Source organism: Meleagris gallopavo, chromosome 4 (assembly GCF_905368555.1).
Source record: "Meleagris gallopavo chromosome 4, MGAL_WU_HG_1.1, whole genome shotgun sequence".
NCBI classification, from domain to species: Eukaryota; Metazoa; Chordata; class Aves; order Galliformes; family Phasianidae; genus Meleagris; species Meleagris gallopavo.
The window spans coordinates 20,643,113-20,787,291 of record NC_139407.1 but is presented as its reverse complement, the minus strand read 5'-3'; the positions used below and the strand labels follow the sequence as shown (position 1 = coordinate 20,787,291).

General features: G+C 35.7%; 1 long non-coding RNA gene across 1 annotated transcript; it reads left to right on the top strand.

Annotated features, from left to right (window-relative positions):
* The first annotated feature begins 78,276 nt into the window (after positions 1-78,276).
* LOC146544437 (uncharacterized) lies at positions 78,277-143,261 on the top strand. Its single transcript, XR_014882858.1, has 3 exons — positions 78,277-78,324; positions 109,334-109,491; positions 143,204-143,261. It is a non-coding gene; the product is annotated as an uncharacterized LOC146544437 (long non-coding RNA).
* Positions 143,262-144,179: the final 918 nt, after the last annotated feature.

Below are 144,179 nucleotides of genomic sequence, written 5' to 3'. Positions count from 1 at the left end.
GCAACTCACGTATATATACTTTTAATCAGCATGCTGTAAAACAAGTTGTTAATTTATTATTATCCATTGTCTTTATGACAAACAGTCAAGCCATTCTTTAATTGTTTCTCAACTTTGAATCACTTGATTTGTGTTAAGTTATATGGATTAAACCCATAAAAAGAATGGCGGGTTATACTCAGTAATATGGAATGTTTTTATCTTAAAGTTTGCTTTAAGCTAAGAGTCAGAATATACACCTTCCCACCACTAATTCTCTGTTCAAGACTGTAATCCTCGTATTTGTAAATCATTTAAACCAGCGTGATATAATAGTTAAAAATGGCAGTATTTCTCCTGCTACTGTTATTAAGCAGGAAAAAAATATTATCCAACTATACTAATTTTAAAGATTTAATAATAAGTCTAACATGTCATAATGTGATCTTTTCTGAAAGTACTACTTTAATAAAGGGCCAAACATAACCACTTTTGCTGTTGAAAGGAACTGTATGGTGCAGAGCTGAGCGTTACAATTAGCAATTCTCTAAATTACAGAATATTTGCAAATCCTAAGGTTATCTGATATATATATATATATATATATATACTGCACATTCATTTCCATTAAAAAAAAAAAAAAAGCTACTGAGACTTTGAGGTCAGTTCCAGTCTGAAAACCAGCTTTTGTCATAGCCTCTGAGGACTGAGTAGATGCTTGCAACAGAGCACATGTGTAATTTGTCTGGTCAGCCAGGAAAGGTGTTCATGTGTGCTCGTTAAATGTGAAAGCACTCTAGCTAAGTAGTTTTCCCCTCTTTATGAACATAGTAGGACTACACCAGAGAAATGCATCTATTTTTTACTTACGTGTTGTGTTTGTCTGCTCTCCTGGTTTTGTGGGAAAACAACCCATGTGTCTTTTTCTTGTATTTGGTAGAGGGAATGCAGAGTACGCTAGGGTTTGTAGGGAGAAGGAAGGAGAAGGAGGGGGAGAAAATGCTGCTTGTAAGGATAGAGAATGCAAGAAAAAAGAGTAAGGCAATTGGGGCAGTAAGACTGCTGGATGACTCAGTATCGGTAACAGAAATCCTGTGTATAAACTTGCATCGCCCATTTTGTGAAAGTCGTCCCTTCTAACTGCATGGAGATTCTGTCTTCATGGAAATTCATTTCTGAAGAGGGAATATTTTCATCATTACTTTGGGAATGTTCCCTTTCCATTTGTGTTCTGAGTGTTTCTACTAGTTGTTTGTACTGCCAAGATACCACACTGTTCAAATCAACATGAATCTGCAAAGATCTGGAACTCTTCATTTGCTCTGCAGTGGAAAGAAAACTTGACAGCATTGTATGCTGTACTTAATTATAGAAAATCTGTGAGTTCCTTTTTACTATTTATACTGGTCTAAGATAGTTGAGACTGCCTTTGTTTGGGAACTTTTCAAAACTAAAGTATTTCAACAGACATACTGTGTAACTCCAAGCATTTAGCTTTTATCTCACAGTGCCTTGGTCTTTGATCTGTTTAATGGGGATATTTCCTCTTGCTTCCTCTTAGTTTTTGTCTTAGCTTTTTTTCTGTTTGGATTTTTAGTGCTTTGGTGTAGGAACATCAGCTACCTGCATAAAAGTACAATATGCATTAAGTACAGCACTCTGTACTGTTGATACAGTAGGGTGTTAACATAATGCTAACACCTAATAATTCTTAGGCACTTTGCAACTAAACGGGTAATCTTTCCATACTTCAATTTTTTTTTTTTCTAGATTTAATTAAGTACAGATGAGAGCCCAGCACTGGACCCCTAATGGTGAAAATAGTGCGTATTTTTAATGCATCTGATGATTTGAATCACTGCATGCTATGCTGCTTGCACACCTAAAATGGTTATTTTCTGGTTCAGGCTAAGGTGCAGCAAAAATTCATCAGCATAATCATACTTGAAAAACGTTGTCTATGCATAGCAGGATTCTACTAACAGCTGAGCCAGAAAGATTTCTGCCATTGGAGAAACCAATTTCTTCATCCACCTTTCTCCAGAGATATCAAAGCCAGTATCTTTTTCATGTAGAATACTTTGTGCAGTCCCAGAGGTATGCAGTTCTTAAAACCTCAGAGGTTTCTGATAAACATTCAGATAACAATAAGCTTGCTAAATTCATTTTATAATCTAATTAATCTGTGACCATCATTCCATTTCAGTTTGAAGAATGGCTGAGAGTATCATCATGCAGCATTGCTTAAATGTTATTGTTTTTTCTTCATTTATTGATGTGAATAACTGTCAGTGTCTGTGAAGTTTTATGTTTTGTACAGATTTCACATTTGGGTACATTCATATTTTGATCACTCAAGATTCAGAGAAGTCAGGACATCTTTTCTTGTATATTCTTTCAATTATTAACTAAGAAAGAATAGACAGTTTTGTAGAAACTCTTGCAGTAAGCACAGCTTATCTATTTTTTGCTAAAAATGAGTCACAAGTCCTGTAAATCACAAGTGTATTTATTGCACACCTTTTAGTCATTTTCAGAGTGCCTTAAATCCTGTGTGTTGAAGAGGTGCTTGTGTAGCACACCCTATGCCTGGAGCTGCTCCATTCCAAGCCCTTCTCACATCTTCATTCTAGATATATTGTTCTGCCTTTCAGGCAAGAACTTTAAGCAAACTTAATAGCACACCAAATTTATACTTGCACCAACGTTCATCATTTGTTTTCACTGTAGGAGTGAAATAGTCCAAGCTATCTGTACGCTATTAGAAGGATGTTCCATCTACCCTGGCAGTCTACACATATTTTATATTCTTACAATGTATAAGCTAGTCAAGAAGCAGTGTGAAGATACTGGCAAGATTAGGGATTTTGTTTTTTTTTTTATCCAGTCACTTGGGACAATGGAGTTTACCCAGAGATAAGTTCTTCTAATTCCTCCATATGGCAGACTGTTTCTTTAGCTTCTGCTTCCCCTCCTCCAAGAACCAAGGAGACAATTGTCTTTCATATCTGGTCTAAGAATAACCTTAACTAGTTAGAAAAACAGCCAGTGGTGCAGAAAGTACTGTCCTGCTTTTGTAGTATTGGACTAAAATAAGTTTTGTCTGTTGAGAGTCTTCAGGTAATTTAGCTGCTAAATTCTCTAGCCAGTTTTCAGTGCACATATGCAAATTGAAAGTCCCAGGGACTAGTAATGTGTCCAAATTTAGGTAGTTTTCAAAAAAGTCAGAGAAAAGCCCACTAGCATTTCCCTTTCAAATCTGAGTTGCCTACTCCAGAGAATAGAAGATTTCTGACAAGTTTAATTGTATGTATTGCTGCTTGATGGTGATGTGAAACAAGGCAGGCTATTTTTTGGGTTTAAGAGGGATCTTTAACAGTGGGCAAGTGCTAGTTCACTAAAGAATTAACATATTTCCACAGAAGCCATTGCTGAAATGATGATAATATTAGAAAGTTTTGAACTCGGAGGAGAACACAGTCATCATTCAAATAAGGCGATGCCAAGTAGAATAACATATAGCTGGGCCTCAAGACATGTTCTTTACCTCCTGGATATTAATGACAAGTGAGGATTCAGGAATCATGCATTTCCATTTACAGTATGTTCATCATTCTGAATGTGTTAAAGAAAGTGAAGGAAGGCAAATACTTATTAACTTTAATCGCTACTGCATGGCCAGACACTCTTGATTTGCGGTTCTGATTGATGTGTCTATCTCCATTCCTAAAATAGTTTTATTCATTGAGCCTTCCTTGGCAATCAAATCTCTGAAAAGTCTGGCATGTCAGCTGCAAGAGTCTAGTAGAGGCGATTTCTGCAAAGTAATTACAGGATGATTTTTTTTTTTTGGTAATATTCTGCATCCCTTGAGTTAGTCAGTACCACAGAAATATTTTTCATCTTATGTACTGTGCTGTGTGTGTTTAAGTAATGCTCTGTAGCTTTTACCCAAAATACAGAAGGGAAATTAGGAACTTATTATGAGAAATTTCATTTACAAGTGTGAGAAGACATTTTAAGTATGTTGACCAGCAGATAGTGGCATTGCTATGTGAACAACTCAGGCAGGGAGCCTGAAATGGCTTCTTAGATGTCAGTTCTCAAAACTAATATGAGGTACCTTTTCTTTTTTCTTAGGAGATTCTTGAGATATCTTTAAGTCTAAAATTCAAGAAAACATTGTTCTTATTTCTCTTGAAAATCAGTGCAAGCATGATAAGAAAATAAAAAATCAGTGGCACCAAAACATTTAAGGGATTTTGCAGTAAGTGAATACCTATTCTGTGTGCTTTGATATAATTTGCCTGTACTGTAACAAAGGATACTGTTTACATGATGCTGTCGATGTTACTTTTGTGAGTCGTTAGGCCTAGGGCATCCTAGATATGTATTCTATTTTCTGTGCTATTTTCAGAAAGGACTACCAAAATCTCCAGAAGTGTGCTATGAGACACTGTGATCCTATATTCCTCTAATCTAAAGCCCAGATGAGAAAGGTCCATTAACGTATTGTGCAGAGGTTATAATTTATATGAAGTTACAAAAGTGTTTGATCCAACTGGAATGAACTCCCTTAAGATAACAGTTGAAGATCATTACTAGATAGCTTAGGAAATAAGTCAGGAAGTTTATAAATTATAAAAATAATACTATTTTATTGGCACATGGGGTTTTCCAATTTAGTGTAGATTATCTAAGACAGGCTTTGGAGGTAAAACTGTTGTACCATTCATGTATTAAATATTTTCTTCACTACAAACAGATTCACTGCTGGCATTGTGACAGAAAGGGGAATTTTGCAGTACCTATTATTTCTTGGAAGAAATGTGTACATGTAAGTGAAGGAGAAAATTTCTATTTGCACAAATGCAGATACTTTCCATATACACAACTCTAATTACCATGTGCAAGAAGAGCGAGGACAGATGCAGACAATGTCTGCTATAAAACTGAGATGAGTGAAGTGGCAACCAATGGCTGCAGTCTTTTTTTTTATGTAAGCAAAAAATATTCACAGGCAGTTTGTGGAGAGCAGTAAACTGAAAATACTTCCTGGATATAAATATTCAATACTGACATTTTCCCTGTTATCTGGCAATGAGAGGCTACCATAGTTCTATGGTGTTCAGGGCTTATTGCTTTAGAAATAAGTTACTGCAGAGCTTTGGTAACCATATATCCCTAGGTCATTTTTGTACATTGTATTGATATCCATAGTAATAGTGGTTATTTATAAGAGCTTGTGCTTATAAATGTCATGTATCATCTGTTCTGGAGGAAGGAGCTTTAACAAAAAATGTGGTAGGCTAAAAAAAAGAGAAAATTTCAATTCAGGACATCAATTAACACTGATTTGCTCTGGAATGTGTTCGAAAGTACATGCAATATTCACATGCCAAATGAATTCATTAAAGACCAGTGTGATTACAGAGAATGTCAAATGAATTAATAACAATGGGACCTTTAAGTGTTACCATTAATTTCACAGTGTGTTGCTGTTTCATACTTATGGGCTCTGAAGCTAAATGACGCTCTGCAGTTGCCCTAGTAGATTAATTGTGCATTAATAATCTATGGGTGGGCTAACAATCTGGTGGGCACTTACATTTCATTGACACTTGGATACTAAAGATCATCTTCATTTCCAGTTTTCAGTCATTTTAGTTTAAAATAGGCTTGCAGTATTTCTTCTCTATTCAGTTAGAGTTCTTAAAGGTATGAAGTTTTTGTATTTTAGGTCCACATTCAAAGTTGAGCTTCATTAAAGAATTAAACCCATCTTTGATTTTTGTTTTTGTTTAGTTTTATTTTTTTTTCTGTGTTCTGAGGGGAGAAAGTCTAAAGTGAGGCAATCTAACCTCTGGTTATTTCTTAGATAGTTTTTTTGTTTGTTTGTTTAAGACAGTAGAATGTTGTTGATCTCATACATAGGGATCAGATTTGTGCAAAATCATACTACTGGGCATGAGAACTGTACAAATGTCTAAAAACTCTCATGGATACTCTTGTGCAAAGGCGTTTTAGTTTCAAAACTAGAATGGCATATTCCCACTTCAGGAAAAGCAAGATAGAAGAAAATCATTTCATGATACCTTGTTGATGAATTGTACACAAATCTTATTAATTAGTAATCCACCGCAAAGATTTTTTTTGCACATATGTCCCAAACCAGGTGCATGTTTTGTCTTCCAAATACCAAGATATTTTGGTGGATTTTTCAACTACCCATGTTATGTAAGGTCCAAATGAGAATAACAAACATCAATCCTGAGGGAGAACTTCTTTTCAGTGAGGGTGACAGAGCACTGGATCAGGATGCCCAGAATGGCTGTGGAGTCTCCTTCTCTGGAGATATTCAAGACCCGTTTGGATGCCTACCTGTGCAACCTATTGTGAGGTGCCTGTTTTAGCAGGGGTGGGCTGGACTTGATCTCCAGAGGTCCTTTCCATCCCCTATAATTCTGTGGCTCTGTGGCTCTTTTTAAGATGGCAGTTATTCTTGTTGACTTGTAAAAGCCAGTATGTGCTGGAAGCAGCGTCAGCCTGGCTGGCCACATCCCTGTGTAGCCAAGGGAAAAATACTGTTTTCTCCAGAAGTTGTATTTCCTGTTGCCTTGCCCAGTTCAAGGAGATGTGTACTCTCTATATCTTAGCAGCACTCCTTTACCTGTCTTGTTATGTAAAGAGCAATATCAGGCAAGTTTTTTCAGCTATGCTAAACTGACTGGTTTTATTAGATTCAGTAATAAAATAGTCAACACAGAGAATTTAAAAGTATTGTACTTAAACCATTTTTACTACAAATGCAATATTTATGAAGCATGAAACAGGCCAAAAAAACATTCCTCAAAAAAACTTCTAATCTTTGAGAGACGTAACAAAAAATACTGACGTTTTGACATTTTAAGCAATCTAGACATTCAAAATTGATACTGTAAGATTCAGGTGGTGCTTGTGTTTCTACAACGTACCATTTTAGAACTTCTTTGAAAACCCATTTTATTAACATCTCTGACCTTCCTCTGAAGCTATCCATTCATAAGATAGCTGAACATCAACAGTTCTCTCAGAAGTTGAGTGGAAGCAATAAAAGCTGTTATTAATCTTATTATTAAATATAGTATCTATTATGAGAGTTTCCTTGATGAATTTTGGCTCTATTCATAGTGCCTCCAGACTAATCCCATTGTGGCTAACAGATGAATTTCTCTTGGCTTGGAAAAGCTCCTGTCTTGGTAGAAGAATCTCAAAGTCTAGTCTTCAGTTAGTCTGTGTGGTATTTCTTGTGCTTGTTAAATAAAAATAGATTCACCCTTGCTACAGAGATGCAGGAAAATGTTTTGATGTTAAGGGGTAGAGGAATTGAGCTTTTCACCCATTCTATCATTTTATGCCAACTTCTTAACATGTGGATGCAATCCGCTTCCAGCCTCCTGGTTCATTAGCAGCAGCTGTGTGCCCACACAGTCCCTGCATCACTGACAGGGTGACAGGCTCTTTAAAACTAAATATTGGTCTATACTTAATGAGAATACTCTCATTTTCTGCAGAAAGTGGAGGAGTTCAGCCAACCCAAAGGTTTGCACTTAAAACTGAACACAGTCTTTTCTATGCCTTCTCTTACTCATCCTCCTGCATCTCAGCTACTTCAATCTCCCTGTCCTCTTTCACTAAATAGCAACCTTCCTAGTGAAATATCTGGTGTACAGGTAATGACTAAACCTACTTACTGGTTAGGTGGATTCTCCCTTGCTAATTGGTATTAGCAGTGGATAATTTAGATAATCATCTAAATAGTCAGGAAATCTCTGGATTCACCTGTTAAGGGTGGTTTGCTGTTTTTTCAGATTTAAAAGTTAACTATGTTCTCTAAGGTTTAAGCAATATATAGATATTTTATAATCTAACTTTCCCTTGTAGTTGAAACTCTTCTGGAATTTAAGAAAGTGCATCACAGTGTAAAAATCCACGATTTTCAATTTTGATATGAGTTTTCTTCAATGCAAGGCTTTCTAAGAAAAATCTTAACAAAGATAAATATGAGGAGTCCTACATGGTATTAGAAATGCCCTGCCTCGTCTGCATTCATGATAAATGCAAATGTAACCTTGTTGTCCAGAACCCACTAAACACATTTGTATAGTAGGTAGATCTCTTCTGCCATCAGTTTTCTTCTTTGGATGTTACCACAAGCAGCCACAAATCACAAGAACTGTTGAGACTGTACTTTTATCTCTGTTTCATTTATTGAGCTTGTTTACCCTTTACACCTACAAACTGATGTTCTTCCCACAATCTCAGATGACATGTTAGTATCCAGACTCTTCTCCAACCCAAATGTTGTGCCAGATTTATCTGCTTAAGTGACACAGTTGCTTGCTTCTTTAGGAAAACTAACGCTCTGTAAAAATATAAGATTACTGTCTAGAATTTTTTTTCACATTTCTTTATGGAGAAGTGAGTTTCAATTGTGGTTAGTCCTGTCTACTGCAGTAAAGACAGACTTCAATCCTGAGCTCTTATAGGTAGAATAGCTCCAACAAGTTGGTTTATACCAATTGAGATCTCATTCAGGAATTCTTTGCCTGTTAGAATAGATTTGAGGGACTGCTGAAACAGCAGAACTCTTTCATAAATCTGGACTCTGTAACAGACTTCATCTATTAGCTTGTTGTAGTAGCAAATGTAGCTTTTTCTCCTGCAATAAAGAGATGCTGGCAAAAAAGTTAGAATGGAGATAATAGACTATTCAAATTTTAGCTGTATTTTTTGCCATTGTACAGTTAGAGTCATATCTGCATTTCCATTACTTGTTCAGTCATAAAATAGAAGATGCTATATTATAAATTATAAAGTTTCTACTGAGGAAAATAGCAGTTTATCAGTTGATCGCCTATGTTGTATCTAAGGTGCCCCATACTACAACCTGAGGTCTTGGTGTTGGCACTGTCCAGACCCGGAGTATCTGACTCTTGTTTTCTGGGGTAGATTGGGGGAGGAGGGTACCAACAAAAACTGGTGGATCAGGATTGTGTGTGTTTTCTAATCAGAACGCAGCAGCACTATGAAAGTCTTCAATTGTAAGCAGTTGTATCTGTGAATGTCATTTGCCAGAAAGATGGCTACAATGCTATAGAGTCGGAGTTCTGGCCATGAGTCATTATTCTACTGCTTGTAATACATTCATTAAGTCAATGAAAGTAAAGAAGAAGAAAGAAAAAGAGAGAGGAAGAGAGAAAAGTAAAACAAAAGGAAGAAAATAAAAGGAAAAGGGAGTTTGGGAAAAAGAAAGGAAAAGGAAAAAGAAACTTCTGTTCCCTTGTAGCTAAGAACATCGTGCATCATGTAATTCTGTTATTAGTTAAATATATATATATATATATATATATATATATATATATATATATATATATATATATATATATATGTATGTATGTATGTATAAGTAGAATCAAGTCTGGGCTAAGGATATTATGAAATGGTGTAAAAATTACCTAAAGCATAAGAAAGTGCAAACATTTTTTCAGTAGGCTGAAGAAGTGGGCAAATTCTCTATTAAATCTTCTGGCATGAACTTCAGTAAACTTTTCCACAGATTAGACTACTAGATCCTAGCAGAGTGGATAAACTCAGTGCAATGTGCATGTAGTTTTGTCCTCACTTAAAATAAAAACAATACTCAGTTGCTGGGAAGAGAGAGCTGACTAGCATAAAATCTTCTGCTTGCAGAAGTAGGATATACAGAGCTTGAGTTTTCAATTTTAATTGAATTGGAGAAAGAGGAACCCAAGCAGGAAAAACTTCCATCTCTTAGTGTCACGAGAACAGATATATGCAGCTCTGTTAGAATCTGCATACTCATCAGGAATCTTACTAGCTCAATGCATCAAGATGAAATGTCTGTCAGACTCCTTCAAACCTTCCTTTCCCAAGCAACTGCCATATGCCACAACTAATAGCATAAAGACACCATGAGTCAAGCCCCGATGCTGGGAGATTTAAAAATGTTTGTAGATTTTTTTTTTAAGTTTTCCATTAAATCTTTCCGTTTCCTCAGTTTCCCAGGCAGGTCATAACAGTGGTAGAGTGCTCAGTAATGTGAGTTTAATTCTTCAGCCTTTTGGTTTGATGGTATTTTGTCATTAGGGGAAGTTCAGGTCAGATTTTGATGAATCACAGCACTTTACCCTGTCCAGGAAGGCATTAAGCAGACTGACACAGGGCTGCACACTGACAAGGCGCATCCTTGCTGCCAGTGTTGATTCCAGTATTAAAAACAGTTGCCTGCCTGCTGCAGAGCAAGTATCATCATTAAAAGGTACTTAACCAAGCTGCCTCCCTCTCTCTCTCTCCACTAAACATCCTAATGATATAAGGCTAACGGTTCTTCAGGATTGCTTCAAGCTGTGGGGTGGAAGAGTGCTTTATTCGCCTACTGCAATGCCAGACTTCAATTCCCACAGCCGTCAGCTATGGCCTGGTTGTGAGCCTGCGCACCAGCCAGCCCATACAGAAGCACTGTGTCAAATGGCGAAGTAAATAAATAATGTGCAGGGCCTGGAGCCAAAAATACTCTCCTCTTGCACCGGGGAGCAAGTCAGTAGGAGAAGGAGCCTGTGCTCTGTTGCTACTAATACTAATAAAGAAAAAGCAAAGGGAGTAAGCTCTGCATGTTTGTCATCTAATATTACATCACAGCAGCTCATGATGTGCTGTTAAATGTGTCTGAAATCTCCTTATTTTTCTGAGCCTGTTTACCAGCTCTTCCCAACACAGATGGAACCCTTTCTTCCTGCACATATTAATTCATTTGTTATTTATGCACTTCTGATCTTTCTGACATTTTGTCCTTTGGCCTGCTACCAAGTCATTTTTTATACATGTTCTGAGAAAAGGTGGCCCTTGCCCTGCAGTGAGCCTCACAAATCCCTGACACACACATATGCATTTTTTATTGTTCTCACATGTTGCTTAACAGTCTGCATGATTCCTGCTTTACAGCTCAGCAGATGGGTTCCTGCGTAGCGGTGAAGCAGATGAGATGTTCAAATCGATTGTTTTATCAACAATCAGTTGTAGATAAAAATCATTTTAATGAGAGAAATTAATGGTGTTTGCAAACATGATGTTAATTAAAGAACATAGCTTGGGCTTTTTTCCCTGCTTTTTCCCCCTGCACACAATTTTTGTTACCCATGACATCTTTCATTATTGACTCATGCCCCAAAGAAAAGGCGATTAAAATCTGCTTTTGTTTGATGTAGCTTTTATTGAAGAAAGAAATAGATCTTTCTGAAGCTTCCTGGTGAGATGAAAGTCTAATTATCTCCACAAATGAAAGGAAAAGCTTTAATTAGGCCTGTGCTGAATCTGTGCACTGTGAATTTGTGCATTGTGATGGATGGAGCCCACATCTCCTCAGTGACTGTAGCTGAAATAATGAAGAAGGAGAAGAGGTAACCTGCTCCCATGATTCAGCTGGCAGAGCAGACTTGGAGGTACACCTGTGTTGTGGGAGCGTGCCCAGAGCAGCTGCCACAGGCCATGTTTCTGTGCAGTGCATTCGGCTGTTTTACAGCCTCCTCCTGAGCTTTGATCTCTTTTCAGACAGCAGGGGTCCTAACAAATCAAGCTTTTCATGTTTCACTCAGTTTCACTCTTTTTTGCTTCACCATTCATACTCGAACTCCAAAGAGGACGGCTGAAATATTGTCTTTTTCTGAAGCAATTAATGATTAGCAGCAGACATGACTGAAGTGGGTATTATGCCTTTTGCAAGGTATTTTAAAGTTGTCTGTAAGGTAATGGCTGAGAAGGAATCTGAATTGGTGTTTATGTATTTTGCCATGTAATTAATTCACTATTTGCGCTTTTAACAACCATTGTGCATAAAACATAATTGACCGTGCACTTCTTTGCAATGCTATGATGTCTACACAGTTAGGAAAGGTGACATTCTAGGATAGTGTTCGGCTGCTAATGGCCCCCGGGGAGGAATCTGAATTATGACAAATAACGCACTATCCCAGATTTTATAACATCTCTCATCTATTTTGACCGTGTTGCATGCAGCTTACTCTATCTTCATGTAGTCCACCTGATATCAGGAAGGTCAAACCACTGCTTATTCACATCACTTGCAGCCAGCATATTCTTCTTTGTAAGTCATAAAGCACCTTTGACATCAAGGGCAGCCAAAGAGATTATCTCTCCACCTTTCTGGACACTCTAGCAGTACAAACAGGGGAGAAGTAATTGAAGACAAAGTTAAATCAGCATGAGCAATCTAATCTTTTATTCTTTCTGTCAGTATATTGTGTTGCTTAGAATGCATTGCTTTAATTGTATACCCTCGAATTGAGGAGCTTAGCAGCCAACTGGAAACATGCAGAAATAGAAGGATATGGGATAAACTGGAATGCATCCTCTTTAGATTTGTTTATTTAAGGAAAGAAGGCATCTGAAAGAAACAGCAATGCTGTCTTTGAAAGCAAGCATTCTGCAAAGTCTTTTGGTGGGTAGATATACGGCATCTGTAAAGCTCAAAATTGGTGAAAATGAATTACATTGATTCTGAGTAATTCGACAAAGTGATAATAAGGATTTTAATTCAGTCTGCATGGTACAAATCTCTGTATTAGAGTTCTCCTTGTAAATGAAGCTTTATCTTCTGCTATTGCAAAAATTCCATACGTTAACAAGTTACTTGCAACTTGAACTCTTACTATGTATATCTTGCCGTATGTTTCGAGACCTGGCACTTTCTTAGTCTAACATACCTAGATTTGTCCTTTCAGCTCCCTTCCTGCCCTCATGCATTTCACAGTTTCTTCGTGTAGGTTTATCTCCTTTGTTTATACTTTTGTGACTATCTCCCTGGTATTAGTATTGAGTTCATAGAGCTAACGTAAAAAACCTGCCTTATACAATATTCTAATCCTTAGGCCATCGGTGCTGACATCCACGTCTGGTGCCCTAGAATTACAGGGATGATGGTAAATATATGAAGGTCCCAGAGCACAATATAGGAGGAAAAAGCCGGGTGAAGTGCTCTAGCACTGGAGCACAGATCTGAGCTAGGGGGCACAGCCAGAGGGAAAATGAGGAGGCAGAAGAATTCTTGTTAGACTGCTGTGCAGAGACGAGAAGCACATAGTAAATTAGGAACAAGCACTGAGAGAACACATCTGAATCAGACCCTCCAATTAACTGTTCTTTTTCCTTCTTTCAAGTTTGATTTCCTTTTAACCTTTTATTTTATTCTTTTGATCTCAGCATCTTTTTCTTTTTGTTCAAGTGAAGAGCAGTGGGTGCAATAATTTTTGTTGAGGAGGTGCTTTCGTTGTCAGCTTCTCCTTCCAAACTTTGCAAAAGATGAGCAAAAACTGGAAATGTTTGTGTATGCCATCACTTAGGTACAAGCCTGACTAAAATTAACACGTAGGACAATGTATGTGAGCCTTGCCTGTGTCAATTGCTTATCTCCATCTACCGCTCCATTGTGAGAGGTACAAGTGATTTACAGACAGAAAACAAATCCCACAAGATCTTCCAAATATGAAAACAAATGCTGCTTTTGTTAATTTATATTTATTATTTTGAAAAATAAGGTTCTGAAATGACGGTTGATCTTTATTAAGATCATTACAGCAGATTTGTTCCATTCGAACAAAATACATTCACTACATTAAAAAACAACAAGAAGAAAAAAACAAGAAATTAAAAAAAGAGAAAAGAGAGAATTAATACACTTAACCCACTTAACCTGGATAGTCCATTCACAGTTCTGGAAGAAGGAACCGGTGCTTTGTTGGACCCATATGTAGATATCTACAGCAAAATAGAATTAATATAAAATACTACATTGCATTGTGTCATGTCTACAGACAGTGTCAGAAACAGCCCTGGTAAGAGCAGCACTTAGGACAGTCCTGCTCTCTTTGTATTGTCTGTGCGTGTACAAACATGTACAGAGCAATTGAAGTTTATGAAAATAAATTTAAAAAACAGGAGCAGTGGTATTTAGCTATTATGTATTGAAAAACAGGAAAACTGGCCGTTACTGTGTAAAGAATATATTATCCTTTTAACCTCCAGCAAACCTTTTTTGTGCTAAATTCAAATTACTATATGCCTCTAAAGAGAGCGTGGAAATGATCAGAAAAATCACCATGAAGGGCCACTGTGCAGACATGTGGATTCTTTAACGTGGTTCTGTATCAGTGATGTTAGTATATCACATTATCTGCATATCCAAAGGGAAATACGTGGCTGCTCAGTTTTTCCCTAAGGTAAGAGCCACCTCAGCCTTGTGAAGTAACTTGAGGAACTAGACCATCACCATCTTATTATTAGCATTATTATCATCCTTGTTGTAAGAGTCACCCCACTCAAAACCTTGAAAGGACAGTGGAAAGAAAAACACATTAAAAAGACATTCTTCTATTATGTGTCTTGTAAAGGCTTGAAGAGACATGAATTCCTATGATGAGACACCAAGAACATATGAGTTTGGGTGTTGTTTTGTTTGTTTGTTTGTTTGTTGTTTGTTTGTTTTTTTTCCCCCCGGGAGTTTTATTGGCTGGCTGGTGCAGACTAAGATGCACACATGGCAATTGGACATGATTCAACATTTATGATTTTCACATTTTCAGTGAGATAAAAACAGGCATACTCACTCTACTGTGAACACTTGCTAAGTTTTAGTTCTGCAGTATGTAAATGGGTGTTTGACTTTCCAACTGTATTTACAGAATGACAGAAATTGTTGAGATGGGAAGGGACCTCTGGTTCCAACTGGTCCAACCCCCTTACTAGTGCAGGAGCACCCAGAGCAGGCTGCCCAGGCCGATGATCAGGTCTCCAAGGGGGAGACTCCACAGCCTTTGATGGCATCATCTTCCAGCAAGGGCATGTCTTCCTTGCTTCAGATTTCCCCCGTGGTCTGTAGGGCGTGGGATTCCTAGTGGTCCTACTACTGAAGACAAAGGCAAAGTAGGAATTCAGTACTTCAGCATTTTCCATGTGCTGGATAACTGGGTCCCCGTTCTACTTCAGCAGAGGGCCCACATTTTTTCTAGTTTTTCTTCTGTCAGCGTTGTACTTACAGATGTCTCTCTTGTTGTCTTTGACATCCCTTGCCAAATTTAATTCCAGTTGAATTACCACATTCTTCTTAGATGATATGTACTAAGAAATCTTATGGTGTGACTTATGAGGAATAATCTTATTTACTATAATGAAGAGGAAATTTTGCTGGTGCTTTTAAAAGGGCAGGAGTATGGTGTGAGGGACTTCAAAAAAACAGAAGTATTTGTGATCGTCCAGACTCCCTTGAAAGCAAATGGGTTTTGTGAAAGTAGGAATTGTGGCATTTTGAAGTGTCCCTAGTCTGATAACTGTAAGACTAAAATACCAGTTTTCTGTTAGTTCTCCAGCACGCTGTTGATTTACTACTCTGAACATTGTATTACACACAAGTTAATATTATTCTGTAGTTTGTAAGTATATACTAATATATAAATATTTTAGGGCATACATATAAAATTTCTAGTACAAGATGGAATGCTATGAAGTTATTCCTTTCATACTTAAAGAAGTATTAAATTGAAATGGCAGAGAAATACAAAGAAAAAACATGTAAAAGCTGTGTATTTTTCTATGAAGTTTTTGTGTCCCATTTACTTTATGCTCTGGCATTTTCCAGATTGCAGCATAGATAGGTGCATAAAAATATGGCTCCAGAACTGTCGAAATTTAAGATTTAGTTAATCTAAATCTAAGCAGTGGGAAACACACCATATTGAAGTTTCCAGAATTTTTTTTCTTCTGATAGTTACATTTCAAAGCGTTCCCATTTAAGGATTTTCTAAAGAACCAGAAGGTACTCAATCTGGGTTAGAAATCATTTCTTACTGAATTTTAAATAAATGCTATAGACTTAAACCTCACGTTACCCTGTGATATTTTGATTCTATTGTCAAAACTCTACATTGCAAGGAACTAGGCAAACTATTTTTTTAATTCAAAACTGCCATTACTCAAGTAAGCCTGAGACAAATAAAAGAGAGATAACTCTTTATTATAGAGCTATAAAATACTGCTCTTTACAGAATGTATTATCTCTGCTAAGAAAACCAAGCAACAAGATCATTTCTTCATTATACCATTCATAGAGGAAAAGAAAACCTTTAGTAAGATGTTATTGTTTTCACAAAGCTAAGAGGTTTCATAGGACTCCAAATCTTGATATCGAGAAGTTCCCTGATGTTCATAAGGATTTCAAAACAAATTTTGAAGTTGGTCCCTGTAAATTTCTATCTCCTTGGAAGCAAACATTTTCTCTCATCTCCAAAAAACTGCCTCAGGATCTCACATTTGTTTTAAGTGTTTTACATAACTCCTTTTTCTTCAACTGCCTATTTTATCACAAATATCTATTTTATTGTAAAGAATACATAATGCACCTCTGTTCCACTGGTTTCAGCATTCTTTGGTCTGGACAGGTAGAACCCACATCACTCCTCATGGCACTGTGATATTATAGAGAACTGTTTTCTTTCTCACAACCACCAGCTGCTGCAAGAGAGCTGAAGGGCTTCTCAGAATTCCTTAACCTTATGTTTACTTATCTGCAGTTCATGCCTGATTTCCTAGAATTTGCTTAACATTTTCAGAAGGACGTCATTCACCCACTAGCTGGATTTGGATTCATAGCTCTTCTGAGGAGAGAAAGTGATACATTTCTCCATACACACCAACGCATGATATTGTCAGTAGATGAGTCTTCTCATCAAAATACGATGGTAGAACTGAGTCGTCCTATCCATCAAAAAGCTCTGAACAAATTAAGGATATTCTGGGTGCTCTTTCACAAAGATAGAAAATGAGACTAGCCATCTGGTACCTCTCGAGATTCTTTAAAGACAGGCTTTTTGCTGGAGAGAAAGTAGCTGTCTTCAGTAATCTCCAAAGAACTTGGGAGGGAGGGTGGTGGTGTTTGTTTGCTTTAGTTTGTTTTAACTTCCTACAGTGTGTCTCTGCATTTCATGCAGAATGAGTGACTGCATTCTGAATGCCAGCAGAAAGTTACTGGAGGTTTCTACTTACCAAATACTTGATGCTCTGTTAAGGAAGCTGCTCCTTATTGCAGGCAGGCATTCAGCAAAGACTCAGTTGTGGATATCACTGCCTTCCCAGTGGCAGCTGAACATTGTTATGCATTTTAGACTGGGCAAATATAAACACACAGTAACGAATGGTTTCTGCTTACATAGATCTGTTGAAGATCATATTTGAGATACTATACAAATTCCAAACTTAAAAATGGAGACTATGAAGTAATAATTAATTACATTTGCACTTTGATTGCAGATTAAATCTCAGTTAAAAACAAAACATAAAAAGCAAAACCACACTTATTTGTATTACCTGATATGATTAGGCATTCTAGCAAATAGCCAACCTTATAACTGCCTATTATGTCCTAGTAAACCTGTGGGAGAGCCTGACGTGTGTTTAGCAATCATGTTTTTGTGTTCATAAGAAAAAAGAAAAAGAAAAAAAAAATGAAACAATGTGGGAAGGGCAGTTCTTATCTGTAAGGCAACGGTTGGATAATTGACCTCCTTTGGCATTTAATTTCTCAAGCCTCTAGGAAGCTTAATTTTGAACATCAAAGAGGTACCTGTGGAAGAAACTGTTTCACACTGGTGAGTAAACAAATTAGAGTTAATAGGGTCATTAGCTTTTGTGGTAAAATTTCAAACTGGGTATTCCTCGCTAAGGAATGGAAATGTCAATGTTTTTAAGTCTTCTAAAATATAATTAGATATGGAACTTGAATACAAATGTTACATATCTTATTAACAAACATCATTTTTCATACTTTGGCCATTATTTCATTAATATTAGAAAATCACTTCTTTTTTTCTGGTCCTGTGTATTGCTTCCTGGACAATCGGAATATTACAAAAATATGATGCCACTGAGTCAATAAGACACTGTAAACATTAAGGCTGCCATATAATATAGAACATGCTAACTAATTTCCTTTAAAGTAACAGCTATAGCTCTGTTTAAACTCTGGATCCCTATGTAGCAGTATAAGAGGAAAAAACATTCCAGCAACTTACATTTCCTCATTTAGATGATGATGGATGATCTGCTCATCTCCACTTTCCTTCGGTTCTGTGGCTACATAAAAGGATAATTGCTGATTGAATTTGAAAAAGAGAATGCAGCAAATTCAATTCCTCCATCCTCTCATTTCACTTCTTGCACAATACTGAAGTCTTTTATTCAATTATCCTTGCGTGCAGTAATAGAAATACTGCTTCCAATCTTCTCCCAAACTTTAGTCGCTAGTCCTCCCACATTTCCACACCTTTTCCCACATCTGTACCTGCAGGCTATGCACTCTCTCTTATGTATTTCCCCTGAAATTCCTACTTCTAACCCTTTGCAGCAGTAGCAAGCTCCCAGAACTGAGGGTAGTCAGAGCAAACCTTCCTTTTCACTTTGTAACTCTGGAAAATTTTAAACTGTGGTTTATTATACTCATTACTCAGTGCTCACTCACTACTCAGCCTTAGCTCAGTACTCAGCAATGACTTCTTTTTAAAACATTAAATTGGTTGCTGCTATGTCATCATTTGAACAGGTAGGAAAAATTCTCCATCAAGAAGTGATAATATGAGGTCAGTGTGTTTGTATAATATAGACAGATGGGCATATAGGCTAACTGGAGAGATCACAAATGCGTTTAACATAGAAGGAAATAAAATATTTCCTAGATGTGCCAAAACAGAACTGCAGAAAGTATTTAGACTGGAAAACTGCAGATGGGCAAGCACAACCAGTGGTAAACCTCCTCCTCACTGTGAAAACTGATTTGTATCAGCAGGGTCTGAGGGAGAGCTACCGTGAATTCCACCAAAAATGGGAGGGTGGAGAAGAAGGGAAAGGCATTTTAAATAATTGATCATAGCTATATCTGTGGTTACAAGCACTGGATTTTTAAGTCATTAGTCTTTAGAAAATAATAACTATCTTCACTATATAAATTGTAATGAAGCTTTAATTTATTTTTTTTTCCCATTTCACTATCATAAATCATTTTGTTTTGATAATCTTGTGTAGTGGACTGTATTAATCTCCCATTCTCTCTCAATAGCAATGATTTCTTTTTGCTTAAGGAACAGCAAGAAAAAAAAAAAAACTTATGTTTTTATGTGGTCTGAATCAAGATTAAGTGGTGTTTTGAAAAAAATCCTTGTCCATTAGAAGAAAGCTTCTTGCACTAGCCAAGTTGTTATGAATGACTGAGGTTTTTGCAAAGTAGTTCTAGTTACCTTTTTATTAACGGTTTCTAACAGTAGCTTCAAATAGGAATCTTAAGTTTACTTCCTTAGTATCTGGTAGAGTTTAACAAGTGTTCATTTTCAAGTAATTGTTGGCTTTATTTCAACATCCTACAGTGTTTTTGGTGAAATGTTACTATTTTTTTCAGAATATTAATCTATTTCCTACTGTTATCCAAAGTATAGCTGTCTCCATTTTGAGAACTTAACTGATTTTACTCACAGAGATGCCACAATATCTAATCAAGATCACATAATAACTTGATGAAAAACATTGGAACATATTCAGATCTCCTGAAACCTGATTCTTCTATTGTATGTAAGGATAAGACTCGTTTAACCTAGCCCATACAAAAGATTGCCATCTATTCTTCCCCTTACAGTCAAGGCCGATTGGCGCATATCTCCAAAGGACAAGTTATCCTATCGCAAAACATCAATATTTAGAGAAAATTCGACAAGATAAATCATTGTAAAAGATTCTCTGACCTTACACTAGCCAGAGAAAGTATATGCTTCTTTACTGATCTATGAAAATGCTTTGTGATTCAATATGTCTTATCCACAAATGCAGCAAGGGAACAAAACTGTTTCTTTTGGTACTCTCATATATATGTTTTGATCGACATCTGGACTGGATAGTATTCTAAAGAAAGGCCTTCCATTCCTTTTTTTAGAGTTTTTGAAACAATACTATTCATTTGGACATAGTGGCATTACTACTTTTAAGACTTCCAGTAAAAGCAAATAGAAACAGAATAAACTGGGTGATCTGCATACATTTCTAAGATTCTTCTTAATTTTTATGTAACATATTTGTCTAAAGACCTTTGAAATCTTATTATTTGTTTAAGGAGTAAAAAGGTAGGAACAGGAAAATATTCATTTTTTCAAAACTGAGTGCAAAATAGAATTTCCAGTGTAATGCCTTTTAAATGGATTGGTATACTCACTACTTAATAGGTGTTGGGCTTCCCCAGCACAGGACGTTTTTCTGAAACTCTCAACAGATATTGAGGATATAAGACCAGATGGAATTTAATTCAAGAACTATTAAAATTTAATACCCAAAAGGACTTACTTGTTTTTCCATCTTGTTGCAAACTGAAGAATATTTTAATCACATACACAAGTCAAACAAAGTTACAAGGAATGCAACTTTTTATAGTTATTAACATATTCCTAAACATATTTCATGGCTTTTTCTTTCTACTCTGATGGAGATATCTTTTTAATATCCATCTATGGGATTGTGTCAGATCAGACTGGAAATTCTGTTCAGTGTGCAGAGAACATCACTAGCAGGATAGTCTGATGGATATAATCAAGAGAGGTGGTCTTTTCCACTCTTGGAGAATAAAATGATAACGAAACAACAAAAACACGTACTGAGACAGGGAAAGCACAATTCTTGTTATTAAAGCCATGACTTTGAGTAGCAAAGAAGGCTTATTTATTAGACTTGCAATAAAGCATGATTCTAGTAATAAATGAAATGAACAGACACACTAGCACCAACATTTACCCAAATTTCTCACCTAGAATAGGAGTCTGCTATTTGTTGTGTTTGTTCTTATGATAGGAAGACAAACAGCATGTCTGCAAAAGTATTATGAATGTCATCATTTGATGACTTAATTCAGCTGGCATCCTTTGGAAAATTCATTGAAGGAAGCAACTGAAACTCAAAAATTGAGCAGTTTTAAACAGCTGTGAGATTTGAAGTTTTGCTTAGTGCTGCCTCTGTTGAGGCATGACGTGCATAACAGCAACTTACAAAGCCTGATGTGCTGTGTTAGCAGAAAGGAAAAAAAAATGATTGTGCTCTTCCTTCTGTGGCTTTATAGTCTTATTTTTTGGCATGTTTCTACTAGTAAGAAACTGCAGTCATAAATTCTCTATTACAGCTCCTAGTAATAAGGCAAAATATGAAGTTCAACTGAATAGTAGAATGACAAAGCACATAGCTTAAAAGGCATGGATGAAAGAGCAGCCACAACTAAATTTGTACTCACTGAGTTAAAAGCAAATGTGAATATGGCTACAGTGGAATTTACTCCTTGGAAGTGATAGTAACAGCACAAAAAGTCAAATGTAAGAGTAAAGCACTATAGCACAGACAAAGGACTACTTCTGAAAAGCTGTGTGTTGTGAAAATGATGAAATGTTAATTGCTTTCCCTCACTTTGTTTTGTTGACAATCTGAGCACTCCAAAAATTGCATTTCAAATGAACTTATGTCAGTGCATTTTGATGCATTTTGAACATCAAACCTCTGGGCATCTTAGAAAATATAAAAGCTTTTTTTAAAAAATTTTTATTATTATTATTATTATTTTTAACCAGAATTAAAGTTGCAGTGTAAATTTGTATTTAAAAAATCTAGTCGTCATTAATTATCTGTTAAACCAATGTATGCACATTTTTATACTTCAATCTTCATTAACATGTAAGAAAGCAAATATGCCAGAGGATGTGCTGCATATGTTGTCATGTTTTACTCATGTCTCTCTGGAATTCTTAACAGCTCAAAAATAAGCTTCTTCAATGGGAAGCGTATGCACTGTATGCCACTTTATCTGAGGCCTTTTATCCCAGTACTTCAGATTCAATCAAAAAACACAGTCTGAGCAGCCATGGGCCAAAGCAAGATTCATCTATTTAAGTCTGACCCCACTGATGTAGTGTCCAGTAGGACTTACTGTGAATTATGTTCATGTATATGTGTTTTAATGCAACAGCTTTTCTTACAGCAGATGAGTTTTGTTTTTTGTTTTTTGTTTTTTTTTTCATTTTGTATGAAAATCGTAATGGCACATCGCTTACTAAATCAGCAACCATATCTCTTACCATAAGAGATCTCTCTTAGCCCATGTGAAAATGTAATAATGTGGTAGACATTTATCTAAGCCCTCTGTTTAGATTTCTTTGTGTAGCACCTCTGTTTGTGAATGTTCACTGGAGTTCTGCAGACTCTAGTCCTCAGTTTTGAGTTTTTGCTCTTGCACATTGAGTGCCGTATGTGTTACTTTTCTCTTGAGCTACCAAACTGTAAAAAGCTGTGGATTTTCTTCTGGCATCTGGGTGCAATGCAGTCTTCTCTAGCGCTTCCCGGATAATGTAAAAGAGACTTTCCAGAGCTAAGAGCTCTGATTCTCTAGCTTCTTCAGACATGTTCGCACAAAGAGGTAGACATATGAGCTTCAGATACATTCCAGAAGCCTTACTCTAAAATGCTTCTCTTTACATAACTACAAAACCATGTTGCAAAAATAATGAATAGCTAATAGTAAATACTTTCCTACTCAGAGGTTGTAGTGTTCATAAGAATTTTGCAATTAAACTCATATTCCAATAGGTATGTTTCTTTTCACTTGCTATCTCCAAACATAAGCACTATCCAAATGTATATTTTCCATTGTCTTTTCTCTAGTGAATCCCTAATCAGATTCATTAGATAGTCAAAGCCTTTGCTTATTCCACTTACATTTAAAATCCATTGACAGGTCAACCCAACAGAAGAAGTTTTAACTGTTTTGTCTATACTCTCCATGGACCTATTTTATTGATAGTACGGAAACACTGAAACAACATGACACTCTCTCACCAGACACTGCTAAAATTACCAGAGACATTTTTTTCCATTTTAAAAAATCTCTTGGGAAATAAGCTAACTCCATAGTTGACATGTTATACAAGATTAAGTAGTCAAATTGAGTCATTATTTTGCTTTATAAAGGTAAAAACAGAGTTCTCATTATCTGTGTAGCATAGCTTTGTGTTGGTTCTCTTCACTGCGACATACTGTTCACTCTGTAATGCAGCAAAGTAATAGGGGGGAAAGGATAACGGGGGCGATTGCTTTTTAACTTTAGCATTAAATGTGTCTTGTAAAATCTACAGTAGTAACAGTGAGTGTATTTGTAGCCTACAAACATAAACAAAATATGATACTGTACTCATTCAGAATCTTTTATTCAAATGTGCAATTCTAAACATCCTATAACAGATGAGACCTGTGGAATGATTGTATGTATGCCAAATTATTTCAAATGCTTCGTAGTGTTCTTCTGTATATGAGCATGAAATCACCTAATATATCTTGATTGATCTCAGCTCTTAGTTACTTTTAGCTTAAAAGTTCTGGCTATTTGACAACCAACTAAACTTATCTGGACGTGAGGTTTAAAACGCTGAATTCAATTAGAGTACTTCGAATATTCTGTGTTCTTTAATTTCAGAACAAATTATTGAACAGTTACCCCAGTGTTTTGTGTCATTATCAGAGCTTTAGAAGCATGACATTTATTCAGACTATCAGGCAATTGTAACAGAGCCATCAATAATTGGAAAAAAAAATAAAAATAAAACCAAGTCAAACTGTACAGTAAGTTCATCTTTATTAATATACTACTTTGATTTCAAGTTGTAAAGCTGCAGCTGTGGCTTTTTGGCCTTAGGTCTTCATGACAAGATTAAGACAAAAAATACAATTAAAGGGGTGGAGTGGAGAAAAGGAAGAAAAGGAAAAAATATAATTTGAACAATACAAATATTCAGAAGTGCACTCATTAAATAGAACTCAGTAAGTTGTCCTACTTACAGCAGTAGTAACTAAGTTACTCTATTCAAGTGTGATGCATCTCTGTAAATTTCTTTTGATGTTTTTTTTTTTCACACATAAACTGTTTTAAGGATGAATCAGCATTATGATTCACGCAATATGCTTCATCCAGTAAATCTACAACATATGCATTTTCTCAGCCTTCTATGAGTTTTAATATTAGCATTACAAATTCTTCATGTAAATACATTTTCTCTCAAACCCATACTATAATTTTCCAGTCATGTAGAGTAAAAAAAACTTCCTCACTATGCCTCTGAGACCTAAGATAGAAGTATTTTCACCTCTTGAGGACAGTAGGCCATGAACTTTAATCTCACCAGGTGACAAAGGTGTTGGTTTAAGTATATGAAATAAATGGGGATGTCTGTATTCCCAGAAGAACTGGTTTGCTGATGTCATTCAGTACTACAAAACCACTAGCAAAGTTGGTCCCATGCTGGAAATCAAAAAATATGTCAGGACCTTGGCTAACTGAGCTTCAGGGACAGACTTCTTCAGCTTATGAAAGCGGACTCTTCAGGGGTAGAGCACATTGTTTTGATACTGTATAATTTGCAGTATTCCTATTCATCTTGGAAAAGATTATTTCAATCTTTGAGCTGTCAATTTGGCATTTTTCATAAGAACAAAATCAGTTTTTAAAAAGTCAGGAAGTGGCTTTCTCTGTTTCTCTCATTTTGATTGATTATCTACGGTTCCATAGCACATTACATGATCACAGCAATGTTCTTTGGAGATATAATCATCAAAGAGTATTACTCAGCTGGGGAAGTACATGTGAGGGATATAAATAATGAAACAGAACAGGGGGCCATTAAATATATTTTTTTGTTGTTTTCTGTGCTTGGAGGCTTGTTTACAAGGCAGGGGGTATGCTGTTTAAAAAAAAAAAAAAAAAAGAAAGAAACAAAAAACCCAAGAATCTCAAAATGTACCAACCAGTCCATCTGTTCAGACTGGGAGCCCTGCAGACCTGGCAAACCTTAAAGGTTTATCAGTGTTCATTTGGTTCTCGGAGGTATGGGTATTCTCAGCTAGAAAGCTCTCGTTTATGCATTAGGAGACACACTCCCAAAACCAGATGTTTAATTTTTAAAATTATATGGTCCTTGTAATCGAAGTTGTTGAGTGCAGGATGCTTTATAAAGCCTGTTTCTGTGTAGCACATCAAATGCAAAAGGTTAGAACTGTTAATTAAAGGTTGGTTTAGAGGAGAGAGAGAGGAGAAAGCAAAGTGCTCAAACATTTATGTTCGTGACTTCTAACAGAGTTGAAAAGCAGCTGATTGTGTATGGATAATTGCCATGACTCAGTATGGCAGATCCCTATTGCTATCAAAGTTGCAAGGCTACTTCTTAAACTGTTCAAACATGGATCTCCAATGTTGATGTCAAGAAAGGCCAGCTGCTCTGTTAACGTTTGTTGGCTATTTGTTAAAAATGTATATCTTGTTTTCTGTCATTACTCTTGTGGGGTTGTTGAAGAAAAGTTAAATGATCTGAAGTACTTGAGTCAGCTCGTATGGACCTGAAATTACTTTTATTTCTGTATAAAATAAGCATCATTTGGAGTAATTCCAACAAAGGCATGCGAGTTTTTTTGCTCCATAGCTCTCTACCACTCTTTCCATGTAAAGGGATCAAATTGTGTACAAATATAATTAACTTAAGTGAAACAAGGAGATTTTAAGAGTCAAACTATAACCCATTAGAGTTAAGCATTAAAAAAAAAAAAAAAAAAACAGCTGAAATTGAGATAAAGGCTATTGTACAGACTACTGCTGTTAAAGTTCAGATAATTTAGAAAGTTGGAAAGGTGTGGTGCCCTTTAGGACATTTGATGGAAAAGTTTGTGGTATCTTGTACTAAAGACTTAAAAAACTATTGAGAGAGAAAAGTAGAATGCATATATCTGAATCTGGCTGTGTGGAAGTCTGGGGGGATTATTGCTATCATACTCTAAGCAAAACAGTCAAGTTGGACTGGATTTGCCATCTTTGTTGACTGAGGCAAAATCATAAAATATAAAAATACAAATATATAAATATATATATGTATAAAATATATAAAGAAATTTAATTGTGGATTTACAGACTCAACTATTGTATTTTTCTCAGCCAGCATTGTCAATTATATGTAGAATCTTTTCAGTTATTATTTATGTACTAAGTCTTTCATGCTTACATATGTGAAATTCGGAAGCATTTCACTTTATTTTTTATACTTGCCTACAGAAATGCAAATGGCTAAGTGCCAGGTTAATAATGACTCTGACTTGAATAAGGACCACATAGTATTTCTTTTGATTGTTAAGTCCAACAAACAAAACAAAAATACAACCTTGGTTCGCTCCAGTCATTAAAGTCTCTTCAGGCAGCACATCTCTCACTTTGGAGCAAGTGAGGTTTTTTTCTTTTCTTTTTTTTTTTTTTTTTACTTAACATATGAAGATTTTAGAACAAAAGACATGGCAACATTATGGGACTTTTTACTCTAAAGTTTTTAATCTCATTGCATATGAAAAATATATATATATATCAGTATCAATTGCTTCAAATCTTGAAGTCCAGAATAGCAATTGGCCCCTTAGAGGCATCGCTGTCAAGGTTATTGGTTTAGATCAAGAGCCTATTACAAGATGGGGTAGAGTCACAATCAAATTTCCTTGAAAATAGTATTTTGCCATTATTTCAATTTAGTGCAGTACTAGTTTAGTATGACAAAGATAAGAATGAGGTAAGTGGTTTTGGATAATAGTTATCTTCCTGGGTAGGCCAGTGGGAAAACATGACATTCCTCTTACCTTCATGTAAAAAGCAGCAAAATAACTAAATTTTGTTCACACAGTACTTCTGTATGGAAAACTTGACATTCCCCATTTCTTGATGGTAAGCACATACAGTGGAAGAGCCAACAGCTAAAATAATTTGTCAAACTGCAGAAGGGATTAAATAGCAGACTTTCAAGAGTTTACAATGTTGTAGCTGAAAGAACTGCGCTCATCTAGTCTTTCTAGTACATTAAGCATTGTTCTCCTTAGGAGTTCACTAACCTCAGAACGTTGCAAAAAAACATTGTTTGCAGTTGTTTCCTTAATTTGTCCAGTGGATAGGAAATAAATGATTACATTTTTTACTGCTGCATCCTAAGTATAAAACTAAAGTGCATTAAACTTATTTATTTCTGTACCCAGAGAAATACACTTCTTTAAAGAAGGGCAGCAAAATGACTAAATGGCCCTACACGTAGTAGGTAATAAATAAGATGAATGAATAATTGAAATCTTATAGTATATGGGCATCAATAGATTAATTTTTACTAAGAGACTTATTTGCAGTAATGATTTTGGGAAATAATCCCTCATCAGCAATCTGTCACAGTGAAGGAAAGGATTTTAGACTTTTGCTTGAAGTTGTACTAACTGTGCTGCGCTCTATCTTTCTATCTTTATTGTTTTCCTTCAACTATATTCGAAACCAAACAAGGCATACTTACAGGCGATTAAAAAAACCTTTATAAATCTTGCAGTTTGCTAATTCAAACACCAGTTAATCAATTTTGAGACAGCGCTGAACTTTTTAACTTCTTCATATGCTCTTTGAATGGAAAAAAAAAACCAAACAACAACATTTCAGCTTAAGCATAGCCTTTCATCAATTTCAGGGAAATTGATCTTCACTGTCTGTTGATGCAAACAAGAAAAGATTGTTTTGAAATTTAATATTCTTTAGAATTATTCAGTTTTGAGGTCTTCCTGGAGAGCTTGACCAGTAAAGGTCATTAAAGTCATTAAATCACTGGAAAATATTTTGCTCTTAAATATGACGCTAACTCATGATCTGTTAAGTTCCTAGGTCTTTAATCTGGATCCAGTATTTGAATGTTCCTACAACACTTATTTCTTTTGATGTATTTGCCTTTTCTGTTTTGAAAGCCACTGTCTCATCTAAGTGTGTAGATTTGTGTAGGCACAAGGATTTAGCCTACTCTAGTCAAGATTAATACCATTTTAGGCTCTGTTTTTTATGTACAGAACTAAAAATAAATAAGCACACATTAAATACTATGAAACTAAAACTGCAGCTGGATTCTTTGATGCTTCTCTTAATAAATATAAATAGAATATAAAGACTGTGGTTGCAAAGAATCAATGTTATGTCAAAATAATAGTAATAATAATAATAATTGTAATTACAGAATCACAAAACTATTTTTAAGAGAGCTGCAAGGATTTCTTTCATGTGAGGTTGTGCATTACAGTAATTTTGCCCTTGAAACCAGTCACAACCAAGTTCCAAGGTAGAAGCAGCTATACCTGTAGGACAGCAATAGTCAATGCTAATTAGAAGCATTGCTGGAACTTTAGTATAGAAATAGATAACCAGTGACTGTAGTATCCCCTCACTCTTGTACATAGTCCTTCTCTCATATAAGAAATAAAGTGTTTTATTGTAATCCGGTGTAAAGGACTCAAATGCACTTGTATCTGCCCGTTGTCTGTCTGATTATTTCTTTATTTTTGACTGAGACTTTATATCCTGTTTTGTGAAACCTTTTGAAGATATTTTGATCTTATTGTCCTAGACATTTCTGTAGAATTGCAGCTTTATAGTTCATTATTTTTATATTTTGTTGCAATTTAACAAAACTATTAGGATAGCTGAAATCTCCCCCTATGTTTTTTTTCCCCTCAACCTGTATTATTTTGCCCAAAACCAACACAATTCTGAGACCACTGTCTTAGACTTCTTCCTGCTAATTGCTGGGCTCTCCCGACTCAGTGTGGTGAAGGAAAAAATCATTTTGTACACTGTGTTTTACCAGTCTTAAACTTGTACTGTCCAGATTAGGGTGCTTTGAGTATAGAATCTAGTGATTTTTTTAATTCTGTTTCCTGACTCTCTATTTACCATCACCTCTTCCAGTTGCAAGATGAGTATCTCCACCCTCATGTGAAAGAGTTCATTTTTGTTCTATTCCGCTTGCACTATAAATTTACATGGATATTTCAGTAAGAAGGCTTAAGGAAGGATAAAAGGGCAGGCTTGTCTAGTGGAGCAACAGCAAAGGAAAAACAAGTAAAGATAGGGGGTTCGTTTGTACTGAAGCTATTCTGTGATTATATGAAAAGATTACGTTTCCAGAGAGAAAACTTGTGTACGTTTATATGCAGCAAAAGATAAGCTAGATCAACAGAGTTGGCCACACAAAATTTAAGAATGCCATATGTGCTATTGTATCAGAACATTTGTACACGTGGATTAATTATGCATTGAGTACTAAAAGGTAAAGATGAAAGCCTCTTCAAAAGAGAATGAGGAAATAAATGTCATTTATCTTTGGATTTATTAAGAAACTATGATGAATGCAGTATTTTTCACTGCAGGAGGAAAAAAATCAAGTAATTTATGGAAATCTCTACAATAATAAATGTACATATTCCAAATTAGTGTTCTTAACTACACGTAATTATTCTTTGTATAGTTATCATCAATACATGTAGAGTAAGGTTAATAGAAATTATCAAAAAGTGGCAGATAAGAGCTAAACACACTTTACTATTCCAGACATGATCTGAAATAGGTTTTGAAAGGAAAGATCTGAAATTATCAACAGCTACTAACAGAAACAAAAAAGGCAAACCTTATTACCACAATGTGTGGGTCCTTTTTTCAACCACCTAAGCTCACTTTAAATTATTCTTCCATTAACTCACTGTGCTGCCTACTTCTATCCCTTGCTGAGCAAACTTCAAGAGCTGTACCCAGCATGTGTCCTGTAGCTCAGCACAGGAAGCACTTGGGTACTCTGTATTCATGGGGAGAAATGGGAGGAGGGAGAAAAGCCATTGCACGGGGGAGGGAGAAAGAAAGAAAGAAATTGAATGCATTGAATGTTAGCTCTTCTGTATTAAACTGAACATGGAAATGAAGTATTTTTCTTTATTATTAGATAGGGTGGATCCATTTTCTTCTCATTTCGTTACTTATTTTTGTACTATTGACATTGTTCTCAATTCTTTAAATAATGGTAATGGTTAATGCAATGTCAAATTCCAAATTCAAGATAACTTTTTCTTTATATGCATTTGATAACACATGTAAAATTTAGAAAAAAACAGTTGTTCATTGGAACAGGGCAGAACCTTTCCTCTGAGCAGAGTAGCAGCTTTGTCTTGACCCAGTCACCTTTATTTCCACTATATGGCCAATTCTTTTTCAGTATTGAAACCAAATTTCCAGACTTCCTTGTACTCAGCTAAGTTTACCTGAGCAGTTCTGTGACTATCCTGTATTTCTTCGTGGACTTCGTAATTGATGTAACTTTTGTGATACACACTATCTCCTCACAACTCACATTCAAATGAAAATTTGAAATATTTATCTCTATGCACACTGTATTAATTTATAAGAAAATATAAGCTTTATGGCAAAAATACAGGCTGCGGTGGAGGGAAACAAAACTAAAACTATGTCAGTCTTTTTCCTTCCTCACTAAGAATATGAAGATTAAAACGTATGCAGCAGAAGCAGATGAAATTACATTCTATGACACTTTATAACTCTGAAGTAGATACGTGATTGATTGCAAGGTGGCATAGCTGCTGGCATTTTTTTGTCTACAGTTTCTTAGATGAACTTCAAGTACATCAGTGACACATACAATGTTTCAGACACTTTGAGTGATTTCAAAGGTAATAATTTATGAGAGCTTTTGGAGCCAGTTATTGGGTTTGTCTCAGGAGAGATTGATTTATTATTTTTTTAATCTTCAGTTCTTCGTTGTATGTTCTGTTTATCTCATCTTATTTTGGTAGAAAACAAATGCATAGAACTTTAATCAGAAGTGTCTGCTCTGACTGCATGTCATTATCTTGAAAATGTTGTTTGTATGTAATGATTGAACTTGCAATTGCCAGTGCAGCAGCTGAGTCTAGAAGAAAGTGAAGAATATCTGGATCAGAGTACCACAAATAAATCTGATTTTATAATAGTTAAAAACCTTAAAAACAAAACAAACAAACAAACAAAAAAAAAACAACAAGGCTAGTACTTTATTTGTGAGGCTGTAGTCTCATCATGCTAATACAGTCAAAAAAACCCTGAATCTTCTCATATCTGCATTGACGTAAATCAGAAAAAAATCTGCACTGAAATTGACCCCATTTATCTAGCATGTCCACAGTTATCTCAGGAGTTCAGTAGTTGAAATCAAATCAGATACAAATTAGATACAATTATTGAGATACTACCGTAAGGTAGTAGCTGATAGAAAGCTGGATGTTTTTATCCTCCAAAATCCTGTGTTTGTGGAATATTGACTGGAAAACTCTAAACAGAAATGGTGGTTCCATTGGAAGAAGGATGAAAGGAAAAAAAAGAAGAAAATTTATGTACTGTGGTTGTAAGTTGTGTCTAGATCACAATTAGGCCACTATGTAATGTATTAATTTCAAAGTAATTTAGAAATCAGGAATGCCCAACAACATCTAGTGATTTAATTATCTAATCAATAGATGAGAAAATATGACTTTAACCATTAACAAAGATTTCAGTTCAGGAACCGCTGAATGAAAACCACATAGTAACTTTTTACCATTAAAGACATAGGCAACTGCTGAAAATTACAGTGGGCCCCTTTTCAAATAAGACACACTGGATAAAGAATTGTATTTATGTGATTCATCAGCTTCCCTATATTTTTGACAGAGATTCTTTGATGTCCACGTACTACTTCTATGTACTCTGTGCGTGCAAATATTACCTTTCACCTGTATTGTCCTGTTCTGCAAGAGTGAACGTATTCTGGCTATCTCGAAATACCCCAGGCTAGTGTCATATAGCAGAAATAAAAGCTACCTCTGAGTAAGCCACTGTTAAAATTTGAGCTAATGCCTAGTAAGTTTATCATATCTGGTGCACTAGCACTTAGTATAGTAGCAGAATAGCTTCCTTCATTAGGCAGTGAAGACATGGTTGAGGCTGCAGTCTTTTGCTCAATAAAACTATAGTTTTAAAGCTTTTCCTGGATAGGAATTTCATACATATGCATATATTTCATGCATCTTTCAAATGTGCTATTTTAAGACAGTTTTCTGTATTTCTGGGTAATTCTAAATCATTATCATTATTTGAACTTTGAAGATCTGCTTACCTGTGTATAATGTCAAGCAATCTTAACTAATCAGAACAGTCACTGGCAACCTCTACTTTTCACATAAATGTTCTCTTTTTAAAAATACATTATTTACAGGAAAAAAAAAAAAAAAAAAAAAAAAAAAAACAACAGCAGTTGATATCTCTGGAATGCCCAGAAAAAAGGCCATTATCTCCACTGAATTTGTTTGCTATGTTTGCCACTAAAATTCTTCCAAAGGAATCGCATCTTAGGCCCTTATATTGTTTTGTTTTGTTTTTTAAGGAACTATTTTCACTGTCAAGAAATAACATTTGTTTACTCTGTTAGTAGTTCTGAAGTATACCTTTAAGATCTACTAAATCTAGCAGTCCTAGAAATCACAACAAGATCCTCCTCTAAGAGTTGTTCCACTGCTTGGGTTACAGAAGATCCCTCACCTTTTTACCTCAACATCTGTGAATTTATGTAGCTGGTTCTTTTAGTCCTCATGAAAAAGAGTTTCAAATGTAATATGTGAACCTTACACACTGTGATTGCAAATGTGTAGTTAAAAAAATGAAATCATCAACGAGTAAACACAAGGAAAGGTACTGAATAAAGTGCTATGAAAAGATTCTACTTCGAAATTTCTGAATTTCTAAAATATACGTGACAAATATACACACCATGCTTAACACTGGATAGTGCTCTGCTCTTCGTACTAACATTCTTTTTGATCATGCTAATAATACGCTATGAAGCATCACTCTGTTGGATGGAGTTAAAGCCTATTTAAGCCAAAGAAACAACTTGCACTCTCCCGGGGGAAAATATCAGAACGATTTTATTTTTACCTCAATCACTCCAGAAAATTTCACGAGGGGTGATCTTAGCCACTGTTGCAAAGAAATTGCTGCCACCAGTATGCCTGCAAAAATGGGAGAGAATGAATGAGTAAATATGTTGCTGAAATATACTGAATGATTCAGAATTAAATGCTTCAGGCTTACTTGAGCTTCAGTTGAAGAAGATTTATGCAAATCAGGCAGTTAACAGATATTTTTGTCGGTAATCTTTGTAGAAAATGCAGATAAAAAATTCCACTATACCTCGTCTCCCCATTCTGTTCTCCTATTCCCAAGAGTTCATTTTCTGCCACACAGGCCACAACTTTTAGGTCTCATTTTTTCAATATTTCTGTTCTCATAAAAAATTAATTTAATGGCACTTTGTGCCATTAAAGCATCTGACTGCTTTTCCTTTAGATTGTCTTTTTAAAGTTGTGACACTTAAATATCTCCTTTTTTTAATTTTTTTTCTCTTTTTTTTTTTTTTTTCCAAAAGAGAAACAATAATAGATATAGCCTACATATTCAGGGATAATAAATGTATTCATAAGAAATATGCTTAGAGCCTTTGGTGTTTTCCCATGCTAGATAAATAAGTCAGATTGAAAAATCTTCGTATTTGCAGCATCTTTGCATCTGAGCAAGAAATGATCTGGATCTAATACTGCTAGCAAACCACATCCTTCTTTAGGCACTAAGAGGCAAATCAAGAAAAGAACCAAAGCACTAAAATAATGAGCCTTGCTATACTTATCTTTTAGTCTTTAGCAGAACAATTAAATGGAACAGAAAAACAGGATAAAAAAATATATATAGATAGATTGCACTGAAAATAATGCCTCATATTTCTTTCCATGGAAACTACAGTGGAAACAAATAACACAGTAGCACTATACAATACAGCAAATTTTCAGCAACAAAACACTATTTTTTAGTGTAGTCACCACCATTAGCTGTGTATTTTTGACAGCAATGAACAAAAGCCTTCATGCCATACTTAGAAAAATATGTACTGACAGAGGTGACCCACTGTTTTACAACTGTTACAAAGACATCGTTGCTGAAATGCATCACCCACTGCCTAACTGTGCTCACACCCACTCTGTGGTCTCCGTAAATATTCAGCAAGAGTCAATAAATATCAATGGGTGCCATTTTTTTTTTTTCGCATAGAAGAATTCAGTGACACATCTTAGTTTCATACACACTCCAATGTCAGATGCTATTCTGTCAGACTGCTCCTCTGCTGCTGTCTGTCACACAGCAACAAACTGTGATGTAATATTGGTGGGAAGGTTGAGCCTCTACTGCCACCAGCCATCATCAGCCTCTGACACCATGGATGAACATAATAAAACAGGAGGCATTACTTTTGGAGCAGCCCTGGTATCTCTTTGTTTGCTGCAGACAATTTCTATTGCTGAATATAATTGTGTGATTTTTTCAAGTTGGGCACCATCTTAATGCCCACTGTTTTCTATTTTTCTTCACCCTACTATTGCTAGTGGAAGGCTGTTCCGGACCTGTACTGTTATGCTTTTAATCCCCAGCCTAATTTATTCATGGTCAATAACACTTTTCTTCTGCCAACTGTACTCTTTAGGTTAAGTGGTCCTTCTCCTTCCATGACATATAATTCTTTTCCAAACATCATTAGTTTTAGAAAGTGGTTATTTTTTCTTAACCACTATTCATCTTCATAACCATTATTTTGCTGACTTAGACAGGATGAGCACTTTGACTCTTATTTTTTATGAAATACAGTCTAGTATTCTAATTATTTTACATCGCCTGTTCAAGCTTGGTTTTCTCTCTGTTCTATGTGAATAGATTATGTTTTCCCTGCGCAGAGTGTTAAGTGTCTTCACACAGGTTTCACAAATATTGAATGGAGAGCCACCAGAAGTCATTATGCAAAATGGCAATTTATCTTTGGAAACCAAGGGACAATTTCTAATGTTTGTGGATCTTTGAAAGCATGTGGTATAATTCTAATTCTGCTAAATGTGGCATTGTATAGGATTCTAAAAATTCGGTTTGGAGATAGGAGACTCAATTCAGAATTCACAGCCTTTAAGTTTGTCTTTGAAAGTTAGTGCCTGTGACCATTCTTTCAAAAAATAAACCAACCCTAACTTATCTGAAAAATTGCTATTAGGCAGAGGATAGTTTTAAATCAGTTAAAAGACTGTGAATGTAGTATTTCTCATTAAACGATGTATGAAGTTTTATCATCAGCTTTAGAAAGCTGTAATAGGGGAAGGCAGCCTAAGGTGGGATAAATTAAACAGTTGAGTAGAAATGTTAATTAAGCAGCTTCAAGGAAGAAGAGAAGAATTATTTCTTAATCCTCCACAGTCACCTGTGATATTTCATTGCTCTAATGCAAGCAGTGAGCACAGAAGCAAAGTTTTGTGGAAAAGCAAGTAAACACGGTCATGTTGCTTACTGGATAAGAAAAAGTGGAGATGGGTCAGAGTGGCTATTTTGGTAGATCTCATTACCATCTTTAAAAACGAATGCAAAAACATTACTGTAGGAACACTTCAAGATTTATAGCTTTGGAGAAGTTTTCAGAGACTTATTACAGAGTCACAAGATCTAAAGTCCAGTGATGGTTATTGAACAACCAGATTCTGTCCTTAGACCTGAGGTTATTATTTATAATGCATGTTCTTAAAAGTCAATAGCTTTCTTCCCATTATTTGCAGGTAAGCATGAACTTAAATCTTTTATAGTGGTAAAACTGAATCTCAGTATTTCAAATCATGGTAGACATTCCATTCTTCTGGATCATCAGTTAAAGGTGAACTGGCAAATTTCCAAAGTTTCTGAATTATGATGGCCTAGTCATAGCATGGAAATGACCGTAACTGGAAATAATCATGTTTTAGATTTAATTTTCTGAACAATATTCTGACTTCCTAGAAAGTGAGAATAAAGGCAGAAATTAGGAATTTTTTCCTGAGCTAAACATCTGTGTGGAACCTCAATAATTAGAAAACTTCCTGAGGAGATGATAGGTATAGGACTGAGTATTCCACTCTTTGAACAATGTTGCTGTTGCTTTGCCTAAGATATTATATTTTGCATGAATAAATATTGACTCACGCAAAGAGATGTATGAGGTATAAAAATCTGTCCTGGTGGCTCAAGTTTCTGTAGAGTGAGAGAAGTCACTACTTTGCAAGTTTTGTGTCTTTTATGTCTTTTATCAACTGATGAGTAATTGTTTAATGACATTTTCTTAACCAGCCATCGTAGGGAAAAGGTCTTGAGTGGATGAGTCAGTAAGCTGGAAATGCATTCTTGTTTTAATTTTTCTCTGTCAACAGTCTTTGATTATCCTATATACATTGGAATTGTTACTGCAGGAAGGATGAAGAGTGCGTGGATAGAATAGGAGACTGATGATGATCTCAGCTTACACAATGTAGGCTTGATAACTCTTCGGCGAAAGAAATTATATGCATCCTCTTGCAACGTGAGCTATTGAATAAAAAACGTGAGGAGATCATCCATTTACACTGAGAAGTAAACTCAATATATACTCAATATATTGGTCAAGAACTTGATGCTGCAGACATAGTCAGGATGCATATTTAGCACTCTTTTTTCTTTAAGTATACTGAATGTTTGAGTACTGACTATATGAGACTGATGCCACTCTAGGACTACATGTTTTTATAAATGGAAAAAGTACATTGAGGTACCAAGGAACACCTCTGATACTGAAAAATGAGATTCCCAGATTGTATGTTTTGGTAACGGGCTTCTAAATTTGTGATTTTAGGGTCAGATCTTACCCATATCTGAATGGAAATCAGGTGTCAGTGATTCTTAACCAGCACCAAGAGCAGGGTTAAAACCTGATTATACATTTTGAATGATATTAATATGTTAATATTAAAATATTACTTTTTAATGTTACTTTTTGCTATTTGTATTGTTTTTTTTTTTAATATGCTAACAGGATTATACTAGCTAATGAAATTTTTAAACATAAATGATTTTTCAATCCTGAATATGGTTCCTAAGTCTTTTCCTAATATTTTAAGAAGACCAAATAAGAATATACGGTGCTAAACTTCCATAAGTTTTTCAGTTTGTAAGACTGAAAAAAATCTTTATATGGAGATCTCTCTTCCTCCTCCTGATTTTTTTCCACGAGGATTTTTCAAAAAACATTTATCTCAAAACATGAAATCTTCTTACTAGCGTTAAAAACATGATCTTTTTACCCAGTTCAGGTATCACTAGTAATGAGTAAGTATACAATCAGAAGAATAATATAAATAATATGAAGAAGTATTAAGGAATACATACAGAGAACGTGACATTAGAATTTGGAAGTGACAACTTGAAAAAATATTACAAGTCAAAAGCTGAGATGACTAGAAGGAAGAAACATAGGCAAAACGGCATCTGAAAAGAAACGAGAACAGAAATATAGTTTTGTTAAAGACCTGAAAATGGGAATTGTTAAACTTGTTCATGTGTTTTTTTAAAAGTCTACAAATAAAGGAAAATATGAGTGATAGACAAGATTAAGATCACTTCAAAAGCAGTGATTTAGATGAGTGAAAAGAGAAGTGATGATCCAAATGAAGAGTGAAAGAGAATAGAAGAGTAGGAAGGAGGAATAGGAAGAGCAAAAAATAGGAAGAGCAGAAGGCAGTACTGAGAATGGCAGTGAATATGTAAGCCTAACAGATCATTAGAATCAGAAAATGCCCATTTGTCAGACATGGACAAGGTAATGAGAAATGATTGGCTTTGTGGCATTTCCAGATCTGTACATTTTTACAAAATAGAAATGTGAAATTACTGTTTCTTTTTTTTTCTTTTTTTTTCTTTTTTTTTTTTTTTTTAATTTACAAATTGAAATAGTGCATGGTTTATAAATTCTAGTTTGTATTTACGAAATTAAACAATTCTGAATATTTTTATTGTCATGAAAAATAGAATGTGGAAGATTCTTACAGATTTCATCTTCTCGTTTTATTTAAGTATAAAATTTGCTTTATTATTCGTAAATTGTCTGGAATAAGGGAGCAAATCTAAAAGCTATTATTTGGTTTTAATTAGTCCCACAGAGGTTAACTTATCAATAAAATGGACTTTTTTTTGAAAATTAAGCAAGAGAACAATCTCAAACACTGCACTTCTCATTCATCATGCAGTTTTATTTTTAGTGTCTTTATTGTCACAACTGAGTTTGCAACCAATTAACACCATCTGGAACAGATCCTGTGCACAGCCCCACAGAAGTCAGGGATCAGGCCTAATGAGCAACAAGGACAAACTGCACCAGCATTGGCTCCCCCTATTGCTGTACATTCCTGCAGTATTACCCCACCTTGGCACCTTTGAACACTTCAGTGTGCAAACACATCCCCTCGGTTTCATAATAACAGAGCAGAAATGCAGCCTTCACGTGTGCTCTGAGCTGTAAGACTAAGCACTGTAATAGTTACGTTGTAGGCCCACATGAGCGTGGTGCAGGACTCCAGTATGGTCCAGAAACATAGGCACTTGAAATGCAGGTAGGTGATGTTAATGAGCCCAAGAGTGTTCACTAGCCCTCTTTACCTCTTTACCAATGCAAGACAGTGTTTTATGTTTCAAAGACTTGGTTAGGTAGAGCCTTATAACTTATTCCAAAGTGGCAGTAATTTCTGAAGATGTCTTGCTGTTTATATGTGTAAGTCTTCCATGACTTCCTTGAGTAAAATTGGAGTGAAATTGTACCACATCTGAGGTGATTCAGGATTTGAATTAACATCTGGGAAAAACGTGTATGAAAGATCAGTTTCATAAGTGCTTCTTAGAGGCAACAGACAAATATGAAAATCCTTCTCTTAACGCTGAATATGACTATGGAGCCAAAAATATGTCAAGATACTCTATCTTAAAAACAGAGCTAAAGTAGAATATAATTTGAACTTGTGAAGAACCAAATGAACAGATGTTCTGTCAACAAACTGATCACTGTGCAACAAAATTTATAACAAATGAAATCAATATGTTGATGACATTTTTACACAAATTAGTTTTTCTTTAAACTGTAGTTAGAGTCTGTTTTGTTCAATACAAAATTTATTAAAAAAAAAGTAAAAAAAACAGTTTGGGTGTAGTACTAAACTTTAAGATTTATTTGGAAGCAGCAAGGCTCTTTTCAGCAGTTGTATTGCCTTTTATTGCTTCTTAGGTTAATTAGTTATTTTTATACTTAGTAGATATGCCATTATTGAACAAAATAGTGATCCAAATTTCTCCAAGGTCTATAGGAGTTAAAAGTACTGCAGGCCAAGAATTGTTGTTTCATCCCTTTTTACTGAATTTTCAGAATGTCAGTTCTGTCATCCGTTAGTAAGTCTTTCACAACACTCTGCAGCTTGGAAGAACTCATTTTAATCTACCCCATAAATTCTGTATCTGCTACTTTTGATTATCAGTATGAATATGCAGAGGGCTAGCTGCAGAATTTTAAGGAGGGCCAGCATGGTTCCAGAAGGCTTTTTAACATGAATAGTTCTTGTTTTTTCTAAAAAAGGAAGCTCTTTAGATTCTCACAGATAACAGCTGCTTTAGAAGGAACATTTAGGGCTTATTTACCTGCACACAGAAGATTCACTTGGTATAACCCACATCTGATTGAACTCTGTGGGTTCAATCTACTGCCTTGTGTTGACATTTTTCATCATTTTAAATCACCGGGATCTTTTATTTAGTTATTATATTTGAATTTTAGAATAGACTGGCCCTTGCATACTATTTGCCAGTCTTCTTCATGGATGGATGCAGCAGATAGGTGTATCACCCAGTCTGTCTCTAAAATGAGACTTTGCTGATGCTTTTAATGCCAAGAACAATCAACTTAGGTGCCTAACTAAGACAATGCAACAATTAATAAACAAACCAAATTAGTTGTCTCAGCTATGTATACACTGAATGGAAAAAGTAGACCCTTACAGTTTGTAACAGCTTATATGCTGAGGAATATACATAGAACTATCAGATGGAAAACACACCATCATCCACAGTCTTCTTAGCCCATATTTTGGTGCACTGTTGAGAAATTTTACTGCTTCTTGAAGTTGCTTAACTCTTCAGCTAAAAATTAAAAATTTGTAGAATTACTTTATCACTGACAGGTGAAAGAAATCCATTCAGGTAGGAGTGGAGTAAAGTTTTAAATTTACACTGATGAAAAACATTAGAGATATTTATTGAAAAGATATGCTGCATACCCTGGTAAAGAAGCCAACCTTATTCCTAGGATTTTTACGTCTGTACAAGGTGGAAATTAAAAATCAGCTTTTTGAACTCAAAATAATGTAAAATGAACATCTATAAGCGTTCAGTAAACATTAACTTTTTGATGGTTATAGCTATGGTTGTTAAGTAGGGGTTTATTAGTGTGCAGATGTTCAGAGATCTCACAGTTAACTTCAAAGTTTTTAAGACCTATGTCTTTAATTTAGTTTGTTTTTATAAACTATTGTTTCAAATACTACTTATTTACAGAAGACGATGCATTTCACTGTTGAAGTATGTTTTGTAGTTTTGTATCTTGAACAGGATCTTTTTTAACTTTTGGGACATGATATTTTTAAACAATTCTCTAGAAATTTGGACAGTCAGAATTTATTATAATACTTAAAGAATAAGTAGCTTCATAATATTTTTACTATAGTATAACTTCTGTTTTTATGTTTTTTCTTTGTATTATTGTGGTTCTTATCTGCTCTTTGTAGAATCCTTGTGTGAACAGTGTGAACAATCAGTATGTTGACAGCCATAAAAGTTTATCAAAATGAACATCATTATAGAACAAAACCAAAAGCCTTGTAGAAAATATTCCCTTTGAAACAGTCAGTGATCCAGGCTTTTATAGAAAACTCCCAGTTCTGCAGAGAGTGCATAAAAGGTGGAGCACTGCCAGAGCTTTTGCTGTATTTTTGTTGAAATTAAGGGATTCTGGAAATGGAAAGGGAGTGCAAAGAAAAACTTACCCCAATGCACTGGCTGTATGAATATACTTTAAAATAATGTTTTTCTTGACATTTCTGTATCATTTTAACAGTCAGATTAGATGATGTTGCCAAGCGGGCTGTCCTTCGAGTTTGAGTTGTCGCATTTATTTATTTCTTTTTAAAGTAATTTGAAAAGTAAAAAAAGTTAAAGTAATTAACTCACCTGTCCCTATTATACAAAGTAACTGTGCCTTTTATAGTAGATCTAGACCCGAGTCTAGTTCAGTAGACAGAGTACAGCAACAAGAAGGATCAGCTGAAGATTGCTGATGCTGTAAGTGAAGCTTAAGAGATTTTCTAGCTCTGTAAGGCTGGAGGAAGTTTGGCTGCATGTTAATTTTGCACTTTGATGAATTGGTGCTGTAATGTTTTTATGTTGTTAAGCTCATACTTAATTCCCCATCACATGCTTGCCCCAGCAACATGAAGATAAAAAAAAAAAAAAAAAAAAAGCAGGAAGAAGGCTGCTAATGATTTTTACCTGTTGTTCATGATACAAATTTGTATGCCATGCTTTACTTGCTACTAAACTCAGAGCAGCAGTAAGACAATCAGTGATACTCTATCCTCTAGTAGATAAAGAAACATCAGTCGATCAGATGTTCATGAAGCTTCCATAAACTGGAGGTATCTATATAATAACAGCACTGCAAAGCATGCACATACTGGAATGAAACCTTGTCTCAGTAACAGCTCTTAAGCGGGAGCACCTCTCTGCCTCTGGTTTTTCTAACAGCATCTTAGCATAAAACTCTGCAGGTTGGCTCGTTTCCTCCCAGGCTGGCAGCACTCAGGGCTCCTGTTACCTCAGCCCTGGGGGAGCGAGCCTGAGGTCAGAGCCTGACCCACAGCACTGCCCCAGCCCAGCCTGCATTGCCCCCAACCCAGCTCTGCTGCGTCCCTCAGGGAGAGCTGCTTCTGGACTGTAGCTGTGGCAGAATTTCCAGGGCTGATATTTATACAACAAAATAGAGACAAAAATATTTTCTGTCAGAAGCAGCTGTGGGGTCCAGCAGCATGGCCCTTGCTTTGCTCTTCCAAGACTGGCAGCAAGGGCTGCAGGGCAGCTCTGGAGGAGCAGGCCGCGATTCCGATCTCACTCCTTGTGGAAAACCTCATGGAACCAGGAACAAGTGTGCAGAAATATCTTTTGAAGAAACTTTCTGGTGAGGAGAGAGAGGTAAAAATTTATCATCAGTGCATGCTGGGTGAGATCCTCACCCAGAGAAATGTAGATAGAGTTTTTCATAAGACTGGCTATAGGTCATTTTAGTATACTACATTTGAGCAATTCAGAAAAATTTACAGTGTGACTTTACATCTAGATTAGCTTTGGGTGACCAATTTCTCACTTACGAACACAATCCAAAAGTCAGCAGCTGTCATATTATTCAACAGGAAACTACAAGTAAATTGTGCCCATATTCCCGTTTCTTTTTTTTTTCCCCTTTTGGCAAGGAAAACTTAGAAAAGGGATGTGAACCAAAAGAGATCTGAAAGGGAGTGTGAGAATTCTAGTGATGATCCTCTCTATCATAATTCACAGCTAGGAACAGAGCAGGGAGGTGCATTGCTATGAGTCAAACCAAAAATCTCTGAATGCTGATGGTTTTGAAATGAAAACTTTTTTTGCTGTGGTATTTCACGGACTAATTTTTTTTTTTTTTTTCAAATATTTATTCAATAATTTGCATATTTACTGTTTGGCAGTTAGCATCTTACTTGGAAAAAAGCATCAAAGAGAACTCGACAAAAGGCAAACTACTAATTTGCAGTGGATCTTTCTCCCCCAGTGTTCTATTTGTGGCTCAAAACAATGATGTAGCAAAGAACTTATCTCATTTTTTACCCTTTACATCTTCCTCATCATTCATTTCACAAAACAAAACAGAACAAAAGAAGACAAATATCTGCAAGCATTAACACATGCAGCTTCTGAAAGGAGCTAGAAACATAGGTACCTAGGATTTATTTTTTCTGAAGCACACAATTTTGTTCTTGGATAATGTCTGTCTTTCGCCTCTGCATTCAAATGAGATGGTACTGCACAGTAGTTTAGGTGGCAACTCCCAAGTGAAGGTAACATGAACTACTGTATTACAAGTCCTATTTTAACCCATTTAAGCTTCCAAGGGCGAGGAAAAGTACAGTTAAGCTGTTATTTCTCATTATTAGTCTTAGATCAATGTTGGACTATTTTGGAAAGGTCAAAGAAAATAAGGGGAGTCATTTTTGAATGATGATATTATGAAAAATTTACATTTCAGTTTTATGAAAGTGTTGCGACCTTTTTTTGCTCTCCTGTTACTCGAAAAGAATTTGGTGTTAAAAGTTCAAGCTTGTCATGCAGTTAATCCTTGATGAGAACAAGTGCATGTGGCATGTCTGAACAGATCTGATTCAGAAACAAAAGTTACCTTAGATCTAGTTTGTTAACTGTTTCATCTTCAGCAATCCATCTGGAAGCAGCTCCAGATGATTGCATATGGCATCCATAGCAGGCATAAGCATTTTTCTTCATCAGTAATTCTGTTCTATCTTGTTCTGAGTTTAAAATGAGAAGGGAAAGGAAATAGTAATGTTGTGTTTCCTTTGTATACTGTCACATGCCAAATAATTTGGTCATATTTTACACATTTGATTTTCAAAGTATGTTCTAATTATAATATAGATTTACCAGAGTGCTTTTTGAGATATTTTCAAATAAGAACTAGGATTATACCAAATCAAAAGATTATTTTTTTCCTTCTTGTAGCGTACCTAAACCTATGACTTTCTTAAATCTGTGTCAACATAAGGATATATGAGAAAATATTGAACCTAGATTAGGGCTGTGGATCTACAGGAACCATATCAGTTAGGACAGTTCTTTAAAAAGTGGTATTTCCATTTTGCCAGGCAGGGGCAGAGCTGGCGTTTGTTCCTGTATGTGTTCTGGTCATTGCACCTTGGGATATTTGCTTACATACCATTCTAAAATCCCATCATGGCTGAATGTGAAGGGAGTTTCTTTTTTATCTGTTCAGACATTAAAGTGCAGAGACAGGGATGTTATATGGAATCTGTTAATGGATCCAAACAAGATTTTAATTTCTAAATTTAGAAAAAAATAATCTGACAGACTTTTAGTCAAAGAGAAAACCAACACATTTTTGTGTACACGTTTTTCTCTTGGATGGCGACTTGTTCTCTTGTTAGATTTCATTCATTTATCTCAAGACTTTGAGATGGTGTGTGCCTGTCCTCAACCTAATGGGTTCCCATAGAATCATGCTGGTGGGAGAGCAATTCTTTAGTCCACATTTGTTTCACATCCTTTCTTTCCAAACCCATTGTCCCCAGAATAGTGCTGTCTTTCCTCACTGACTTCCTTGGGAAAAAAAAAAGGGGCAGTTTCTGTGACTGAACTATGGCAATCTTCCGATGGATAGGAGAAAAAGGAATCCAAAGCATGAGGAAACCTTGGAGTGCTATTGCAAGTGTTTCCTATCTGTATTGTAATGAAGTCATCTGATATTATTCTTTACTGGCACAGTTATCCAAAATTTTACTTAGAGTGTATAGCAGAATAATGCCTTTAAATACATATTCCTAAAGTAAACCATGGCACAGATTTGTAACTTTCTTCAGGTTAAAAAAAAGACACCAAAGTGATGAAACATGCTGACCTAATTCATATCGTGGAACAGTTTGACATAATAATTTCTTCATCAGGACTTTAAGAATATAAGCTTACAATTAATATTGCGGAGTACACTAACTACAGTACACTGTTTATTTATAAACTATATTGAAATGTGTCAGCAAAGCAAAAAATGTCTGTTGTTTCTTCTGTTGGTCAGCACTGTTCCCATTTATTTGTATGGATTATTTTTATATGAATAAAAAATAAATAGTGCTGCAGTATCAATAGTTATTCCTAAATGCTCAAGTGTGCAATAAATGTAACCATTCCTTTTAAATTTAAATTAGTTATTTGATATAAATCAACAGAACTCAGTGGCAAAAGCTGACAACTCTGTGCATAATGCTGTAAAGGGAATGATTTCTGAAATATTTACTGCATCTATAATTTTTTTTACATGCTGGCAGAGAAAATACCAACTGAGTAGCCCATACATGTATATTTTGTCTATTTTAATTTGCAGTGTTTTAATCCTCAGAGCAGCTCACTTTTTCTTCCAGTAGACTAAATAAGAAATCTATGATTACTTACAGAGTCCTTAACAATGGGAGACTCTATTAAGCATGCAGAGAAAACAAATGCAGCCCATGAATTTAATTCTAGTTTTCATTATCTTTTATTTGTGTATCACACCCTAAAGCTGTCGATTGTATTCTCATATTCATCTTTTCAGCAGAGTGTTTGGAAGCAAAGGGGAATTCACCGAACAACTCAGTTGTTGCTTCATTTTATGTGAGAAGAAATCCCTATCATTTTAAAATGAGAATATCTTAGGTTACTAATATATTTTTAGAATATTTTTCACTCTGGGAAGGTTCTTGTTCCTGACCACCAATTAGTAGATTATTATTAAATACAGTAAATATTTTACACGTGGTAAAATACCATTAAACTGAGAAATCTCAGTAACAACTGAACCTACTTCAGTGTAATGTCTCAAATAGTGTTAGGAAACATTCCTTGTTAGTATGGTGGAATGTTTGGCCTCTGTTCAATCTCTTGCAAACCATTAAAGACTCTTTTTTCCCCCTCCTTTATATGGTCTCCTTCTTACATTATTTTTCCTCTCTTTGTTTACCAAGAGATAGGTTGGCATAGATGCAGCATCTGGCTTCTCTGAGGTCCTGGTTTTTGCTTTTTTTAAGCTGGATTGACTGAAGCAAAGGGAAGCTGAATGACTTGCCTGAGGTTGGCTCAGTGAGGATTAGAACCAAGAATCCTCTTGCCCACAGCTGTTTGCTCTGAACAATAAACCTTCCTGCTTTCATATTACCTCAGCAAACCAAAGGGGCATAGCTCATATTTAGTTTATTTTATGACTTATTTCTACTAGTTTTGATTATTTTATTTTTTTTCGTGGTTTTTTTTTTTGTTTGGATTTTCTGAGGTAATTTTCCCCAGCCTAACCTCTTACATCTTTTGGAGATAGAACATAAATCCTCTTATAGGGTTCTTATTTCAGCTAGTGTTTATCTCTTCAAGGAATGTGATACATCATGACATTAACAAATTAGTTTTCTTTTATTATACCTTCATCTATAGTTATGAATGGTTTTGTCAGTGCTCAAATCTTACTATGTGTGACCAAATAGATGTCTGGAAAAAAGAGAACACGCAAGAAATATGATTTTCCGTAACCTAAATGACAGTTTATGGTAAATATGACCATGTGCATGTACATGCACACGTGAACACATCTAAATTCATACATTTATGTAAGCGTATACCTTTGCACGCCTGCACTCCTACAGCATATTGCTTTTTGAAACTTAGTTTTGGGTATTAGGCAATTACTATGTTGAATCTTAAAATAAAAGACTCTGATATAAAACTTGTTTCCCCAATACCAAGATACAAGGCTTATGGCCAATGGAACGGTCCCTAGAACTTCAAGGTTTGCTTGTGATGATTCAAGGAGTTACAGGGTTTTCAGCAATTCCTTATAGCAGAGACTTCTCCCTTGCTAAGAAAATCTCCAGTGCTGGTAGTGTACTTATAAAAATTTGTGATTTGCCCTTGCTATATTAGAATCTAGAGCCAAAGCTGTGGTAGAGAGAATTTTTCACAGATCTTTCAAGCCATATTTTTTCCGGTGATGTTATAGTCACAGTTGTTTTTCTGATTCTGAATGCATAATTAAAGTGCAGTTTGCAGATCTGGTGGTGGAAGACACACTGGCCTTAGGGATTAGTAATTACGAAGAGATTCCTAATCTATTATACATGATAGTAGGAAGAGGTGAAAATGAGGAGTGAAAGTTGAATGACATCAACCTAAAGTCAAAGGGGAACAGGGAAATGCACAAGGTCAGACTGTGCTGTGTAAGCATTCCTTGCCATCTCAAACAAAAATACATTAGTGGTATATGGAATAAAATAAGGCATTTTCTACTTTTCTTCTTTCCTTTTTTGCCATAAACTTAGAAGAGCTTCTCTGTTGAGAAGACTTCTTGTCCTGGGCAGAGGATGAAAAGTGTGCATCATACTACACATTAGTCATACTTTTTTTATATATCAATCTGTATGTGGGTTACGCAGCCTAAAAAGAGGGGGAGATTTGTGTTCTCCTGATAGCAAAATGAGAACTAAGCTATGTTTGTATTAATTTTGGAAGTGGACCTCTCAGCAACCCTGAACAATGCCTATTCCTGGGTGCCATCACATTGCAAAATCTAGAAGTGCCTTCCAGCTCGTTGGGTCTGAAATGTTGCCTGGCTATATCTTGTTCCCATATGACAGACCAACAGGCAAACTTTTTGCACCGGGAACATGTTTTACATGAAAATGAAAGCCAAGTACATGGGCTCAGTGGAAACTGAAGCACCCTTTCAAAGCTTCTTTTTTGAATTGTAAGGATTGTAGACCCTAGAAGCGTATCACTCACACTGCAGTGAGTCAGGCAGTCCCTCGTGCAGTTTTTGAGACTTGTACGAGATATAAAGAAATATTCCCAGTGATTTTCTAGGTCAATAGGAAATTTCTTAAGTGAAGAAAGGAAACAGTGTAGGAACATGTCTAATTGGTAAATAATTTAGTAAATTAGCATCATTCTGACCAATTCAAGTCTACTCCAGCTTCTGAGGCTTAAGGGAGACCAGATGGTGGGTAGTGAATTGGAAGTTATCCAAAATTGCTTTTGAGTTAATTGATATAGTGGAGGGGATCTCTGGAGAAGTATATATCCCCAGGTAGTTGATTGCTTTGGAATTCCAACAGAGAAGAAATGTGTCAAAAATGAGAAAGGAAATATAAGTTATAGAGCGGTTATATCTAAGACTTGGTCCAGTTAATTTCTAGGCAAACATGCATGAAAAAGAAATTGAGTAATTGTGCCTAAGAAGGAAGAAGTGATTGTGTTAGAACTGAAGTGAATTGAGGAACTAGCTTATTTACATTCTGAATGTCACGTATTTACACTTTGTATCTGTGGTATGTTATTGCATGGAAGAAGTAGAATATTCCTTTTTAACTTACCTGTGAATTTTCATCAAAATGGCAATGGTGTAGCTGCTAACCATACATTGTTACATTCTGCTAAATGAGAGTATCCGTGTACTAACTTGGAACTCTCACAGGAGGTTGTTTAAAACCTATATAAAATAGATCAAATGGAACTGGAAAAGTAATTGATAGCTACAGCGAAACTGAAAGTGAATATAAAACTTAAAATGCCAGTGAATCAGGGCTTACATGATGAACATTCACTCCTCTCTGAGGCCTTGTAATTGAGTGCCTTCAGTCAGCGCACTTGATGAGCAAGTAATCCACTTCAGCCATATATCTGACATCATGATGAATCCTTAACAGACACCGAACATCTTGGTGACCTACCTTAGTTTTGTTTTTACTTTTCCTCTGTTCCTTTGCCTTTTTCCTTATTTTTTTTCCATATCTTTCAATTTCTTTACCTTTGCTTCACCCTTTCTTGTTCTCTTTCATTCTTGTTGCCCATTTTCTTTCTTCTTCCATTTTCTTTTTCTCCTTTTATTTTTTTTTTCCCAGGCCTCTTCCTATTCCTCTCCCTCTCTTGCTCTCTTTCTTTTACTCTCTCATTTTCTTGTTACTCTGTTCCTCTTTCTTTTTTTTTTTTTTTCTGTTCTTCTTTCATTTCCATGCTTCCTCCTCCCCCCCCCCCCCCCCCCCCCCCCTTTTCTTTTTCCTCCTCCAGGTTATACTATACTTAATTATATTTATTATATTTACCTAGTTCTTAATGAGATGAATCTTTCAAAATTCTATTGATTGATTTTAGTTTGGAACTGTTTCAGCTAGCAGACTTACCATTTTCCATGCTTTTATTTCATATGATCTCTTTCAATCTTTTTACTGTACATACCATTAAAAGAGCAGTCTGTGTGACCTTTTTCTTTGGGGTTAATAAAGAATGCAGTTTCATAAGCTTGATTCAATTTCCTTTGTGCGAGCATGCCAAATAAGTGACCATTATAGTATTTGTCTGGTTTTCCATGCTGCAGTGTGCAGTTACCAACCTTTTATATGAATGACCACATCTGGTGTGCATTTGGCCACGTAAGGTGAGACAAAAGCAAAATAGATTTTCCTTAGCATTAAATCAAATTTCCACACAATGTACTCTCTAATGCGGATCTCAAATGTATCGGGTCATATATTATTTAGCTGCATTGCATTTTGTGCTTTTTTTAATTCCGTCCCACGTATCCAGTTTTAATAAATGCATGAGAAGATGCAATATTTGAGCATTATATCTTAGAAATTCAACACTTTCAACAGATTCTTCAGACTTCAAAGAATTTAATATTGGTATCGTAAAAGGTCTTTTGAAGAATAATACTGGAACATAAGAAAAATGACTGCTTGAGTGTGCCCCATCATTTTGAAAGTGTTTTATTGCTTTAATTTCCTGTCTTACTAAAGTAACAAGCAGAATAATAGAAGATATACTGTAAGAGAGTTTGCAATTTATTAGAAGGCTTGAGCTGGTTGAGGACTTTATGTGATGTGAAAAAGAAAACCTCTGTTTAGCTGAAAAATGGAGACAAGCTACAACATTAATGTTGCAGCAGCTTTAAATGGAGTACTATCTTTGACTACTAAGTTGTCTGCACAAGCCCAGTATGTTTGAATGGGATAACTCTATAAGTATAAGGCTCATTTGGTGCTTGTTGCCTGTAGATAAGCTCCTGAAAATCTCACGTCATCTCATCCATGACATGTACATAAGTTGTTGTTTCTGTTTGGATTTCATAGAACATTGCAGCTGCACTGATCCATAATGTGAATTTTCATTTATATATTATAGTTCTACTATATGACCAAATTTAATTCAATCTGGTTTAGACAAAGGCTAAATGATGCTAAGTTTTCAAATTAACTTTTACCTGTTCTAATGTTTTTAACTTAAATGCTAGGAATTCATCCCACAAAGAAAATGGTAAAAATACAGTTATCCATTTTGAAAGTGTAGAAATGGAAGATAAGAAAGTAAGTAACCTGTAAAAATATGATGTACAATTACTTCATAAGTAAAGTACTTATTTCTCTAGAAGGAGCAGTAGACTATCCAGTTGCTTCTTATAGTATGTGTAGCCAGATACTCAGGCATCAAGCTGTATGCTTATGACGGGAGTTCCATGTTTATCAGTGCAGAGCAAGAAGTGCAAGAATCACAAGGGCTTCTTAATCCCACCACTGCTACTGAAGGATTACTAAACAGCTGGTTGCAACAGATTGCTTGGTATTTTCAGAAAACAAAATAAAGTATGTAATAATGTGTGTCCAATCCCTTTGAAACAACAGAAAGAACACTCTAGGATGAGATTTCGTTGATAATTCTGTTTTAATGGATTGCAGGTTGTGCGAATTTGAGTGTTTCTTGTATTTGGGAGTTATTGAGCAGTATCCTTCTGCTTTTCAGCTGAGACACTCTTAGTGATGTTGTGAGAAGGGCAAATACTGTAAATTCATATCGTAGAAATCTAACTGTAAAAGCTCATATGTTTAACTAGCATATTGGACTCCTAGGGGCTCAAGTACAAGCAAAAGCCCAAATATTACTGGTGTCCTCAGTTATCTGAGTAAGTCTTTCAAAGAATAATGATTTGCAAGCCTTATTGCTAACTGAAGCGCAGAAGATTTCCTCTGGGCTTGCCACAAACAATCCTCAGGCACATTAGAGGAGTCAACTAGAGTTAGTTCAAAGTGAATTGCTCCATTTTAATCACAGTGACTTTAGCCTCTCAGTCAATATGTCATAATGGCATATTGTCTGTGTTGTTTTTTTTTTTATCTTTAAATGACAGGTTTGGTCACTTTATTTTAAGGTATATTTTAGAGTGTATATGAGATTTGTAGATTCAACGGCTCTTCAAAGGGACTCTCTGTCTTGCTTTGCAACACTGACATTTTGTATTGCTGTTATTTCATTACCTTGAGGCAGTTCTTAGTTAAGATACGTGGAGATGCTTTACATCTGAATGAGTTCTTAGTATGATATATAACCAATTATGCAGCTATAACGAGTTCAAATTTTAAAAACCAAGTAAGAAATGTTGCACTAAGGATTACTAAAGACTAGCATTACCCTCTCTTCACTTATTTGCAAATAGGAAACAGGTATGGAACAGTAGTCTGCACAAATATTACTGTCATTAAGTTTAAAAATTCAGCAATTTGATTACTTTAATACTTTAGCTAATTAACTCTGAAACCGTGGAGAGTTTTATGCTTTCTCTAAAGTCAGTGTCAGTTTCCTATATACTCAGATCACTTCCTAAAAGCTAAGTTGTTCAGGATACCAAATAATAATGAATGAACGAAAACTATCATTCTGTTCCCTCTAAGATTTTTTTTTTTTTTTTTTTTTTTTTCCCCCTCAACATTCCTGAGACATGTTTGGTGGTATTTTTATTTCGTACAGTGTAACTGATTAATGTACAGGGAATCTTGCAGGGAATCTGCTGTTTTTTTCCTCAAATTTTCAAGAGTTTTGAGAACCTTCTTCTAAGCCCATGGAAGTAGATGCAGAATCCTTCCCATCACTGGACCTGATTGAGTTTTGTAAAGAGTAAAGGAACAGGTTCCTCTGTAGTAAAATCTTCTGTATGTTTTGTTAATACAGGTTGTAGAACTACTGATGATGATGATCTTTCCCTTCAGACTTTCCTGTATTTATGTCTCTCGTCCAATAACCACAGGGATCATTGAGGTGTATTTTATCTTCATTTCAGCCCTCTTGATATTGTTTCAGCCCAAAGGGGAAATCAAATGAGATATAGAAGATGCTAACTCACACAACTCTCAGGTCATTAACAACTAATTAGAAACAGCTTAGAGATCTCAATTATCCTTTAGGTAAGATGTGAGAGGGGGATCAGAGAACATTTAACATCTTCACTTCCCTGTATTTTTTCCAGAGGGTGGCCAAGCATGTGACAGTTTTGACTTATGTTCTCTTCTTCTTCTGTTTTGATTTTTTTTTCTTTTTTTTTTTTTTCCAAAATGAAGATATATTTTGAGGCAACAGAATAGGTGAAATGCCAGAACATGCTGAGATGGTAAAAGCATTATTCTAAACTTTAGATCGAGGTCTTTCCAGCATGATTTGGTTTAATGTTATTTAAGATTTACTGAGTACATTTATAAAATTACCTACAATACTACCTCATCTTGCATTTTTACATATGTGAAAAGGAAAGCCAATAGTGAATTCTGTAATGTTTGTAAATCTTAGGATAATCTCAGCTGTTACAGCTAAAGGTTGCAATGTGAAATACTTTTCTTTTCCTGGAAGATGGATGGTTTTGTGGTGGCATAGCTAATGTAGAACTACAATGTACATGTTTTGCCAGGGTTTTAGATTTCTCCATGCTCATCTGAAGCTCTGCTAACATGTTCTATGTCCAGTATCATTAGAGGGACTATGTTATATTGTCACAAAAGCTCTGTCTACCGTTGAAAGGCTGTGGGAAACAAGAGGCACTTGCTTGCTTGTACTCCCCGAACCACACAGCTTAGGATTACTATGAGGAAAATCACTGACTCCAAATGCCGATCACTGATGCAAACCTGATGGATTGATCTGTCCTGAAAAAAAAAAACAAAAAAAAAAAACCTGACAACTAGCATTAAACTTCTATTTTAGATAAAGTTATCCTTTTTTCGAGCAGCATTGCTTTCAGTCATAAATGTGTTCACTTAGTCTACTTCATTTATGGACCTGTGAAATAGAATTAGTCCTCTGTGGTGAGGACCAACTGGTATTCCAGCTAGCCAGTGCCAGCATGCTAGGGAACCATGGAGTAGTTCATGTTCCATGTTTGTTCTGTCAGTAGATTTGGAACTCTTTTATATGAGGACTGTTTATATTACTGGGATAAAAATCATGAGATTTTTCACTTACTCTTCACCATAAGTGGTATTTGACTTCATACATCATCATTTCTCTTACTACAAATCTCCAGAAATTCTTTGCTTTCTGCAAAATTATGAAACAGCTGGTTTCCTTCCTCAGATGCTTTTTTAGCAGGCTTATTGTTTCATTGTAAGAGAACAGTTGCAAATGTTAACTGTTCCCTTATATATTTAGGCTGAAGAATACATTTTGCAACGTATTCTTGCAGCAGTTGCAACTGTCAGCAGCTGATCCACACCAAGAGAGAGCTTCAAACTTACAAGCTTCCCTAAATCATCCTAAGTTTTTTTAATGCATTTGTTGTTAAGAATTAATGGATTCTCAAATTGAGGTGCATGTCATCCAGTATTCTGTCTCCAACAGTAAAACAATTTAGAGGTCTTAGAGAAAGGTACATTACTTTGTTTGCATAACAAACAAAAAGGTTTTCAATTCTTAGAGGTTATTTTCAATGTATTTTGCATTTGTTAGTGTATTTTGAGGGATTTTCTCATACACCCTTATTTTAACTTATGGAAATGTAAAGAAGATCTGATAGGTCAAACCCTATTATCTTAAGGTTGCCTATAAAATATCAGTATGCAAATATTATTTAAATTAATTAAACAAAATAAATGGGAAAATTGCTTTTAAAGCTCCTTGCCAGTACTTTCAGGTAGCAATAACAGTGTCAGGTTTTTTGTTTTGATAGTCAAGGTTGTAATCATGAAGTCAAGAAGTGAATGTAATTAAAAGTTTAACATGGATGATTTGGGGAATATGAAAAAGTACATCATACACAATTCTGAAAGAGCAAGAACATTTACGGGCATTTGTAATACATCTGTTGAACTGCATGTCATACAACGTGTTTGGTTAACATAAAAGCTATTTCAGCCACATTTTCCATTGTCTGATTTAGTGTTGGGCCCTCATACCCAAAGTAATGAAAGAGTGCATTTCTGGCCAGCACTCTATTTATGAACATGTATTGTTTTAGGAATGGCTTTAAGCTTCCTAATTTAAACATAACGTGGAACCAAATACAACATAACTGTGTTCTTGTTCCCTCAATCACTTCACCGTGGGAAAATATGAAGCAACATTTTGCAGCAATCTTGGGAATACAAGACAGATGTGCCCGGGTGGACTCTACAAAAAGCCAGCACAGTCCATCACAGAGCACCAATTTGACCATGTAGTCTTAGCTATACCACAGTTAGCTGCACAAAAAGAACTGATATATTTTCATAGATTTGCATAGCTCTCACCAGTTCCACAAACTGAATAGTCTGAAAACTTAAAAAAATAACCAACAAGTAGTTGGTAAGAGAGAATTGCTCTCACCTAAATTTAAGAAGGACAAGGAAAATGAGAATGGAGTTAACCTGGGAATCCTTAAGCCGTAAGGAAGTCTTCAAGAATACATGGGCATCAAACTGAAGATGTGATAAAATTTGATATGGCTTTAATTGAGAAAGTCTTTTCCAGCATAAGCCTTTTTTTTTTTTTTTTTCTTCGAAGAGAAGTGTTTTATTTTGTTTGTTTTTTAATAAGGCAAATGTGATAGACATGATCTGTAGGGACTTCAGCACAACACTTGATGTATGACCTCATTGGAAACTGTTAGGAAAGGTGGAGACAGTGGGGATCAGTACAAAACCGACACAGTGGTAAAGAGCTGGCTAACAAAAACTCATTTGTGCTGCAAAGCAGAGCTATGAGCTTTCAGGGAAATTACTCTTTCTTTTTTTTAGGATTAATGACACTGTATGGATAGTTATTCTTCAGACTAATATGTCCTTCCTGTATAGTTCATAACTAGGTATTACATTATACTGCTAATAATTTTTATTCCATCATGTCAGTATAATGCTTCTTATGTGTAGACTTCCATTGTTCCCAGTGTTCTAGGTCACTTTGATACTATTATGACTTTTTCTTTTGTGAGTGAGAGAACTTGTGTAGAAATGTATGATTTTATTTTCTCACAAAAAAAAATAATAATAATAATAATCTTTTTTTCTTTACTTTTGGACTCAGGTCAGATAAAGTGTCTCTTTCCTCCTCTAGTTTCCTTTGGCCATCTCCCTCCATAGACGAGTAGCTAGGCTCTACGCAGTTGCAAATGGGTCAGGGTCAGTAGGAACGAGTAATTAGAAAGTAGGGAATATGGAGTTCTCAGAACTTGCTAAATAATTATACATTTATGATAGCTGCTGCAGGTTTAACTCATATTGATGGAATTGGATTCAATACCAGCCACAGCCACACTGTCTGGGAAAGGCACTAGGTTGTAGGAGCCACATGGGTGCTTTCTCTCCCTCTGTCTGTAGTGAATTGTAGTCCTACCTTCAGATGGAGGATCACCTGAGTTCTTAAAACTCACAGGCTGATGAGTACACCACTAAACATCTTTGTTACTGTGTTGCTGAACAGCAAGCAATTTGGGATTGTTGTATTGTAGAGTGAGAGCATGAGGTAGGAGCTCTGTCAGACAACAAGTGGGAGACAAAATTGAAGGAATGTTGGGTTCCTTAATACTTGTGTCTTGAAAAGACACAAGAATGAGCAGAGAATTACACACATCAATTAGCTCCAAAATTCTTTTCTTTTCCTTTCCTTTTTTTTTTTCTCCATTATTATTATTTTGCTGTTTTCTATACAATGTAACAAATTTGATAACATAAAAAATGATACCCCTTTATGATTTGAGGAAAACAAATTTGAGGCTAAAATATGGGGTCATCATAAAGTGTGAGTACTTCAGTTGTTGGTCAGTGGGGTTAGGTGAGGAGATATGAGAAGTATGAAGCACTAATACTATAATTTGCTTCTCTTCTGGGAGTATTTTGAGTGAAAGAGGTGATAAATATCCTGTTCTTGAGAGAAGTAATTCATGCCTCTAATTTGAGGAGAGGATTCTGAACTGCAAACATTTTCTGCTGAATGTGCATACAGCTAAAGCTGCCACCAAGATTTTAGAGGTGTGAGGTGTGTGGCTGTTGCCTTCATGTTGTATTACTCTTTAAGTGTTTCAAGAGACTTTACAAATATAACTTAGACACAAATTTTACAGACCTTCTATTAAAAACCTAACAATGTCACACAGGATCTGTATCTCAGGGCCCTTTTGTCATTTAGAAGTTTTTTACGTTATGTTTATACTGATTTTTTCAAGCTTTTTTCTAGTGCCTGTATGTAGCTGCCTAAAATCACTAGTTGGTCTTCATGACATATATGAAATTTATTGAGTCCTTTTTTTTTTTTGCATGATGTCAGTCATACTTAGTTTCAAAAAATGCACCTTATAGGGACCGATCTTTCCTACAATCAGCTGCTCTCTGTCATACATCACGGCCCATAAGTGTCGTGATCTGAGGTTTTAAGATGTGGGGGTTTTGGCTTGGATGCAAATGAACTTTTTGCCTAGAGAATTACAAAAACTAGACTTTTACTAAATACCTTTAGGGTCAAACTATGCTATAATACTGTCCAAAGACATTATGACAGGGAAAATTAGACAGTGTAAACAGAAAACCTTAAAATATCCATTGGCAAGTGAAATGAAGATTAGGTTAATCTCCATGCTAATGAAATACTGTCACATCACAATGACTTGACAATTAGATTTGCTGAAAAACTAGTATTTTTAAAAGGTAAGATCAATAGCTTAGATTGTAGATATAGAAGAGCTGTAGGAACAGTTCTGTTTATCTACAAATCTGTCAAAGCAGGTCATTACTTCTGGCTCCATTCTGAATTTTCTTTCATATATTTCACATAATAATTTATGTTAAGATTAGCTCTTACTTTAGCAAGTGTGGATTTCCATTACTGAGCTACTAGTTCATGCTGTTTGTTAAGATATCATTTTTGCATATCTAAGGAGGGTGGTGTATTCTATTTTTGTCTTACCATATTTATTCCTTGAGTACTTGTTAGTATTTTTTCCTGTTTTTGATACCTTCTTCAGTGCTATTGACAAGTTTTCAAATAGATCTGTGTTTCTGTGTCTGGTATTTTGTTTGTTGAATTAAAGAAAAAGCTATATTGTCATTTTTAGTGTAATATTAGGGAATTGGTAACTTTATTAGTGCAGAGAAAGGTAGCTATATCTGTATATATACATAGCTATCAGTAAGCATCCCTGAAAATTTCCTTTCTTATCATGATTATTTTAGTTAGACTGAAGTTCTTTTATTTCTAGGCTACGTTTCTTCTTACAGCAGGGATGATTTTTGGCTGCTCATTGGAAAAGGTCACAGAACGGAAGGACATCATTACAACTTACAAGCACAGCAAATGCAGTAGCCATTGTGTTGAGGTCTGGATGTCTGCCTGTGGCACAGCAACTATCCTGTGTTAAAAGCTGTTCCAGGAGGCCTGGGACACCGTAGCCAAATCATAAACCACAAGGAAACAATACAAACAGTTAATCAGCTGGCCTCCAGGGGATTTCTCCATTTTCCTCTCTCAGAGTTTTTTCAGATATGACTTTCCTAATCTAGGTACACAGAGGATGAATCTGCTTGGATTTATTCTTATTTCAAACTTCTGAACTCAGCATCATCCAATATTTTTCCCTGCCCTTTTCAAACTGACTTAATAGAGATTGCACCTTTTTTCCTCTTCCTCCTTTGGGAACTGCTGTCCTTTTGGCATTCTCGTTTAATGTTCAGCAGTTTTAGGAATTTCCAAACAAGCCAATAGCATTGTTTTCATGATTGCATTAAGACAAAATTATGCTTGTGCTATAAGTTTTCGTGTTTCCAAGGTATTGGTGTACCCAAAGGGGGATGAGAAGAGACTGCACTGTTACTTGTTTGTATTGTTTTCATATGAGTTGGGCAAAGAGGGTTCTTTTATCTCATGCACTTTTTTTTTTGGTATCAGAAAAGAATCAGGGTTGTGTTTCTTGCCAACGAAGAGTGGAATAATCCACAGCCAAAATGAATGTATAGTCCATCCTGTTGCTCCTACCAAATCCTAAATTGTAGGAGTGCCTGGGCTAATGTGCTCTACTCAGGTTTAAAGCCATTTCTGGATTTGACATTGAAGATTTTTTAATTTTATTTTCCAGAACCTTTGTTTTACATTCCCTATCTAATCTGAAATGCACAGTATATAACATTAGGTATCATCATCTAGGATTTTTATTTCACACATTTTTTAACTATTGTGAAGACTTCAGACTCCAACAGTCTCCTGAACCCCTCCTGCAATCTGTGTCATAGATCATGTTTGATTTTTGATCTTTCCTACACTTGATCTTGTGTTTCCTTCAGGTTGTGAGAGATCAGTAGACTCTTCAAACACGTATAAAAAATTATGTGGATTGCAACTTTGAAAACTGGACTTATTGACTTGAGATTTTTTTATTGGTACTCTGCTACTACCACACATTACAGTTGGAACTAAAGCTCCTATACTTCAGAAGATTTGTAGACTGTCAAACATAACATCCATGCTTATTTCCAACATAGAAATTAACTTCTTAGAAAATATAAAATTTTGTCTGTCTTCTTATAATTTCCTTGTCCTCTAAGTGTCCAGATCCAATTTAAAGTTCAACAAACTATTGGCAGTCAGCTACATTTCTTTGTGAAAACCAGCGTTTCACATGACCTCCAGAACTTTTTGGTCTTCAAGTTCTGATAATTCTTTCTGGGAAGAGCAAATCATGTTTGTTTGTTTGTTTGTTTGTTTGTTTCTATAAGGACATCAGGATTTTGTTTTTCAAGAGGTTTCCTTTGTTAGCTTTAAAATGCACACGGGAGAGAAATCACTTTTGAGATTACATGACCCATAGAAACAAATCACATCATCAGTTTTCTTCTGTGTGTTGTATTAAACCTGCTGTTGTCTAACATCTGAAGAAATACAGATTTTAATTTTCTTTCATAGGAAACCATGAAATATTCTTTCAATCTTAGGTTAATATGCAGGGAAGCTATTCATCTGTAGTAAATGACATGTAACTTCCATTAAAATTATAGTCATTTCTTAATTTGGATACTTTCCTAATAAATTTTATTAATACGGTATCATTTAATTCTCACAGAACAGTGTCATTATAGTTGTTCCAGTCTTTTGCATACTATAATTATTTTGAATTTTAGATATATATAATTTTCCTTATCTGACTAAGCCATTTAAAAGCAAACATTTATTATTAAGTATTAACTTCATTTAGCCTTATCTCTGTAGGAGGAAATCTAGAATTTTATGAGCAAAACAGTTTGTAAGATGAAAACAGGATAATATTATTTTTCAAAGCATCAGAGAAATACCTGCTACATTAAAGATACACAAAGAGGTAGTGTCTTATATCTCATCTTCTACTTCAGTGGTACCTCAAAACACTGGAAGGAGTTAAATACATTTAAGAGCAAAGGAATAGAGATGCACAAATGCAGGAAGCTAATTTTTCCCCTCACAGACTTGTGCTCTTAAATTGAGACCCTGTAACTCCATAAGAGCTATCTCTGTAATTTAAGGGGTTTATTTTCCTGTTGATACACCTGGGGTTTTCCACAGGTAAGTCACATGATCAGTGTTGGGTCATGATGCATCTGCTTAGAGCTTCCTAGACATCAAGAGGAAGATGGATGCCTATTGTCGGAGGGAAACACGTTAGACAACTGCTCCCCAAGGCTCTAGTGTTCATAGTAATTGTTAAATCATTTACATCGTACATTAGAAGGAGCAATATAGCTACAGAAAATGGCTCACATCTATCTGCTGCTTTGTACTTACAATGGAGAGGTGGTAACTAACAAGTTAGATAGGTGCTGATAAAAGGTCTGCACTCTTGTAATTAATATTATGATACTTTACCACTTCTGAATCTAGTACAAATTCTCAGAAAAATACAGTGAAATCCATTTCTGAAATTAACTCTGCTTTAGTATAATTGGTGTGAAAATGCAACCTTTTAAGTAGATGCTGTAACATTTCTTTCCCCTTAAATTCTTATTCAGTGGTTTAGAGTTATTGTATAGCCTCTTCATTCTTTAGAAACACAATAGGGACATAATTCAGGTTTCATAAAATGTACAAGGTTGCAATTTCTAATCAGTGTCTTAAGAACTTATCCTGGGTAAGAGCTAATACAGTTTTAAGGAAACAGAGAAATTAACTACCATGATGATATTGCAGAGTGTAAAATTATTTATATACAAGCAAATAGCTTTATTAATTTTGATTTATACAGGGTTTTTCTCGTGGAAATGCATTGCTTAAGTACAATTATGAAATGGTGCTTTGTGGTTCTATTCTGCCACTCTAGCATTTGTTTTTAAATGTTTTGATTTCACTCACCTGCGTTGAATAGCATACCAGGTATGGAGAGAGACTCCTTTCTGTCTTCCCTCCCTTACTGCCAATAGGCCCAAACGATCTAGGAGAAACGCAGAAGAGAGTGTTCTGCCTCTCATGGCAGGAGTCTCATGCAGTTTTGTGTCAGAACAAAGGATTTCTAGTCTAGGCTGGAGCTACTTGGAAGGAAAGCAGCTGGAGTGGGAGGTTTGGGGTTAAAAACAATGGAAAATAGAACTCCCTAAGATGTTCTCTACTAGTGAGGGACAAATGGATGCAGAAATCGTAATGCCATCCCATGTTAATGCAAACTGAAAATAATGGGCTGAACCGGAATGCAAAGTTTTTGTTTTGTTTTGTTTTGTTTTGTTTTGTTTTTCACAGCGAAAACTCACAGGAACCGAAGGTTTTACTGTGACTGTGAAACTGTAAATCCAAACCCTAATCTGAGAAGTAACATTATGAAAGTAATCTACATTTCCACCTGCTTCTTCATTTCTGCATTATATTTTCTTTCCTTCCTTCCTTCCTTCCTTCCTTCCTTCCTTCCTTCCTTCCTTCCTTCCTTCCTTCCTTCCTTCCTTCCTTCCTTCCTTCCTTCCTCCTCCCCTCCCTCCCTCCCTTCCTCACTTCCTCCCTCTTTCTCTTCCTCCCTTCCTCCCTCCTTCCCTTCGTCCCTCCCTCCCTCCCTCCCTTCCTCCCTTCCTCCCTCCCTTCCTCCCTTCCTCCCTTTCTTTCTTGTTGGTTTCTTTTTTTTAGCAAAGCATACACTTTATGCTCTTTGGTTTCTAAGAGTTCAGACCATTGGGCTGTAAAGTTCCATCTATTCCTATTATCGGTTCTGACAGTAGAGGACAGTCAGTAATTTATAGGCTAAGTTCTGACCAAGCTGTTATATCTCAAGAATAATGTGCTAATGCCTTTGTTTAAATCTGTTGAATTGCAATCACCTATTTAGGTGCAGTGTCCCAGTACTGCATGTAACTTTATATGAATTCAAGCATCTGTTTTCACAGAGTCATTTCCAGGATCAGATCCAAAACTGTTGAATCATGACTTAAGAAACATTAGTAGCTGTTGCATTTGTCATAAATACCGTGTTTTCAACACCTTGCAGAACACACACAAAAGCCTGTTCTCTGTCCTGAGGTTGCCCTTCAGCTAGAATTGTGCTTATATTCACGTACCTTCTATCCTCATAGCATCTAGATACTCGTCTTATCTGGAGCTACCATGTCCCAGTATGGTGGGCAGAGCAACAAGCATGTAGAAAAGATTTTATTTACATGCAGTTTCCAAGCCTCATTCTCATAATTCTAAAAGAGATTGTTTAATAAATACACAAGCAGCCAGAGACAATACTATTCCCAGTGTACAAAGCTGAACAAATAAGCAGTTCTTCTTTCTCTAAAGAAACATTTTGAAACATTTGTGTACTGACTTTTCTGAGCCTCAAACAGTGCTACAGCCATCTAGGCCTGTCGTAGTAGGACAGGTGCTTCAATCTGAAGAAAAAATAGCAAGTGAGCCAATTTTTCATGATAACAAAATTAGTTTTATTTTCCTAGGAAATTTCCATTTTTGGTAGTCTAATTTTAAAAGATAAATCATTTTATTCAGGAAAAATGAAAAAGTTTAATTTTCAAAGTAATCTGCTAGCAAGATAAGGAATGTAAACAGATTTCTCTTGCACATTTTGATATTTCCGTGATACTCTGAAACTAGTGCAGAATTTAATAATCTCAGAAATGATCATTAGACTACAAAAAATGGGCTACATTTCAGAAAGATTTAAGGAACGCTTGCTGATCTTCTGCCACTATCACTTAGTAAGAACTGAAATATTTAATCGCTTATTTTATTTAGCTTTTACCAGAACAAAAAACTCTTCCCATCAGAATGTGCATGCCAGTTCGTATTATGAATGATGTGCCTGACTGATAAGGGTCAAGCAATTTATAAATTGATGGTTAAAAGTGAAATGTGAAAAAAAAAAACCTGTCAAAAATACAAGCTGAAGCGAGTTGAATCTTCACCTGCCAAGGTTTGATGCACTGAATTTTAATAGGATTTTAGTATTATGTTAAGAGCTATTCTCTGTTTTTGTTTTATTACAAGCTGCAAGCTGGTGTGCTTTTATACTTCCTGAAATTGTTAGTCATAAGATAGCATGGACCTGGCCCTCTAGCTTCATCCTTTTATTGCCTTCTTTACAGATTCATTCTATGTAGCTCAAGCTAAAAGGGCAGATGCATTATCTGGGAAGATTTCCAGATTCAAGGTACTTAACACTGAATACATTTGATGTATGCATTGTGGGATCTTGTTAGCCTGTCATAAAAATGCACCAGTGCTGAACATGTATTCTGAGTCCATGCTTGCTTCTCATTCATTTAGTTCCTGATCTAATGAGGGGTTTTCTGTATTTATTTATTTATTTTTACAGAAGTAACATATTTAGAATTTGTGAGTCATAGGAGTTTATGTAGGTTTAAGCTTGCACATTTTCTATTAAACAGTGCTGCTGTTGAGTAGGCTTATGGGCGATTACAAGATCATCTTGAATTCTGAATATGTTGCCAGAACTTAGTGCTCTCTGTCTTCTAGCATCTTAATAGCTGTTGGAAAGTAAGTTGAGAAAGGAAATATTTCCAATCACGTGAATGACATGAAGTTATTCTTCCACTGTTCTTCAAAAAGAAAGGAGATTCAAAGCATCCAGGTCTGGATGACTAATAGAAATTATTTTATCAGTGATTCAGTACCTGAAATGAAAAATTTAAGATGCAATCATGAGCTAGATATGATCTTATAAACAGGATTTTGAAGTAGGACTAAGTAGCGTACCTCATGTTCACCCTATATGTACTTTAATTTGATATTGCTGAGATTCTTCAGAAATTTTAAAGAAATTGCTTTGAGTACTTTTTTTTATATAGTTTTGTGCTGTTGACAGTAATTCAGTGGATGTGAACGGAAGGAACAGACTGTGTGCAAATCTCAATGATACCAGATTTAAAGACAAGAAAGATTTACTTTTAAAGCTGCTGTGAGGACAGACTGAGGAAAGTGGGCTTGTGGAGGCTGAAGGAGAGATGGCTTTGAGGGAATCTAGCCACCTGTTGGTATCTATAGGATAGTTAATGTGTGGGAAGACAGAACCAGGCTCTTCACAGAAGACAGATCATAAAGTGAAGCAGGATAGATTCTGACCAGTTAAAAGCTAGTTTTTTCTGCAATAATAATTAGGTTTTGCACCCGGAGGGGGCCATGGGAGCTCTGTCCTAGGTGATTCTCAAGGCCCAACTGGACAAAATCCTGAACAACTCTGTGTCGTAGCTGGGCTGGCCCCACTTCCAGCAGAAGGCTGAAATGGGGACCTCCTGAGTTCCTTCCCCACTTAAATGATGCTGTAATCCCATGCTGCTTGAAAGTGTGGGGACATAATAAAGGCAAGCAGAAATGTCCAGGTCTTCAGAGACTTGGTTAATCATTCTATCAATAGACATTATTGTTTTGTATACAAAGTAATCTGTAAGTGATGAGAAACTGTTTTCATAGTGATTTTTTGACGTTTGCACATTTGAGAATAAGATTTTCCTATTCTGCTCTGTATGATATAGCACATTTATTTAAATGTGGAGGATTTTACTGTGCATTCATGTTCCTTGCTTCCTTCATGTGTGATGATTCACCTGATTAAGAAATGAAGATACATTTTTTGTTTAGGTGCAGCTCAACAAAGTGAACGTTAAAAATTCTGAAAGTGACTTAAATTGAAATGTAAAAAGTGTTCTATTTATAGCTATTTAAGATTATTTTCTTTTGGTGGATTTTTTTAATGAACAGTTAAGAGAGAAATCTGGTATAAAATATCTCAAAGTCAGCATTTTTTTCTGTGCTGTAAGAACATCTGAAATTGCCTCGTTTTCCTAGTTCTGTAACTAACTGACATAGATGGTAATTGGAATTAGAGATCTTTAACTGTCTAAATTATTATTGCCATTAAGATTTTCTCATCCTTCATTCTCATGCTCTCTGGGTACTTTCAAGACCTTTTTCTACTGCAGGTTGCATTGCACTCACTGGAAAAGGGAAGGCTGTACAGAGCTTCTGTAGCCCTCCCCCTAATCTCTGTATCACCACGAACATCCACCAGATTCTTTGCAATGTCCTTTCTGCCTCCATTTCCACATGTTAGCTGCAGTATTTATTGTGGTTTCTAACGGTATCAGGCTTGCTTTTCCTTTGACATTTGCAAAGTACCAAGCAAACAGTGAAAAACAGGCGGGCAACATAGGAGAATAGCTGGAAATGTATTTCTTCCTATCTAGAACATTTTCAGTGCAACATAGTTTTTTTAAATTACTTTGTTTAATAAAATATGCTATTTTATTGATGTATTTCAGAGTAAAATAGGGAGAGAGCTGTAAGGGTTTTTGTTAAGGATAAAAAATTAACTTCAGACTTGATATTCCTGCTGCAGTATGAAATTAAAATATGACTATGGGTCTTTCTCTGTAGCATTGGCCATTTAAAAAAATATGAAAAATATTTTAGAATCTAACAAGTTATTCATAATTAAAATAGTTTGGCAGATTTTATTTATTTATAATGCAGTACATTTTTATAGTTATAATTGTCATTTAGACTTACTCCTGACTCACTCTGAGTAGGTTCAGTACAGTCTCTTAGTTTATTAGATTGTGTGATGGGGAGGGGGAAGGGTACATGTTAAGTTTGAAATAACTATCAATGTTTTAGTGAAATGCAAGTAATGGGAGTTTCCTGACATCCTGATTATTCTCTGCTTCAAAGTGAAACCTTCTTCACAGGCATGCAAAAGAAATTCCTAAGAGAAAAAAATATTCGCAAGCACTTTATGCAAATAAATGTGGTGTTCCAGACAAGAAAAAGTTGAATTTTTTGAAAATAAAAGCAATCGATAAAGATATCCATTGTTTCCAAAAACACTTTTAGTTAGAGTAAGTTTTTAGTAAGTTTTTTTTTAAGTGATATCTGTCCATGCCATGCTTTTAGTTAGCACCTAAAAATGAATGTATTACATCTAAGCAAAATCATTATTTTACAAGTGATCTTTGCTTTATAACATTATACAAACTTAAGTTATCTTCCACATAATTATTTTCTCACCTATTATTTTATCTTCTTGTCTCTTCTTTCTTCCAATTTTTTTTTTTCCAGTATTCAGATATTAAACAATCTTGCTGTAAACATGCAGAACTTTGAGTACTTGAAGCATTTCAAGTATATTCTGGATGGAATCTGTTATCAGTTTGACAGCTTGGATTTGTCTCCACAAAGACAGAATGTATTTGTTCCAAACCACAAAGCAGGGTGTGCAACTACACTGTCATATACCATAATAATTTTCTTTTTTGCTCTGTTTAACCATGTACATAACTTTTTTAGTAACCATGAACTACCATATACCTTTTTGCTTTTTTGATACGTTTGGTATTTCTGTTTACATGGGACGTTGTATTGGGACAGTAACTTAATCATTTGAGTTTGTTTTGTATCTCAGCTCACAAGAGATTACAGTTAGCTTGAGATATCAGATAGCAGCAAGGAGAGAAGTGGTTTGTAAGGTCTAAGCAAGCAGAGGAGCACTTCTAGAATGCTCCTCAATTTTCCCATTGGTTTACGTGGGACTGTTAGTATGGAAATGTATTTCTACAGTTGTGTTTTCTCCTTGCCTAATTATTTCATATTGTTATTACAGTTTAAAAGTTGTATTTTACATCTATTTTTCTGTTTTAAAAAATTGTGTTCTTCATCTTGTCATTACCTTGACCAGTCTCCATAGAGTTTCCCACAGAGCTTCTGAGCTCTCCTTAAGCTGCCCTATTTCTTTGTGGTGGAGCCAAGAAGGCATAGAAAAGGTTAGCAGTTGTTTGGGTTTTTTTGTGTTTTTTTTTTTTTTTTTTAAATCATGCAGTTCAGAACAATAGTTAAACTCAGTAAAAAATCATTTGAATTGATTTTCAATCAATAGAGCAGAATTTATCTTCCTTTCTTTAGTGAGGAAAGGCACCACAAATTCCTGAGTAAATTCCAGGGAGCTTCGAAGTCCATTTCTGTCATCATTCATGTAATCTATATACACGGGCTGCAGTGAGGAACAGTGTATATGGGATAGACATTGTTTTGTTTTGTCAGCTATTCTTTAAATGATAGCTTGTGCCTCTTGATGTTATCATGGGCACCCTGAATCTGAATTAGTGATCTTATTCTCTGGTTTTGTGGCTATTAGAAGTTACCTGGTCTTTCTAACTATTCGTAGAGGCTACGGACAAATGTACTCAACCCATTTACAATCCTGAAGGTTAAAACGGGCAGCTTGACTGTCTTTCTTTGTAGGAGAGGAAAATTTGTAATCAGAGAAGTGTGTGCAGTACACTCTTGGAAATAATCTGATACAAATTGCTGCTTGTTGACATTGCTTGATTTACAGTGTATAGACATAAAAAATAATTTTACTTTTTCATACACATTACATCTGATCTTCTCAATTCTCACTGTATAAATTCAGTAGTAAAAACAGTATTTTTTAGCTATAAAAGGAAATTGATTGCAGTGGTTGCTTCATTTCTGGAGATGCTCCTCATGAGGTCATAGTGCTTATTACTGGCATGGTGTGAAGAAGATCATGGGCAATTCATGAAGGCTAGAGGGAAGTTTCAGACTAGGAGAGACACATTCCAAAAATGTATCTCTGAATACCATAGCAGCCTTGAGAGCAGGGAAACATGATCTGTTGAGTGCATTTTCCATGAAGAGCTTGCTTTCAATTCAGCTGCATTTTCATTGAGGAAGTGTGTGAATGGTACCTACATGGCTTGAAATGATAAAATCAACCTAAAGAAAAAAATACCAATAATTATAAATCAAGTCTACAAATTACTTTCTTTTAGTAGTACTGAACTTCTCATTTATAAACATTTTATACTGGCATAGATGGAAATAAAGATTTCATCTCTCCCCTACCTGTCAAAAAGGATCCTATGGAATGCTTCCTCTTAGAAAGACTGCATGTATTTATTTATTTATTTATTTATTTATTTATTTATTTATTTATTTTCAATTTATTTGCTTATAACAAAGGCCAGTTAAAGGAATTTTTAATTGAATATAGGGAGAATATTCATACTTCCACAGCATGGGTCTCAAAGCCGCAGCATATTTCCCAGGCATTGCATATTCAGTGAAGCCTGCAGCTGGAAACGATATCCACTGTCCCCTGTTTTACAGGTACCTATCACTCTAGCCCTATTTCTGCTGGGCTATGGAAATAGTGGATGTAAAGAGGTGAGCTGGTGGGATTGCAGATGCATTGACATGTTGAAATTCATCCCTGTCTAATTGTGAGATGTGCTGTGAATCTGCCAGTGGAAGGAGTGCCTTCATACTTCTAACAGGACTCCATGATAGTGGAGCTTTCTGAAGCATTCTACCTACCAGTCAGAGGCAAATGAAGCAGTGCTCACTAATTGGCATCATCTTGTAATTGTCCCAGGACAAGCACAGGAGGAGGTGGCGTAATAAGACATGCTGCAAGCAAGACTTTATATGTATATATATACGTATTTACAGTATTCATTTTGAATATTGTAATTCTGGAGTTGGAGGTTGTGTTGCATGTGTATCTTTAACTGGGAGTTTATCTAGAGATTACTCAGTTCTTGAGCCAGCATGAGCAGACCAAAAAGTGCAGATTGCTTTTGCTTTTGGAGAAGACAGCTCTTGAAAGCTTACACTTCTGACTGCTGCCATACTGTAATTTTCCTGTGTTTAATAGGCTTAGATGTCACTTAAAGATATACCTGAACAAGTAGCTTTTGTAGACAGCATTGTATAATTTTTATGCTGCTGTAATTAAAGGAATAATACAGGAATGATTGCTAGCTGTGAGAGGCTGCAGAAAAAAGCATCTGTCTTTGACTCGCTGTTAAACTTTTTTCAGGTTAGTCAGTAATGCATTAAATTGCAAGTTGACATGAAATCAGAACATTCCTCCTATAAAAATCATTCTGATAAAAAAAAACAAAGCTTAGCTTTTACAGCAACACCAGTGGCCAGAGACAGACGCATGCTGTATTTTATGTGTGTGCGTCCCGGAGCTTTGGGTGCCAGTTGGTGAACGCGTTCCAAAGAGCTATAGGCAAATCACACAAGGCAACGCAAAGCCAATGTGAGACTGTTTTTACAAAAGAAGCCAGCGTTACAGAAATGTGCTTTCAACTTCTTGTTTTAACTGGAAACATTCTAATCCAAGGCTGAAGAGCGAAGCTTGTTGCAGAGTTAATTGCTCTTATGTAACAACTAATATCTGTCAGTAACACACACTGCAAAGCTCTGGCAGGTTCTGAAAACAGTTTGGTCCCTTTGCCCCTTCTTTCTTTGTTGTTCTGTTTACTGTGCCCAGTTAATGTGCTCTTGTGCCATAATAATCTCCAGCTAAATGGTAATTGCTCTATTGACAGCACTACTGTACATTTTTGACACATCATTATTCATACTTAACCACTTGACCTGGAATAAATGTTAAAGCAATTACTACTGAGAGCTTTTCTATGAGAAAATTGAGGCAAAGTTTAAAGATAATCAAAATGCAAAGCTGATCATGATAGCAACTGGAAAAATGGCAAATCCTATTAAACAGATTTTTATTAGCCAAGTTGATGCCAGTAGATATTATCTGGTAATTTAGTCTTATTAAAAAGAAAATAAAGCAGCTAATTGTTTACTATTCTGGAAGTTATTCCAGCTTGCAATTTGCAACTGAAATTAAGCTTTATGTGGCTCATCTATTTTGTCACAGTGAAATATGAAAATCATTTGGTACAAAGCACATCTGCTCAGTCCTTTCTATCTTACTGGGAAATCCTCATTCTCTGTTCTTCATACCTGTTGGGGCATTGCATTCATGCATGGAGCACCAACATTTTGGCTGTTCTTCTCTTCCGAACCTTGAAAAGTCTTCAGAGTCTTTGAAATTCCTCCTTAATGTTTTTCCTCCTTTGTACGTACCTCTGACAACTGTAAAAAATGTGTGAGTGTAATCTGATGTTTACTTGGAGCCTCCAGAGGGAATTTGGAAATGGAGAGGGACAGAGTTATTGCTATGTAGCCGTGTGGAAATTGTCCAAATCTCCCAGACCAACGTTTTATTTTGATAGTTAATTGCATATTTGCTCTAGCTGCTCTAGTTTGTATTCTACAAGAAAAGCTAAACATTCTGCAGTTTAGTTGTTTAAAAAGTGGCATTTACGCTGTTCTCAAATCATTCTGCAGGCCCCAATTGCAGCACAATGCCTGCAGTACAGTGCTTACAGTAAAAGCTGTAATTATAAAAGAATGCCAGAAGACATCAAGAAAGCCTTAAAGGGATAGCATAAGCTTTTACTGCCCCCATCTGAACTATGAGGCTTGCTTGAAAACCACCATTAGGATGCAGAATCCTGATTGTTGATATGTCACTATTGCTGTCATGGGAGAAGTGTTATAAGGGCCAGAATCTTGCAGCGGTTTCTGTATTAATGAAGCTTTTCCATACTTAATGAAAGCAAAGAAAGATTGTTCTTTTTTTTTTTTTTTTTTAATTAATAAAATATTAAAACCAGGAGAGGAAATCTTCTCTTTTCATGCTGATCCACATTCAGCACAGCAATAAGGACTTCTGCAGCAGTGCTTAATCAGGCAGATAAATCCCTTTTTTTGTAAAGCTCTCTCAACTTCCTATTAACTACTTTGTGTCTATCAAACTGATAAAGCATTGTTCAGAGGGCATTTAATAGCTTAATTCTCAAACTTTTCAGTTCACGTCATCATTTCTGATTAGTTATAGAGGAGATTTTACAGGGACAGTAAAGCACCACCAATTGTCTAATCAATTTCCAAAAGCTGATTGGCAGACTGCACTCGTCTGGGTCTCTTTTCCTCTTCTTGCTGCTGTGATTTCTATTCATAGCGAAGAAAACTTTTAAGAATACATTGTTTGGAACGTTCTGAAACATAGATTTATTGTTAACATTAATAAATTATGTCATTAACCTTTTATCTTTCTAATGTTAAGGAACTTTGGAATTATTTCTCTTGTTTTATTGGGATATTTGCCTCTCTATGCACCAGAATTTAAGTGCTACAAAGCTTTTCCACGAGATAAAACCTTTTGTTTGGTTGATTCCTGCATATATGTTTCCAATGTTTTGATTCCTACCTACTTCGTGTCCTTTCCCATTTGTTTTATATGCATAATTCATTAAGCATTTCTTTTTCTTTATAACCATGGCCTCACAGACTGAAAGCCCTGTTGTGTGCTTTTGCTTTTTGTTTTTTATAGATCAAGCATCTTTTTAGCTCAACAAACACCAATTCACAATTCTAATGCATGTCTTGTACAGTGGTAGCTGATTGTGTCATAATTTCCAAAGTGCATTTTCATTAATTCAGATATCTTCCATAAAGGCCACATTTTGCCACTAACTGAAAGACTGCATACTCTATAGAACAGCAAACAATTAGCAACTTTATTTCAGCAGAGAGGTCTGTATACATGAATTCATTTCTTTAAATTTTTAATAAAACTCTTCTCCCTCTTCTTCTTTCTATGAAACACCGTGCAATATTTGGCATGTATTCTTCAGAAAGGACAAAGGGAAAACAACTGTGGCTTGCAATATCGTGTTGTTGCCTGACAGTCTCTGTTTTTCAGCAGAGAGGACCATAAAGGCAGAGAGATTAATTACTCTTGCTAGGCTTCATCAGATGACAGAAGAAACAAGATCCCCTGTTAACATCCTGAGATTTCTGTACAGCAAGGTGTATATTGGTCTGTGGAGTCATTCAACTTTTGAATCTTTATTCTTACATTTTCTACTTCTTATTGTGGAGGAGTGAAAAAATCCTGTTGGGATTTTTTGTTTAGATATTTTTGGGAAGAAGAGAAACAGGAGGAAAGGACTGTAAAAACTCAAACTGACACAGAAATTCAAAATTTTAGGGATTTAAGGAAGTCAGCAACATTCACCAACCAAATTATACAGTTGTAATAATCATCAACATGGGAAATAGCCAAAGACCTAAATTCTATTGAAACACTGTAGCTGTGCCAAAAAAAAAAAAAAAAAAAAAGTTCTTAGATTGTTCATAATACTGTCTTGGCAATTTGTATTTATTTAACATGCTTTAATTTTGTACCATCTGAGAAGTTGCTACAATATTAGAACGGCAAATAAAGAGGTAATTTCTCAGTCTTGAAGAACAGTCTGTTGAAACACATTAACACTACTGTGTTAACAGGGATCCTGCTGCTTTTAAAAATGATTGTTTGGAAGACAGTAGGAGAGAATCATGAAGACAGGGAAATCAGCTTCCTCTCCAAAGGGAATGAAAGCAGGACATGCTGTAGCTAACACTGCTTAACGTTCCTAAATTGTACTCAGTCCTTCCTTGTAACAGGTGTTGCAAATTTCCAAATATCATTTTTTATTATACACATAAGGTTCGATAAAATGATTTGCTAACATCCTTAAAGGCTTGGAAATCACTTGGAAATGTAGATAAATATCTTACCTAAGCTGTATTTACAACTGTAGGAAGCAAAAGAAAGAAAGACATTCATTTATTTATTCAGCTTTCATTTTATTGTGAGGCTGGCAGTATCATCATTCTTCAGTATGTCTTTCCAGCTTGATTATTTGGATGAATTAGTATTCAAGTCAACTGCATGCCTCTTTGTGTATTTTAGAAGGTGATTTCTGAATCTGATATCTGCATTTCAGGAAATGTTCTAGGTGTCAGTAAACAGAACCTCCTAGTTCAATAAATGAGGAAAACGAGAAAAAGAAGGTAAAGAGGTCACAGACATGAGTCTTTGCCTCTAGTATAGCAGAGCCATATCCTTAAGTAGTTCTGGTGCTGTGAGTGCTTCAAAGCACTCAGTAGCACTCTTTCGTGGCTTCTCAACAGAGCAGCAGTTTTCCCTATCTTCTGATTAGATTTTTGTCACACTGAAAGAAAAGCAGTGTCAGTAGTGGGACGCCAACTCTATATATAGCATAATCGAAAGCAGGATGAGGATGGGAGCACAGCGGAATGTACAATAGAAGGTAATAGAGCTTTCTGCTTCCTAGCTGTGTGAAAGAGCAAGCAACTGGGGGAAAAGAGGAGTGGAAGTAAAGACAGGGAGTGAGGGGCAGACAGATCCCGTGGCATTACAGAGGGATCACTGCAGTGTACACAGGTGGCAGACAATGGACTGTGTAGTGGCTGTCATGGGGTGAGACAGAAAAATGGACCTCATTAGGAGGTGGATCAGATGGACTCCCTCAAGTAATATAGGCTAATGTCTCTGCTGAGTTGGGTAAACACAGGGCATACAGGCAACCTATGGTAGACAGATCCAAGTAAAGATCTTCCCATCTGCAGAGCGTACTCTGCTGCCTTGTTTAAACTGTGTGCTTATACTCGTGCACAAGGTTTTAGGTTAGAAAAATAAGCCCTCAAAAGAGAGTGTAATTTTTTTACCCTATAATTTGTAATGTAATTTGGTCCTGTATTGTCACTAGCTTACATGAAACTTTTACTAGAAACAGAAAAACTCTTAAGTGTAAGCACTGCACCCCAAGATAGATGGATGAGATTTTTCTTTTTTTCAATGGGAATTTTGAATCCATGTTCTCCTATCATAAAAATGTCAGGGCTAGTGTTATTCAGGGGTATAAAATCTGGATCTAGACCAGCCTGAGTGCAAATAAAGTTCTTCTAGTTTTCATGCTGTCTAGAGGTTAAAATGTGCCATTTTTTTCATAACAAGTAGATGAAATTTCAGGAGAGGCAGCACTTTTCAGCAACAATAAGGTCAGTGTTACAGACGTAATCATCTTATACTTTATTTATTTCTTATAAAAATGGAGACCATTCCAGAACAAGGAAACATAGTTTTCTTTTCTTTCCGGTAATGTTGGAACTGTTGTGAGAGTAGGTATTATACAAGTATTTTGCATTCATTGGCTTTTTACAGTGTGAATAACATAGTTTAGTTGGAGTGATACAAAAATGCTGAGTTGGATGCAGTTGTCAGAAAACAAACACATGGCATTTGCTGGTGTGAGCACAGCAAAATGTTGTCTTGCCTGGACTTGCTAGAGCGCACTGCAAAGGACTCATCTTACCTGTGCAACCAACTTTGAAGAATTGTTTAATGCATTATAGATAGTCTGAGCTTATTTGTTATGATGTCTTCTAACAGTATAATTACAAATGTGCTTCAGAAAACACTGTTCTCAGTTATTGAGGCCAGACTCTGAAAATCAAGATGGAAAACTACCAAATGGCTTGCTGTGCAGTTGGCAACCAGAACAAGGCACCTTGAACCAATAGCATGTTTTTAAATTTAGATACTGAGTAAGTGATTGGCTGAACACCGAAGATGGCAGATCTGGAAACCTCCAGATGCGCAGCTCCAATTCTGCATGGATTGATTTCCATCGCTTTGCTCAATTGCCAAGAGAAGTGCCAAAAATTTGGGGAGGTACCTGCAGATTAATCCTTCAGCCCTTAAATTTTTAAGGGCAATAGCAACAAGAAAGAAATTCATGAACGACATTTTTAAATAAACCTCACTCCACTCTTTAGATTCTGCATCTCTGTACTGCTTTGGTGCTTCTAAGTCTGTAGCTTATTAACTAAAGCAGAACATTGCTTTTTTTTTTACATATAAAATTTGTGGAAAGCTGGAAGCTCTCTATAAGTTGATACATGAGTGTTCTAATTTTCCAAGTAAAATGTCTGAATATATAGATTTGTACTGTTGGAATGAAGGAAGCATTGTGCACTTTCAATTAACAAGCGAGTATTTTTAACAAGTGTAGGTAAATACATATATGAAGATTGGGGGTGGGAGTGGTTCCTAAGTTTTTCTTTTAATTTCATCATCATGCCAGCAACTAAAGAAAGCAGCCAATTTGTTGCCATGTTTTCTTTCCCGATGGTTCAAGATTATTAGTGCCCCAAACTACAAAGTGATAGTGATACATTAATCCCCTCTGAACAGGAAGGAGATCTATAATGTAATTTTAGAGCCATGTACTTTAGTCCCATTTTCAATTGATTGATCCTGTTGTTCTTATCACGAACAATGACAAGTGTTGAAAGTATAAAGAATTTGTGTAATTAGAGATAAATTAATCAGGATACATTTTCTTTCTGTGAAATACCAGCAGTGCTAGAGAAAGTGCCTTGCTTTGTTACAGCGCTGTTACGGTTTCCAGCAGAAATGTATGGCAAAGGTATTGATTGGAGTTCATTTTAGAACATTAAATGCTGTGTGTACTACTTCAGCTCTCAGCACTGATTTGGAAATAAAAACACAACAGAGAGCCCGATTGAGAAAAGCAGTGCCTCATTTGTCAATTGTGTCACCTGGTACGCATCAGAAGTAGTTTCTGTAATGTCTGTGAAGTTCCAGCAAGTAAAAAGATAATATAAATGAGATCAGGACTAGCTCTATTGTATGTAATGTAAGAAGAGCACAGAATTTAAACGATGGATTTATGCCAGAGCTGCCCTAGGGCAAGTAAGTAGTGCATTAATAATGCAGTGTTTATTTTGAAATATTTTATTACAATTTTACTAAAAATATTAAAACAGCAGGGGAAAAAAACACCAATACTACATATGTTCAGCATTTTGGAGAAGTTATTTTTACAATAAGATTCTTGGCAGACTGTATAATTTCTTTTAGTACTTCACCTGTGACACTATAAATAATACATATTTATTTAAGTAGAGCTATTATACACCACTATTTCTGTTGTGCATAATTTATAGGCAGTGATCTCCTAACATGTGTAGACAATGTTCTCTATGAAAATGAATGTTCAGAATAAAATAATTCTCAAGGAATGAAGCAGTTACTTAAACTAGATTGAACTGAGCTGCATTTTGGTGGCTTAAATTGGTAACTGCTTTTTTAAAGAAGAGTATTAACTTTTCTTTTGCAGACAGTCAGCTTCATCGGTATAATATTTTTATTGAAAAAAATTAGTGTGAAGTATCAAATAATGAAAATACTACTGCTTAATAATATAATTACCACTGCAATTTCAGAAATACTATTTGTGTTCCAAAGGATGTCTGGGTGTCTACTTAAAAATAAGTCTGTACAGAATTTGCAGAATATTTTACCCACTGTGCTACCTATAAGAGCTGTATCTGTTGACATCCAGAAAGACAGAGAATTCCTCTTGAGACAATGGAAGAGACTTTGGGCTGTAAACCTGTTCTAACATTCTAATCTCACTCGTGTAATTTTTTTTCTGGAGCAATTTGGAAAACAATTTGTATCAGGAATGAAATGCAGCATTCCATGTACAAATGTCTTAACAATCTTACTTTTTCTATTCCATCCTGATGCTTACTGTATTTTTAACAATGTAATAGTAATTGTCTTGGGCACAAGACATCGAAAAGGAACAGTGGAATTTCTGAGTTCCATCAGTATATTTTTCCCTTACACAGAGGCATGTTGTTGTTTGTTGTTTGTTTTATTGTTTGTTTGTTTGTTTTTAACTCAAGTGTGATGCATATTGTTAGCTATGTTAGTTTTCTGAAGTCTGCAATAGAGTATATGGAAAACTTGCCTTTAAATTAGCAGCTGTGTTTTGCCAGGTTCAGTGTCAGAATAGCATGAAGTTCTGCAATCTTTTTCTCTTCAGTGGGGCTGAACTGTGTGTTATTCATTAAGGGACTGTTCCAAAGTTCTCTGAAGTCGAGTGAAAGTTTCCCATTGACTGTCACTTTTGGCTCAGGCTCCAATGGCTGTTTTATATCCTTTCGTTAGGAGGATTAAAATGTACTCTTTCATTAGTTAAGTGCAAACTGAATTTCAAATGAGTCAGAATATATTGAAAGTAAAACTGTCAAATCATTGGTATTGATTTAGACACTGTTAAACAGGGGCAGCGCTAACACACAAGGGTTTATTCTTTGTTCTACTTGCTTATAACCCCCATTGATGATAATGGGAATTACAGGCATGTCCAGAAGAGAATGTGCCCTTTGTAAGTTCCATCTAAGCCGTAAATTAAGGAGACACAGTCCTGTGAAAGTTCAAACACTTTTTGTGTGCAGGGGAAAATTTTGGTGGAGCCCCTGTCCATGGCAGATCTTGGAAAGTAGACCTTTCAGAAGGAAATGTACCTCAAAGTTTTGTCTTGCATTTTCTCATCTGACAAAGAGATCCTGCCAAGAGTTGTGCCAGGAGATCAGCATATTTCCACCAGAAGCGTGCAGCCAGAAAAACTAATACAGTGCGGACAGAGCCCTGAGTGGCAGTAGAAATTGCCAGTGTTGTAACAAGGAAAGAGTTGTGGTAGGGAAAGAAAACATGTAAGTGTAATTGGATCAGATTATTTTTCTATGTACTAGTGGCATATAGATTAGAGATGAAAGGTATAGTCAGAATGGGTTTTAAATAATAGCATAGAATCTTCTGTAAAGCCTCTGGAGCTGTTGAAGTGGGTCCAGAGGAGGGCAAATAAGATGATCAGAGGGCTGGAGCACCTCTCCTGTGAGGAAAGGTTGAGGGAGCTGGCCTTGTTTAGCTTGGAGAAGAGAAGGCTCCAAAGAGACCATTTTAACCATCCAGTACTAGAAGGGAGCATAAAAACTGGAAAGAGACTGACTTCTTATGTAGTCTGATAGTGATAGAACAAGGGGGAATGGTTTCAAACTGAAAAAAAAAAAGAAAAAAAAAAAAATAGAGAATAAGATGAGATGTTAGGAAGAATCTCTACTTGGGAAGTGGTGAGGCTCTGCCACCGGCTGCCCAGAGAGCTGTGGGTCCCCCATCCCTGGAGGCATTCAAGGCCAGGTTGGATGGGGCCTTGGGCAACCTAATCTAGTAGGAGGCAACCATGGCAGGGGGATTGGAACTAGATTATCTGTAAAGGCTCTTCCAATTTAAGCCATTCTATAATTTCATTATTCCATGTTATTCCACTGCAATTACTGAGGAGATTCATCTCAGAAGTAATACACTGGCATAGCTTAATGTTACACCAGCCATTTAATTTCCCAACTACTGTGCTTGCTACCCATATTAGAATAGTATTTTGTTTTTATATTTCCAAGCCTTTTTGGCTCATACAATGCTGTTCAAAGCAGAAATGCAGAAATTGGTGGAGTTCTGGAGGGAAGAGAAAGGTGAGAAAGGGAGCTTGGTGTTGCTTTTAGGAGTGTGCAGGCTAAACCAAATGTACATGGTGAGGTGTAAAATAAAATAACCACCATTAAAATGTTCCTGATGTATTTGTTGAACCTATGTATATTAGGTAAATGCATTCATTTTGTTGAGTAATTTTTTTACGAATAGAAATGTGATTAGCAGCCGCTCTTGAATTCATATTACTGCCAGAAAGGTGCTGTAAAAGACAATATTGGCAATATGCAAGTTAGATGGAAACTAACTTGGCACCCTGGTGAGTACTCATAAGTCCACAATCAAGCTCATCTTCCTACCCATCTCAAAAAATACGTACCTGGCAAGCGTACTTGGACTCACACATACCCATTTCTCTCATTAGTTCTGTAGTTTATGGTTTCCAAATCATTAAGTCTAATAACAGCAATACAGAGCCTGTCTTTCTCTAAATGTAAGCCAGATGCTGTTCCTAGAAAAAAGTATTTTGTTGCACTAATGGGGCTGTTCTGTGACATGTCACTTACATCATAATTTGACATAAATCTGTCCATTTGTATGACTTCCTCTGCTGCTAATGGTCATCTGAAAAGCATTGGTTGCAAGCTGGTGTCACATACCACCCTGGTTGTTAGCAGTGCCCACAAGAGGTGATCAGAGTGTGTGAAATTAAAGCATCTAATGTCTGCATGCCCACTTACTTTCTTACTACTCTGTGAGCTCTTCAGGGAGAGAACTGCTGAGGAAGGTAGGAAAGCAGACTTGCTGATCTCCACAGGTTTTCCTCTAGCTGTTCAGGTCTTTCTTTGGAAATTCTTCTTATGCTAGTGGTAGTGTTATTTTCACTTAATCTCATTCCTCAACTTGTAGATTTGGGGTTTGATTCAGTGTTTGTTTTTGTCTCAGTCTAAACGAAGGCCAGATAACTGCTGACCCTAAGTTTAACATCTAATTCCTTCCCTCATCTTCTGCCTGCAGCTGGGGACACCAGAACTTGTTTGGTACCTTTCTGTTCTTAAAACTGTCTTGAGTGTGAAGGGGGAAAAAAAAGAAAAGGCAACTATGGGGAATAGATAGGACCAGAAAACTGTTGATTCTTACTCGTGCCTCAGAAGTACGCTTATTTTTCCAGGAAGAATAAGAAGCAAGAAAGAAGTGTTGCAAGAAGTACTCTTCTCCTAATCTTAGGATGAAAGAGTGTTGAATGAAGACCCACTGTCTCCTGAGACAGTGCTGTGAAGAGCACATTGTATCAAATGGCTTCCTAAACTCTTTTTTTTTCATACTTTTAAAACCAATTTTCTGACAGTACCCAGTGGGTAGTGATTGGCCTCACTGTCCCTGCAAAGCTTCTCATCTCCATGCCCACATACTTAGGTCCCATTTCAGCCCAGATGTAGCCCTTGACCACTTCTCCAGTGATGCCACAGGTCTGCCTGCCCTGGTCATGTCCCCAGACTCTCATATTCCTTGCACTAATGTCAGACGTCTTATTTCCTTCTCCTGGCCAATGCTTGCTGGCCTTGCTGCAGCTATCTCAGTATCCTGCCTGCCTCCAGCCATGGTGAGGTGATGGACCAGCTGCTGCTGATTCTGGTACCTCCTACTGCTGAGCTTTTTGAATCTGCCTTGGGAGACAGACAATGAAAGCCAATTATCTGCATATTCTATTTAAAGAAAAGAGTTCTGAAGAAATCAAAAACTGGTAGACAAACTCATGTGATGTGTTCAATTTTTGAACTCTGTAACCTTGCATGCTGTACTACTTATCAGTCTGATACTCTTTACAAGACTTTAATAAGAGCTATTCTTTGCTTCCATCAAACAGCTAAAATACCTAACATTTAAGAGTCCTTATTAAAAACAAACAAATGCTCTCTGTTATTATCCCACATGGACATGGAACCCATTATAGAGTCTCACACTAGACCAGATACTAGCAGTATGCTGATATTATGTAAACAGAGCTTGCAGAGCAATTCTGAACATTTTATATCTCAACATGCTCTAGCAGCAGGCTTGGAAGATCATGTTCTTTGTCAAAAAGGTTCACCAAACTTCCTGTTATCTTTTCTTTTAAAGTACAAAATTGATTCATATTAATGGAGTGAACCAGAGATGGTCCATGAGTCTGTCACATCCACAGTCTAGGGATAGCTCTTGTATTTGAAGGAATATCCATAGGTTTTACTGGAAACCATTATATTTTCATTATGCTGCAGCATAATGTTTTATAAATAAAACGTAAACACTATTTAAAAAATATATCAACGAATGAAACTAATTTTGGAAGAGCTCACGAAAAATATGGAAGTTGACCAATCCATTATCAGTGAACTGAGGAACAATGTGAAATGTATCTCTGAAAATGCAGCTGTCTGCATTTTGTGATCATACCGTTTGCATTATGTTAGGGGAAAAAAAAAAAGAAAAAAAAAAGAAAAAACTGAATTTTTAGAAATTCACTTGTGTTTTACAGAACATTTTATTTTCTCTTTTTTAAGATGTGGAAATATAATACAAAGCATAATCCTAATCCTATAAACATTTCCCTGTCTGTTATTGGGTGTTTTTCAAATGATGTTTAACTTTAAAAAACATAGTTTCAAGGGAATTATTGACATTTGTCTGACTTGACATGACATTTTAGTGATTTAGAGTTTTTGTTTTGGAGACAAATGGAAATCAACAAAGTAGAATCACTTTGCATATTCTTCTGTCACTATGTCCCTTGCTGTGTGAGGGCAAACTAGTTTTACTGCTCTTTGCAGCCATGGTACAATAAAGACTACTGTTAGAAATAGGCTTTTGAACTTCATTGATGCCAAGTGGTGAAATGTCTCAAATACCAAGAAGCACTATGCAGAAATCTTAGCAGCACAGCTCCAAATGTCCATCGTTGTTCTGCTAAAAATGTTTGCCACACTGGATTTATTTTTACTGCAATTAAATTATGTTTAGAGCTAGCTTTGCCCCTATTTCCAGTTTACATATAATTGAAACAGATATGTTTGTATTTTTATAACGTAAAAATTTTGCAGAGTTCATACATACAACATCATCTAATTCGTAATAGAACTTGCTTGGCAATAGCTCTCCTGTAATATTTTGCTGGAGCTGACAGAAAAAAAAAAGAAGTATGCTGCCAACATAATTATCCTTTATTTCCTGATGAAATGATTTTTAAGAGAGAGATGACATATTCTGTAAGTTTTCCGTTGTGAAAATAATAATATCACTCACCTACAATAAGATCCTTATTCAAATTTCTTATTAACTAATGTATTTATGTTGAGAGAAAAATACACTATTACAGCTCTTCCGTTTGTCTAAGTGGAACTATTATTGAGTAACACCCTTGCAACAAAGATATAAGTGATATTTGTTGTGTGCTTTGAGTTTTTAAATTCTATTAGGTTTGCCATTTTATCATTTTCTACTTTGGCTTTTCTGCTTAAGACTAAGTATCAGGAGTTAAGTCTTTCCTTAATCACTTCTTCTCTGCAAGAAAGTTGAACAGTTACATTTATTAATAACTCGTATTCCTTTTATATGATAACAAATCAGTGTTACTTGAACATTTGCACTATTTACTTATTTATTTGTATAAAGGAAATATCCAGTCAAAGCAAGTTATCAGAAAGTGAAGATAGTGACCTTTGTCTCCCTTGCTACAAAGATTTTGATCTTTTCGGCCCTTATTTTCTTGTCCAAGCATTCTCTTGGAATTCTTTTGAATTAAAAATATATATATATATTTCAGGACAACTATTTTTCCCTATTTTCTGATCCCCTTATTTCACAGAACAGTGCTAAATAAGGAGAAAACCAAGACTTTCACTGCATGTCACCAGTCATCTGTCTGTTACACAAGCATGAAGTGATCAGATAAATTCATCTTGTGGGAAGGACCAAGCAGCAAGACACAGATTTAACAGTCAAATGGCAGAGATCTCAGAAGCTAGGTCAACAAGTGCCTGACTCTACTGTGCAGCTTATTTTAACAGTCCAATCAATACAAGTAGAATTTCAGGATTTATTTATTTATTTATTTTCCCCCCAATGGATTAGAAGTACAAAATCTTTTTTCTTTTCATGTTACTGAAATCCCCCCAAATGAAATTATTTTCTCCATAGATGAACCAAATGATATGCTGTATCAAAAAAAAAGAAAAAGAAAAAAAAAAAGAAAAAGAAAAAAAAGCTTGTTCAGAACCAGTGCTTAGGGGTTTGCTTATAGGTGTCATTGTGTCTCACATCCCTGCTGTGAAAATCAGCATGCATTTGAATGTGCATCTTGACCCATAAATGTCACCCTGGTCCACTGAGCATCTTGACTTCAACATTTCCTGTTGTAAAAGGGACAATGGGATAACACTTCTTTTTTTGAAGGAGGACCCGTGACAATGTGTGCATGTGTGCAGTCAGGAGAAACTGCGGCACTCGGGATTTGAAAGCATGTCATCAGCCACTGAGCGGGAGATCACAGGAGAACGAAGTTGCTGGACAGTTTTTGAAAAACACAAGGATTATCATTTTTGTTTCCAAGCCACTTCTCCTTTTCACAGCACTGAATCCTTCTTGGCCTCTCTCCATCAGTGGCTCAGTGATGTGCCCCAAGTAGATTGCATTCAGCTGAGTAGTAGGTGAAGCTGACTTTGAAGAATGAAATAAGACTACTCCCATTCCTGTGTAAATGTTGTTTATGTTGCTAGCCATCTTTTAATTGCATGCATTTTCTAGTATAAATCTTAACATTATCCACAGAATCTGAAACTGCATGAGGTGAAAACAAAATTACATGAAGCAGAAAGGTTGTGATTGAATTCAGAGCCAATTCTTTAACCTAAAATTGGTAGCATCCTATATGTGTGTACAAGCAAGATTTTGCATCTGGTGTTCCACTGAATCGGAGTTTAAAAAAAAAAAAATTCATGGCTAATAGATGGTTTTGCTGTCCTTTTCCCAGCTGGTGTTGTTTTGTTTTTTTTTCTTCTTTTCCTTTTTTTTTTTTTCCTTTCTTTCTTTCTTTCTTTTTCTTTTTTTTTCTTCCCAAGAAATGCTCTGAATTTACCACCTCTTGATGATTTCTTTAAGGAAGAACTTTTAATTCCTTGTTTTCCACTCCAGAGGACATTTTCAAGACAAGTTATGTTCGTTGGGACATTTCATTGTCAGCAGAAATAAAGCACATATTAATCAGGTTGCCATCCTCAGTCCTTCAGCTTCAAGCCAAAGTGCACAATTCTATTCATGTAGGAGGCATGCATACCTACATAGAATTTATGCATACCTACTTCAGAATTTTAAAACATTAGGTGCTTACAACAGTATTTGTACATGTTCCTGAAGTCATGGGCAGAGAACACAACTGATTTAAATGTCCATAAGTATACTTTAAGAACCTGCAGTTGTCTAAGACTTGAATTTTAAGGTTGTTGTCACTTCAAGATGATTTACCATTATTTGATGGTCATCACTGCTCAAATACCAGTTTTTACCCCACTGCAGCAAAGGAGTATGGATGATACTCTTTATCATGAAGAACAATCAAGAAGCTCAGAATATGTTTGAATGTTTTCCTTTCAAACAGAGGACAGAAAGAGTAGTTTTAAAAATATCATAAGGGCATTCCCATTTTTTGAATTTTTTTGTATATGTATAAATACCGACCTGATATATCCTGAATATATTTTCTTGTACTAAAAAGTTAGATTAAATGATTTCAAGAGGGATCTTTCTGCAGTGATCAATACAGATGCTAATGCAACACAGAGAAAACCTAAACTGTAAAAATGAATCATAACTACAAGTTTTGATATTTTCTCAAATGTGTGTAATGAGACAATAGTATTTGAGTCTTGGCGTAATGTACAAGAGCCCAATGTAAGCCCTGATTTAAATGTCATCTCTTGTCATAATCGGAAATTTGAAGATTATCCCTAGCACATTTTGCAAAGAGATATTTCCACAGATAGTTATTCTCAAAAGCAGCATTGAAGTGTTTGATAGATCTCATTAAAGCACTTTGATATATCCATTCTTTCTATTCAAAAGGTTAGGAAATAGTACAGTGCAGACAAAATAGGATATCAGGGAAACAGAAGATTGTAACTAAGCTATAGTTCGCATACAGTGGTGTCTTAGAATATATAAACAGTTGTGCAGCAGTTAGTTTGTAAACAGTGGATTGTATACTTGTATTGAGTCCTATTAAGGAGTATGTGTTTCATAAACATGACTGTCTTTTTGAAATGTTATTTGCGCTTTTATTTTTCCTTGTTGATTTGATAGGATGATGCATCCTCTTAGATATAATATTGCAGGGGATTATTTATAACGAAAAAGTTGTCTATTGGAATAAAAAGCTTCAAAACCACTGTAACTATGGTACACCAAACAGAAGTAGTGTACTTTTAAAAATACATCTAACACACACATTTTATGTGCAATTAACTATACTTAGTACTCCAAGCTCAATTCATTCTCTTTAAAGTTTTACTTCAAAACAACTTCATTGTTTTAAGTGACTAAATTGAAGCTTTTTAGTATTTCCTGCAATCTCCCAAAACAGAAATAAAATCAGTTTTAATTTATTTTATTTGCTAGCACTGTGGATATAATTATTGCTGCAGAGTCTTTTTAATTGTTTTCAACTAGGTGCTTGTCTTTAAGTTGCAATAGACTTCTAATTCTACATTGTTGATATTCCCCTGTTAATTTTGACAAAGCATCATAAATCCAGGTATTTAGGCTTATTGAATTTTGAAATGAGGTGATTAGTTGAAGCATGGATGAATGAACTGATGCAAAGCAAAATGAATTTTATGATTTACTGTCATTTACAAGTTCCATTGGAACCATTATGTGCAAATTGTAAAATGTATTAAGAGGTAAGTTATCACAGTTATAATCAACAATGTAGAATTTTCTGAAATAAAAGTAGTCAAGTAGTCCTCCAGAAAGAGTAACTGTTGAGTAAGTGTTTATTATACACTAGTTTTGTTTTTATTATAGATCAAGATTTTCCTCTCCAGCATTTCAGTATACAAAAACAAACAAACAAATAAATAGTACCTTAATAGACTTTCAGGAGCAGACATTAATGTTAAAATTCTAGAACTGTTCCCATTATAATTTGCTTTCAGTTATTTCTGTACTTCAAAAGAGGCATATTTAGGAATAAATGGTCCATTTTAAGTTTTTACTTAAAGTTTATCATGGTTATTAGTTAAGGTAGCAACAAAATGTTATGATGTATGCCTTGATTTCTGGTCATTGGTATTCCTAGTGGTTTGGTATTTTTAGTTACTAGGTTTGAATGGAAAGGGATTTGAAAAATTTTACTATGTAGTAGTAAATGTTAATATATGTGCAAGTATGAACTAGGACATAGATGTGTTGTACTTCTATTTCCAAATGAAAACTTCAGTTGAATTATTTGAAAAGACACAGAAACTAGGTGTATATTCAGAAATCCAAGTTTGAAAATAGGATGGATATCTGAACTCCTTTGCAGTTTTCTAGATGTTTACTTTTAATTTTAGGCAGAGCGTGAATCTAAAGGGCTTCCAGAGATAAGAGGCTCAAGAGCTGTTTCTCACCATTTGAATTACAAGTCAGAGGCCAGAACTTCCTCTGAAACTCAAATTGCTGAGGCCTCTAGACAGGCAAATTATGAGAATCCCGTGTAGCGGTTCTTCTGTGCTGGAAACTGGAGCTGGGGCAGTGAAACATAAAGCTGGGCTCTGCCAGTTCTTTTGATTGTCTGGGTTCCTGTCTGCTCTGTGGTGGGAAACGCAAGAGTTGCATGCTTTCTTGCTCTGAACCCTGGGCCAATGACAGTCTGAGTAAATCATTCAAAATGTTCAGCCTCTCTTTTTTTCCTACAAGCAAACCAACTCTAGACACATTTTTTATAGTAAATCTACTCTTAGTCTCATTAAACAGTAAAAACTTTAGAATCTTAGTGTACAACATTTGCTAATGAATTTCCCCAAATATTTTATAAGCATTTATAGGAAGTATTCTATTTGTGTTTTTTTAATGTTTTTTTTGTTGGGTAGTAATCCCATTTGACTTTTCACAGGCTAATGGAAAAGATTTGTTCTGATTTACAGTAAGCATAGTGCTTTTAAAAAATGAGAGCTTTTATACTAAAGTTTTTTATTGAACCATTTGGTTGAATGAAGACTAATTTTGCACCCTTGATATAAGTAATATTTCTAACTAAGTTTTCTTTCTTGCTTTGTTTAGTATTGTGTTGTAATATTGTCTTGATATATCTTCCAAACAAAGGTAATACTGAATGGATACATAGTAAACACTGGAATTAGCATGTTCAAGAGCTTACGTTCATTGTTTCCTGGTATGAAGGATAATTACAGAGTGGTCTACCTACCAATAAACTATATGATAGATACTTATAATTCTTTGTTACTGAAAGCAGACTGGAACAGGTTCTTAACAGAACTGTGATACAAATACCACATTTGTTCTACACAATGACTACTTCTCTTATCTTTGAGATTAATGGAAATAAATTCTCCCAATCTTTCTGGGATGGATCAGTGCTGTAGCCTCAGATCTGGGCCTTTCACATACTCTGTTTAATTAATGCTGCTTTAAATATTATTGGCTAGGAATCTGTTCCATTCCCATACTGGCTATTTGGGGAGACATCACAGACAATGGCAAGGTTATTCCTCTTTGCCAATGAGAGAAGAATCTTGAGGGTATAGTACAAATAAGATAAGTCATGCTCTATAGTTTGAGAAATTTTATTGGACTTTTTTCCTGGTTTTATCCTCATTTTTACCTAGGATGTAATGAACTCTTCTGAAATTGAAGTATAGAACATAAATGTATACACATGCTGGTAGAAGAAACCTACAAGTATGTATGCACTAATACAGCAAACAGCTTTCGGTTGAAAATGGCTGCTCATGTACTTGGCCTAGTGTTACATCTTCATAAATGTTTGGGTTTCTGAAATATTGTGGCAAGAATCCCACTTTGTCAGTTTAAGAAAAGTGAATCTAAGTGAAAACACAGAAATCTCTCCCCGATCAAATATAGTTCCCCAGGGAACAAAAATTTATTTACAGGTGTGAAAACAATTGTGAATAATCTTGAAACTGTTTTCTTTTTGCTGTGTGTGGTTTGGTTTTTTTCCCCCTCTTCTCTCTGTGGCTTTTTTTTTTTCAGTCATCTGCAACTTGAAGATAAGATTTCAGATTTGCATTCTCAGTTTCATTGGGTCCCATTTACCTTTGGTAGTTAATGAGCGCTAAAGCTGTAACACAGAATATGTTGAACTTTACGACTGGTTAGGCTAGTGGTTTATTTTGCAGTGATTTACCATATGGTTTCCCACGTTTGCACTGTTTTGTTACAATGCTGGTTCTGTGGCAACACAGAACTTTAAAAATGTAAGGGCTCATAACAACCTCACTCACCTTTCCAGCAAATTGGAGGCTATTGAGCCATTCCATTGTCTGAGGTGTAAAAGAGAGGCAGTTATTACAGCTTCTGAGAAATAATTCAGGGTTGAGTTCGGTACGCAGTCATAGAATCATAGATTCACCAAGGTTGGAAGAGACCTCTAAGATCATCTGGTCCAACTTTCCCTTATCACCATGTTCCTCACTAAGCCACTCCCTTCGTACAACATTTTGTACACAAGATTTGTCCCTTAAAAGCTTGACAATTTGGCTTACCCAAATTTAGGCTCTTATTTATATATGTGGGAAGAAAACATGCTCTAGTAAGATTTCTGGGGTTGTATTTTAAAAACCTCGACAGCAAACAATGGCATCTTTTGGTTTTTTACTCAGCCTTTATTTCAAAGGTGAAAACTGTATCGTTATATTTAGTTGGCTACCTGCAGCTTGTTAGTGGCAGTATCATTAAGTAATACTGGAAAATTTGTAGTGGCTAATCTTTCAAGCTTTTAGCATTCACGTTGACCTCGTTAAAAGTAGCAAAGGTCAGGCTTCAGTTCAACAGAGTTACCCGCTCACCAAGGAGACTAGCGTAGCAAAGTAATCTCTGTGTGTCACTTTTCATTAATCATGCTACTTTCCTCGTTGTGAAATTCCAGCAGATAATTGTTACTAAATGCGATTTGCAACACCCTGTGCTGTGGTTGAAGGACCAGAAATAGGCAAACAGATAAAAACATTGTTTAGCTTGCAGGCAGCAAGTGTTTGCTATTCAAAGGTACATCATGCATAAACATTGATTTACCATGAGCTGACACTTATAAAGCATTTGCTGTTTCAAGAAAGCCCTGTGGTCAGGCTAAGTAATAGCCAAGGGCAAGTACTTTTACCTGCATAGCAAGGTTAGATTCTATATAAATTGTCTGATCCTGAAATAAATCAGTTTTCATAATGTTAAGCTGCTTCAACATTGCCACAGGTCACAACAAAGTACACAAAATGAATCGCATGCACATATGGTAGGAATTGTGTTCCCATGTAAGTTCATCTATGATTATATTGAATAAATATTTCATCAAGAGTATAGTTCTCAAGGAATTTACTGTTTTTCCTTTATCGAAGAACTTCCTCGAGTACATCTCGTCTATGCTATGAAGTTTCCAGAATGAATTTATTTTGAATTCCATCTACACCTCGTAAACTTCAGTGAAACATGAACGGGTTTAGAAGCATATGAGTGTAATTCCATGGAAATGGATGTTTACAACTTTGTCACTATGTCCAAAGATGTACTCTTTATCAGCAACTTGCTAAATTCTGTTCTGCCACACAAAGGCAGCTGCTAGAATATTTACAGCTTGCTCTGGTGTTCCTTAGCAAAAGGCAGGATTTGACTGCTAGTAATGAAATGGGATTGCATTTTTTTTTCTGCAAAATCTTCATCTTAATGATCTGTCTGTACAGATAATTTAATACAGCAGCAAAAGGCACTTGGTTTTAATGTGAGAGTTTTAGTTCCATTGCCTTAATTGCAGAACAATTGGTAGTTATTCATGGAGTTTTCAAGCAGAATCTAAGACCCAAACCTTTCTGATAGACCAGTGTTCAACACGTAAGAATTTACAGCAATACAGTTAAAAAACAATAATAAATACAACAGTTTTCAAAGATAATTGAGGATGTCTACATTTCTTTTAAAATGAGATAGAAAAGCATCACCATCCTTCAGATTCTTGTGTTTAAATGTAAACTTTCGGTAATATTCACTCATTTTTTATTTGTAAAGGTAATAATGTGCCATAATTCAGACAAAGCAAAAGTGTCAACAATGAAAAAAATGTGTAAACTAAATTTGAAGAACATGTAATGAAGTAATGGCAAAAATTACTTAAGGTCTGAGAAGAGCTTATGTGATGAACGATTATGAAAAGTCTTCATTTAAATGATAAATAGGGTCAGTATGTACACTGTGATCATTTGCATTGCAAATGACAAATAACGGTGCCAGATCATACATTGTGCTGGTGTATACCACTTTTGACTTGAGTCTGATTTAATCTGAGCAATTAGAATCAGCAGTAGAATTAAACAAATCTGAAGTCATAGAGTTATAACACAAAAATACAGTCTGACATTAATAATTCAGACATAAAATAGCCTTCTAAAACTGTGCGGAATGTGGCTTGCTCATTACGAGATTCTTAAGTGTGATAACAGTATTTTCACTTGAGGTGATTTTGCTGGCATTCCCTAGGTGCATTATATTCTGTAAACTGTCCTTTTTCTAACACTGGGCCATGGCAAAACACAAGCTGTTTCAGGCTTCCTGAGCCAGATGTGTCTGTTCTGCATCTAGTAACTTCGCCTAACCACTTATTTTAAATGCTGAACGTGTTGCTTGCTAACTTTAGTTTATGCCCTCTGGTAGTTGGGATTGTTTTTATCAGAAAAGAAGTTGGACAATTAATCTCTATCCATGCATGTGAGCTTCTATCACATTTTCCCCCTCACTCGTCTCTTTTCCAGCCTGAGAAGTCCTGGCTTACTTAGTCATTTCTTGTACAGCGGCATTCATTCTTGAATGGTGTCCAAATGTGATATTGTTGCTGTATTTAATTCCAACTTAAGTGCCATCTGCTAGCAGAATATTCTCTGCCAACATTTCTTCTAGTACTTAATAAGAAAGGTAGCACTTTCTAAAAACTAAGAATGGGTTCTTAGGTACTGTACAGTAAATGCTCCTTGGCTCCTCCATCTGAGAAATTCTCTTCAGGTTTCTTCATTGCATTTCTACTGCAGTAACCCTGTCTAGAGCCAGTGGCCCTAAAGAGCAGAGGTGGGCTCTTGGTCCTTGTACTTGGTCGTTGTACTTAATGCTGACAGCTGGCAGAATCATGGAAAGACTAAATTGAATTAAGATCTATAAGATACTGAATCAACTCAAAACTTGTTTTAAAGTGTGAATTGCTCCTTGCTATTCCTTTAAGAAAGATAGTGCAATTTTGCGCTGAACTCTCAAAAGCTTGGAAAATCAACCCTTAATCTGCATTGTTTGTATGTTAAGTTTGTAAAATGGAATTGATAAAAATTGCATCAGCTTCTTCACGGCCTATGTTTGTGAACACATTTTGAATAGAACTTAGATTTGCATTCCTCCAAATCTGAGATTTTAAAGGTAGGACCTAGAGAAGGAGGCATTGACTGCATCGGTGATAAAAATAATGGGTTAAGAATGGTATTTCACAGTTAATTAGTGCTTGTATTATTGAGTCAGCAATTCAAAAGCAGAAAAGTTTTTTGTTAAGTAGTACCTGATCAAAATGAGAACACTTATAGTCAGCTTCAGGATTTTCTACAATACTTTCTAGGAAACATGTTTCTGTCAAATCTTAATAGTCACATTTATTTTAGAGTGGAAACCTTGTTAAATACTCTGTTTTGATTCTCATTAGGTGCTCCTATGAGAGATTTTAAATAATATTCGGATTTACTTCTGAATTAGAAAAAAATAGCTACTAAAGAGGCTAGAGCATTTCCATAGGGGTGGTGAAAAAAGATAGCTCATTTATTTGTTTATTTATTTGATCCATATTTTTTGTTTATTTATTTGATCCATATTTTTTTGCCTGCTCTACAGAAAAGAACTAACATCTTCATTTTTATGAAAATTTGGTTGAATCTTATACAAGCTGCTCTGTAAAACGGCTGCACTGTTTTTTATATGTTGGGTAGAATTTTAAGATTGTCGGAGCCTAATTGCCCTCAATTAAAAGGCTGCATGCATTGACAACCCTTAGCTGTGTTATATCAACTATTCCCCAGGGCTAGGGGATTACTGCAACTTTTCATTTATTCTATTTTGATAACTACTAGGTACATGAACTTTTAATGGCAAGCGCTCTGTAAATTATTGCCAGACACCGAAAACCTTCATACCTTGTTTCATCTCCAAATGTGTGAGTCTTCCATCATACAAGGGTGTGTTTTATACTAAGAATATGTTTAGTTACTGAAAAACATTCAGCTTTGTGTTAGTTCCAGAGATTCAGTCATTCTAGAAAAGGCAAATGAAAGGTGAAAATTATTTCTATGAGACAAGTGCGTACAAAATTACTGTTTGTGATAAAACCGCAAATAATTTCATCATGGAAGAAGTTATTAAATAAACTTTAAAAAAAAAAAAAACACCACAGATTTGCACAGGAATAATATTTAAAAAAAATAAGTATTTTTTGTATATGCACATAAAAACATGCAGTAGCATTATTATAAAAAAGAAATACCCACTGAACCTGTACCTGGTACATGATTTATTTAGACTATTTATTGCTGTCCTTTGCAAACTCATTTGTGGTTTTGTTTCTCTTGTGAATTGTGAGATTATCAATAGCTTGTAGAAATAAATAATGTATCCAGTCAGGAAAATGAATAGCTATTATTTATCCAAGATCTCACTTCAGCTATGGAATTATAGAAGGTATACTGCTTTACCAACTACTATAATTACTTTAATTATACTGTAAATAAAACAGAACTTGCAGATCTAGTTTTTCTTTCAGATTTCTCTAAGGGCTGTAATGATTTAGGGAGCTTATACTCTACTGTAGTAGCAAAATGTATTTTATTCATTTAAAGCTTATTAAAAAGACAACTGCAGAAATTTAAAGCTGTACCTCATAAACATCAAAACTATACATAAGTAGCTTTCTGTCAGCAAACAATATAAACGTATGTAAAACTTTCTTTTCCCACAAAACAAAATCTGTTTTCTATAACGTTGCTTTCAGTCTTGGATTATTAACATACATTCTTGCTAACTTGAGGGATAAAGACACATGGCTTGTTTAGCCATTTCTGATACCGCGACTTAGAACTTTGATTTGATTCTGATCCCTTAACATACATCTTGTGTTCAGGGATGTGCTGAATTTGAATCCGGAGGCTGCCTGCTGACTTCTAAGTAAATAGGAATTTATGTGGGCACCAGCATTCTTGTAATTATTTTGTTGAAAATTTGCTAGATCAGAGCGAATCATCTAAGAAGTAAGCATTTATGCAAATATATTTCCATAGAACATTTTTAGCTCCATAAACTATAGACTAGAGAAGGAGTTTTATTCTTCCAGTAGCAGCTGTGGGTAGCAGCTTTGGATAAGACACCAGCACCTATGCAAGCCTTCTTTGGAAAAAGGTAACTTACCAAAAGGTAACTCGGGAGACTCTGCAATGTTCACCCTATTCCATTGCTTTCAGTTTCTCAGATTAGGTAATGAAGATTATATGCTGCAGCAGAAAAAAACTCTCTGAAAACTGCAAGGATTAAGTCTTCTTAATTTGTGATTCCTCTGTTGATCTTTGCACATTTTTCAGTTCACTCCTGTTTGTTATCTCTGCTTTCTTCCAAGAGTAACATCTTATTTTAAGGAGTTTTCTCCTGGAACTGTGTAAAGCATTTTGTAACAATGTGGAATTTGAATGCTCCTTTCTCCACTGTCTATCAGCCCATTCATTCCGCCATTCTCACTTTTTTTTGTGCTTCTCTGTCTTTGAGGCATCAAAGCACTCACCTTTTTCATACTATTCTCTTCTGTGCATTCTGGCCATGTCTTAATAGAAAGATACTTGTATATCTGAGCTACCTAAGCAGTCCATCACAGCTTGTTAAATATTACTCTGGTGTTTCCATTCCTGAAGGGATTTCCCAGTTGTTCTTCTAGGTACATTTAATTCACCTGTGCATCACAGACTTAAAATATTGCTTTAGGATATGCTTTCTGCCTAAAAATTGGAAATTCCTTAATGAGATTTTTATTTTTAATGAATTTCAAGATCCCTAATGGCTTTGGTATATATATATTCAAAAAAATTGCTAGCTTCTGTCATCTCATCTATGACAATTAAAGGCCTACCACAGCAAATGATACAATATACTATCATCATAAGCTTCTTTTGTTTCCCTTCTTCTTTACAGTGGTAGAATTTTTTAACATAAGAGACTTACTACCTATTATATTCTCTTATGAACATGCTATTAGAACGTACTTTCACATAATCAAAAACTACTTTGTGATGAACAAAGTCCAGTTTTATTATATGTAGATACAGTGCTTTGTAGAAGATGAAAAGGGCCACAGTTGTGCATCTGTTCGACATTTTCTTTGTCCTTCATCTCTTTCCAGCTTAAAATTATTATTTTTTTTTCAAAGCACACTTAGACATAGTAAGCATCTTATTTTATCTTTAAAGATTCTAGCAGTGTCCTCTCTCACTGGTATAATTATATCCTTACACAAGGGAAAAAAATTTAATGTACAGTTTATCACAAGAGACATCAACTGACTTATTCGTATTAGAACATGAGTAAATTAGCCCTGTACTTTCCATATGAATGGTGCTGTCAGAGGATATAAATATAAAATAGAAATAAATGCCATATGCACTGAAATCTTATCGGACTCAAACAAGTATTCTAATTGTGCAGGTAAAAAGAACTGCTGTAACAAGAGGCCTTGGTGCCCGTAGGCAAGACTTTGATTCTGTACCTTTCCGTCTTGTAACACTCTGCACAGAATATCCTTGTAGTCTTTCTCACTACAACTTAAAAGACCTCTAATAATTAAAAAAGACAAGAATAGTATCACCTTAGTTACTATTGTAGGACAGATTCTATTACTGTGGATATCAGTTAAAATAAGCTTAAGAATTAGGTGGACAATAAAAAAGTAGTTCCTTTTGCAAAACTAACTTAATATACTTAAATAATGAAATTTCTAATGGCTACCAAAATGGTGTTTTGATATATAAATCCAGTCTTTGATAAATTAAATAGATGGCTTCATTTACAGATTATATATTATCAAAGCCAAACCTAACCTACAGCAAGTAGCCTCTTGATTTCATCTCATCAACCAATACAAAAACTAGTCTGCAGGGCAAGTTTTGAATATTAACTGCACTGTGCAATGCACTTTGAACTATTCTCCTTTGCAAGGGTGAGATTACATGCATTCATCTTGGCCCTAGTATCCTGGTGGTGTGCACAGCAAGAAGGGAACTCTGGCAGAATTTTGATTTGTTCATGAATTTGTAGCTATCAGGTTAGTTTCATAGTACTTAAGTATTATGCTGCTTTTAAAAACAAGATATCAGAATTTTATCCATCAGATAACTCTCAAATCAGTGTGATGTTCTGTTAACTTCAGTGATGCCATACAGATGTTGTACAGCACAGTAAGCGTGTCTCTGTTCAAAGTGGAATCTGACATGTTAGAGCTACATTAACTAGTAAGTAAAAGTCTCTTTGTGTTTGCCTGATACCACACTAGCACCAGTTCTCAAAGGTAGACATGATTTTAAAATATCCTTTTTATTATTATTATTTGCTCTTACGCAGCTTCATAGAAGATGGTAAGGTTCAGGGATTTTTCTTTCTTCTTGTGTAGCTTTAATTGGAGAGTCAGAACTTACAGAAAATGTACAGGGCTTTATTCAGAGTGAACAAAAACAACTGAAAATGAGTTATGATTGCACCTGCGACTTCTACAAGCTGATTGTTCAGAAGTATGCTTTACAATGTAAATAGCAGCTACTCATGCTCTCTGTTCACCATGTTTGTGAGATACAGCTCAATTCTGTCCACTGTTGCGTGTGAAACAGTATATATCCTGTGTTTAATTCTGAGCGACATCCTGAAAGCGCAAGAACAGCCTGCTTAGTACAGCAGAGACCAAGTAACATTACTGGTTTTTTGTTGTATTCATTCCTCTCCTATGCATGTTATCTTATGATTTCTTTAATGTACATTTTATTTTATTTTATTTTATTTTATTTTATGCACATCCAATATGTCATCCTTTGCTTCTCTTTCAAATGATGTGATTAATATCTGTTAATGTTTAACATGTAAGATCACAAATGCATGTTGTATTTTCCAAAGCTACAAATCCTTTGTTTCTATATTGCATAGATCAAATTCTAAAGGAAGCTCTGCAAGATCCAGGTAGACTTCAGTTGTTTTTGTAGTCATATCAGGATCCTGAATGTTATTGCAAAGGGTTTTGTGAAATTCTGTTTTGTACAAACAGATACAAGAAAAGCATTTAAATGTCTGGTAAATCAATAGACATTTTCTTTCTCAGAACATCTTATGCTTCTCTTGTTGTTGCTTCTACTCTATTTAAAAAAAAAAAAAAGAAAGAAAAGAAAAAGAAAAAAGGCACAAAGTTCAAATTACTCAGAGCAAACAGGAATGTCATTATGGTTTCACCCAACTGTGAAGTTTCCCTGTCACTTGCACTTTCCCTCTTTTTCATTATAATGAAAATAATAGAAGTCATTATTTTGTTAAGAAAGGGAGCAACCAGAAATAAAACATTTTTTTGCATAGCCTCATTTTATATAGTAATTAAGAGTGCCTATCCAATTTGGAGTCACTAGAATTAAGGGAATTCAAACCCAGAAAAGAAATTGGAAGTTGCTGTATTGTTGTGAGGTGTGAGTTGTATTGCAGAAACTTTGCAATTTTTAATCCATATTTGAACTTGTGTTCACATCCAGCCCCTGAAATGCAGATGTAGTAAGAATTACTTACTTTGCTGAAACAATCTATGTGGTTATAAAATGATTTTTTAGAGTATATATTTTGAATTGTTCTGTTATGTTCCATTGCTTGTATACCAAGAGATCATTTCAATGTAGTGCTTATTTCAGAATTCTATCTTTTTTATTTTGATTTTTGTTACTTGACAGTAAAATATGAACTATCTCTGTTTCCTTCCATCTTCCCTTCTTCTCTTCTCTGAGTATCAACGACACCTGCGTATCCATACACAATCTTGTGGGGAGGTCAATCTTCCCTTTTACCTACCTCACAGATAAAAATATTAATTAGAGAATTTTAAGCACTTTAAAGAGGTCATATGGAGCAAGAATCAGAAATCCAGTATGATGTATTTTTACCAGACTAAGCCAGCTGTGAGAAATACGACTTAAGGGATGTACAATAACCTCTAGAAATCCTATAATAGGATCTAGAATCCATTTCTACATACAGTTTAATTAATTACAAAGAAGTTCTCCTGATAACATCCCCTTTGCTTAGCACATTGTCCTAACAGGTGGCAACACCCTTCACTCAGTAATTCACATTCATGCCCACAGAGCATTCCTTGCTTAGCCAGGAAAAATCAGTATATGATCATTCAAACATAGAATATATCAAAGCGCAGACTGTCAAAAGGATTTTATTTCTGAGAGTTTGCTTTTACAACTGTAAGAACCCTCCTTGAATATAGTTTGAATTTAGTGTGAGCATTTCCTATTTTTACGAGGTAGGGAAGTGAGCGGAGGCGACTAGAGAGGTTGTTGTGTGGTCTATTTTGTGTTGTACTTGTTCTGACAGAAAGAGGCAGAAACTAAGGAGCAGCTTGGTTTCACTTCTTAGATTTGCAATAAAAGATGTAGGATGACATAGTGTTGTAGTCATGCTTTATTTCACCCTAGCTGTCAAAAGAGAATCTCTGTGAACTATTTTGGGATTTGTGCCCTTTGTCAACATGTTGCTATGCTTTGATATATTGCAAACAGCTATCGGAAAATTACCCTTGCCATTTTAAGCCAACTGAAGACAACAAAAAACAAACATTAAAACAATAGCATTTAATGGTAATTATATAAATGTGGATTTAGTAATGATTTTAATTTCTGCTGACTTGCTAACTAACCATATGGTTAACTTCGGAATCGATCAAGAATTTCCTTGGACTTTACCTAATTGGGTGGCATATGATTTAAGGATAAGAAGTGTGATAAATACAAGCTGTCTTGATGAAGATTTCTGTTTACTTCATGATTGTCTGAGAGGAACTGTAGTAACAAATATGTGCATAGATATTTGTACTTACAAATCAAGCCAGGCTATTAGAATTAGCAACAGAAAGTTTAGTGTGATCTCATTAGTTATGTATAATGAGCAGAAGAACAGTGTCATGCACACTGCAAGACATTATCACAGTTGCTGTGAGCCATAGTATAAGGGCAGTGAAAGTAAATATTCTTTATTTCATTATTGTTTTACACCTTTTACTGATGAAGATAGAAAGCTAAATATTTCGTGCTTTCAGTTTTTTTGTTTGATTTTAATTTTATCTTTCTATGTATCATGATGCTGGCGTTACTTTGTTTTTGTCACCCTGAGCACTCAGTTAGGCTATTTATAGTTGGGTTCTCAGAAGAAGCGTAGGATATTTGATTCCAGTGATCAGTATGAACAAGTAGTCTTGCAGATCATTCCTTGGCTAAAAGTGCAGCTTTACCATCATCATGCAGCTCACTTTTTGAAAGTCCTTAATCTCAACCAGGTGTTTTAACTACACGTGTAGATGCAGAGAAAGAGACCAAAGCAGTGTGTGGAAAAGAAAACTTACGTTTTTTCTACCAATGTGAATACTTTGCAACAGAGATGATAGTGATGTAATCCTTAATCACGAGTTATAAAGTTGAGGTAGCCTCGGAACCAGAATTATGGTACTGGATTTACAAAGGCCAAGATAGAACAGTAAAAATGACTGCTGCTTTCAGTCTAAAAATTTCTGTAAGGTTTGACTGACAACAATTTTGTCTGCTTTTTCAAGCCTTTAGGTAAATCTTTCCTACTAAGCACTGATGCTACAAAGACATACAGTCCAGTTTGGCTTTGGGCCGTGACCATGTTTATAAATTATAGGAATTAAGGATCTGGTTATTGAAGTAATTAAGAAAACACTGACAGTGAAATATTCTATCCAGTATTTGTGGTGTTCATATGTGTGACCAACAGAAAGTAGCAACAACTTTCCTCAGATGTTTTGAGTTTCATTATTGCTGATGAAGAGAATATGGTATGGTTTGAAGACATCATGTTTTACTGTAGGTTAGCTCATCTGAAGTCTGCTATTTAGAACATGGTCACTGACCAGGTGCTCTTTTCCTTTGTGGGGAGGAGCTGCTGAAGGTTAGCAGCAGAAAGTCTCTTACACGAGGCAGGACAGGAGGAGTCAGGCTAAGAGCTGCCATTTGTGATGCCGTGTTATTTAGCCCCATATGTGGCAGCCCACAAAAAGATGGTGTTGCAGACAAATGTGCTCAATATAGTAAGTTATCGGGAATGAACAACCCCAGAGAAAAGGTCATTTTATTCAGTTTATAGTTGAGTCCACAGTGATCTTATGATTGTAGATAAAATTGCTGCCACAGAAGCTTTTTGCAGTGAAGTGAAGTGAGTATGAAGAACAGATAACAGGCAAATCTTCCTCAGAGTCCCAAATATGACCTGCTCATTGATATCCTATCTGAAAAAAATGGATTTTAAGCATGTCAGTAGAGAGGTCATAAGGAAAAATCAAAGGAACTGAATTTAATTCCAGTACTGATTTTACTTGCCCACACTGTGGACTATCACTGTAGTATATAATATATCTCCACCTACCTATCTGCTTCCCAGAAAAATAATTACACATGTTGGTTATTTTCCCATTATGACTTTAGGTGCATGCCAAGGGTGCACTATATTAAAGACAGCTCAAAGACACAGCAGTAGAAAAGTGGATTTTATGATTATTTAGATTTCAGAAAAAGCATCCTTAACGTACATTTGTGTTCTACAGCAGAAGAGGCTGAGTAGGGCAAGACTATGTTTCAGTCTGTATTCAGTCTTTTCAGTTGTAACTCAGTTTTCTCTCACAGATGTCCCATGATTACCTGAGTCCACATAAGCGCACTTAATCACAAGACTTGAGTATATACTTGGCTGGCAAGAAGAAGGAGAGGACAAATGGGGAACTTCTTGTGAACTTAACATTTGCAGAGTAGATTGTTATTTTCTTACAGTATGACTTGCTCAGAAATGGTCTCTGCTTAAATAATTTCTTTAAAAAGAACTAAATGATATCCAGACATTGGTGGTTGGACTGCTGATTTGAATAATAGAATGAAAACCTCAGCCACAACTGCTGTATGTAGCATTTTAACTGCTGTTTGTTATTTTTAATGTTCTGTATCATCACTTATAAATCAATAATTCCAAAATACCCTTAATATTAATCCAGGATTTTTTGCATGCATGTTCACTGTGATACTGCCTCTAATTATAGCACACAAACTATTTCCTACCAAGTCAATGTTATATAAGCACTTTCTGTAACCTTAGATAAATGTGTAGCAGCTATCGAGGACAGTATTTCTCCAGATGGTTTGATCATGACAGATAACCTTATTTATTGTTGTGACAGTACAGGGGCACACTGCATCTGTGATCCTTTCCCCAGTCTGTCTTGCAGGGTTGTCTTTCAAGCAAGAGACCTTGCCAGTGCTTTTTCAGGATTGAATCCAGGCATTCACCTAACTTTAGACTGCATCAGTATATCACATCACCTCCCTGCTCATATTCTGGTTCCAGTTTCAGTCAGTTGTGCATCTCTTATGCATTGTCCATGAGTGTTGCTTCAGGTAGAATACGTACCTATTTTATTTATTGTCTTAGTCTTGATCCTAGGATACTACACCCTTTTTTTTAGTTAGAGTGAACCTCTTACTTTAAAGGCCCAACTTTAAATTTCGATACCTCAATGACACTTTATTTTTATTATTTTTAAGGCTTTGTGGAAGAGGGAAGATTAAAGGAAAGATTAAATCTACACATGTAACTTAAAGTTACAAAGATCCTCTCCATATAAAGAAGTGTCTTATCTATTACCTGTCACATTACAAGTATAGAAAAGGTTGAACATTTTGAAGAATATAATCGGTTCTCTTCCCAATTCAGTGGAACACAGTGGCATAGCTGTGTACAGGAAAGCCTAAAACATTACTTGCTCACTTTTAGGCAATCTAGTTACTTCAGCTATAACCTCAAGACTTTTTTGTTAAACATTGTTGCGCTCTTGGTCTCTCTCCTACACTGTCTTTTCCATTGCTTGCTTGCTCTCTTACCTTCTACATTATATTTATTGATAGGTTTATGCCTTCTTGATCTTAACATTTCAAAAAGAAAAACAAAACAAGCCTCTTAGTCAGTCTGAAGTCAGGCAGATAGACATTTCTCAATTAATAGTTCTCCTAATTCTCTCTTAATAAGTCTTGGTATTTTTATGTTATATATCGTATACATATAGAACACAAAATACCTATAAAGTACAAAGGATATCTCCTTTACTCACACAACTTATAACTGATTATATGATAATACAAGAATTTTACCATAATATTCCTTACAATATTAAGTAGTTAAGAATTGAGGAAGTTATCAAAAAGCAACTAGAACTTCCCAGTACTGTATTAAAATATGTATTTTCTCATTATGCTTATGATATGTCTCTTGTTTTCATATGAACTAAATTAAAAACAGGGATTTAAAAAAGTTGAAAGAAATTTGACAACTTGAAAGGCTCATTGGGTAGCAAAACAAGGCAGCAAAATGCTGAAATCAGTTATCACATACAGGTGCACCCTAGTTCAAGACATTTTTCTCTTACTCATTAGTCAACAGTGGTTGTTATCTTCACAGTAGAAAGCAGTGTGGTCTGGCTGTCTGATTAATAACTTCTATCCTCAACTTGGGTGCTGCTGACTACAATGGAATCATTTTCAAAGTGACTCCAATGTTGTATGATAAATGGATGGATTCCTGTAAGAGATTTTGATCTGTACATAATGGTACCCATGGAGAAATTGTTGAGTGGATTCTTTTGCTATTACTAAACTTCCTTTAAATTTTCTCTTTTTAATAATACTTTTATATTTTGTAAAAGTAAAAAATTACAAAATACATTGTTCTATATTTTATTTTTTGCAGTGCTTTGTGTACTTTTATTTATTTTTTGCATAAATATTTATATGACATCACTACCATTTCAGAAGCTGATGGAGATTATGAATGTTAATTCAGGGAGAGGGAAGTGATTGCACCCCTCTACTCAGCTCTTGTGAGGCCCCATCTGGAGTACTGCATCCAGGCCTGGGACAAGAATACAAGAAAGACAGGGAGCTCTGGAGAGGGTCCAGAGAAGAGCCACGAAGATGATCAGGGGACTGGAGCACCTCCTCTACAAAGACAGGCTAAGGGAGCTGGGCTTGTTCAGCCTGGAGAAGAGAAGGCTGCGGGGTGGCCTCACTGCAACCTTTCAGTACTTAAAGGAAGCCTACAAACAGGAGGAGAGCCAACTCTTTGAAAGTGTAGATAACAGCAAAACGAGGGGATATGGTTTTAAGTTAAAGGAGGGAAGATTTAGACTGGATATCAGGGAGAAGCTCTTTACTAAGAGAGTGCTGGGAAATGCTGCCCAGAGAGGTTGTGGGTTTCCTGTCCCTGGAGGTGTTCAAGCCTAGGTTGGATGGAGCCCTGGGCATCCTAGTCTAGTATTAGATGTGAAGTTTGGTGGCCCTGCCCACAGTAGGTGGGTTGGAGCTTGATAATCTTTGAGGTCCCTTCCAACTCAAGCCATTCTATGATTCTATTAAATTAAAATTCAGCATTTGCCAATATGTCCAAGCTATTAGCCTTGATGGTCCACATTCCTTTCTAAGCAGAAAGATGGAAACTTTTTTCTTTCTCTGTTGACTACAGAGGAAACCTTGGACAAGACTTTAAACTTTCAGGCTTCGTTAAAGAGTTTAAAGATGGCCAGGTGTAGGGGAACTGTTGGATCCTGGCTTGAGCTGGTGATTGAGCACCTGGTGAAGGGCTGTGTTTTGGCCCAGGGAGCACAGGCAGATTGTTTGCACCTGTGCTGTCCAAGTGACCAGAGGGGGTAGTCCCAGGGTGGAGCTGCTCCTGGGCTCATATAAGGGTCAGCCAGTGGAGGGAAAGTATTTTTAGAACTTGAGTTGCCTTATGAGAAGTGCTGTAGAGCTAGAGGTCTCCTTTACCACCTGGGTGAGTTGGACTTTTCTTTTTGTAAATGACTATTGGTGTACTTGTGAATGGTTTATCTGGTATTGTTGAGAACTTGTCAGAAGTGATTTTACCTCTTCATAAGCAGAACACCAGGAGTGTCTTGTTCCTCTTTTTCACTTTCTGTGCAATGTTATTTACAATGTTATTTAATTGCTATAGTCTTCCCTGTGAAGAAACATTTTTGGAATTGCTATTTCTGACTTCTGATTTTCTTGTGAATCGTTCTACCCTTAGAAGTTGTATTAATGATAACGCATAGTATCTTGTGGCTTTCAGCAAGTTTTGTGTCAAGTGTTTAGTACAGCTGTGTTGATATTTTGCCAGGCTCTTGGTGAGAGCTGATTATTACAAGTCTTGTTGCTGAATCTGGGTTGCTTTCAGGCAGGTCACAAATCTCAGTCACAGTTCAGTGGATCATCTAGCTTTTTGTTGTCTGCGTTAGCCTTTTTATGGCTGGTTTCCAAAGCATTAGGCTGGAGTATGAGGTTTGGAAAGAGCAGTAGAGCAGCTATGAAACAGGGCAGTCCTCTGGCTCGCTTCTTGGTTTTCTCCCTTGTGACTAACAGCAAACAAACCATTATGAAATTCATGTAATTGTCTGGAGGAACAAAAGTTTTCTATCTGCTCTGGAATGTAGTATGTCTGTTAGTTCTGCTGTTTTCTTCAAGAGAAGTGGTTGATGAGAAATACACTGAGCATGAATAGCAGGTGATGGCAGGTCACAAGACTTAATACTTTACTTCAGCTGAGAGAATACAAGTGACCAACTCTGATAAATTCCTTTTCCTTTCTATTTAGAAATATTTACCATGGAATCAGTCTGTATTAAACATGATCTTCTTCTAGAAATATATCATTTTATAGACCAAAGTTATTCTTCACAGAAGTAGATATATCAGATCTAATAATATGCATATATCCATAGTAGTAGGATATATTCTATGTGGTACTGCAATACCTCAGAAACAATTCACAAGATAAATACTGGAACTTTAAAAATATGTGTTTCAGTTGCAGCATTCAAAGGATGTATTACTGCGTCCTGCCATCATATTTAATTGTCTTATATTCCTTCTGCTTGCTGAAATCTTCTACTGAAGATAGTAATATTCCCACTCGGAAAACTATGGCGAGTGTTTTTATGCCTGTACACAAAACAGGTTACGACTGGAAAAATCCATAAGAAAGTATTAATAAGATCTATTAAAAATATTAACATTCATGAATTATCAAAGACAATAATACATAATTGTACATATTTTGCTGAATGTCTTTAGAAGACCAGCTGTTTCCTCTCTATATTATTTCCATCATGTATGTGTTAGTTTATCACACATTGTTTTCTTCTAAATAACAATTTAAAGAATATACCTGCCACAGCTATGGGTTGTTTTTTTGTGTGTGTTTGTTTGTTTGTTTTGTGGTTGTTGCTGTATTTGCTGCTGTTTTTCATTACATGTCAGGTATATTGATTAGGAAGGGAACTTATCACTTAGGCCTCTCAAAGAGGTATTTGAGAAAAATATCCATTTCTTAAAGGTATTTACCAATACCTCCATAAGAGACCATGAAATACACTAGCAATGAAAAAGGTCTTAACACTTGTTCTGTCATTCTAGAATGCTTAGTAAATCCCTTCCTCTTTTTGACATGCCATCATTTTCTGTTCTATTTTCTCTGCTGTAGACTTCTTTACAATTATATCATGTGATGCTTATGTTAGTTTCTGTCCTCTGATAACTGTAGTATTTGCAGTGCTGAAATAGCTTTTTTTTTGTCTTTTCTATTTCCATAGGGGAATTAAGCCTTTTTTTTCTTTTCTCTTTAATCCTTTACAGAGAAGTCTGTTTGTTGTTTTGGCGTTTTATTTGGGTTTTGTTTCTTATTTCAGCCATTAAAAAAAAAAGTTTCATCTTGTTCTCTAGAATATAAACTTATTTGGTAAACTTTTACCCTTTTCATACCAGGTTTTTAGCTGATGTTTATTTTTCAGACCAGCTTTATGAACTTGTTTTCTTTCCTCTAATTTATAAATGGTATGTAATTAATTATTTATACATTATTTCTCTAAAGAGTCCTCGGACTATTTGATGGTTCTCAGCTAAATCATTCTACAAGCAAATCTCTGTAAGGCAGCTGGCACTAATTAGCCCAGCTAGTTTTTAACCGCTCCTGAGCCTTGACACATCAGAGGCCAGCCAACAACTGCCTGTGTATTGTATCACTTGGTGAATGAATCTGATGCATTGCACAGGTCCATTCATCTCCTTTTGCTGACTTTGCATTGTTTTGTCTATTGCATCTACAGTCAGATTGTGCATTAATAATTTGACGGGAGCCTACTAATATTGTTGGCATTCATTCAACTTGGCTAAAATTTGTGTAGTGTCCATGTAACACTTCAGAATTTGCCCAGTATTTCAGGCAGACTTGTTGAAAGTTCTTTCATATTGCAAAGTTAAGTGAAAGCCAGAAATTTGTGCCCTTCTCATTGTTACTAATAATGTCCTATTACTTCTTGGGTTTTTTGCTTGCATGGGAATTATTACGTCATGGGCTGAACCAGTAACCATTTCCCTGGAAAAGGAATTACATCTTGAGTCTCCTAGGCTCTCCATGGCAGAAGCTGGATTCTATGGCAGAAAAATAGTGCCTGTTAAGGCATGTGGAGAGTATCACCAGCTCCCCAACCCTAATGATAGCATATCTTGAGGGCCTAGGGAGGGATATTTTGATGAACAAAGGCTATGTGCAGCATCCTCCGTAGCCTGGCCTCTGTTAATAGTCTTAAATCACTTAAGTATTTTGAAACAATATCTTGAGGATCAATATCAACTATTGTGTGAGCGAATTAAATGAATTAAAAAATAAGATTTCTGAATTGATGAGTAAGCCTACCCAAACTAATGCAATACAGTCATAGCCTTGTCTGTCATGAGTGTAGAGGACCCTTATGGCCATGATATTATCGGAAAAGAGAATTCTAAAAAATCTGAACTAGAGACTCTGAAGCCAGATCCTTTAGAAATCCAGCGATGAGTCACTCAAAAAATTAAATCCAAAGACCTATGGGGGTACCACCCTAAGAGTGGCTTCCTGTCCAGAGTACAACGCATGTTACTGCATGCACATATGAGGCCTCTGAAATGATGGAGTTAATCCAATTCTGGTGAAGGCTGAGGGAATGTATCCTGGCCTGGTTGTTGAGACTATAGGAACAGAAAGTGTCATGGTAAGTGGGCCAGAAACTTCCAAACTGCCCTCCGTCATAATACAGCCAGCACTGAGGCGAAGGTTTTACACCGCTGTCATTGACAATGAGGAAAATCATTCCTTAATTCAGTGGATTATGGCACCCTCTTGACTGACGTGGCTTAATAAAACAGGAGCACCCATCCATAGTATTCATGGAATTCTATGAAAGAACACTAGAATTACATCTAGGAGCTAAGTTTGAGGCAGTAATTCAACAGTCTGCTCAGTTAGTGGCTGACCTTGGAGAAACAGAGTGCCTTAGATCTAAGCGTAATATTCGAGCAATACAGAAAAGGGACTTCCTGAGGTCAGTACTCCAAGCCCAAAGACCTCCCCTGAGGATTCCAAAGTCAGGGACTCTGACAGTTTTTCACAGGCAAATGTAGAATGACCTTGTATAGGTGTGGGTGTAATTCAGTAAGATTAATAAACAACCCAACTGCGTCCTCTTATACATGTGAAGGCAATGGAAGGTGGAAAGCATTGTTTTTCATTTCCTCTTTAGAGGGAAAGGTATCAGGACTTTGAACAGGATTCCTCCTCAGGCATGGAGGTTAGATGATGTCTAATACCATGTAAGAAATGGCAGCTGCCGTAGGGTGCCTGGTGGCTAAACAAGAACAAAGAATTTCTCAACTCCTGGCTGACAATATACTGGCATGCCAGATGACTAATATGAGACAGTATAGATTCCCAGGAAGTCAGGAAGAAATCACTTGATCAATACAAGAATTGGAAAAGGTGGGAATCGAAAGACCAGCACATAGCCCCTATATTTCTCCCATATGGCTGGTCTGGAAACTAGATGGGACCTAGCAGATGACAGTTGACTGTCATTAAGCATGGTCAGCCCACATATTCACGTGGCAGTACCCAGTGTTGCCATTCTCCTGGTCACATTAAGTAGGGAATTAGAAACCTACCATTGTGTCCTAAACTTGGCTAATAAATTCATCAGTGTTCCCATGGCTAAAGTATCACAAGATTTTTTTGAGTTCACATGGGAAGGTAGACAGTGGACCTTCCTGGTCCTACAACAATGGTATGTACGTTCACCAATTTACTGCTGTAATTTGGTAGCCTGCCACTTGGTGGAGTAGGATAAGCCAGATAATGTCAAATTGTATCATTATATTGATGACTTAATGCTGATTTCTGCCTCCTTGGGAATAGTTGAAAAAGGAGTAGGTTCACTGTCGAAATACAGTGTCAAAAGAAAAAGGGTGAGCTATCAACTCTCAAAAGGTTCAAGGACTTTGATTGTCAGTGAGATTTTTTGGGAGTCATCTGATCAGGGAAAACTGGAGTCTTATCCAGTGCCATTATTGATAAAATTCAGGTGTTTCCGATACCAACTACAGCACAATAGCTACAAGAGTTTTTGAGCACCTTGGGATACTGGAGGACATTTATACTCCAATTTGCACAAGTCCTGAGGTCTCTGCATGGGTTAAGAAAGGCCAGTCATAGATGAAACAACACACTTTCCAGCAAGCCAAATTAGCTGTCAAACACAGGCATTCAGTAAATTGAATCTCACCCTACCTGCCAAATTTATGTTTGTAACCTGGGAAGGGTTGGGTGTGGTTTGTGGCAGCATCTGGGTTCCATCCACACCCCAGCTGGGTTCTGGTGTCAGGTTTGACATGGAGCAGAAGGAAGGTATAGCTTGATTGTGAAACAGTTATTGGTTACTCTGGTTTGTAGGCAGTAGATCCAAAAGAAACGGCGGAGTTGGTAGTGAAAAGAATGATGCCTATTCAAGGGTGGGTGAAAAATGTATCATGCATTCTTAAAACAAGTTTGGCCAAAGCCCAGGCAGTGGCATGTTGGACACCCATCTGGGACAATGGAGTCACTTGTCTTCCCTGTTAAAAGAAGGGACTTCTGTCACTCCACCAGTGAGCAGTCCTGTACGAGAGGGAAAATACCCTATCGCAGAAGATGCATTGATGGGTCCAGCAAAGGAAAAGTTAATAAAGGGCGAGCAATTGCATACTCTCTCTCAACTCAGACCATCTGTTTCAGAGGTGGGGATGGATAGGGTAGGTAGTGGACTGAACCAGGAGCAGTGTGGATGATTATAACCCAGGAACCAGGTGATGGTGCGTTATACTTCTGCATGGATAGCTGGGTGGTCTACTGAGGGCTTATGCTTTGGATCATGCAGTGATCCGCTCAGGATTGGATTATTTGTGCCCAACCAATCTGGGGTAGATAAATGCGGTTGGCTACCTGGAACATGTTTAGGTATAAAACAGGACATACCTACCATGTATCCAGACACTAGCTCATTCAGTCACTGAGTGATGAAGCCAACACGCTAGCTTGCACAATGTGACTAGAAGATTTGCCAGCAGATAACACCCCATGGCTACATGAGAAGTTGTGATATGCTGGACAGAAGACTATGTGGGCAGCAGTAAAAATATGGGAGCTGCCCATTTAAATGTCAGATACAGTCCAGGCATGCCGAGAATGTGAAACATGCTTCAGGACTGAGACTTTTGCCAGAAACAACAGGGCATCTTGCCAGAGGGTGCAGGTTGACTACTTAGGTCCCCTTGCTGAATCTGAAGGGGCTGGGCATGTCTTGACCTGAGTCAACACAGCAAGTGGATTAATGCAAGCCAAAAACTAATTAAACCTATATCATCAAGGCATTAACTACATTAATGGCAGCATATGGGACACCTCAAGTTGTTGAATGTGACCAGGATATGCACTTCACAGGAAGAATGGTACAGAAGTGGACTGAGGAAATTAACTTTGAATGGCTGTTCCATCTGCTTTTTAATTCAATGGGAGTGGGATTGATAGAGTTGTAAAGTGGCATTCTATAGGCTGCTGTGAAGCTGGACTTCCAGACCTTGCAGGAGTGGACTAAGAGACTACACAAAATTCTGAGAAAACTGAATGGAAGGCCCAGAGATGGCAGACCCAATGTGTGTTGCAAACAGCTTAGGCCTCCCCCCTTAGAATCTAAATTAAGGAAAGTGATATATGATTGAAAATTGGGATGAAAAATCATCTTCTGCTCCCTGCCCTTGAGAACTTAGAACCTGGAACCCACAGGGTAAGATGGCCTTGGGAAGTGTGAGTAGGGCCAAGATGGTACAGACTACTTGTATCGAGAGAGAGAATATTAGAAGGGAGGACGTATGGTAGTGCCATAAGTAATTGGCACGTGGCCATTAGAAATTATAATACATACCCCATTAATTATATATATCTGGCAGATCAGAAGCTCCCCTCCCCCTTTGATACTTGATATAATCATTCAACTATCAATATCATGCCAAAGGGAGGTACAAAAGGCCTCTATGTGCTCCTGTTCAAGCTGAAGTTTTGATGCAGGACAGGAATATGGCATGTATTTAACCATGGAGGGCAGATCTGCCTCTCTCAGTACTAATTAATGTCTGTTCTGCTCCCCCTGAGGTCTGCAGCCCTCCTGACTGACAGAAGCAGAAGCAGCAGGGGTTCTGATATCAATGATTAGAATGTCATTTTGTTCTTCAGTGACATGTAATGATGGACTTCTTGAATATCTTTTGCAAAAGAAGCCAGAAGTACATATAAACAAAAACTGTGGACTCTTGATGTCACAACATGGAATAACACCAGTGTTGTGGCAAATTTTATCTCTGTCACAACTGTAATTATGAACAGGCTTGACCCTGACATGATCAATCATTGGTTCATGCTGTGAAGATGTGGAATGTATGGGAACTGTTAGGTCATGCCCTGAACCAGTGATTGAGCAGCTGGTGAAGGGGTGTAGCCAGCCCTGGGAGCACAGGTGAAAGCAATTCACCTGTGTGATTGGAAGGGGTGAACCCTTGCTTCATCTCTCCCTAACCTCATTTAAAGACTGGTGCCACAGGGGAAGGATTTCTACTTAAGAGTTTGTCTCCTTTGGAGTGTAGTATGAGCCCTGATTCTTGGATAGATATAACTGATTCCTTCTTAATTACTGGATTGTGACCACTATCTTTCTTGGGTGATCTGGAACTGGTTTAAAGCTGCTTTATCTGCTATCACCTGTCCTTATATTGCTAAAGAATTAGTTTTATATGTATGACATAGTGTCTTCTAGACTCTAATTAAAACTTATTTTTGGTCCTTAGGTGGAATGACTACTCTGCTGAGATGAGCTCTTAATTAATGCACAGAGATCCTGAAAGTCCCACCTCTCACCAGTAATGATTGACATCCAAGGATACATAAATTACACTAATTGAACTTTCTATTTCTACATTTTTCTGCAGTCAACTCATCAGAAAAGGTAGGTGAACAGACCAGAATAAAAAAAGTTATTTTGCTGTCATCTGTATTTTTCTGAGGGAGAAAGCCTTCAGTGCTAGTGTACATTTGATTACCATGGATGTTAACTCCTTTCTTCAGTATTTAGGTTTCCTTTACTATGAAAATTAGTATTTTTTTTTTTAATTCAGTACATACACCTGAATAATCACATAGTATGCACTATTGAAAAGAAAATATGCATTTCAAGTCATTGGGCAGTACTAGGGATCCCAAATAGAGTTGCATGGGAACATATGTTTTGAAAATCAGTGTAATTTGATATTAAAACAAGATATTTAGCTGTTTCTGAGTAGTATTTTATCTGTAAATATTTTCTTAATTTTGAACTGCAGTTTGAAGCGCAGTTTCAAGCACAGTTTGTATAGTATTAAGCAATCATTTTTTCCTAGGTTTCAATATCGTACTTTATTAATAGAAATTTCCTTTAACCATATTATTATGGAATTAGTTAAGATGAAGTCATTGATTACTGACTTCTGAGCTGAAGTCCACTGAAATCGGAAGATACTGATAAGAACACAGTGGATTGAGAGGAACTAAGAAAACATGTTAGAATATATTTGAACATGTTTGGCAGAGGAATTCAATTGCAAATGTCACATATGAAGTATTAGAAGCAGTCACGGGGAAAAAACTGGAAATGAGGCTAGACATATGTCTGTAGAAGGATTTCTCTAGGGTTTAAACAGTAATCCAGGGTATAATGACAGTTTATTTTGTCTTGGGAATCAGCTTTCGGCTGATTTGTTGTCTGAGTGTCTAGATAACTTTCAAACAGTATAAAATTAAAATTATTCCTTATTTATAATGCATATTTCTGATTACAATAAACAGTGAAAACTGAACTCTTGAAACAGGCATCAGATTTTCAAGTCCAGATTCAGTGTTTATATTTTACGTTTACTTTGTATCAATACTATTTTCTAGCAATGTGAATGAAAACATTAAATGTGTGTAAGAACATTTAAACATTTCAGAGAGATTATTTTAAGATTTGTCAACAAGCCTACAGTTTAGTTGTTGTGTTAGAAGGATTATACTTCCTTGGCAAATAACCGTATTGGATAAGATCATATACTTATTGACATATCTTTAATTCTTAAGTGGAAAAAGATATAGCTGTTTCCATCTAGATGAAAAGCGAATGGATTTATGGGGGGAAAATAGTGTAAACAGGCATATACGTGTTGTTTGGAGACTGTTTAACTTCTGAGATGTTTGAAACTTGTACTGCTCAGAATGCTGTGAGGGATAATTTAAATCTATGGTTACCACAGGAGAAATATCAATGCCTGCCTGCCAAACTCTCAAAGTCTTTGAAACTGGGTAGTTTTGATGTGGAGAGTAAAGAACCTACACAGAAGTTTTTGTTTTTAAAAAACAAAAACAAAATCAGCAGTGGTAACAGTTACCTACTGCTGCTTGTGAAAAAGCTTCTCAGCATTGGAGAAGCTTGAGATATAATGTTCTTCCTAGGCTAGTGTTTGTTCAAAACTCTGCTGGGGACATCATGCACAGTCCCAGTGGAAACTCCTGGCTGATTTGTTTCTGCTTTAAAGCTTTTCATCCCTTGGTTAAGATCTGATTAGACCCTGAATTGTCCAGGCTAAAATGTTTTGGCTGAGCACAAATTGAATTATTTTTTTTAAGTCAGAAGAAGACTACATGGAGAGAGTTTATGAGTCAGTCTATGTGCTACGATGAATGTGCCTTCACAAGTCAGTTTCTCTTCCTTGTCCAGTTGCTTTCCTGGCTTTCTCAGATCGGACAAGCAATGCACTCCCTTCTGAGCCCTTCCAGAAAAATTTCTTCCATTCTGTTTCTCAGAGGCATGACTTTGTTTGCTACCAGCACTTCCCTAGAGTACCCATTTCATGGCACCTTTCTGCTCTCTTCTTGTTCTTACTTTCCATTTTCTGTTTTACTGTCTCGGAATCAGATATTTTTTTCTTATGTGCCTACATAATTGATCTGAGGGAAAGAGTTCACCTTCTAGAGGATCCCATACAATTTAAAATGCAGTAGTAAAGAACAGATAAAACTTTGCTTTCTGTAGTCATTCTTAAAGGAAGATGTCTGTAGTAATATATACTACTTTGCAAACAAAGCTGAAATATCTTTTTACACACACCTGTCAGCCTAAAAAGTAAGTCAGGGTACTCTGGAGCCCAGTGATGTTTCTTGAGTCTCTGCTTCTGGGTCAATTTCCAAGAGGGGAATCTGGAGAAAACCAGGTGTTGCTGGGATTCTCCAGTCTGCATGTGCTTAAGTTGAGCAAAGAAGGAAAGGTTGTTTGGCCTTCAGTAACAAAAGGACATTTTATGCTAGGTATCAGCCATTTCTCCCTTTAAGATTTCAGCTGCCTTTGTTGTAGTTACAGCTATTTACTCCCCACCTGCAGCACAGGGGCTATAGAGAAAGGAATTGAAAGGAAATCTAAAACAAGAATTTAGAAGGGCAGGTGTTGGACAGAAAGAGGTTTTAATAGAGGAGCGCAATGTCCTCTTTTTTCCAGGGTTGTGAAAATGTCTATTTCTTATGAAAGTCTTCATAAGAAAACAATCTGGAAATATGGCAGTAGAGTGTCTTAGAGTCCAGACATAAAAATATGAGTTCAAAAGGAATCAATATTTAAATACAGAGTTAAAGGGATGGAGAAAGTAGATATTCTATGAGATTTCCAACAGTGTTGCTAATTGATGAGTAATCTTTACTCCACAGAACATGGTTAGGCTAACACCTCTGGGAAGTAAAGTTTGCTCTAAATTCAACTTTGTGACATAATTCTTGGGACAAAGTTCTTGGAAGAATATGCACTCTAATTTGTTACTTGGAGAAAGCTGATTCTATTTAAAACTGTAGAAGTTCAATAAGAATAAAAATGTATAACTTCATGAAATGTATGGACTTATTAATGAGAATGAAGTTGATGTTCAGGTGCAGTCACAAAACTGGAGGTGGACTACACTATGCCTCTGTGCAACATCATGCAGCCACTAACCTGATAGGATCTAACTTTATTATCATGTTTGCAGAACCTTGTTTGTTTTTATATGTACCAAATGCATTAGCTTGCTGTAAGTTTCACTAAACTGTATTTGTCCAGGTATTTATTACCAGAAAATATACCCATACGTTCAGAATATTGACAGCTGTTTTAAACTGTAATTAAATGTATTTTATAGTGACTAGAAAGAATACTTCTAGCTACAGCACCAGCTTTAAAGATCATAGCAAATGTCAAATCAACAGAGAACAATCATAGTCACAATCATAGAATAGTTTGGTTTGGAAGGGACCTTAGAGACCATCTTTGCTGTGGGCGAGGACTTCTCTCACTAGACCAGGTTGCGCAAAGTCCCATCCAATGCCTCCAAGGATGAACAACGATATATACTTCTTGCTTAAGAGAATGAATTAGACACTGATGATGGATATTTCATTTTGAAATGTTGCAGCAATAAATGATTCTCAAGATTGCATGGTAGAGCCTGCTCTCCTTTGGCTTTTGGTACCAGTGTAATAGCAGAACATCAGTCAAGTTAATAAAGAGCACCTTTATTATATATTCTGCATCTGTACATGTGCTGCCAGCATATGATCAAAGACTGCAGCTGTTTCAGTTATATCACAGTCATTTCATAGACATACAGAGAGTTCCAGGGACTGCCCAGTCACCTTGCAGATGTACAGAGTTCCCTGCAACCTTATTAAATTGTACCCTGATGTTATATGAAACTTATAGTACATCTATCATGTATGAGACGTGATTTCTGCATTAATACTTTTAAAAATGTGTTGCCTCTGTCTTCTCTATAAATCCAGGTTTTTGTTAACACAGTTTCAGAGTTCTGTGGTTGCGTATTTTATTTTTGAACTCTGCCAAAAGAAAAGGATTATTAATAGCCAAAATGGCTGTGTTGTATCTCGCACTCTCAGGCAGTGTGAAGGCATTAATGAAATAATGGATAATTAAAATAATTATATTGTAAGCTCGAACATTGAAGCATGTTTTTATAGCTGGTAACATGTTTTTATTTCACTTCATAGACTTCTACTTCATGTAAGTTAGTGAATTTTTATGTTAACTATTACTAAGTTGGAATTTCACCTCATAATCTGATACATTTTAATAATACTTGATTGTTTTTTTATATTGAGTTTCAACGTGAGAAACATCAGAGTGAGGGATCCTAGTAAACAAATGAGTTCTGAAAACATGTTTTGTGAGTTGGTTAATGTTGAGCACAGTGTCTAACTGCTATATTGCAACAACTGCTGCTTAATTTGTCTTAAATCCCATTTTCTTAGTTCCACCTTATCATTTAACAAGAAAAGTATGAATTTGCCACTTTACTAAGTATTATAACAAATACATAAGCAACCAATTAATCAGAGATCTGAATCCTAGTATTCTTGCAAGTAGTAATTGCTGAAGCAAAGTGACAAACTAAAGAAAAAAAAAGTTTGTTAAAGGTACAGCTCTAACAAAAAATACAACTATAATTCTGAACTACTTGTCCTATACACATTCTTCACACTTTACAGATAAAGGAAGAATTATGTGTGCATTTGTTCTGATAATTTTCAGGGCATGTACAGAAAAGAATAGACTGTAACACTGTAATATGTTAGGTAATATGTATAACTGTATGTATAACTGTAATATGTTAGGTGGGATAATAATCTATTATGGTAACAGTCAAATTGCTTGTCATGTCATGAAGGGTTAGGCTTTAATTAAGCAATAAGGCATGACAGGATGTGAATTACAATGTAATAATTCTTGTCTAGTGTATTGTTAGGCAAGAGGCCAAAGGCCCAGTGCCACTGAATGCTACAAGAATGAATAGTTAAACTGTAATTTAAACAGTGCTATATCATATTACAATAACTGCAAAGATATTACATTTTAAAATGATAAAAAGTTAGAAATTATAATTTCTCTAGACATAACTACTCCCACATTGAAATATTTTGTTGCAAATGCTATTAAGGAGAAGAGTGATTTTTTTTTTCTATTTATTATCGGACCTAGATGACAGATTCCAAAGATTATTGTTTTGGGGAAATCTGAAGGATGCTATTTTGCAATTATCTTTTCTAAAATAAACAGAAGACATGCAGCCTTGAGGAATTTGGAACAAATTTTCCCTAAAATCTTTTTTTCACTGGACAGAATTAATGTGCAGTAATTAAAGTCAAAGCTTTGTGAGACTCCTCATTCCTGGGAGCCTTGCATTTACTGGAGGCTTTGTTGCTATCTCTTTACATTTTGAAAGCATAATTTTTCTTTCCATTCTTCCTTATTGGCACCTTTCCTGAAGGCACCTCATTTATAAAGCCCTTCAAATTCATCTCTTAGACCAATTGTTGAAAATACATATTGCATTTTCTATTATTTTTTTTTCCTTAAACATCAAAGAAGTCAATAGGAGGGGGACAAAAACACAGGAATGTGTGAACTCCTATTATATTTCTTTGCTACAAAGTATAAAATCGGAAATACTGTAAATAGTGAAAATGTTAAAAACAGTAAGTCATGTTCTGATATTTTTTCCTGCATTTTCATTGTTTCCTTGATACACGTGTGTGTATTATCTGTGGGCCAATGTCATAAAATAAGAGGCATTAATATCAGAGCAGCACTTGTATACACAATGTCAGAGGTGGATGGTGATGATACTACAGTAGATTGAATGTTCCCACCAGTATTTTATTACATTTTATTGCCACATGGTAGATGGCAGCAGAGGGGCAGTCTGACAAAATGGTGTCTGAAATAGAAGTGTGGATGAAGTAAACATGTTGCTGAATTCCTCTATGGGGGAGGGGGGCAGAAATGGCACCCACTGACATTCACTGAGGCTTGCTGTATGTTTCTGGAGACCAAACAGTGGATGTGAGCACAGCGAGTGGTGCATTTCAGCAATGATGACAGTGGGTCACCTTCACTGATGTAGATTTGTACAAGTGTGGCATGCAGGCTCTTATTCATTGCTAGTGAAAATGCCCTGCTAATGAGGTGACTCTGAAAAATACTGTTTTGTAGCTGAGGCTTTTCTCTGTCAAATAGTGCTGTTATGCTCTGTGTCTGTTCTAGTTTTTGTGGAAATAAATAGGAGGCATTACTTTCAGAGCAATCTACATTTTTGTTAATAAGATATATTCGTATGTTATATATACATAGAGTTTATATTATGAAGGTTGCTATATAGAATAAAAATTATAGCCTACGTAGTTTACTTTTCTACAGTATAATGTTTATCTCTACTAAGAAATCATACAGTATTGTTCTTTTGGCACAGTTAACTCAATTTACATGTCTGGAACAATGCTCAACATACTCCATACCTTAACTGAGATGTGTACAATTTCCTTTTTGATAGGAATTAGAAACATCATCCATTGGTGTATATATATATATTTTTTTAATAGCTGAGACAAAGTGTTCTGAATAAACGTTTTCTGTGTCGACAGGTTCTAGAGGCTAGATTAAAATATGGAGTTTCCATGACTTTCCATTGCTTTTGTGGTAGTGAAGTAAACCAGTGCAGCTTCCAGAAGTCACAGGTCTTCAATACTGTACTGTCTCTTATTGTATTCTGCAGTCTTTCATTTCCCTGTCTAATTTCATACTGAAAATCAGGTATGGGATCAATTTGCATATTGTTTTTTTCTGCTTAGTTGATTGAATTGTTTTCCCCGAGTAAAATTACAATTTTCTTGTTCACTTAATCACACTACAGTTATTATACTTCTTTCAGTGTAGCAGTATTGATTGTGGTTATATTAACAAACAATGTTTAATACTTTCTTATATCATTTCTTCTGTACAATAGCATAGCAGCTGGAGTAGTAGTAATAATAGATCTCATGTAAGAAGAGAGTTACTGTTTAGGTCAGTACATGAATTAAGGGACTTTTTTCCGTAACATTTGAAGCAAATTTTCCTTCGAAGAATTCTTTGCAACTTAAGAAGTCTGTCACGTGATGGAGTTCACAGGGGGAAACAATTGGTTTTATTTCCACAACAGTTAAGTAGCTTCCTCTTCATTCTAAGCACAATTCATTTAAAAATAAAATGTATTGCACTTCTGCTATGGTTTGACCCAGTCAACTTAGGAATTTGCGTTTGATTTCATAGTGATTAGGAACGCATTTCAACTTGTTGGCTTTTGGGAAGCACTGGTCTTTAATGTGAAACTGCAGTCTGGATAGGTGTTCACACTAGGTTACTCACCATTAAAACATTTATAATGCCTGTAGCTCCAACAAACTGTTTGATGTTTTTAGTTACTTGTTTCATTTTTTGTAATAAGCAAATTTGTGGAAGTACTCCATAACTTCTGCAAAACAAACAAACAACAAAAAAAAGCAGTGACAAAAAACTACTGAGGGCCAAGGATAATAAACTGCCAGTTGAGGCTTCTCAGTTTTTCAAAATAGAAGTGCTTTTGAGATTTGATTAGCAATGACATATTATACGACAAAAGAAGAAAAAGGATTTAGAAATGGAAACTAAAAATAGTTGCGTAGTAATTTAATAACCTGGCAGATTTTATTCCATCTGTTAGGAAGAGTTTGAAAGCCATTTCCTGCTGCCACTCACACTGCAGAAGCTTCAGAGTTCAGAGATGGAATCAAATACCTGATGTGAAAATCTGCTATTATGATTCATATCCAAAGATTCATATCAATATCCTTGCCTAGAATATTGCACAGGGTTATTTAAAGAAGATGAAGTGAAGCTAAAAGTTCTGGATTATTATCTGTCTTATTGTTGATATCACACCTTGGGGTGAAATAAAGACTGAAAATATTCTTCCCTTGTGATTTTAAAAAAAAAAAAAAATTATTGAACCTATTCCATGTTATTGGACAACTTGAGAAAGCTTTTTTTTTTTTAGTGGATGTCCAGTATTCAGATTCCATGAGCTTACTTTAAGGGTGACAGGGCAGTATTAGTTTGATCTGTGCTTTGTTGTCATCCAGATCTGAGAAGCAGACTAGAGGATGGCAGCGCATCGCCTCAAATTAGGTGGACAGAAGGTGTGAAGGGGAGCGTGTGGTGTAACCTTTATTTGAGGAAGTGACCTTCCTTCTCACCTTAAATTAGTACTGACTTGCACTGTGTTCTAACAGTGGGTTAGGTGGAACAACGTGCATGTATCTGCCTGTACCCAGTGAAAAAGCTAGAGCCTTGGTTATTCCTAGATGATGTTTCACAATTGTCTGATAGAGAATAAGATGACATTTGTTGTCTTTACTAACAGAAAATTTGTTAAGCTCCTGGTGCTGTAAATCTAGATGACAGTATCAGATGGCAAAGCTGCTCTGTACTTGGGAAGCAGGAGTGTAGATGGAACTGGGATGTGGGTGTGTGATAGAAGGTACCATTAGTGCTATAAATCCTTGGGAAGAGTGATGTGTCCTTGGCTTTTGATCATTCAGGAACAGAATTCCAAGAGAGCACTGAAACTTCACTGTCAACTTGACAGTTTGTTTTTTCTAAACTGACCAGAAAAAACCCTGGTGTATTTCTATCTGAAAATGTACAACTAATCCAGCTGTTAGATTAAATCTTCATGAAAAGTTAAAACGTTTATGTAATGTACTTGCCATCCATTCACACATACTTGCATGCTTTTTGCGAGTTTTGAAATTCTCTGTTGCAAGATTGTTTTTTTTTCCACCTGAAATCACCTGTTAGGAACACAGTTAAAATAGTTTGTTTTAATCTTAATACAAAGAAATAGTGATAAATATAGCAGTAGGTTGTTTGTTTTTGTTTTTTTTGCTTTTTAAGGCAACTTTGCTCCTTATTTTCAAGGAACATTTTCAGGTACATAATAGAAGCAGCATAATTTTTTTTATTCAGTTCTGAGTACTGTAGGAGAGGCTGTTTAGCATCACATCAAGCCCTCGTTCTACAAGATGGACATTAGCATAGATGTTTTCATAACTGGGTTTGAGCTCTGGATTTCAATCTTGTTGCTGCATTATTAATCCACCATGCTGACTGCTCTGTCAGGATGTCCTTGTGTTCTACCCACTCCGTGCAAAGCAGATGTGATATTCACAAATACCAATCAATTAGAATAGCACTGGTATTCATGATATTCATAAGCATAAGAAACTCTCCCATAGAAAGAGACATCTTCTATCATTACTTAAGATTAGCCTGCTGGAATAATTAAAATTTAATAGTTCTAGATTACTGTACTAAAGCTACACTAATAGTGGATTAATACACTTTCATATTGAAATCAATTTTTTTGTCCCACTGAATAGGCCTTGGACTTAAGATCAGCTCAAGCAAACCAATTTGTTAATGTGCAAAATGTGGTGCTTATGCTGTTTGGGCTGCTGAAGAAGGATGTGTAATTAGCTGCAAAAGGTTGCAAAGAGTTGACTCATGCTTTTTAGACTTCAGGTAGAACATAGACAGCAATCTCAAAAAATCTTAAAACTAGGATGAAGACCTAGATTTCCATGTGGAACAGCAAAATTTGTAAGCTCATACAGAGTTTCATTATACAGATCAGATACAAGTAAAGGTTTTATTAATTGGTGCTGATTTGTAGCAGAAGGGCTAAAGTTTGATCTCCCCTTTGTAGAGGTCTTGTTTTAAGCATTCCTCCCCTCACCCTTTGACCCAGCGTTAACATTTGAACAGGTAAACCATTTGATTCAGTGTTTACTTTATGTTAGTGTAACCTAGCGGACACCAAACATGGCTTGTTTTGCATATGTATCTGTGTTATACCAGAGATTTCTAGAAAGAGGTGAGAGATGAGAAATGCAGCGTGTGAATACAAAAAAAACCAGTAGTCTTGGAGGAAAATAAATACTTTAATACTCCTAATGATGCAAAAGATATGGCAATTTAAAAGTGATCTCAAGCACTGCATTTGTATTATTCAGCTAATCTCTCTCATTCCTTTTAACCATCTATCGGACAATTGATCGGATCAAACCAGATTTTAGCCTTTTCATTTACGAGTAAGGATTTTTACATCTCTGTGCTGTACACCTCAAGGTGGCCTGAACAGCCAGTAGAAGTAATAGGAGTGATTAAACCTTGTCACAGGGGGTTAGATGTGGTGCTTTCTTCCCACATGACAGGCTGTGACCGTCAAACAGCACTGAAGCAGAACAAACGACGGTGGCAGTTTGCTGCAAGCGGTGCTACTGTCAGAACTCCTGCTAGAAAGCTAAATGCGAGATATTCCGCCCAGGGATGTTCCAAACAGACCATGCAAATTTTGGTTTCAGAAATTTCCCTGCAAATAAGTAGTGACATGCATTAACTGAGGAGTGATTGTGGTGTTATGTGAATGACTGTCCACTGTCTCATGCTGGCCATGAACAGTTTGTGGATGACGCTGTTGATCAATTTACATCCGTGTTTAGCTGTTCCTGTTATATGATATCTGCCTTCTTTTTGGAGAGCTGGCTTTCTAATATAATTAGAATGAAGGCTGTCATGGCTCTTCATGGACTGCATGTGTTTGTCAGTCTGAATAACTACATATAGGATGCTTTGAAAACCACATGCTTGACTGAGAACAGGATAAAATTGCATACTCAGACATACTATACAAGCTTTAATTTCTTTGTAAAGAGAACTGTGTGAGGCTTCAAAACAGTGAATTTAGAATTTTTAGCTTTCCTTAAAAGGAAAAACCCAAGAAAATGAAACCCAAAATTCGGTCTGTTTCAAATACAGAATCCCAGATTTTTGTAATATAGCAAGCTTTGAATATTTACAGAAGAAAGCTAAACATCTTAGTAGTCCACGTGAGGGACTGCATAATGTGAATGTTTTTTATTACATTTTAAACTGATTTTATAGTGTTTTATGCCCAAAGGAAGGGCACTAGTGTGAATCTGTGTGTGTGTAGTTAAAGCATTAAAGGAGTCTGGAAAAAAAACATTCCAAAGAACCTCTATGAATCGAATAGAGAGCCAATATAGTTGAGAATGTTTTCATTATTCAAATATACTTCCTTTGTAACTGAACAGAAGTTATACTCATTTCATAATGCTTTCACATAAGTAATAAAACTCATAAGTAATCCTGAATAAATTCTGCCTTGAAATTCTCCAGTTGTGGTTTGTTGCTACTAGCAATAAGGTTAGATAAAATTGTCTCACTTGGCTGTGGATTGTAAAGCAATGTAGTTGAGGGTGTATTGATAATGTCCCTTTCAGTGGGACTAATCTCCTTTCATACTTGATTTAAAATTAGTTGTCAGTTGTACCTTTTCCATTTAGATGTTTTAACTGTATTATTCTGTATTTATTTAGTTGTGCGAGTCTTCCCTAAAAAGATGGTTAGCAATGAGTTTTTAAAAAGTTTTTTTGCACGCTTTTTTTTTTTCCTGCTCCCTATGGATACTAAAGGAATAGAGCTTTACACATGCTGTCCTGTTTTTCACATGTATTCACGCATTCTGACTACACTATCAGAGGTGTCTGTTTCAATTTTAAAATGAATGAAGAGAAATCGTGTCTTATTAAGGGAAGAATCACCGAAGCTTGCCTTAGATTTGATCATGTGCATCCATTGTTCTGCATATTCTCCTTAAACTATTGTGCATGTTGCCTTCTGGCAGCACCTGGATTGTGCTTTTCTGTTATATCCCAACCAGCAGCAGCTGCAATAACAGCAGCAAAAATACTGATGTGACACTTTGCTCTTTCAATGTGGGACATCTCTCTTACTCAACTTGTTGTCTTTCTGGTAAATTACGTAGGATTTGTCACAGGAGAGCGGTCTGTGCTGAACTCAGAGTTCAGTTGCTTGCATATACCTGCCCTTTCCCCAGTCCTTTAGTGCCTTTTTTTCTTGATGGAAGCTGAGACACACTGGGAGGGAAGGATTTGTAGGCAAAAACTATATAGGGAGCGTTGTTTCCATCTGGTGAATACTGTGTGGTTCGCCAGAGAAAAGCTCAGGTCCATCTGTCTTTTCTGGGGATGTCAGAAGAAGATGCTCTCTAATAAATACTATCGATGTTCTGGGCAGCATAGGGAGTGGTATGAGGTGAAGTGGGACTTCTATCAGGCCGTAGTAAATTAGATGTTGTCCTTAAAACACTATTTCAAGTGCCAGAGTCTTTTCCCAGATTTTTGCAGACAGTTAACTGGTGGTTGACGTAATGCAGTCAGTGTGCAGTCAATCTGTATTGCTGAGCCAGGACTGCCTCAGAAATCAAGATGGGCTTACAAGAAAGCTACCTTAAATTCAAAAACGTTAATACCAACCTCAACATGATGAATTTGTTTGTTTTTATAATTTCTCTCCATGAAATTATCACCCGAAATATATGATTAGGCAGAGAAAACAGCTATAAAATCTTTCATTAGAGTAAAGGAAGCATCTCCTTCTTGAAGAGTAGTACAGAGTATTGTCCTGGAACAGTGTTAATTTCTTTAAAACGTTGTAGGCTTTAAAAAAGTCTACAGGAGGTGATGTCAATATCTGTATTAAATGGTTTTCAATTAGTAAATTTAAGTTAATAAAAGTGGCAATGGTTATGTGTGGAGTAATCACGTTTAGAAAGCCCCTCGGCAGTTTCTTTGAAGTAAGTCATTAAAGTCACAATTTAGATGTCCTGTCTTGCTTACCCTCCACACAAGCAGTTAATACAAAGCATTCCATTCTATTGTTATGAAGGAAAAAATATTTTTTTAAAAAAGAGCTGTAAATTAGGTTGTGCTGAAAGCATCCATTTTCTTGCCTCCATCACTGCCATCTCCCACTGTTTTCTTTGATATATGATTTGCAGACTACTATTATTATTTATGTGTTTTACAATTACTACGAATGACACCTCCCCTTCCTCAGCCCTAAGCCACAAATCTGAAATGAATAAATGCTGTTTATTGTGACAGTCTGCCTTTTGTCTGTGGAACAATGACAAACTACACCACTGACAGCCAGTTGCCGTTTTTAACTACTGCTCTCTAGCTCAGGCTTCAAGTGCTCTTCAGAATGTAACAATAGACAGTCTTGAATAAAATAAGTGAAAATTTATTGTGTTTGTTTAGCATGCTGAGACACTATTATCCAATACCTTGAGTAAACAAGAAGCATAAATGATGTAAGCATAATCGTTATCTGCATGTCATTGCGATTTATACAACTGTGGTCATTTCAGAATTAATGTATTAATGCCTTTTAGTGTTAATCATTTTGTGTTATTCATATAGAGAATTGCCTTTTGACTGAAGTGAGTGAGGAGAAATAACAGGAGCACTTTTAATTATTTGTGTAACGTAAGAACATTTCTATTCACTCTGCCTGATCTCTTCAGCAGAGCTATGGTAGCTTGCAATGACTTGATCTGTGTGAAGTTTATGAATGTGACTTGAAGCTAACAGGTTTTTAAGCAATGGTAGAATGCCCTGCTTAAGATCTAATTGTACCTAGCAGAGCAGATATCATAAGTGACTCAGTTCTTCAAATTTAACAGCACCCCAGCTCATATGTAAATGCAAGCTTATATAAATATTCCCAGGGACTTATTTGGTGTCATTTTCCTTAAATTTCCCCCAAAGAATTTCTACCTGAATGTAACTTTTCATCTTGAAACCAGGTGCTGCTCTTCTTTAAGTGCCGCATCTTCCCCTTACACATACTTTCTGCACATACGTGCATACACACATGCAACACTTCAATTATTGACATATAATTTTGTGGTTCGTTTAATAGTGGCAGAACCATGCCTTAGTGTTAAATTAAGCCTTTATTCAGTGTATAAAGCTATACATGCTCTATATCTGATCCAGAAGATTTTCTTTCTTTGTTATATATAATAGCATCATATAGGTGTTTTAAAATTTCTGTTTATTTGTGGTGCTGTCATATTTTCTTTCCCTTTTCTTAACAAATATCAAAAAGAATATGAGCAAATTTCAAACCTCCATAGGCACTGAGAGCTTGTAGAAAATATATTTCTAAACAAAGTCTCACTTGGAATCTCAGATAATTTCATACATTAAAATCTGCAGTTACCTTTTTAATGCAAATATCAAATGAATAATTTGTCTTCTCCTCTTAGGCTGCCTGTGTCTCCTTACTATATTCTTTTTCTCCTTTCATTTTCCCTTTGATGTATCCAGTTTGTTTCTTAGACTTCCTGTCTTTCTCCTTGCAGAAACACCTGGATACATTCTCCATATATTTTTCTGCTTGTTCAACAAAGAAATTTATTACTTCTGTTTTCATTTTCAAATACAAAGCCAAGTAGGGAGCAGGGTAGCTTCAGAGTGCACTGATTCTTGCTCTTGCAGAAGTCATTCCTCCAGGATTGCAATTTTTATAGCAATGCTCAGAGAAAACCATAGAAGAAAACCTGTGAAGAAACGTAATCTCTTGTATCTCTTTGTATAGTGTATAAAGGTAACATAGTTATATTATATATAACTATTATATATATATATATGTATAATATACGTATAATATATAGAATGTTTAAGTTCATCTATGGATACAGAAAAGTGGAATGATAGCCTTCTATCTTTTGAACAGTTGGGAATAATTTTGAGACTTTTAAAAAAATAATATTAATATGTAGTCCAGCAATATAAGCCTGCAAGTTTTAATGTATTTTACAAGTAGAAGGCCTTGAATGTATTTTTTGTGGATAAGAAGTTAGTGTTGCACTGAAGCCCTCTTCCCAAAGGCTCAGCGAGCGCTAAACTGAAGAGAAAAGCTCTTCTAACACCATCTTTCTAGCCTACTAGGTTTTATGATGTTGAACACCGTGAAATTAATGAATGAATCACACAGCATAACAATGCATGAAATCACGAATAGACTTATACATTTAATAAGGAAAACCATTTTTACATTTTCTCTAATGCAAAAGTTTTCATCCCCTTATATTGCCTCTCGATTGCCTAAATAAGTATCTATTTGAACGAACAGCCTTGTGCACATTCATGCAGATGAAGTATCCTTTCTGAAGATATAAGCTATGGTTTAGCATTTCATATAATACCTGGGTGATGGCCATTGTCTAGTAGTAATAAACAATTTGCCATCGGTAGTGCTATGCAAATGTTAAGGAGTTCTTTTAGAATGTAGAGGTTAGTAAAGCTTTTAGCTAAACTAATAAATTATTTGTTGTTTGTTTTAATTTTACTTTTACTTTAATTTTACCTAGTTTCAGTAAGTTAATTTAGGTTTCCTAAGGAGTTACTTTTTTAAAAATTTTAACTCATCCAGTTGATAGTTAAAAATAAGAGGAATAAATGAATATGTACAAGAGAAGAGTGGATTCTGGCAAACTCATAGTACAAAGTATGTAGCCACTGCCTGTGATATCCAAGAATAAAACCTAAGGAACAAAAGTTCAGGATTAAATAGGTGTTCACTATTATTTGAATGCATATAGATTAACTAATACTAATAGCAAGGTCAACAAAGACTGTGTAACAGGTACTTTACTGATTGTTAACATACAGGTGAGACTTCTCACTTGCTGGGAACTTTTGTAATCTATAACAAAAATTCAAAAAAACAAATAGTTTGGCCACCAAATATTTGTCTTAAGCTTTCTTCAGGAGTGAAACAGTGAGTTATAATTACCAGGCTTCAGTTCTCTGATAGCTTATAATGTGTTTAAGTATATGTAGATATGATAGAGTTGCATCAACATAAAACTTTATGGGTTACAATGATCTGATTACTTTTGCTATTTCTCAAACCTATGGAGAGAATATGGTTTCACACATGTACAGTAAGCTTGATCTAAACAGGCTTCAGGAGTGAAGCTGCTATTCAATGGAAATCATCGCAGTGAAACTGCTTACTCAGGATGCACGTCACTTGCAAAATAGCAATCCAAGGGGATCCTTCCTTGAAAGCAGAAAGATTGGGTCCCTTAGTTATAGAAGAGCTGAGTCTCTTTCCTAGTACTCTTGCTCTGTCCTAGTTCAAAAAGCCATAGTTATTCAGCTCTCCTCATCTTCTCTGTTCCCCTTTAGTTTAATTCACTGCACTACTAGACTGCATGGTATCAATGAATGAATCCTATTTTGAGTGATAATAAATTAATTGAAAAATAGGTGTATATCGCCATTTTGGCGATCTAGATTTAGTATTCTAATCTAATAGAAAAGCTTTCATGCACTTACATTGCCTCTTAGTCACCTAAACAAAATCCTCATTTGTGAGAGTAGTACTGTGTCAATCATATAATACAATGCTGTTTATGCTTCAATTCGAAAATATGAAGCAAATTTTCAGTTTTAATTTCTTATCTTCTGTAAGTTTCCTTGGACCCTGGACTTGCTAGAGGTGTAAATTAGGAGGAGTAAGAAGGGAACTGAGTAGAAAACAAAACAACGGCCCATTATTTCAGACCTTTTGTGCTAATATGCCAGTAACCATAAAATCATTTTCTTAAACTAGTTATTTGAAGCCCACTTTCAGGTAGACTGTGTTGGTATACCCTGTGACAAGTTTCTCTGAGTATTTTTCTTTTTTCTTTTTTTTTTTTTTTTACCCTTTTTTTGTCTGATATCATGAGTATTTGCTCAGTGCTGACCTGTGCTTTTCATTTATAGATTTTTTCTGAGACCTTAGCATGTAAATCAACAGCAAACAATAGCAGAAGAAAGGTAGGTACAGGATTTGACCTGTGACTACCAGACAGACTGATTTTGCTGCAACATTCCTTTGGATATCCTGTTAAGATCTCAACAAAAATGTGAAAAGCACTTTCTGAATTGAATATAACTATAATTAACAGTCATCAAGATGACATTAAAAGGAATGTCACTTCCATCTATCCTAGTGTGAATGTATTACTACATGAAATCCAAACTAGCACAGCAAAACGACAATATATTATTGACAGGAAAAAAGAAAAAGGAATTTAAAAAAAAAAAAACAAAACCATAAAGCCTTATCAAGTTTGCTAGGGATCTATTACTAGCAGTTAATTTTATATGCAGAATATCAAAAGCTTTTGCCTGAACAAACCACAAAGTTCATAAACCTTCTTGTTCAGTTCAGTGTTTGATATGATAACATATGGAGCATATGTAATTTTCTTTAACTTTGCTGCTGTTTGTTCTGTCTTTCCATAGTGTGTCTTAATGGTAAATACCTAGTTTTTATTAACAAATGTGAGAATCACTCACTAAATACTCCTGAAGGTTTTTAAAATAATTTTCTTCTATTGGGAAGTCAATGCTTCCTGAATCTCTGCTAGAAAGAAAAAATTCAAAACCCAAGTCCATGTGCGGTCATTAAAAACTGAACCTGAGAAAATACATATTGAGGAAGTGCAATAAAAATATTTATCTACAGATATTCTTTTTTTTATTAGTTTTTCATCAGCATAAGAAGCCACAAAATACCCAAGGTTATTTTTGCATTCCAGTACTGTCCTCAGTACTCAGGTGTTCTCCAAGCACAGGAGCAGCATAGAATTCCCAATGCAAAGAGATTTACAGATAAAAAATGAGGGATAAGAAGATTAGAACTAAAATATATGCCAATTTTGTAGAATATATAATGAAATCCCTATTAATATGTAACCTTGACTAAGAAGTTTCAGCATGGATCTCTCAGTCTTTGCAGAGGATTTGAAAAATCTTTTTGGAGTAATTACATAAATATGCAAAGGAAATCTCTTAGTTTGTCCATATTATCCAGCAGAAGCTTACTGAAAATGACAAAAGAAAAGTCTGGAAGAAAGCTAATAATTGCATCTCTCCAGAATACGCACTAGAACTGTTGCTAAACCTAAGAGAAGGGAGCGTTTTTCTGAGGCAGAAATGTTTGCTAGTAATTAACATTTATATGCACTACTGAAGAGTAAGGAGCACTGTGAAGAACATCAAAAGAACCTAATACATCTAGAGAAAATATGTTGAGTTGTGGCTGATGAAACTTGTTCTCCCTGAGTGGGAAACAGCAGACGCTGCAGTGAACAAATTACAGTCTCTTGCATGTGCTGGGAGATTCTGATTAGATGTAGCCTCTCAGGACAAAGATCTAGGCATCGCTGCAGACAGCTCAATGAAGACATCTGCTTAAAATGTATCAGAGGTCAAAAAAGTGAATAATATTTAGGCTGGGTAGGGAATATTATGGAAAATATTATAACGTTACATAAATTGATGTACATCCTTACCTTCTCTGTTAAATTCCATTTTGGTCAACTCTTCTGTGAAAATGATATAGAGGGGAAAAATGAAGGTTAAACAAGGGCGTATATATTTTCTGTATTTTTTCCTCTAGCTTAGAAGAGAGCAAAGTATAAAGAAATACATCATTCTGAATAGTAATCAAAATATCAACTAGATGTCCTCCTTTTTCATTCCTAATAGAGATCAACTAAAGACGTGTCTTTATGAAACGCAAGTCTTGTCCTTAACACATACCAACTTTTATTGCTTTAAATGTAAGATTTGTGATAAAGCGCTGAATTAAATCCTATTCATCTGGAAATAAGAATTGAGTATTTAGTACTAGCAGAATAATACAGATAAAGCTGAAAAACTTTGTTTTAAAATGTAATGTTATCACTGCAAAATAGCAGTTCTGTCTTAGAATTGCATCATTTCTTTGTGGTTTTAGTCAAACTGGAGAGTTAGAGGGTTGTTTTTTCCTATTACACACTGATATTTTTCACTGTTAAACAAACAGTTGTCTGTTGTTTTTTTTCTTTTCCCAAATCTATGACATCATATCAGGAATTAAGTATTCTACTGTATTTTATAAGAATCTACCGTCTAAGTGGGAAACTCTTTATCAAGTAAGGCTTGGATATGTGTTTTCTGTAAGCTACAAAAGCTTTTGAAGAGGCGGAAGGAGGGGGAGATTAACTCTTTAGGATACTTATCTTGTATTCGCTCTGCATGCTGAGTGGAAATACTTTAAAGATTGAGATGGCAGATCCTTCTCTACCATAACAGTGGACTAAAAGACAAACCCAGTAGTCAAATGATCTTGTCAAGCTTTTTTCCAAATATGATTTCAAAGCACTATAATACCATTAGCTAACAGTAATTTGAGCTGTTTAGTAAGTGTGCACACATCTCGCTTGTGTAGAGTGAAGACCTTAGGATGAGTAGGAATGCATGTTAGTTACCATAATGGCTGTTTGAACAAAGGATAAACATTATCAAATGATTTATTATGATGTGATAAAAGGAGAGAAGATATTTATAGAGTGGAGTAGAATAACAATTATCTGGGCAATTAAACATCAGAACATAAAGCTGTGAAAAGGCTCAGGGCCCATCTTTCCATTTCCCTTGGTTTTCTTTATTTCTGTTTTTCCATTTTCTCCCTCCACATTTCTCTCTCTCATTTTTTAGAGTTACGATTTTAGTCAAGAAAAAAATATTGATTCATCTTAATCTAATTCATATGTTATTGTGAAACATATGAAACATGTGAAACAGTTACTTCAGTACTTCTACATACAATGCTCATTACTGTTTGATTCATTGTTTCTTATTTCATGTTCCTTGTTTAATAAATACTTCATTTTCTCCCAGGGATAAAGAATAATACAATAATGCCTTATAACAAAAAAGAGTAAAATTTAGATATGGTTTAGTTCCTAATGTCTACATTGTAAGTTTCTAACAAAGATATTTACCGAAGATATTATATTGTTACCAAATGTAAATACATACCAGAAGGATAAGCTTAGGTGTATTGTCCTGAAGTCTCTCCATTTTTAGAATACAAAATAATATTTTGCCAGATTTCTTTGTTAAACTATAATTGTACTCCGAGTTATTTGATTTCTGTGGCTATTAAAAATGTTAAAAGGGCAAGAAGTAAGGCTTTTTGTTAAGTATGTTAGGAAAATAGAGAGTAACAGGTTTCTGGATATGAGGAGTATTGGAAAAATATTGGAGAACTGAGGTGTGCTGTCAACTTTCTGGCGAACCTTTATTCTAAATACAGTGAATTAAGTTAAAAGGCCACAAGTTAATCATTAGACATTATTTGAATATTTCGACTGCAGTAGTCCTTAAGCATCAGGAATTAAAGCAGGCTAAGAGTTTCATTGTGAGCAAAAGACAAAGCCATTGCAGTTTCATTTCTGAAGTTGAGTATGGGTATCTATAAAAATTAGTCAAGAATTATTAGCTTAGTTACATAATTATGTTGATATTTGAATCAGTCTCTCTTTCCATTGATTATTGCTGTGAAGCAATAAATATATATAAGGGGGCAAGCAGAAGTATAGACACCATCTGCATGATAATAACTTCCTTTTTCTCATTGGACGACAAATGAATCAATAAATTATTCAATGTTATGGTACTTTAGCTATTAAATATTAGTAAAAATTATTGTATATGGTCTTAGTTTGAGGAACCAAGATTCTCTGTATAGTCAGCTTAGATGCCTCACTAAAGTTAAAAACGCTTACATTCGCAGTGCAACTCTTGCCAATCAAATACAGAAGGAGATCAAAAACTGATGTCTTAGTCCTGATAAAGCCCATCTTACTAACACCAGCTGTGTTATCTTCCTTCTGTTCTCTGATAATCCCCGTAAAACTTCACTGCTTTACCTAGTACTGTTGAGAGGTTGCAGGCCCATATTTGCAAGAATTACCCAACTGATTATTTATTGACATGATAACTGATTGACCACGGACTCTAAAGCGTTAAAACTCTAAAATATAAAGCCTAGTCAACTGAAGCACATATTAAAAATGAAATTGTTGCTTTCACCCACAGAACTCTTTATTTAATTCTTTCAAAACTCTTTTATTTTATCTGACATTCTGATTTTAAAATGATGGGTTTAAAACTGCGCTAAACATAATCTCTAGTTACTGTTGACAGGGAAGAGATTTCATTACCGTCACCACATATATCATGTGCTTCCTATCTAAATACAGAATGAAACTATTTACTGAATAGTTCTGGCATTTTTATTTGTTGTTTTTAAGTCAGGTTTTGAGTTCATGAAGTGCTTCCTACTTAAGAACCACAATCTTTATATTTTTCATCTGGATTTTGCATTTAGCATGTGAAAATGGAACACTAGGAAAATGTAGTAATGAAGTCTGTGTTTTATTACTTACGTGGCATGGAGAATGGTCATCTACCTACCTATAAGATACTTTTTAGGAGACTAATTTATGCTTTAGAACTTTTATTGTTTTAGTAAGAATTTCACAGAGTGCAGGCAAGCAGAGAAATATCTTCAAAGTAACCAAGGTTTTTCTCAGAGGAGTGGAATAGAGTTTATTGAAGATGAAAAAAATTCAAATATATTAAAAGTGACTCTATGTGATAGAAATCTACTAAAGAATTACATGAAAGTGGTGGAAGAAATGTCTATGACTTGTAAGATTAAGCTGAAAAATAAGCTGAACCTCCAGCTCCCATTTATTTTACAGTTCCATGATCTCACTTTGCCAGTCGCTGTGTTGCTCTTGCACGTGGGGCTGGAAGCCTTGTATGGTAAATCCTCCTCCCCTCCTTGATGTCTCTGTGCTTTATCAGAGTAGAAATGCACACATACTACTCTGCATAATACAAGGCAGTAATATTTAACACAGAGCTCCTGTGACATACACAAACCACTCATTTCTTGTTAATATGGAAACAGCAGAAAGTCTCTAGAGGGTTGTCCAACCTTATAATGAGAGCCGTGTGTTATGCGCAGCTCTGCAGCCTCAGAAGTGGCCATGGATTCGTCCCCTGCTGTGAAATTTGGCTGCTGCCTGAGGCCCTGTGGAAATCATGTTTCTTGCTGTGCCCAACCACGTGCAAGCCTCCCTGCTGAGAAAAGGAAGGAAATTCACTGAACTGCGTTCATCTCTTTCTCTCACTGAGACAGAGAGAAAAGCATCTGCAGAGCAGTATTTCCTTCCAAATTTTTTCTTCTGAAGAGGGAAGTAGGAGGGCGTCAGTATATTTCTGAGGATGTGCTGATTGTCAGTGAAGAACTTGATAGCAGGAGGACAGTCACACTAGCAAGCACTACAAATTCAGTAGCTACCAACACATTGAAAAGGGGAGAAGAGGGGGAAGAAAGCCTTGAATATTCTTTGCTTCTCAAGAGGTGCCAAGATCAGTGCAGGGGAAAAAAGGACAGGTATAATGTGAACCATATGTGTTATTGTTATGACCTGTCAAAATCAGTGGAACAGTAATAATCACGTGACTTTATAGATTTTATCTATTAAATCTCATCTACTTGATGCCTTTGCCCTTGCTTTTCACTTGGAAGACAAGAGTTCTGAGAGCCAGTGAAATGTAAGGGACCAGTATTCTGAGGAAGTACTTGGAAAAATTTGGTGTTTAAAATCACAAATAAATAATACACTCAAAAAAATTGTGCTGCAAAGAGCATTTTATATGCTGCAGAGCTGAAGTCTTCAGAAAATTATAAGCAAATAAAAAAAAAACTTAGTTTCCTCCTAAATGTGTTCAATCAAAGGTCTTGATCTTGAAGACAAAGTGTATTTCAGTTTATTTGGTTCAGAGGCTGGAATAACAGTGAACTTGGAAAGACAACAATAGCGTTAGGAGAGTATAAGTGGGAAATGTTCTTGAGAACAGAACTGCTGGAGAGAAAAGTGATTTTGTTTAGCATTGATATTACCTATTAAAAACCTGGTAAGAGCTTGGCTTGCATAAATAGTGAGTGTGTTGATGTTAGAAGAACTATTTGAATTAGTCAAAAGAAAGATAAAACATTGCTGATAATGCCAATAGCAGTGTTTTAATAAGCTAAGGAACCCATTGTGCATTCTGGCAAAGATGTGCTCTTTTATTCGTTCAGTTGTGCTGCAGAAGTAGGGAAAAACAAGCACCAAGAGAAGACTGAAAAGAGCATGACAGGAGTCTACAGCTAGAAAGCGATCCTTTGCAAATGAGGAGACTCAACTTGTTATGGAGGGAGAAAACAAGGTACTATGGAGATAAACATGAAAGGGATGTGAGCTGAGAATTATCTCAGATAGGCTGGAGGGAGAGGATCACAAGATAAGAATGCAGAAGTCAAAGATGCTTCTCAGTGATTTCAGTAAGGAGAATTGTCTTATGAATGTTATAAAGAAAAAGAATCAAGGAAAAAAATAAACTTGAGATATAGCTCTTACCAGAAATTAAGAGGAGAGCAAAGTAATAAGGAAAACTAAGAATGAAAAGAAAGGGAAGGAATTCAGTTTTAGAAATGCCTACTTTTTTTTTTTTTTATATATATTTAGCCACACATTTAGTACTGACAAATGTCTAGTACTGTCTGTATTATATACGGTTACAGTATGGATGCTTTCAGGGTCAGTGTTTTCTTTGTTTCTTTTGAGGACTATAGGACTATAGTGGAGCAGGAAAAAAAAAAAATGTAAGCCGTAAAAATATTACAAATATTTTCAGATTGGTTTGTCATACTGCATGTATATACATGCATGTACTATTATGGCTATTTTAGGAAGAATATTATATTCTTAATGATTCTGCAGATACGGCATATGACCTAGTTCTAGGCTGTTGAGTGATAACATTTGTGTGAATCCTATAGGAATCTGTATTGTGCTTGTAGTAAGGAGCTACCAGAAATTGTTTTGCTCCTGCCAGACTGCTGGGAGCTTAAAAAAAAAAAAAAAAAAAAAAAAAAAAAAAAAAAAAACCAACTAGCTGCAATTTATTTCACATGTAATGTGAATAATAGTTGGAGTAGAACATAGAGCATATATAATCAAACTGGTTTTGCAAATCACAATATTTTCTAGTTTGTATGAGATGGTAAATTCTATATTTCCACTGTTTCTTGTTATCTTTTCAAATCAAAAGTTGATGTGAAATTATTACTTAAATTCAAGAATTTGTCATCAAAAAGATTAGCTTTTGTTCTGAGACAGGAAGAGAAACATGCACTTTTTAAGCTATTAGTTTTTGTGTCGTGATTCTGAATGGATGAGGAAAACAGAAGGTGGACACAAAGAGTGCAACTTACATAGAATAGCCAATTGCCTCAAAAATAGAGCTTAAAATATAAAGAAGAAATCTACTCTGGTTGGTATTTGCATGAAAGGAGGCAAAAGCCACTTTTAAGTGTCGCTGAAATCCAGTAATTCTACAGTATTTATTCAGTTAATATTCAGTATTCTGATTTATTTTTTTTTTTTTTTTGCTTCCCTAGGGTCTACTTCATGTAGATCACTTGAACAAAAACACCCAACACCTTCTTCATTAGCACTTAAAATAGTGCATGTTTCACCACACCGCTGTCATCTTAGCTGCAATATCTGGATTATATTTTCTCTTTCTTTAAATTGTTACGGATGAATATTGGCTTCAAATACTACAGTGGCTTTTTTGTTTGTTTGTTTCCTAGTTATTTAATATCTATTACTGTTAAGCTAGCTTTTTTTGTGTGTCTAGTTTTAAACTAATCTGTAAAATTATTTACAGCAGTTACATCCCCAGTGAATTTTTATTATCTCAGGGGATTCAGGGAGGTTCAGTTCAACTGCATAAGACACCAGGTGAAGGGCACTGTGTCATTGTGAACCTCATCTTTTCACAGCATTCCATTTCAAATTTTGGTGAGAAATGAAGAATGTTCTAAGTAACAGCATAGGCAGATATTCTGTTCTTTATTTGTGACTTTGGGAATAAATTGCAGTCGGGTGGGAAAAGTGGCTGAAAATACGGGTAAAAGTCGAATGCAGGATTATTGTAGACCCTGTCAAAATAAATGGGAGAATATTTTTTAGTATGTAATTAAATGTCAAGATTTGTGAGTTAATGGAATTTCTGTAGTCACATCAAGGTCAGACGAGCAATTACTGTTTATGAATTATCTGAAATCTTGTATAGCCTCTTCTAGCTAGTCTTAGAGCATCTATTTATATTAGACATCTTTGCCATTTCTGATGTTTCTCCCCCATCGTTTCTGTTAACAGCAGTGTGGTGCATTTTGTCAATTCTGTACTTGTTTGCAAAACCTTCTTTTATTTCACTGAAGAGCTTGCAATTAGCCCACTTCTCCCTATTGAGAAGCATCTTTGTAATAACAGCTTTCCTGGCAGAGCTTTTGTTAGGCAGATTTTAAAATCAAGAGTCTACAAAGGTTGGGAAAAATCCAATCATACAAAAGTTCAACAAATCCCTTTCAAGGTCATATCAGTTAAGATTACGTAGATTTTCCACTTCAGCAAACATTAGAGTTCAGCATTTCTAGGGATATATTCAGAGGGCTAGAATTAATGAAATAAACCAATTCCTAACTGAAATTATTTGCTAAACTGAAAAAAAAAAAGTCTGGAGTCCTTTTTTTTTTTTTTTTTTTTTTTCCCCTTCCATTTTTATTGGGGTTACCTTTCTCCTCCATGTAGCTGCTTGGATAACTTTCTTTGAAGTTGCTGGCAGTGTTTGCTCTGACAGCCATTGGGTGTGAGAAGTATAAGGCTATAGCAAGCATCTCCATAGCATAATCCGACCAGGCACTGTTGGTCACTGATCCAGCTGCATGCAGCAGCTTAATAGTCAAAGGCCATGGTAATTCCCTCCTTCTGTCTTTCCTTTCTTCCGAGGCAAAATCTTCACCTGGTGTTTTTGATTCATGCATTCTAATTATGATGGCTGCCATCATCAGCCCTGTGGGTGACACTAGAAATTCTCTGAGCCAACGGCTTGTTAAGCGACCATGTCAGCCTGATTTTAGGGCCCATTTTGCAGTTCACCGCAGGCCTATCTAAAAGCATCAGGAGTCTCGTCTAGCAGGACAGACTCATTGTCTTTCTAAATGTCTCCTTCTGATAAGCAGATCCAAATATGGTTCATTCACTGTGGATTTGAAGGCACAGTGGGGAACTTGGCTCACATAGTGGATACAACAAAATGCTTAATATCTTCACTTGGTATAGAGCTAAAGAACCCAATTTTCAATTCCAGGATAAAAACATTTACTCCCTGACTATGATCAAGAGTTTGAAATTTAAATCAGAAGTCTTCGAAAGCTATTCTAACTCTCAAAGGAGCAGGCTTTCCCATACTTAGTACAAAGAAGAAAATCCTGGGTTTGAGTCACATAGAATTCACACGATGACCAGAAATGTTCTTTGTTGCCTAAAGATATTGAAGAAAATTTTCTCTGAATAATTTTGTGTTAAGTATGTGATGCTAGTGGCTGTGAGGTTACTAACAGCCACGTGAATACTGCAGTCTGATCTGCCTTGCAAACATTATTTGTTTTTAAATAAGTGCTACAAATGCTTTACTACTACATATATTTCTTTTTAATGTTTTGGCTGACCCAAGCTTTGGCAGTAGAAGGCAATGAATATCTTTCAGCTGCAGGAAATGAGAATTTTACAAAAAGTATACTAATGTGGCTCTCTGTATTTAACTGCCTCTCTGATCTGCAAACTATTATTTCTTTCAGATAGAAACATGGCTAATTTTTCTCACACTACATAGGCATTTTGTCATCAGAATTAATAGGAATTATAAACATCAGTTAAGAGTAAAATGTGTTTTCCATTTCATGCTAATAAGTGTATTTGAGACTGTATTAAAACATGGCTGCATTGAAGTGCTGCAGCTTAGTTCATCTAAGAACTAGTAAAGACAGATATAAAAACAAGTAGCTGCACTTCCTGGTAGCTTAAATCAACAATTTTAATATCAACTTCACACAGTTTTTGTTCCGTAAGAACAAAATCAGTTACTTACAATAAGGTACAGAAAAATGCCTATCTTGCAGAATTATCAGTTTAAACCAGTATGCATATGGGATGAGCTAATTTAAGAACTCCACAGGAAATTAGAGTGGGTCTTTTATTATCAACATCCATTTCCTAAATACTGTGTTGCTTTTGGCTTATATTCCATTGACCTATAATAATGATACTGGAGATTTATTTGATCCCTTTGTAAGTTGGCAAACTGGCAGCCATGCCTTTTTGTGAGCTCACTTGGTAAGATAACTGAAAAGCCCATTATATTGCAGAAAAATCTAGTAATTTGTAGCCTGTGTTCCCCTTGTGATTGTGCTTTCATGTGTAACATGCTGTTGAAAAACTTATTCCCACTTATAGATTCTCGAAAGTTTTATAGGAAGAGGACATTTCCAATATATGTTATAATTGTGCTTTGGCTAATGTGAATCTCTTTTCATTTTTGAAGTGCATATTTTCTAAAGTAACCAAGAAACTGTGGCAAACCTATGCCTATGGCTGCACAAGACAGAAAGAAAAAAAGATACATATTCTATTGTGATACTTGGAGTCACTGTTCACAAAATGTATAGATATCTCAAAATATTACATTTACCTGAACAGGCAGTATTTCTGTTCTCTTTGTTTCCCATCCATTTTTTTTCTTTTGTATGTGGAAGTTTTTTATCGTACTGTAAAACCCTGAGTTACAGCATGGGGTGAAAACTGTGCGAAGTTCAGTGTGGAACTAAGAAAAATAGAAAGCTATGTGAACTTGAAATAATGCATAGATGTCTAAAATTAGCAAAAGTAAACCAGATTATTCAGGAAGCTAATGCTGTGAAATATTTTATGGGAGCAAAAATGTGGCAACAGGATAAGGATTTGTGTCCATTGCAGTGGCACTGAAGTGTCTGTGAAGAATTGTGTTGCATTTGCAGCTGCTAACGTGGTTTGTTAACTCTCAGCTTTTTTGAATTACGATAATTCTGGTATAGACAGGGCCTAGCAGAGCAAAAAACTTGAGTCCAGTATCTTTTTCCCTTTTTGATTATTTTGAAACATAAGACATGTCTTCTCCTTCTGAAAACATTTTGTATCATCGTGAATATTTTCATATTGGAATTGAATATGTTAGCTCATAACCCCAAGATGAGACAGATAAAATACTTCAGCACTGAGATTTAAGGGTAGAGCAAGTAACTCGATGAACACTTGACAGAGATGTCCTTCATCCTAATAAAAAGAGCAAGCACCACACTGATTAAAAAATCACATTTGTTCTTAACGTGTTCAAACTCCTAAAACTTATATAGACAAGTCTAGTATTTTTCTATATTGCTTAATAGGAAATATTGGTTATGATTTCAGTACTAGTGGGCAAGCCCTGCATGCTGTCAATCAAAGTATCCTGTCTGGACTTTGTTATCTCCCTTCATTCTTTCCAGCAGGCTGCAGGCTGCTTTCAGGTCTCAGAAGATATAAGCCTTTCCTTTAAAAATAACCAGGAGCTTAGCAATGAATAGTACTGCTGCCTCAATTCCTTCCATTATAAAGTCCTGCCTAATGCTTTTCACTTTACTTTTCATTTCCTTTGTAGTGCTGAGATCTGGGAAAATTAACATCTATGGTGCTCCGTATTCGATCATATATTTGAGACTTGCAGCTTGCAGCATTCTCACATGATCTCTGCTATTAGTGAATGTAAAAACAGCTTCTACCCATCTCCCTCTTCCTATTTGCTGAACTAATAGATTAGTGGGAAAGATTTTCCATGCATAATGTGAAGAAATAGCAGCTTAGCTCAAGGATTTTTTGGTTTACCATAGGTCAGGGGAGAGGATGAGAATCCAGAAATTTTGTTATTTTTCTTTCACAACTTTCTGCCTGGACTTACGCATTTAATATTATCCTCTTTCTGGTGAAGGTGCTGGGTGTAAGCTGTTAGTTTCTTCTGTTGTCTGATCATAATGAAGTGGACAGCAAAATGCATGCTGATTGCAAGTATGTAAGCATTGTATAGGAAAACTGGGACAAAAACTAACACGGCTCATTCATTCAGGTACTGGTCAGTCATTGTAAGCTCTCTGCTACATCAGACTGTTAAACTTAAGGCTAATAAGGAGGTATCAAAGGAGATACTGAAGGATATCTCTATGGAAGACCTAAAGGTAAAGTTCTTTATGCAACTGGATCAAAAGAAGCAATAGTTCTTTGCACTACATCCAACTTTCTGGCAAAATACATAGCACTGAGGAATCCATTTTGTTACGAAGACAAATATTTTTACTATTTGCATGAGTTCACTCTCTGACGTTGCCCGGGACTCTCAGTTTATCTCATTTGTGCAGTTACAAAATGCTTTGCTTTATGTTGCAGAGCAATCACACAGCCCACGAACTGGATATCTTTTGTTTAAAACAAGATTGGAAGATGTGCACTTTGCAGATCTACTCTAGTGAGGCCCCACTCATTAGTTTGAGATATAGCCATAGTTTCTTCTATTTTATGCTTTTTTTAATTGTTATTATTATGTTTTTAAACCCTGTTGATGATTTAGCAACTACCCCTATAAATTGCAGGGAAAAGTAAAAGTGCCCTTTATGGGTCTCTCACCCATCAAGAAGAAATGTCTGAAAAAACTCATCTCTTTTCTCCTCTTCCAAGCTGAGAGGAAAATGGTTTAGCTCAGACTCTTAAGTTAGAAATGGTTTAGCAACATTCCTGAACAGTTAGATGCTGTATGTGTTGTCTTTAAATCCTAAAACTGGTATTTCATTTGTAGTATCTATATAACGAATAACATTTGAAAAGGATTCATAATAACGTTAGATATATTACTTGCAATGAGAAAGGACCAAATAAATCCTACCTTTCCAAACATAAAACTCATTAAAAAGCAACTCATCAAAGATGTAAATGTAGCTGCATTACTAAGTTCTTTTTCTGAGTAGCATCAATTACGCAAACTTTAAACTGGTAGCTATAATCCTCAAGGTTGGGTCTGATTAACAAATCAAGTGAAAGCCTGCTGATTCTAAAGCAAAAAAGCAAATAAATACATGTTGCCATGTTCTGCAATAAAGTAATAAGCAGTTTAGAGTAAATGTGATTGGCATAAAATGATCTCAGAAATAATGTCAAATACACTCATGAAACAGCTTATTGATGTCAAATTGGCAAAATAGGATATCTTTTCAGCAAATTTATCTACTGTTTAAATCAGTTAGGGTGACAGATATGGAAACAATTTATTCATAACAAAATTAAATTATGTCCTAGTTAGTGATCAAATAGCAATATTTATTTAATCAAAGTGTGATCGTTGTTTGGCAGTTACTTTTTAAAACTTACATAAAATCAAGTGGATATCTGTACAATTGTAATAGCTGAGCTGTGCAATTGGAAAGCCTATGCAGCTGTCCAAGGGGGTAAAGAACCAAGAAGAATTTGGCATATCAAATAATCATAATACATACTTAATTAATGAAACTACTTAGGGTTAAATAGAACTATTTATATGTACAAGAAATCAGAGATTTATATTTTACATCTCAAACTGGAGAATAAAAAGAAACAATGAAACTGGGAGTCACTGAAATTAGAATGTGGAAATGACTGTAGCAGTTCAGATAGCAGTTCCATCTAACCTAGTCATGATGGTATAGGCATGATAGTCATCAGCAGGAGTCGCCATGCATCCTTACACATTAAAGAGCTATGCAGATATATGATACTTCCTCTAACATTATCTCAGGTACCAACTATTTTAAGCTTAGAATCACAGGAAGATGGGTATAGTTGTTATTGATGGATCTTTCTTGTGTCTCTCCTTTCTACTTTTAAATCCACATAGACTTTAAATATTTGTGGCCTTCCTTGGCAAGGAACTCCACAAATATCTTCTCCTTTTGTTAGGAATTTAGCTCTCAGTTTTATTACTACTCTCTGCTTATGGTATTGTAAGAGAGAATAATCATTCCATATCCACCATTTCAACCCTTCTTTTGATTTTGTGGACTTCAGAAATCCACACAAATGCATCTGTTAACACGGATGGACCTTAGCCTATGTTATTCTTCTTCATTAAGCAGTGTTTTTACGCTTTTGTATGCACTACTGTAGCACGATTCTGATTCTTTCTGAGATTTTTGACTCTGGGAGATAGACACAGTATTCAAGCTATGCAAAGCAATATGCTAAGGGTACAATGAAAATGGTACAGTGATGATCAGTGATTTTATGTTATGTTCCTAATACTTAACTTTCAGACTGCTGTTGGGCCTTAATGTAGCCCTCAGAAATGGATTTTTCTCAAAAACGATTTGGAAATCAATGTTCAGTGTCTCATCTGGACCACCCCATACCTCTTCATCGTGCATATGCTTCATTATTCTTCCAGAAACCATGAGCGCAAAGACAATTTGTCTTTGAAAAAATAATATGTCCTAAAAACTTACTTATTATTTTCTCCTCAGACATTCATTCATGATACCATCCATCAGAATCTTTATTTGCCAAGCACAGACATCAAGCTTACTGCTCTGCAGTTCCTCAGATTTCCCCTCGCTTTCCTCCTATCCTCTGGCACTAAGGTAGATTTAAGAAAAGGATTTTTTTATCAACATTAAATAGTATAAATATAAAAAATGGTACACCATCACTAAGTACAGGCAATTCATCTCTGGTTCTTTTAAGAAACCCTGAGTGAGTATCATCTAGTCCTAGATGTTTACTGCCATTCATTTTTGTCAGTGTTTTCTGTAATAGGTTCTCCAGTTCCTTTAACGTCATATTGTCTTATGATTCTCTGCCAGATAGGGGTTGGGAAGAGACCGTTCCTAGTTTCTTCCACAATGAATGCAGGAAATGATTTCGTTTCTCTGGAATGACCTTAGCTTGTCTGAGAAATACTTATGTACTCCCCTCGTCAATTGACACTACAAAATTTCCAGCGTCTTTTTCCTGATAAATTACAAGGAAGATTTGTTATTATTACTTATTTATTTTACTAGTTGTTTTTCAGACTTTTTTTGTAGACTTTTTGGTGATGCTTTTAGATTTAATCTGCCAGAGTTTGTTGTTCATTCAATTTCTTCATTTGAATAGGATCTCAAATACGTGAACAGCAATCCCTTCCTTGTAATAACCTCCTTAACCTTTTTTTGATTGGTAATATACACCTATTTTTTTTTCTTTTTTCAATGTGGTATCTTTAAATCATTTCCATACTATAATTTCCATGCTGTCTGCAGAGATTTGATTCTCTTAGTTGCCCTCTGTAGCTTCTTTTCAATAAATGTCCTCATATTTATTCCTGAAATGTCTGGAAAACATAGTTCTTGAAATCTTCAAGATTAAGAAGGATACTGTCTCACAGTAGGAAGCATATATTGGACGTATTGCAGCATCATTTTCCATAATTTATGCCGACTGTGGTTATAATAACAGTATTATTTTTATTTTTCAATTCTCTAAAAGGAGAAATATTTTAATCTGTACAAGAATAAATTTGTTTCTTACAAAAACATTCCTGATTTTTGTCTTTAACTAGAAAATTTTAAAGTCTGATCTGTTACTTCAGTGAAAGATCCCCAGTGACAGAAAAATATCAGAATAGTTCATGCAGCATGTTGTCTAACAAAGGAAGCATTTCAGTTCTCCAGGTGAGATGTTTTAGTTGTAATAGTTTACACATGCTGTCTTGACACCAGGGCAGCCATTCCTTCCTTCGTTGTTAAATTATGGCGCAAACATTTCTCATCGATTGCAATTTTACAGCCATTTCAAGGCTTGGCTTTGGCCCCATGGTTTCAGTGTGCCTGTACAATTGAGGAGAATAGCTTTTGTGATGGGTAATATTATGGTCATTGTGATCCTGCGAGGTGAATTCGAAGACTCTACTGAAGGTGGGCAAGATGCATAAATGTCTGTGGTACTTTGACTGTTGCTGACAGATTTTTGTGAACTCCAAAGATGTGAAGAATATGCTGCTTTCCTGGTTCCATGCAGACTTGAAAGCTATGAAAAGATTTATACTACTGCTATAAGGTTGATACTTAACTTCAAGAGGCAGGACACGTGCAGAGGCATTTTGAATCGAACTGTCTGAGTTTATGACTACAGTAATTATCCTCTGATTGTTTGAAATCAAGAGCTAAGTGGCATTTTTCCACTCTTAAAATTTCTTAGGTAGGATTCTTTGATTGTGTGCTTTTGGCCCACAGAATTGAAATTCATTTAGTGTACTTTTGTGGGTACAAGATACCCACAAACTGCAAGTTTATGAAACCTGTTTCAAAGAGCACATACTTCTGTTTCTGCTTCTCCAAGTATTATATAGGCTGAAGAATAAAAAAAAAAAAAAAAAAAAAAAAAAAAAAAAAAAGTATATCTTTTCAGCATACTGAAGGTATGCCATTCTTATAGCTTTCTATCTGCATGGGCCACTGCCAAAGGCAGCGTAATTGACTAGAAGAACTGGTGGTGTGGTCTTGCTTGTTATAATTTTGGGACAAAATGTAAAATTTACACATACAAAATTCTAGCACCTGAATACTTGGGTCAATTGTCTAAATTGTTATTTTTCAAACTGCTGCCAACATAAATTCCTTTTCTGGAAAGATGGTAATTGTTATATGTAGCGTTCGCTGTGCTGCCTATATACATCACTTTTAATTCTCCACAACCATTTCACAGAACGTAGGTACATGAAGCTGTGAATGCTCTCAGTTTGTTCTGACAGGGAAGGTCTTATATTGTGCGTATCTTTAATAGTTTAATCCTGTCTGGAAAGTCCAGGATTTAATTCAGGTCCAAATGGGAAAGTCACTAACCTCTAGCAGACATACTCCTGTTGGAGATGAAAAGAGTTGTCACTCTCTGTATGTCTTCAGTGAATTGACTGGAGCTAAAATCCTGCTTACAGTTCCAGTGTTGGGATCTAGCATTTGTTTTGCTCACTCTACCAATAAATCCTCCACTTTCTTTCAGGACAACAGAGATTGGGCAATATTCTTCAAATTAAACTCATCTATGCCTGTAAAAGCAGGTGGGTAAACAAATATTCAGATCTATAGTTTCACACGAACTCCCCAAAGAATTGCTGTTATTAGGTTGCACGTTTTGTCTGGAGTTCTCTGTCTGCGCTCTAAATTCAGACTTTTTTTTTTCCAGCTGTATTAGTCAGTTTGTCTACAGTTGTCTTCTTAACCAGTCCACTATTTTCATAAACTAAATTATGTGATCTACATGAGTAGTTCTGAAAAACTCCTTGGTCTGATTCCAGAAAAACAAATGAAAAAATCAGTCATATGATGTCTCAGTTGAGAATGCTGTATAGCTTCCTAGGGAAACTTTATTAATAAAAAAGGGATGTAGTTAGAAATAACTTCTATAACATTTAAAATAGCAGCTTAGTTGGTCTTTGAAACAGAGAGCTTTGCACTACATTACTACAGGCTTTCTCGGAGTTTTCTCACATTCAGTCACCTTGACCTTCAGGCTGTGCATACCCATGGCCTTACTGCCTACGTGTGTGCAGATATGCCCTGAGCTTGTCTCTTTCCTCCATCTTTTGCTATTCTTCTTTTTCTCTCTTTGAAGATCAGACTATCCACGTTTTTAAAATGAAGCATGCAATTCTCATTCTCGCTTAATCGCTGAAAAAAAGTGTACTGGTAATTTACAAATATAACTGTTGTGAGACTCATTTTTTCACTTTGTGTTTCTAATTACTATCAACCCTGTTAATGTTAATTGAAAGAGCGGGTATTCCTTTCTTTCATACACATGAATATATCCATACTTAACTTTTTGTGAGTATAGTATTTGCTACTTTCTAAACAGACCTTGCTTTTCAAGCTGCTTCCCATACACTGCATTTTCTAGGTCACTGAGACCTCATTAGATATTTCAGAACTGTGTTTGCAGATTCCTAATACTTGTAAGCCTGAAGAAAATATTCTGT